The following is a 124,878-nucleotide window of genomic DNA, read 5'->3' on the forward strand; positions in this document are numbered from 1 at the left end:
GCCCTAAAATTTTAGGAAGGATAGCAAAGTTTAGGAGACGGTGTAGAGGAGATTTTACAAGAACAGAAACAGGGAGGAAGGTCTTCATTTACAGTATGTATGCAGTGGGTCGAATGGTCTCTCTCTGCCTGTCTCCTTCTTCGCAAAGGAATTGGAAGAGTTGGGATTGTCCTTTTGGCAACAAGAGACCAAGTGGAAACTTCTTTCGGAAAGCTGGCGCAGTTTCGATTTGCTGAATGGCCTTGTTCTGTGCTGTAGGATGCAATCGTTTCGCTGCCTTGGCAAGCATAGAACAGGTATTTAGGTGGGTTTCAGGTGGGTAAACTGTGAGCTAATCAGCAGTGTGTGTTTGAGACCATGTGGGTACAGAGAGGGTGAGGGAGAGGTGGAAAACAGGAATACCTAATGTTTCTTGGCTGATTCCAACCTTAATCAAGCCTCTCATGCAGTGACTTGGAGACAATAAAGGACTGCAGACGCCGGAAGCCTGAGTTTATAGGTATCAGGCTGGAAAAGCACAACAGGTCAGACAGCATCAGGTTTGAGAAGCTTTGGACAGGAGATCGGGGAGGAGCAGTAACATGTTAACAAATTTTTGCATTACAGGTAAAAACACTAAGAAGGTCGGAAATTATGCGGAGGTAAGAATATCCATATTTAAGGGGAAAATGGTTCTGATTTTAACAGAATGTGATTCCAGAGGGGAGCAAGAGCATGTCAGAGCACTGTTAGGGGGATTGAAGGAAGTTGTTTGTGTTGAAGCTTGAGGAGGATGAGAGGGGGATGTTTCAGAGTAACATTGACAGACATTTGGATAAGACAGTCAGGTTAGTCAACACCCCGGCAATCCAACAGTTACCAAAGAATTGACATAGCCCCCGAGAAATGCTGACAATTCAAGATTGTTTCTAAAAATAGAAAAGCAAGATGTAAAAATAAATGCACAATTCTGCTTATGGCCCTGAAACTGCAAGACACCATAACTGCTACTGAGTTTATTGTGAAGAGAATAAAATTCTGACATCTTTGGCATCCACCTCCACTCTCCCCTGAGAAAAAGATTTCCATCACTTAACATTGGCAGCTCTGCCTTCAGCTGCCTTGGCCCCAAGGCCTGGTTTTCCTTCTCCATCCACTGTATTTATTAAGACACTCCTTAAAGATAACCCTTTTGATGAAATTAACAATCAGTGGTGCGAATATTTCATTTGGATCAATGGCAAACATTGTCTGATAATAGGCGCTGTCAAGCATCTTAATAAATCCAAAAAGTAAAATGAATAGACAGACTTGCATTTCTCCAGCATCTTTCACAACCTCAGGACATCTAATAGTGCTTTACACCTAATGAAGTACTTTTGAAGTTTAGCCGCTGTAATAATGTAGGAAACACATTTGCCAATTGCCCCAGTCAGCAAGATCTCACAAACTAAACACTGGTAAAATTTTAAAAATCGGCCCTTTTGTTCTTCTAAATGGTGACCTTTAGGACCACCTGAGAGGAGAGATAGGGCATAACTCGAGCAAAATATGTCACCTCCGACAGTGCAGCACTCCCTGAGCCCTGACTCTCCAAGAATACAGTAGTCCCACAGCACTGACCCTCCGACAGTGTGACGTCAGCACTGACCTTCCAAAAGTGCAGCACTCCCTCAACACTGCCCCTCTGACAGTGCGGTGCTCCCTCAGCACTGACTCTCCAAAAGTGCGGCGCTCCCTCAGCACTGACCCTCCGACAGTGTGGTGCACCCTCGGCACTGGCCATTTGACAGTGCAGCACTCCCTCAGCACTGACCCTCCAACAGTGCCCCACTCCCTCAGCACTGACCCTCCAACAGTGCCCCACTCCCTCAGCACTGACCCTCCGACAGTGCCCGCTCCCTCAGCACTGACCCTCCGACAGTGCCCGCTCCCTCAGCACTGACCCTTCAACAGTGCCCGCTCCCTCAGCACTGACCCTCCGACAGTGCCCGCTCCCTCAGCACTGACCCTCCGACAGAGTGGTGCACCCTCGGCACTGGCCATTTGACAGTGCCCACTCCCTCATCACTGACTCTCTGACAGTGCGGCGCCCCCTCAGCACTGACCCTCCAACAGTGCCCACTCCCTCATCACTGACCCTCCGACAGTGCGATGCTCCCTCAGTGCTGACCCTCCAGTAGTGCAGAACTCCTTCATTGCTGACCCTCCGACAGTGCGGTGCTCCCTGAGCACTGACCCTCCAGCAATGCAGCACTCCCTCTGGACTGATCATGCAACGATGTGGTACGTCTTCACTACTGACCCTCCCACAATGGTATTTTCCCTCAACAATGACCCTCTCACAGTGTGACAATCCCTTCTGTACTGAGCCTCTGATCGTGTGGCACTGTCTGTACTGACCTGCTGTAGGCAATGCAGCATTTTGTCAGTACTGCTCACAGCTGTCATCCTCATGCTTAGGTCTCTGAAGGTGGACAGTGAAAGCACAACCTTCTGACTCAGAGATGAGGTGGCTACCTACTCAGCCATAGCTCTTGTGGAGGGAACTCCAAAACATGTAACTTCAAAGCAAATGCCACAACAATTCCTCTCGTGTGCAATTCCCTAAAGACAACAGTGACAGATTTCATTCACCCATGTTGCATCGAACAGTTTCAATTCACAGACAACTTTAATCAGTATCTTAAAAAAAGTCATTGCACACAAATCAAATCATGGCAGTGTTGGGATTGACAATTAAAACAAAACATATAGCTATTTCATTATTAATTTAGTTGTAGGCTTCATACAAAAGCTTTCCTGCCAGGCTTTGTTGCTTGATTTCCTTTCTGGCTGCTTTAAGCTTAAGAAAACAAAAGAGTATTTACAGTATTACTGCCTCCAAGCAAACAGGTACGGTAATGTTCTCCTAGTCTTTTGGCCATGGGATACAATCCTGGGAAGCAGAAAATTTTGGGAGTGAGACAGCATAGGGTATCAAGATATTTTTGACCTTAACTGTTCATTCCTTTTCTCCAATTCCTCAGATGCAGCCGGAGCTGCTGCCTTTTCTGTTTTTAGTCCTTTGCCAGCAGCCATTCGGATTTGCTCCAAAAGGAGCTATGGTTCCATTCCCATGGTACAGTCGAGACACTGGACTGTTTACTTCAGCAACAATTCCACCTTTTCACCACAATGATAACCATCTGGGCACTCTGAAGGGTGATCAGGTTGTAGTGCTTGAACCCAAGCTCACAATCAGAACGTTGCCGAAAATCTCAAATCACTCTCCAGAGTTCAGTTCCAGCATTGTTTCTGGTTCCTCATCACCCTGTACGGATAGCAACTCCTTTTGTTCACTGCACAATTCACCTTTGGAATCCGGTATTCCCAGAAGATGTTTAGTTTTCACATTTTACACAGATGCTGTTTGTTTTTACGCAGGGGTGGACCACACTGTTTATTTTGAGCTTTAAGCCAAAAATAACCAAAACATTAACATCACACCATGCATTAACTCGCCACATTCCATTTCATAGCAGGGTACCAATTAATGGTCTTTCTTCATAGTTTTCTTTTTATAATTGCATGTAGATTTTTTCTGATTTACTACAGTTTCCCAATCTAAAGTCCTTTGTGTAGAAAAAAATCAAACTGTCTCTTCAGAGTTTTAAGCCCTTGTTTTAGTCCCTTCAGGTTTTGTTTCTGGAAGTCAGAACAACAGAGCACAGCAAGAGACCATTCAGTCCATCTTCCGTGCCTGTGCCAGCTCTGTGAAAGAGCTAAAGGTTAAAGTGTTTTGTTCCCAATCTCCCTCCTGGACTGGATTTCCAACTATTTTTAAGTGTTTGAATTGAGAGTTGAAGAAACAATGGGAGACTGAGGATGGGGGAGGGGGTGTTTACAGGAGATGAAGAAAAACTATTAGTCATCAACATTCAGTCATCGTGTTTAGTCATAGTGAACAAAAATATTCAGCAATAAAGTCAGAGAAGTTTTGGTGCCCTTTTCCCAAGGACTGAGGAACCTGTTTGTTGACCACACACGCGGTCAGTGAGATGTGGCAAAATCCCGTGAAATCCCAAGAGATAGCTAGAAATGGGTTAGGTGGCACTACTTGGTGCATTTTCCTGTGGTCTCCTCACTCACCAGGGTTAGCACCTCAGGACAGGTCTGGACTGCAGCTGGAGGGTTCGATTTCGTGGACAAGAGCAGAGTCGTCCGCACTAACTCCAGAGTCCCCTTGAAGTCCCACAGGAAGCATGGGAACTTGTGCGAAGTGAGTTCCCACAACTCCTCTTTGCGTAGACCATAGATAACAGGGCTGATGCACTGTGCCAGGCTGAAGAAGGCAAAGTTCAGTACCTCAAAGAGGGTCTTAGTACTCCCATCGAGCTTCTTGGCATGTGCCACTTGTTGCAGAATGAAGTTGATGAACGTGGGAATTATGTAGACTGCCAGTTGAACCCCATGCATTAAAATGGTGCTCCGTGCCCTCTTATTTCGGCGGTTCAGCACACCGATACGCTTGCCTTCTGCCAGAATTTTGTAGTAGCTGAAGAGTATGAGGACTGTACAGATACAGATCAGAAGGATTTTAGAAGTGTGTTTTGTGCTGTAGCTGGAATGGAAGTTGGAGATTAAGCAGGTCCTGAACCCCTGACTGGGATCTTTCTTCGTATGCTGGGAGACCAGGATGAGAGGGATGACTGCTGAGACCACCCAGGTCAGGCTGCTGAGAATCCAGATTTTGCATGGGGTGCAGAAGGAGCTGTACTTGAGCGGATGACAGATGGCAAAGTACCGGTCGACCGCCATCACGGTCAGGGTCAGGAGGATGGTGGAGCCGCTCATCATCAGGAACATCAGGAGGATCAGGCAACACGATGCTGACATGGCCACCTCTAGGTAAATGAGGAGGTAGAAAGTGCTGCTCAGACCAAAGTAGATCAGACCTGATACCAAAAGGTGGAACAGCAGGACAAACCTGGCTTGAGATCGCAGACGGTCCTCACTCAGAATAGTATAATCAATTACAAGATTGAAGAAAGCCAGCAGAACAAAGGAGGTTACAGAAGCAAAGACCCTGATTTTGATCAGGTGCTCCTCGTTGATAGTGCTGTTCCCTGATTCATTCATTCTCAGACGCTTAAACACACTCCAGTGTCCGACATAACAGCGTTGTGTTTCAGATCAGAGTTCTCTCTAAACTAAACAAGCCTGTCCTTCCCCTGCTGGCTGATTGGCACTCTTGCACTCTCTCTTACAGTCACATAGACACACACACACACAAGCAATGTTTCCGCTCTGCACCAACCACAATGGAACAACTTTAAGCTAGAAGTTAACTCTTTCAATGACTCATCAGCACTTTGTGTGGTATAGTTCCCAATGCTGCACAATTGCTTTCAATAATAGCAAGTGAACTGGTGCAATAATTTAGGCACAGGCCTTCCACCTCTGAGTTCTGGATTCAAATTTTGGCTGTAGAAGTGGTTCTCAACGTCCATGAGGGTCCTCTGGGTGGTTCGTCTGGGGCTGGTACAAAATGCATGTCATGAATACACAATGCAACACCATGAGACTGTACAAGAAAACAGACTGGAACACAGCTCACACAAGAAGGGCTGTCAATGGTACGACACCAGGCCTCACGAACAAGGGAGTTTACAAGCAAGATTTAAGTTTTGTTACCATATTGATTTTCAACACTTCAGAAGCTGAATTTGGAGTCCAAGGTGAAGCTAAAGGACTCCAGCATTCTATTGGTGTGTCATCCAAAGCAGCAATATCCCTCCCACTAATTCTCATGGGTTGTTTTGCATTGATAAGCCAACATTGTGGTGGGTGGGAAGGATGCAGTGTAAGTAGTCTGTAGGGGTATTTGCCCATCCTAAGCAGATGTAAAATTGTGTCAAAACACAGTCTCTGGTTAGAGAGGAAAGCTCCTGTCTTATTATGCCCTTTATGGATCCAACACAAATCTGATTATCATCAGTTTGACAATACTTTCCATATGTAGAGCACCATTTACATTGTAAAACAGTCCAAAGTACTACACAAGACTAGATTTGACATTCAGCCACCATGAGGAGATATTAAGACAGGTAAAAACTGGGTTATCGAGGTAGTTTTAAAAGGCATTACAGTATGGCAGTGCCCACTTGGTAAACTAAGTATGATTCAATTTTTGCTGCTTAAATATGGTGTCCAAGACCTAGAGATGTACAGAAGGCTTTACTCTCTATCTTACTTCATGGTTGTACCTGTCCTGGGGGTGTTTGATGGGGACACATTAGAGAGAGCTTTACTCTGTATCTAACCATGGGCTGTGCTTACCTGAGAGTGTTTGATGGGAACAATGAAGAAAGGGTTTTACTGAGCTCTGAAATCAGTTGTCAGTTGCTTTCATCAGAGGGACAGTACTGAGGAAGCATCTTGCTGAGAGATCGCTGTATTCCCATCTGGAAACTATCTGAGGAGTTAATCCGATGTCAGAAATTATGAATTATTCATTGTCAAATAGAACATGGAATAGTGAGTTACAGAGATGCTTGGCGTCAGTCAAGACCCAAATAATACAAAGGTCTGCTAACACACTGGACTGACAGATACTGTCACAAACATTGCTGTTTGTAGGAGCTTGCTGTGCTACAACACACCAGTGACTACACTTCAAGGCCAACATTAATTATAGAATCATGGAATTTTACAGTACAGGAGGCCATTTGGCCTATCTTGTCTGTGCTCACTCTTGGAAGAATTACCCAGTGAGCCCTATCTCTGCAGCCCTCTAAATTCATCACTTTCGAATATCCAACTCCCTTTTGAAATCTTGAATAGAATCTGCATCCACCACTCTCCCAGACGGTGCATCCAAATCCTAAAAACATTATGTTTATAGAAGTGACTCCTCAATTCACTCCTAGCTCTCTTGCTGACAATCTTGAAATTATGACTCTTAGTGACTGATATACCAACTTGCGGAAACAGAATGTCCTTCTTTACCCTGTCAAAATTGTTCATAATTTTCATTGGAGAAAAGGAGGAGGAGAGGGGACCTAATTGAGGTATACAAGATAATGAGAGGCATAGATAGAGTCGATAGCCAGAGACTATTTCCCAGGGCAGAAATGGCTAGCACGAGGGGTCATAGTTTTAAGCTGGTTGGTGGAAAGTATAGAGGGGATGTCAGAGGCAGGTTCTTTACGCAGAGAGTTGTGAGAGCATGGAATGCGTTGCCGGCAGCAGTTGTGGAAGCAAGGTCATTGGGGTCATTTAAGAGACTGCTGGACATGCATATGGTCACAGAAATTTGAGGGTGCATCCATGAGGATCAATGGTCGGCACAACATTGTGGGCTGAAGGGCCTGTTCTGTGCTGTACTGTTCTATGTTCTATGTTCTATTAACACTTTAATAAAGTCATTTCTTAAGCCTCTCTCCTCTAAGAAGGGTGAGCCCAATTTCTCCAATCTTTTCTTGCATCTAAAATCCATTATTCGCGGCATGATTTAGTAAACCTGTTTTTGCACTTCCTCCAGGGCTTTAACATCCTTTCTTAAATAATGTGCCGAGAAGTAAACAATACTCCAAATGTGATCTGACCAATGATTTGTAGAGGTGTAGAGCCATTTCCTTGCTTTTATACTGTATGCCTCTGTTTATAAACCTAAGGATCCTACAAGCCTTTTTAACAACTGTTTCAACTTGCCAGGCCACCTTGAGAATTATGCACTTGAACCCTGAGATTCCTCTGCTCCTGTACTTCCCTCAAATTTGTACCATTGTGCCTGTATTGTCTTTCTGTGTTTCTTCTACCAAACTGCATTACCTCACAGTTCTCTGCATTGAAATTCATCTGCTAGGTTTCAGCCCATTTGGCCAACTTGTCAAAATCCCACTGAAGGTATTCAGCGTCATCCTCACAATTCACTGTTTCTTTCTAGCATAGTACCGTCTACAAATTTAGAGACTTTTCCCTCAGCACCCATCTCCAAATCATTTATATAAATCAGAAAAAGCAAGTATCCCAACACCAATCCCTGAAGAACACCACTTTCAATACATCTCCGGTCTGAGAAATACCCATCCTGTTTCCTATCTTTTAACAAACTTCTAATCCATACTGCCAAGGATGCATCAGTCCCAAACATTTGCAATTAGCTAACCAACCTGCCATGTAGCACAGTATGAAATTGCTTATTGAAAATCCAAATATATAACATCTATACCCTCATCCACTGCCTGTTGCACCATGTCAAAGAACTCAATCTTTGTCTTATCTCAGATTATGACCTCTAACACTTCTCCTAAAAAGTATCTACAACTTTTGTAAAAACATGGAGCAATGTTTCTGCATAATTTAGAATTGACAGGCTGGTGTTTTTAAACAATGAAATGATGCTTTCCTATTTACAAACATACCCAAGTGAGGTTTGTGTAAAGTAGTTGGCGTGGGGCACTGGAGATATCAGTGAAGGCCGTCTAGACTCAATGTTTCCTCTGAGTTATTTTTGCTCATAGTCAAAAGCAGTTTCCTGTGATTGTTTGCATGAGCTTCTTTACTTATCTTTGAGGCAGCAAAGGAAGGGATCTCACACCTCCCAACCAGTATTTAATGAAATTTCATGCATTGCCAGGATATTAAGCTGCTGCTTTATAATGACAGCATTATACTGTTAACTGTCCTCCTTAGCTGAAATGCTGAAACTTGGTATACTGTATGGTGCAGCAGAGCTGTCTGGCAGTCCTTCCAAATGGCCAGCATCTATATGAGGGACACTGACAATATTTGCATGTTGGCAGACTTTTCACGTGGTATTACAGGCCAGCACCATGTCTGCATCTGCAGGGTTTTGAGAGGCACTAGCTGGAGTAGAGAGTCAAAGGCTGATCCTTTACGCTGTTGACCACTAGGGGATTGAAGAGGCAAAACTCATACTGCTCCTCGAATAACATCAGACAGGATCAAGCAGCACCCCCATTATCTGCATGGCAACAGAGAATGGACTTCCCATTGACTTAGTGGGTCAAATGACTGTGGGCTCATCTTCCATTTCATGATCGAGGTAACTGCAGGAGAACTGGACTTGATTTTGTTCTTTCACAGTATAAGAGCATTGCAGCAAGACCAGTATTTGCTGCCCATCGCAATATGTCCTTGAGCTAAGTTGCGAAACCATTCAAGAAAACAATTGAGAGCCAACTACATTGGCTGTGGGTTTGGAGTCAAATGTAATGATAGCTGATTTCCATCCCCGAAGAACGTTCTGGAGCAGATGGCTTTACAATAGTCAATAATAGTTTCATAGTTACTGTACTGATATTAGTTTTTAATTTCAGACTTTGTAACTTAATTCAATTTGAATCCCCAGACCATCAGATTGAGCCTTTTAATTACAAGCCCAGTAATATGGGCATTGTGCCACAGTCTTCCCAAACTATTGGAAAGTAAGTGCTGAGGGGTTGCCATACCATTGAAAGGTGAATACTAAGGGAGCACTGCACTGTTAACAGAGGGAGTACTGAGCAAGTGCCACATTATTGGAAGGTCCACACAAAAGATGTGTTTCACCATTGCAAGATCAACACCAGAGGATCATTAAGCTGTCAGAAAGGCAGTACTGAGGTAGTACCTACTGTTACAGGGTCAGGACTGAGGTAGCGTCGCACTTTCAGAGTGGCAGTACTGAGGGAATGCTGTCTTTTAGATAAGACATTAAACCAAAGAAACCATCTGCTCTCTCAAGGGGTACAACATATCCCACTGCAAGTATTTTGATGAAGAACAGGGAAATTTGCTTGGGCATCCTGGGCCAGTGTTTATCCTTGAACCAACATGACTGAATCAAATGATCTGATAGCTATTACATTGCTGTTTGTGGGAGCTTGCTGTGCTACAGCACACCAGTGACTACACTTCAAAAAGGGTTGCATCACTGGCTTTTTTTTTGTGACAAACTGGCTGTGACACTGGAGATACAAGTATTTCAATTTTTTTTAAACTGGTGCATTACAAGAGTAGCAACTGATGCAAAATGCAGCATCTCAACATGTTGAATCAGAACAAGATTGTTCTGTGGGCAGACAGCATAAAAGAATGGGTAATCTGAATCAAACAAGTTCTTACTTACAGTGAATTTATGAAAGGCCTGGATCTTCCTTCCCAGCTACCTGTGTTATGCAGATTGCATTTGCAGATTGGGCTTTTGTTAAAAGTGCAACTTGACACAATATCAAAGCTTTGTAGAGACATTTGATGAGAAAGGTACATTTCCCCTTTGAAACCCCACTCCAATTTCTCTAACTACACTGAGGGCTGTTATGCAAATAGCACAGAGACCTCACCACATCTCAGAGATGTCCGAAAGTGCTTCACAAGCAGTGGATTAACTGTGAAGAGTCAATGTTCTTATATGACGTGTTGCAGTTGAGTTCAGAGAAATGAAATGATTCCTCTCTTTGTCCCACTCCTCTACTGGTACGTGATGTTGCCAAATACATATCGATCTGTACAGAGCTCACTATTAGAAACAAATCTGCCAAGCTCTCTGAGTAACAAACCAATTACTAGTTTATTTGAAACAAAACTTGCTTGAGCAAAGATGTAAAGATTATTAACAAAAAACATGAACAGTGCAAATAAATGCAGCTAGTCTTCTTGAAAACTTGTGTACATGTACCTACAACCTCCAAGTTTGGGATAGAAATAAAACTTGTACAGTGTCTTCCTGAAAGTACTTTGGCCAAATTAAAGTTAAAGAAAACAAATCATAAATTGACCAAATGCTGGTCTGTAGTCAAAATTACATTGCACACAGGCTGTTGGCACTGGAGAGTGTTCCTCTCACAGTTATGGCTAGCTGATTCTGAATTTTCCTTTAGGAACCCTCCATTCGTGTTGCTTTCCAGTGGGTTTACAATTCACAAACTTTGATGAGATAGGTTTCAGCGAAAGGCAGGAGATGGGCAAAGTCTACTGCTCCAAGTAAGTTATCTCACTAAGTTCAAACCCAGTAGCTTCATTACACTCACAAACTGGGCTCTGGAGCCCTCTCTGGAAGTGTGGTACACTCAGTGACACCAGGCAAACAGCTTGTGTTCTTTGCAAATGCAAACCATTTTCCCTGCGGCAACCAGGCACCTTTATTTTGCAAAGTGCTCTTTCCAAAAAGTCCAAGATATAGATACATGTCCCAGTCAATGGTATTCTGAATTAAATTTCAAATAACACATCTTCATCACAGGCATCACTATCAGTCTCAATCTTCTGGGTGAGCGTAAAATTTAAATGATTGCTCCCAACTAAGCTACCTACCACCATATTGGAAGCCTCAGAGGCAATATTGGGGTCTAGAAAATGGGCTTCATGCAGCCTTCTCCCACATTAGTGTGCTTTGGAAACAGCTATGTCCCATATTATGGACAAACCCTCACTAAAATTTGTCACCACACTGCATCGAACACCTTCTATCGGAAACAAACAGAAACAGAAATTGCTGGAGAAACTCATCAGGTCTGGCAGCATCTGTGAAGACAAAACTGTTGTCATTTCTCTCATCTGACATTTTCTGTTTAAAGCTGCTACCAGAACTGCTGAGTTTCTCCAGCAATTTCTGTTAATTTTTGCTTCAGACTTCCAGCATCTGTAGTTCTTTGTCTCATCTTCTATCGGACTTTGATGGAATAAAATAGAATATCCTTTACTGTCATGTGTACTCAAGTACAGAAGGACAGGAATATAGAGAAAATTTTTATAACGTCACCTCTTATGGCACAAACTTAGGTATAAATACCTGGGTACAAATCTCAGATACAAGGAGAGGAATAAAACGGAAACGCAGTTGCATTACTTTAGTGATTTATAGAAAAAGTCAGAAATAACACATAGTTAAAAGAAAAGACATGGCAGTCAGATAACCAAATTACACATAAACATTACATTGCAGTAGCTCAGATCAGGGGATTCCACACGTGCTTGGATCACCCTCGCCAGATCCCAGTCCAACAACCACCTCCACTCCGCTTCAAATCTCCAGTCCGCTCCACACGTTCTCCACTGCTCCAAGGTACGTTTTCCAAGAGTCATTCCCCACGCCGGCCTGCACTCTGGGACTCAATTCCCCACACCGGCATCCAATCTGGGACTCAATTCCCCACGCCGGCCTGCACTCTGGGACTCAATTCCCGATGCCGGCATCCAATCTGGGACTCAATTCCCCACACCGGCATCCAATCTGGGACTCAATTCCCCACACCGGCCTCCAATCTGGGACTCAATTCCCCACACTGGCATCCAATCTGGGACTCAATTCCCAACACCGGCATCTACTCTGGGACTCAATTCCCCACACCAGCTTCCAATCTGGGACTGATTCCCCACACCGGCCTCCAATCTGGGACTCAATTCCCCACACTGGCATCTACTGTGGGACTCAATTCCCCACACCGGCCTCCAATCTGGGACTGATTCCCCACACTGGCCTCCACTCTGGGACTGATTCCCCGCACCGGCCTCCGCTCCGGGACTGATTCACTGCATGGGCCTCTGCTCCGGGACTGGTTCCCCGTGCAGGCCTCCGCTGCAGGACTGATTCCCTGCACTGGCCTTCGCTCCGGGACTGGTTTCCCATGCAGTCCTCCATCTGGGACTGCTTCCCGCACTGCCCTCTGCTCTGGGGCTGATTCCCTGAACTGGCCTCCCTCCGGGACTGGTTCCCCATGTAGGCCTCTACTCTGGGACTGATTCCCCGCATTGGCCTCCGTTCTGGGACTCAATTCCCCACACCGGCCTCCGCCCTGGGGCTGATGCCCCGCACTGCCCTCTGCTCCAGGACTGATTCACTGCACGGGCCTCTGCTCCGGGACTGGTTCCCCGTGCAGGCCTCCGCTGCAGGACTGATTCCCTGCACTGGCCTTCGCTCTGGTACTGGTTCCCCATGTAGTCCTCCACTCTGGGACTGCTTCCCGCACTGCCCTCTGCTCTGGGGCTGATTCCGTGAACTGGCCTCCCTCCGGGACTGGTTCCCCGCACTGGGCTCCATTCTGGGACTCAATTCCCCACACCGGCCTCCGCACTGGGGCTGATTCGCCGCACTGGCCTCAGCTCTGGGGCTGATTCGCCGCACTGGCCTCAGCTCTGGGACTGATTCCCCGCACTGGCCTCAGCTCTGGGACTGATTCCCCACACTGGCCTCCGCTCTGGGACTGATTACCCAGACTGGCCTCCGCTCCGGGACTGATGCCCCGCACCGGTCTCCACTTTGGGACTCAATTCCCCGCACCGGCCTCCGCTCCGGGACTGATTCCCCGCACTGCCCTCCACTCCAGGAGTGATTCACTGCACGGGCCTCTGCTCCGGGACTGGTTCCCCGTGCAGGCCTCCGCTGCAGGACTGATTCCCTGCACTGGCCTCTGCTCTGGGACTGATTCCCCGCACTGGCCTCAGCTCTGGGACTGATTACCCACACTGGCCTCCGCTCTGGGACTGATTACCCACACTGGCCTCCGCTCTGGGACTGATTACCCAGACTGGCCTCCACTCCGGGACTGATTCCCCACACCGGTCTCCACTTTGGGTCTCAATTCCCCGCACCGGCCTCCGCTCCGGGACTGATTCCCCGCACCGGCCTCCGCTCCGGGACTGATTCCCCACACCGGCCTCCGCTCCGGGACTGATTCCCCGCACCGGCCTCCGCTCCGGGACTGACTCCCCGCACCGGCCTCCGCTCCGGGACTGACTCCCCGCACCGGCCTCCGCTCCGGGACTGATTCCCCGCACCGGCCTCCGCTCCGGGACTGATTCCCCGCACTGGCCTCCGCTCCGGGACTGATTCACTGCATGGGCCTCTGCTCCGGGACTGATTCCCCGCATTGGCCTCCGTTCTGGGACTCAATTCCCCGCACCGGCCTCCGCTCCGGGACTGATTCCCCGCACCGGTCTCTGCTCCGGGACTGGTTCCCCGCACCAGCCTCCATTCTGGGACTGCTTCCCCGCACTGCTCTCTACTCCAGGACTGATTGCTCGCACTGGCCTCCTTTCTGGGACTGCTTCCCTGCACTGCTCTCTACTCTGGGACTGATTCCCTGCACAGGCCTCCGCTCTGGGACTGATTCTCCGCACTGGCCTCTGTTCTGGGACTCAATTCCCCACACCGGCCTCCGCACTAGGGCTAATTCCCCGCACCGGCCTCCACTCTGGGACTGATTCCCGGCACTGGCCTCCGCTCCGGGACTGATTCCCCGCTCTGACCTCTGCTCCGGGACTGATTCTCCGCACCGGCCTCTGCTCCGGGACTGATTCTCCGCACCGGCCTCTGTTCTGGGACTGATTCCCCGCACCGGCCTCCATTCTGGGACTGCTTCCCCGCACTGCTCTCTACTCTGGGACTGATTCCCTGCACTGGCCTCCCTCCGGCACTTGGTCCCCATGGAGGCCTCCGCTCCAGGACTGATTCCTATCACTGTCCTTCGCTCCGGGACTGATTCCCAGCACCAGACTCCACTCCAGGACTGCTTCCCTGAACCGGCCTCCGCTCCAAGGCTGCTTCCCCGCACTGGCCTCCGCTCCAGGACTGATTCCCCGCACCAGTCTCCACTTTGCGACTCAATTCCCCGCACCGGTCTCCGCTCCGGGACTGATTCACTGCATGGGCCTCTGCTCCGGGACTGGTTCCCCGTGCAGGCCTCCGCTGCAGGACTGATTCCCTGCACTGGCCTTCGCTCCGGGACTGGTTTCCCATGCAGTCCTCCATCTGGGACTGCTTCCCGCACTGCCCTCTGCTCTGGGGCTGATTCCCTGAACTGGCCTCCCTCCGGGACTGGTTCCCCATGTAGGCCTCTACTCCGGGACTGATTCCCCGCATTGGCCTCCGTTCTGGGACTCAATTCCCCACACCGGCCTCCGCCCTGGGGCTGATTCCCCGCACTGCCCTCCGCTCCAGGACTGATTCACTGCACGGGCCTCTGCTCCGGGACTGGTTCCCCGTGCAGGCCTCCGCTGCAGGACTGATTCCCTGCACTGGCCTTCGCTCTGGTACTGGTTCCCCATGTAGTCCTCCACTCTGGGACTGCTTCCCGCACTGCCCTCTGCTCTGGGGCTGATTCCGTGAACTGGCCTCCCTCCGGGACTGGTTCCCCGCACTGGGCTCCATTCTGGGACTCAATTCCCCACACCGGCCTCCGCACTGGGGCTGATTCGCCGCACTGGCCTCAGCTCTGGGGCTGATTCGCCGCACTGGCCTCAGCTCTGGGACTGATTCCCCGCACTGGCCTCAGCTCTGGGACTGATTCCCCACACTGGCCTCCGCTCTGGGACTGATTACCCAGACTGGCCTCCGCTCCGGGACTGATGCCCCGCACCGGCCTCCGCTCCGGGACTGATTCCCCGCACTGGCCTCCGCTCCGGGACTGATTCACTGCATGGGCCTCTGCTCCGGGACTGATTCCCCGCATTGGCCTCCGTTCTGGGACTCAATTCCCCGCACCGGCCTCCGCTCCGGGACTGATTCCCCGCACCGGTCTCTGCTCCGGGACTGGTTCCCCGCACCAGCCTCCATTCTGGGACTGCTTCCCCGCACTGCTCTCTACTCCAGGACTGATTGCTCGCACTGGCCTCCTTTCTGGGACTGCTTCCCTGCACTGCTCTCTACTCTGGGACTGATTCCCTGCACAGGCCTCCGCTCTGGGACTGATTCTCCGCACTGGCCTCTGTTCTGGGACTGATTCCCCACACCGGTCTCCACTCTGGGACTCAATTCCCCACACCGGCCTCCGCACTAGGGCTAATTCCCCGCACCGGCCTCCACTCTGGGACTGATTCCCGGCACTGGCCTCCGCTCCGGGACTGATTCCCCGCTCTGACCTCTGCTCCGGGACTGATTCTCCGCACCGGCCTCTGCTCCGGGACTGATTCTCCGCACCGGCCTCTGTTCTGGGACTGATTCCCCGCACCGGCCTCCATTCTGGGACTGCTTCCCCGCACTGCTCTCTACTCTGGGACTGATTCCCTGCACTGGCCTCCCTCCGGCACTGGGTCCCCATGGAGGCCTCCGCTCCAGGACTGATTCCTATCACTGTCCTTCGCTCCGGGACTGATTCCCAGCACCAGACTCCACTCCAGGACTGCTTCCCTGAACCGGCCTCCGCTCCAAGGCTGCTTCCCCGCACTGGCCTCCGCTCCAGGACTGATTCCCCGCACCAGTCTCCACATTGCGACTCAATTCCCCGCACCGGTCTCCGCTCCGGGACTGATTCACTGCATGGGCCTCTGCTCCGGGACTGGTTCCCCGTGCAGGCCTCCGCTGCAGGACTGATTCCCTGCACTGGCCTTCGCTCCGGGACTGGTTTCCCATGCAGTCCTCCATCTGGGACTGCTTCCCGCACTGCCCTCTGCTCTGGGGCTGATTCCCTGAACTGGCCTCCCTCCGGGACTGGTTCCCCATGTAGGCCTCTACTCCGGGACTGATTCCCCGCATTGGCCTCCGTTCTGGGACTCAATTCCCCACACCGGCCTCCGCCCTGGGGCTGATTCCCCGCACTGCCCTCCGCTCCAGGACTGATTCACTGCACGGGCCTCTGCTCCGGGACTGGTTCCCCGTGCAGGCCTCCGCTGCAGGACTGATTCCCTGCACTGGCCTTCGCTCTGGTACTGGTTCCCCATGTAGTCCTCCACTCTGGGACTGCTTCCCGCACTGCCCTCTGCTCTGGGGCTGATTCCCTGAACTGGCCTCCCTCCGGGACTGGTTCCCCATGTAGGCCTCTACTCTGGGACTGATTCCCCGCATTGGCCTCCGTTCTGGGACTCAATTCCCCACACCGGCCTCCGCCCTGGGGCTGATTCCCCGCACTGCCCTCTGCTCCAGGACTGATTCACTGCACGGGCCTCTGCTCCGGGACTGGTTCCCCGTGCAGGCCTCCGCTGCAGGACTGATTCCCTGCACTGGCCTTCGCTCTGGTACTGGTTCCCCATGTAGTCCTCCACTCTGGGACTGCTTCCCGCACTGCCCTCTGCTCTGGGGCTGATTCCGTGAACTGGCCTCCCTCCGGGACTGGTTCCCCGCACTGGGCTCCATTCTGGGACTCAATTCCCCACACCGGCCTCCTCACTGGGGCTGATTCGCCGCACTGGCCTCAGCTCTGGGGCTGATTCGCCGCACTGGCCTCAGCTCTGGGACTGATTCCCTGCACTGGCCTCAGCTCTGGGACTGATTCCCCACACTGGCCTCCGCTCTGGGACTGATTACCCAGACTGGCCTCCGCTCCGGGACTGATTCCCCGCACCGGTCTCCACTTTGGGACTCAATTCCCCGCACCGGCCTCCGCTCCGGGACTGATTCCCCGCACTGCCCTCCACTCCAGGAGTGATTCACTGCACGGGCCTCTGCTCCGGGACTGGTTCCCCGTGCAGGCCTCCGCTGCAGGACTGATTCCCTGCACTGGCCTCTGCTCTAGGACTGATTCCCCGCACTGGCCTCAGCTCTGGGACTGATTACCCACACTGGCCTCCGCTCTGGGACTGATTACCCACACTGGCCTCCGCTCTGGGACTGATTACCCAGACTGGCCTCCACTCCGGGACTGATTCCCCGCACCGGTCTCCACTTTGGGACTCAATTCCCCGCACCGGCCTCCGCTCCGGGACTGATTCCCCACACCGGCCTCCGCTCCGGGACTGATTCCCCGCACCGGCCTCCGCTCCGGGACTGATTCCCCGCACCGGCCACCGCTCCGGGACTGACTCCCCGCACCGGCCTCCGCTCCGGGACTGACTCCCCGCACCGGCCTCCGCTCCGGGACTGATTCCCCGCACCGGCCTCCGCTCCGGGACTGATTCCCCGCACTGGCCTCCGCTCCGGGACTGATTCACTGCATGGGCCTCTGCTCCGGGACTGATTCCCCGCATTGGCCTCCGTTCTGGGACTCAATTCCCCGCACCGGCCTCCGCTCCGGGACTGATTCCCCGCACCGGTCTCTGCTCCGGGACTGGTTCCCCGCACCAGCCTCCATTCTGGGACTGCTTCCCCGCACTGCTCTCTACTCCAGGACTGATTGCTCGCACTGGCCTCCTTTCTGGGACTGCTTCCCTGCACTGCTCTCTACTCTGGGACTGATTCCCTGCACAGGCCTCCGCTCTGGGACTGATTCTCCGCACTGGCCTCTGTTCTGGGACTGATTCCCCACACCGGTCTCCACTCTGGAACTCAATTCCCCACACCGGCCTCCGCACTAGGGCTAATTCCCCGCACCGGCCTCCACTCTGGGACTGATCCCGGCACTGGCCTCCGCTCCGGGACTGATTCCCCGCTCTGACCTCTGCTCCGGGACTGATTCTCCGCACCGGCCTCTGCTCCGGGACTGATTCTCCGCACCGGCCTCTGTTCTGGGACTGATTCCCCGCACCGGCCTCCATTCTGGGACTGCTTCCCCGCACTGCTCTCTACTCTGGGACTGATTCCCTGCACTGGCCTCCCTCCGGCACTGGGTCCCCATGGAGGCCTCCGCTCCAGGACTGATTCCTATCACTGTCCTTCGCTCCGGGACTGATTCCCAGCACCAGACTCCACTCCAGGACTGCTTCCCTGAACCGGCCTCCGCTCCAAGGCTGCTTCCCCGCACTGGCCTCCGCTCCAGGACTGGTTCCCCGCTCTGGCCTCCACTCCGGGACTGATTCCCCGCACCGGTCTCCACTTTGCGACTCAATTCCCCGCACCGGTCTCCGCTCCGGGACTGATTCACTGCATGGGCCTCTGCTCCGGGACTGGTTCCCCGTGCAGGCCTCCGCTGCAGGACTGATTCCCTGCACTGGCCTTCGCTCCGGGACTGGTTTCCCATGCAGTCCTCCATCTGGGACTGCTTCCCGCACTGCCCTCTGCTCTGGGGCTGATTCCCTGAACTGGCCTCCCTCCGGGACTGGTTCCCCATGTAGGCCTCTACTCCGGGACTGATTCCCCGCATTGGCCTCCGTTCTGGGACTCAATTCCCCACACCAGCCTCCACCCGGGGGCTGATTCCCCGCACTGCCCTCCGCTCCAGGAGTGATTCACTGCACGGGCCTCTGCTCCGAGACTGGTTCCCCGTGCAGGCCTCCGCTGCAGGACTGATTCCCTGCACTGGCCTTCGCTCTGGTACTGGTTCCCCATGTAGTCCTCCACTCTGGGACTGCTTCCCGCACTGCCCTCTGCTCTGGGGCTGATTCCGTGAACTGGCCTCCCTCCGGAACTGGTACCCTGCACCGGGCTCCATTCTGGGACTGAATTCCCCACACCGGCCTCCGCACTGGGGCTGATTCGCCGCACTGGCCTCAGCTCTGGGACTGATTCCCCGCACTGGCCTCAGCTCTGGGACTGATTACCCACACTGGCCTCCGCTCTGGGGCTGATTCCCCACACTGGCCTCCGCTCTGGGACTGATTACCCAGACTGGCCTCCACTCCGGGACTGATGCCCCGCACCGGTCTCCACTTTGGGACTCAATTCCCCGCACCGGCCTCCGCTCCGGGACTGATTCCCCACACCAGCCTCCGCACTAGGGCTAATTCCCCGCACAGGCCTCCACTCTGGGACTGATTCCCGGCACTGGCCTCCGCTCCCGGACTGATTCCCCTCTCTGACCTCTGCTCCGGGACTGATTCTCCGCACCGGCCTCTGCTCCGGGACTGATTCTCCGCACCGGCCTCTGTTCTGGGACTGATTCCCCGCACCGGCCTCCATTCTGGGACTGCTTCCCCGCACTGCTCTCTACTCTGGGACTGATTCCCTGCACTGGCCTCCCTCCGGCACTGGGTCCCCATGGAGGCCTCCGCTCCAGGACTGATTCCTATCACTGTCCTTCGCTCCGGGACTGATTCCCAGCACCAGACTCCACTCCGGGACTGCTTCCCTGAACCGGCCTCTGCTCCAAGGCTGCTTCCCCGCACTGGCCTCCGCTCCAGGACTGGTTCCCTGTGTAGGCCTCCACTCCAGGATTGATTCCCTGCACTGGCCTTCGTTCTGGGATTGGTTCCCCGTGTAGTCCTCCACGATGGGACTGATTCCCCGCACCGGCCTCCGCTGCAGGACTGATTCACTGTACGGGCCTCTGCTCCGGGACTGGTTCCCCGTGCAGGCCTCCGCTGCAGGACTGATTCCCTGCACTGGCCTCTGCTCCGGGACTGATTCCCCACACCAGTCTCCACTTTGGGACTCAATTCCCCGCACCGGCCTCCGCTCCGGGACTGATTCCCCGCACCGGCCTCCGCTCTGGGACTGATTCCCCGCACCGGCCTCCGCTCCGGGACTGATTCCCCACACCGGCCTCCGCTCCGGGACTGATTCACTGCATGGGCCTCTGCTCCGGGACTGGTTCCCCGTGCAGCCCTCCGCTGCAGGACTGATTCCCTGCATTGGCCTTCGCTCTGGGACTGGTTTCCCATGCAGTCCTCCACTCTGGGACTGCTTCCCGCATTGCCCTCTGCGCTGGGGCTGATTCCCTGAACTGGCCTCCCTCCGGGACTGGTTCCCCATGTAGGCCTCTACTCCGGGACTGATTCCCCGCATTGGCCTCCGCTCCGGGACTGATTCCCCGCACCGGCCTCCGCTCCGGGACTGATTCCCCGCACCGGCCTCCGCTCCGGGACTGATTCACTGCATGGGCCTCTGCTCCGGGACTGGTTCCCCGTGCAGCCCTCCGCTGCAGGACTGATTCCCTGCATTGGCCTTCGCTCTGGGACTGATTCCCCGCACCGGCCTCCGCTCCGGGACTGATTCCCCGCACCGGCCTCCGCTCCGGGACTGATTCCCCGCACCGGCCTCCGCTCCGGGACTGATTCCCCGCACCGGCCTCCGCTCCGGGACTGATTCACTGCATGGGCCTCTGCTCCGGGACTGGTTCCCCGTGCAGGCCTCCGCTCCGGGACTGATTCCCCGCACCAGCCTCCACTCCAGGGCTGATTCCACGTGCAGGCCTACACCCCGGGTCTGGTTCCACGTGCAGACCTCCGCTCCCAGGCTGGTTCCACGTGCAGGCCTCTGTTCCTGAACTGATTCCACGTGCAGGCCTCCGCTCTGGGGCGGGTTCCACGTGCAGGCCTCCGCTCTGGGTCTGATTCCCCGCACTGGCCTCCGCTCCGGGACTGGTTCCCCGTGTAGCCCTCTGTTCTGGGACTGATTCACAGTGCAGGCCTCTGCTCCGGGAATGATTCCCCGTGCAGGCCTCTGCACCGGGACTGATACCCCACACCAACCTCCGCTCCAGGACTGATTCCCCACACTGGCATCTGCTCCAGGACTGATTCCCTGCACTGGCCTCCTCTCCAGGACTGATTCCACATGCAGGCCTCCGCTCCAGGACTGCTTCCACATTGAGGCCTCTGTCCAGGACTGATTCCACATGCAGGCCTCTGCTCCGGGGTTGGTTCCACATGCAGGCCTCCGCTCCAGGGCTGGTTCCACGCGCAGGCCTCCGCTCCAGGGCTGGTTCCCCGTGTAGGCCTCTGCTCCGGGACTGGTTCCCCGCGCAGGCCTCCACTCCGGGACTGGTTCCCCGTGTAGGCCTCCGCTCCGAGACTGATTCCACATGCAGGCCCACACTCTGGGACTGGTTCCACGTGCAGTCTTCCACTCTGGGACTGGTTCCCCGTGTAGTCTTTGCTCCGGGACTGATCCCCCACACCGGCCTCTGCTCCGGGACTGATTCCCCGTGCAAGACTCCACTCTGGGACTGCTTCCACGAGCAGGCCTCCGCTCTGGAACTGATTCCCCGTGCAGGCCTCTGCTCCGGACTGATCCCCCACACCGGCCTCTGCTCCGGGACTGATTCCCCGTGCAAGACTCCACTCTGGGACTGGTTCCACGAGCAGGCCTCCGCTCCGGGGCTGCTTCCCCGCACCAGCCTCCACTCCAGGGCTGATTCCACGTGCAGGCCTCCGCTCCAGGACTGCTTCCACATTGAGGCCTCTGTCCAGGACTGATTCCACATGCAGGCCTCTGCTCCGGGGTTGGTTCCACATGCAGGCCTCCGCTCCAGGGCTGGTTCCACGCGCAGGCCTCCGCTCCAGGGCTGGTTCCCCGTGTAGGCCTCTGCTCCGGGACTGGTTCCCCGCGCAGGCCTCCACTCCGGGACTGGTTCCCCGTGTAGGCCTCCGCTCCGAGACTGATTCCACATGCAGGCCCACACTCTGGGACTGGTTCCACGTGCAGTCTTCCACTCTGGGACTGGTTCCCCGTGTAGTCTTTGCTCCGGGACTGATCCCCCACACCGGCCTCTGCTCCGGGACTGATTCCCCGTGCAAGACTCCACTCTGGGACTGCTTCCACGAGCAGGCCTCCGCTCTGGAACTGATTCCCCGTGCAGGCCTCTGCTCCGGACTGATCCCCCACACCGGCCTCTGCTCCGGGACTGATTCCCCGTGCAAGACTCCACTCTGGGACTGGTTCCACGAGCAGGCCTCCGCTCCGGGGCTGCTTCCCCGCACCAGCCTCCACTCCAGGGCTGATTCCACGTGCAGGCCTACACTCTGGGTCTGGTTCCACGTGCAGACCTCCGCTCCCAGGCTGGTTCCACGTGCAGGCCTCTGTTCCTGAACTGATTCCATGTGCAGGCCTCCGCTCCAGGGCTGGTTCCACGTGCAGGCCTCCGCTCTGGGGCGGGTTCCACGTGCAGGCCTCCGCTCTGGGTCTGATTCCACGTGCAGACCTCCGCTCTGGGGCTCGTTCCATGTGTACGCCTCCGCTCCGGAACTGATTCCCTGTGCATGCTTCCGCTCCGGGACTGGTTCCACGTGCAGGCGTCCAATCGAGGTGTGATTCCCCATGCAAGATTCCATTCCGGAACTGATTTGCTGTGCAAGCCTACACTCCAGGACTGATTCCCCATGCAGGCCTCAGCTCCGGGACTGATTCCCCGCACCGGCCTCCGCTCCGGGACTGATTCCCCGCACCGGCCTCCGCTCCGGGACTGATTCCCCCCACCGGCCTCCGCTCCGGGACTGATTCCCCGCACCGGCCGCCATTCCGTGACTGCTTCCCCGCACTGCTCTCTACTCTGGGACTGATTCCCTGCACTGGCCTCCCTCCGGCACTGGGTCCCCATGTAGGCCTCCGCTCCAGGACTGATTCCTATCACTGTCTTCCGCTCCAGGACTGATTCCCCGCACCAGACTCCGCTACGGGACTGCTTCTCTGCACCGGCCTCCGCTCCAAAGCCGCTTCCCCGCACTGGCCTCTGCTCTGGGACTGATTCGCTGCACTGGCCTCTGCTCCAGGACTGGTTCCCTGTGTAGGCCTCCGCTCCAGGATTGATTCCCTGCACTGGCCTTCGCTCTGGGACTGGTTCCCCATGTAGTCCTCCACTCTGGGACAGCTTCCCGCACTGCCCTCTGCTCCGGGACTGATTTCATGCACTGGCCTCTGTTCCGGGATTGGTTCCCCGTGTAGGCCTCCGCTCCGGGACTGCTTTCCTGCACTAACCTCCGCTCCAGGCCAGATTCCCCGCACCAGCCTCCGCTCTGGGACTGCTTCGCTGCACCGGCCTCTGCTACCAGACTGCTTCTCTGCACTGTGACTGGTTCCCCACACTAGCCTCTGTTCTGGGACTGATTCCTCGCACCGGCCTCCGCTCTGGGACTCAATTCCCCACACCGGCCTCCGCACTGGGACTGATTCCCCACACCGGCCTCTGCTCCAGGACTGATTCCCCACACCGGCCTCTGCTCTGGGACTGGTACCACGTGCAGGCTTCCGCTCCGGGGTTGGTTCCACGTGCAGGCCTCCGCTCCGGGGTTGGTTCCACGTGCAGGCCTCTGCTCCGGGGTTGATTCCACGCGCAGGCCTCTGCTCTGGGGTTGGTTCCCCGCACCGGCCCCTGCTCTGGGACTGATCCCCTGCGCTGGCCTCTGCTCTGGGACTGATTCCACGTGCAGGCCTCTGCTCCAGGGTTGGTTCCCCGCGCAGGCCTCCGCTCTGGGACTGATTCCCTGCACTGGCCTCCACTCCGGGACTGCTTCTACGCTCCGGCCTCCTCTCTAGTTTGATTCCCCACTCCGGCCTCCGCTCTGGGACTCCTTCCTCGCTCCGGCCTCCTCTCCAGGACTGCTTCCACATTGAGGCCTCTGTCCAGGACTGATTCCCCATGCAGGCCTCTGCTCCGGGGCTGGTTCCACGTGCATACCTCCGCTCTGGGGCTGATTCCATGTGCAGGCCGCGGCTCCTGGGTTGGTTCCACGTGCAGGCCTCCGCTCCGGGGCTGGTTCCACGTGCAGGCCTCCGCTCCAGGCTGGTTCCCCGCACTGGCCTCCGCTCCGGGACTGATTCCCCGATTAGGCCTCTGTTCTGGGACTGATTCACAGTGCAGGCCTCTGCTCCAGGAATGATTCCCCGTGCAGGCCTCTGCTCCGGGAATGATTCCCCATGCAGGCCTCTGCACCAGGACTGATTCCCCACACCAACCTCCGCTCCAGGACTGATTCCCCACACTGGCATCTGCTCCAGGACTGATTCCCTGCACTGGCCTCCTCTCCAGGACTGATTCCACATGCAGGCCTCCGCTCCAGGACTGCTTCCACATTGAGGCCTCTGTCCAGGACTGATTCCCCATGCAGGCCTCTGCTCCGGGACTGGTTCCCCGTGCAGGCCCACACTCTGGGACTGGTTCCACGTGCAGTCTTCCACTCTGGGACTGGTTCCCCGTGTAGCCTTTGCTCCAGGACTGATCCCCTACACCGGCCTCTGCTCCGGGACTGATTCCCCTTGCAAGACTCCACTCTGGGACTGCTTCCACGAGCAGGCCTCCGCTCTGGAACTGATTCCCCGTGCAGGCCTCTGCTCCGGGACTGATTCCCCATGCTAGATTCCATTCCGGAACTGATTTGCTGTGCAAGCCTACACTCCAGGACTGATTCCCCATGCAGGCCTCAGCTCCAGGACTGATTCCCCACACCGGCATCGGCTCTGGGTCTTCCAACCCTCTGCTGGCCTCCGCTCCGGGACTGCTTTCCTGCACTAGCCTCCACTCCGGGACTGATTCCCCGCACCGGCCTCCGCTCCGGGACTGATTCCCCGCACCGGCCTCCGCTCCGGGGCTGATTCCCCGCACCGGCCTCCGCTCCGGGACTGATTCCCCGCACCGGCCGCCATTCCATGACTGCTTCCCCGCACTGCTCTCTACTCTGGGACTGATTCCCTGCACTGGCCTCCCTCCGGCACTGGGTCCCCATGTAGGCCTCCGCTCCAGGACTGATTCCTATCACTGTCTTCCGCTCCAGGACTGATTCCCCGCACCAGACTCCGCTACGGGACTGCTTCTCTGCACCGGCCTCCGCTCCAAAGCCGCTTCCCCGCACTGGCCTCTGCTCTGGGACTGATTCGCTGCACTGGCCTCTGCTCCAGGACTGGTTCCCTGTGTAGGCCTCCGCTCCAGGATTGATTCCCTGCACTGGCCTTCGCTCTTGGACTGGTTCCCCATGTAGTCCTCCACTCTGGGACAGCTTCCCACACGGCCCTCCGCTGCGGGACTGCTTCGCTGCACCAGACTCCGCTGCGGGACTGCTTTCCCCGCACTAGCCTCCGCTCCTGGACTGATTCCCCGCACCGGTCTCCGTTCTGGGACTGATTCCCCGCACCGGTCTCCGCTCTGGGACTGATTCCCCGCACCGGTCTCCTCTCTGGGACTGATTCCCCACACCGGTCACCGCTCTGGGACTGACTCCCCGCACCGGCCTCCGCTCTGGGAATGATTCCCCGCACCGGTCACCGCTCTGGGACTGATTCCCCGCACCGGCCTCCGCTCTGGGAATGATTCCCCGCACCGGCCTCCGCTCTGGGACTGATTCCCCGCACCGGTCTCCGCTCTGGGACTGATTCCCCACACCGGTCTCCGCTCTGGGACTGATTCCCCACACCGGTCTCCGCTCTGGGGCTGATTCCCCGCACCGGTCTCCTCTCTGGGACTGATTCCCCGCACCGGTCTCCTCTCTGGGACTGATTCCCCGCACCGGCCTCCGCTCTGGGAATGATTCCCCGCACCGGCCTCCGCTCTGGGACTGATTCCCCGCACCGGCCTCCGCTCTGGGACTGATTCCCCGCACCGGCCTCCGCTCTGGGACTGATTCCCCGCACCGGTCTCCGCTCTGGGACTGATTCCCCGCACCGGTCTCCGCTCTGGGACTGATTCCCCGCACCGGCCTCCGCTCCGGGGTTGGTTCCAAGTGCAGGCCTCCGCTCCGGGGCTGGTTCCCCGCGCAGGCCTCCGCTCCGGGGCTGGTTCCCCGCGCAGGCCTCCGCTCCGGGGCTGGTTCCCCGCACCGGCCTCCGCTCCGGGGCTGGTTCCCCGCGCAGGCCTCCGCTCCGGGACTGATTCCCCGCACCGGCCTCTGCTCCGGGGTTGGTTCCAAGTGCAGGCCTCCGCTCCGGGGCTGGTTCCCCGCGCAGGCCTCCGCTCTGGGACTCAATTCCCCGCACCGGCCTCCACTCCGGGACTGATTCCCCGCACCTGCCTCCATTCTGGGATTGCTTCCCCGCACTGCTCTCTACTCTGGGACTGATTCCCTGCACTGGCCTCCCTCCGGCACTGGGTCCCCATGTAGGCCTCCGCTCCAGGACTGATTCCCCGCACCAGACTCCGCTCCGGGACTGATTCCCCGCACCGGTCTCCGCTCTGGGACTGATTCCCCGCACCGGTCTCCGCTCCGGGACTGATTCCCCGCACCGGTCTCCGCTCTGGGACTGATTCCCCGCACCGGTCTCCGCTCTGGGAATGATACCCCGCACCGGTCACCGCTCTGGGACTGATTCCCCGCACCGGCCTCCGCTCTGGGACTGATTCCCCACACCGGCCTCCGCTCTAGGACTGATTCCCCGCACCGGCCTCCGCTCTGGGAATGATTCCCCGCACCGGCCTCCGCTCTGGGACTGATTCCCCGCACCGGTCTCCGCTCTGGGACTGATTCCCCGCACCGGTCTCCGCTCTGGGAATGATTCCCCGCACCGGCCTCCGCTCCGGGGTTGGTTCCAAGCGCAGGCCTCCGCTCCGGGGCTGGTTCCCCGCGCAGGCCTCCGCTCCGGGGCTGGTTCCCCGCGCAGGCCTCCGCTCCGGGGTTGGTTCCACGTGTCGGCCTCTGCTCCGGGGCTGGTTCCACGTGCAGACCTCCACTCCGGGGCTGGTTCCACGTGCAGGCCTCTGTTCCCGAACTGATTCCACATGTAGGCCTCCGCTCCAGGGCTGGTTCCACGTGCAGGCCTCCGCTCTGGGGCTGGTTCCACGTGCAGGCCTCCGCTCTGGGACTGGTTCCACGTGCAGACCTCCGATCTGGGGCTTGTTCCACGTGCACGCCTCCGCACTGGAACTGATTCCCTGTGCATGCTTCCGCTCCGGGGCTGGTTCCCCGCGCAGGCCTCCGCTCCGGGGATGGTTCCCCGCGCAGGCCTCCGCTCCGGGGCTGGTTCCACGCGCAGGCCTCCGCTCCGGGGCTGGTTCCACGCGCAGGCCTCCGCTCCGGGGCTGGTTCCACGCGCAGGCCTCCGCTCCGGGGCTGGTTCCATGTGCAGGCCTCCACTCCGGGACAAGTTCCACGTGTAGGCCTCTGCTCCGGGCCTGATACCCCGCACCAGCCTCCGCTCCAGGACTGATTCCACGTGCAGGCCTCCATTCTGGGACTGGTTCCCCGTGTAGGCCTCCGATCTGGGGCTTGTTCCACGTGCACGCCTCCGCACTGGAACTGATTCCCTGTGCATGCTTCCGCTCCGGGGCTGGTTCCCCGCGCAGGCCTCCGCTCCGGGGATGGTTCCCCGCGCAGGCCTCCGCTCCGGGGCTGGTTCCACGCGCAGGCCTCCGCTCCGGGGCTGGTTCCACGCGCAGGCCTCCGCTCCGGGGCTGGTTCCACGCGCAGGCCTCCGCTCCGGGCCTGGTTCCATGTGCAGGCCTCCACTCCGGGACTAGTTCCACGTGTAGGCCTCTGCTCCGGGCCTGATACCCCGCACCAGCCTCCGCTCCAGGACTGATTCCACGTGCAGGCCTCCATTCTGGGACTGGTTCCCCGTGTAGGCCTCTGCTCCGGGACTGATTCCCTACACCAGCCTCCGCTCCAGCACTGATTCCACGTGCAGGCCTCCATTCTGGAACTGGTTCCCCGTGTAGGCCTCCGCTCCAGGACTGCTTCCACATTGAGGCCTTCACTCCGGGGCTGGTTCCACATGCAGGCCTCCGCTCCGAGACTGATTCCACATGCAGGCCTACACTCTGGGACTGGTTCCACGTGCGGTCTTCCACTCTGGGACTGGTTCCCCGTGTAGGCCTCTGCTCCGGGACTGATTCCCCGTGCAGGCCTCTGCTCCGGGACTGATTCCCCGTGCAGGCCTCTGCTCCGGGACTGATTCCCCGTGCAAGACTCCACTCTGGGACTGGTTCCACGTGCAGGCCTCCGCTCTGGAACTGATTCCCCGTGCAGGCCTCTGCTCCGGGGTTGGTTCCATGAGTTGGCCTCTGCTCCGGGGCTGGTTCCACGTGCAGGCCTCTGTTCCCGAACTGATTCCACATGTAGGCCTCCGCTCTGGGGCTGGTTCCACGTGCAGGCCTCCGCTCTGGGGCTGGTTCCATGTGCAGACCTCCGATCTGGGGCTTGTTCCACGTGCACACCTCCGCTCTGGAACTGATTCCCTGTGCATGCCTCCGCTCCGGGGTTGGTTCCACGTGCAGGCCTACGCTCTGGGACTGGTTCCATGTGCAGGCCTCCAATCGAGGTGTGATTCCCCATGCAAGATTCCATTCCGGGACTGATTTGCCGTGCAAGCCTACACTACAGGACTGATTCCCCATGCAGGCCTCAGCTCCAGGATTGATTCCCCACACCGGCATCGGCTCTGGGTCTTCCATCCCTCTGCTGGCCTCCGCTCCAGGACTGACTCTTTGCAACAACCTCCAATCCTGGATTCACCTCCAGGGCTCACCAGCTCCTCTGTTTCTGTCCGGGTAAGTTCAAATTATTAGTTGGAAAAAAATGCAGAAACAAGAGGGATAGAGAAAAAGAACGGGCAGAGCACAGGAGCTCAGGCTGGAGTGCCTTGCTCTGCTGCCATCTTGTCTGTCCTTGGGAATCAGGATCCATTTCACAGCCTGACTTCTAACAAAGGAAAACATTGCTTCAAACAAATATTTTTCTGGAGAATTAGAATCAGGGGTTGGTGGTGGGCTGAAAGCAATCTGAGCAATTTCACAAGTACTGAATTACTGCAGATACGGGAAATAGAACTTTTACACATTTCAGTGCAAAGATTCAAAATGTTGCTTGTGGTTTCATTTTATTTTTGTCTGATTGCTCTATGTACAATAAATGGGAATCCACCCAGAGAACTTCTCAGCTCCTCAGCATATATTCACAGCGCTCCTTCCTCATTTTTTGAACAGTAAATACAGTCCTCTCAAAACCTGTGACTTCTACCATTTGGGAGGAGGAGGGTAGCAGGATCATGGAAATGCACCACCAGCTTCAATTTGGCCCCTGGGTCAAATGCCATTCTGACCTGAACATCTATCTCTGGCCCTTTATCATCGCTGGGTCAATATACTGGAACTCCCTCACAGTCGGCACTGTTGGAGCACCCACACCACGTAGAAGAATGTGCTTTAAGATGATGCATCAGCACCTTCCCAACCTGTATCTAGGGTTGGGCAGTAAATGTTGGACTACCCAGTGAGGCTCACAACTTGTGAATTTGACCTTCGAGATGCTGAGCCATCACTGTTCTGTGTATGTGCTTGTTAGGGGAAGATGAGATTTGCTTGTAACCCTCACAGAAACTGGCCACTGGTGGAATGGAGGAAGGGTTGCCAGAGAATCACTAGCACATTTGTGGAAATGCAAAAGAAAAGCAAAGAAGACCATGATCAAGTTCATCACCTGACAAGTCACCCTCTCCAATTCAAACTGCACAGGTGTCTGCCACGAAAGGGAAGGAAATGGGTAAAGATGAAAATGAAACTTTGCTTAACAAGGTGAAGTTACATAGCAGCATGACATGTTTAGAGCAGAGCTGAACTTACTGGTAAGTACCTTATGCAAATATGTCTGTTTGCTAAGTACTAAAATTGAAACTACTTTCCATCTCTTTCTGTAAATGTCATTCATTATTACACGTTGAGGACTAAAGACCGTCTGTGAGACACTCTGAAATGAGCGGTACACTTGATTATCGAAGAGGTCAGCCTACTCACTCAGAGGTCTCTGTATGGATTATGTTCTGAATAAGAGTGGAGCATTTGAAAGCATCATCCATAAATCCAAGATTTGCCACCAAAACATTTGAGAATAACCTTTTTTTTAATCCTCTCCTGAAAGGCTTCCTCTCGAATCCAGCCTACATTTGTGTCTTAGATAACAGAGTGTGGAGCTGGATGAACACGCAGGCCAAGCAGCATCTTAGGAGCACAAAAGCTGATGTTTCGGGCCTAGGCCCTTCATCAGAAAAGGGGGAGAGGGTTCTGAAATAAATAGGGAGAGAAGGGGAGACGGATCGAAGATGGATAGAGGAGAAGATAGGTGGAGAGGAGACAGACAAGTCTCGCCCTCTCTCCCGGACTTATGGGGGGAATATTTAATAAAGCAGACAACAACCTGGACTCTCTTAATATGGGCATGGAGTATAGGAGCAAGGGGGTCTTGCTGAATGTGAATAAGACACTAATTACAGTTCAGCTGACGTATTCATTAGTGTTCTGGGTGCTTTACTTTAAGAAGGATGTGGTTGCATTAGAAAGAGTGGAGAAGAGGTCAATGAAAATGCTTTCAGGGCTGAAAATCTTCAGTGACAAAGATAGATTGGAGAAGTAGGAACAAACTACTACAGATGCTGTAATCAGTATAGATCAGAGAAGCTGGACTCCACTCCTTGGTGAGGTGAATGCTTAAAGGAGATTTATTCAAGATTTTCAAAACCATGAGGAGCTGGACACAACAGATAGGCAGAACTAATTCAGTGTATTTAAAGTTCGAGGACAAGACAGAACATATTTAAAGTGGTTTGCAAAAGGAAGAATGAAACATGAGGAAAAAAACTTTTCACTCAGCGAGTGGTTCAAGTCTGGAAGACACTGGGTGGAATTATTGCAGAACCAAGTTCAAGCAAGACATTCAAGAGGGCATTAAATGACTGTCTGTATAGAAACAATATTCAGGGGAACACCCATAGCCTCAATAAATATTTTTTTATTTCAGATTTTGCAAGTCTTCTCTGAAGCTGGATGCATAGGATAGTTGATCTTGAAGAAAGGGGATAGTTTTGGTAACCTCAGTGTTTTTACCAATTTCCTGCATCCCACCGCCCCCCCCCCCCCCCCCCCCCCGACCCTGCCATAGGAGTTAATTTGAAAGTTCCAGGCCAGATGTGTTTGGTTAAAATGCTCAAGAGATTATTTGAAGCTGAGAAATTCCAAGCTCAGTTCCAAGACTCAAGGAAGATTCTGAAGATGGGGAATTGAAGCCACAGTAAAATTAAGCCTCGAGAGGGGAGTTCTCTCTCGTGTGCGCACTCAAGAGAAATGCTGTTAGATCTAATGGGATTATATCTGACCACATTTCAAAAACATACAATTTGTGTTATATGTAAATATTTTGGTTTATTCTATTTTGATTTTCATTTCCTATATGTAATAAACTTGTTTTCTTGTTCAAATTAAATTTGCAACATTGCATAATTGTTTCAATGAAAGGCCACCTCGTTCAAACCTGGATAAAATGATGATCTATCAAGCCAGATTTCATTTTGGGATGTGACTTGTGTAATAGCATCGGCTGGGAATCGTAACACTCTCAATCAGCTTCTTCACTCTTTCATCACCTTTTCTAACTTTAACATTCCTCTACTTTCTTCTACCTCACATGAAGATTATTCTTTCCCTTCAAACTGTCAGGTTGCCTCTCTGCTTCAACCACTCCCTAGGAAAATAAGTTCCATTATCTCATTTATTTTTCTGTGAGTAAAGAAATTCCTCCTAAACTCTTTATTCAGCTGCTAGTAGCAATCATATTTGTGATTTTGCCTGGAAATCCCCCACCAGTGCAAAATTAGATGATGGGTAGGATTTTGAAAATACAGTGGGACAGTTTTAGGGAAATTCCTTCAAAACTATCATACTCCCTATATCACCACAACTCTTTGGAGCTACTAAACAATCTATTACTTTTCATTTCCCAAGCCCTTGCCTTGACCTGGGAAGAAAACTTCTTACGAACTGCCACTTATAGTTGACTGGGGTGAGTGACTTTACCATTGAAACAAAACAGACTGAGGCTGTGACTGAAAACAGCTTTGCAAGTGAAGGTCATCCCACAAATGTTGGAAGTAGATGAGTGAGAATGTCACAGTTATACTGTTTTGGGGTATTTTTAGTATCCAATCTGCTCTGACTTGACTGATAATTAGATTATGTGCTGATTTATAATAGAAGGACCATTATACCATGAGACATACAAAAGGATTCCTCTGCATGGGTTGAACAATTGTGAGTCTAAGACTTACACCAGAAGCTGTGGGACTGAAGAAGGAATGGGACTCACTAGGAGGGGTTCCCTCACTGAGACCCAGTATACACTCATTGGGCCAAATGGCTTCCTTCTGAGCTGTTGTCACTCTACGCTGATGGTAAAAACTCAACCAAAGTTCTTTGCCCTCCCTCAAACCCCACCAGCCGGTCTGGTCTACATATGACTCTAGTTCTAAACTATATGGTTAAGTACCAATGATCTAGCAAGTTCCTCAGCTGGTCTAGCATATAAATGTGTTGTGACGTCCTGAGAAATTAGGGTAGTCAAATCAGATTCCATGAAAACTTTCAAACATAGGTACTTGAAGAGAACATATCATTGCACAGCTGCGGAGAAAACCATGGGGCGCAGTAATAATTGGATAGTTCTTTCAAACAGCATTGTGGGTTTACTGGCCTTCTTCTCCGTGATGTAATATTTTTAATAAATTAACGCTTGTCTATAAAATGCAGGAGTGAGTTTAACACAAGTTTTAAGAAGTGTATATACTTAGTTAACTTCTACATTTCTTACTAACACTGTTTAACTTAGGAGGTTTGAGAAATGGATGGATGGCTTCGTGAATCTCCAAATGATATGAGACTTTGTTGAGCCAGCTCTTTAATTTACATGCTGAATGACTGAAAAAACCACTATCTTGAGTGTTACCAAGCCTGTGGGAGATGAGACAGGAAATATTACAGATATTGAAATCAGATAAAAATTGCTTGTAAAAAATGCACTGTGCTCATATCATGGCTCTGTTTATTATCATGCTGTTTTTGGCCTCACATAGGACACGGAAATTTCAGTACAAACACTGTGGCAATTAAATTTGCCCTTTGTTAAGCAAGTGGCAGGAAGAGTTATTAAGGCTGCTAAAAAATTACGTAAGAACCTTATCCTTATCTGGGAGATTACTGTCAAATATTTCTATTGCCCAACATGGAGGTATTGCAAGGTATTGTCGTACACCTCATATTGCTAATATGAATTCAGGGACTAGGAAACACTGTAAAATTAGGGTGATAGGATGGCACAGTGGTTAGTATTGCTGCTTCACAGCACCAGGGACCTGGGTTTAATTCCACCCTCAGGTGACTGCCTGTATAGAGTTTGCACATTCTCCCTGCGTCTGTGTTGGCTTTCTCCAGAGCTCCAGCTTCCTCCGACAGTCTGAAGATGTACAGGTTAGGTAAGCATGGTTAGAAAGAAACACCACATGCAGGGCTATGGGACCTGGGTCTGGGTAGCATGCCCTTCGGAGGGTCACAAGAACAGCTTCTTTCTGCACTATAGGGATTCTTCACTCCCTGTTAAACCAGGTCAGTGAGATGATAAAATACAAGCCTTTACACACAACATATACAAGATTTAAGCACCAGGGGCTTTCTCATGAGGTTGTTAAGTGTGTGACATGAGAAAGAACCAGATGCAATGTAAGAAAAGTTTGACTTTGAGCGGTCTGCCTGAAAGGGCAGTGGAAACACATTCAGTGGCAACTTTCAAAAGAGAATTGACTCAATTGTTAGAGGGGAGAACAATTACAGAACAAACGTGAAAGAGAACAGGAATGCAACTAATTGGAATAGGTCTCCCAAAGTGGCTCTCTCCACACTGGATTCCATGAATTGTGTCAGTTTATGCTAGGCTCAGCAACAGTTGATTGAAAGTCCCCAAGACCCCAGAACCTGTCTATTTTAAATTGATAATTAGTTCCCACTGTCAAAACTACTGTATCTTAAATGTTTTGAACCACATCTGGTTAATCTCCTTTCAACAATGAGATCTATTTTCAGGTCAACAGCATCTCCAAGATCAGATGCACCCTTGCTCTTTATGTCATGCAAGTACATTTATAATACAAGTCTATCCACCTGAAATATTATCTCACGGTGCTTAATGAGGTAACTATTCAGGCCAAGTATTGTCCTTTTGTGACAGTCTGCATTTTAAAAGTTGACCCAGGCTGCTCTACCTGGTGAACCTATATTTACATAATCCAGGATGTAGGACTGTGCAAGATCTATCTGCTCTGGCTGTGTTTACCTGCGCGGACACCCAGTGTGGACTCAGTGCCTCCATTTTGAAAAGCTTAATGATTACGTTCTGCTGTGGCTTCTCCACCCCTTTACCTCTGCTCTTTGAGGCCTCATACAATCAATGCTCTCTCTAATATTTCTACACCATGCATAGCCTATCTGTTCCACTACATGATTTCTCTAAGACTGTCATGCACCCTGTTTGTCTCTTTTTGTAATTTATTCATTGGTGATATGTGAGAATCACTGGCAAGGCCAGCATTTGTTGGCCATCCCTGATTGTCCTTGAACTGAGTGGCTTACCAAGAAGGGCTCAAAGGGCAGATAAACATCAACCACAATGCTGTGCGTCTACAGTCATATAAAGGCCAAGCTAGGCAAGAACAGCAGATTTCCTTCCCTCAAGGACATTAGTGAAACAAATGAGTTTTTACAACAATCAATGATAGTTTTGTGATTAATATTACTGACATTATCTTTCAATCCAAACATTTTATCAATTGAATTTAAGTTCTGCCGTTACCGTGCATCCCCAGAGCAATGGGAGGCAATGCCTAGAGGTATTACGGTTAGACTGTTAATCCAGAGACTTGGTAATATTCTGGGGACTTAAATTCAAATCCTGCTATGGCAGGTAGAGGAATTTGAATTCAATAAAAATTAGTAATTAAGAATCCATTGCCAATTGTTGGAAAAACTCACTGGTTTACTCATGTCTTTTAGGGAAGGAAAATGCCACCCTTACCTGATCTGGCCTACATGTGACTCTAGAACCACAGCAATGTGGTTGACTCTTAATTGCTAGTAGATTACTACTTCAGTGACATTACCATTATCCCACTAGCCTGGCACATTCTCAACTGGCAGGGAGCACAAATGGAGTTTATATCTGCAACCCTCCAAAGTCGCTGCAGTCATCCAAATCTGGCCTCTAGCTCATCTCAGATTTATAATACTCCATCACAGGAGGCTGTCTCTTCAGCTGTCTTAGCCTTGACCTCTGGAATTAGCTCCCTAAATTTCTCCATGTCTTTCTTTCTTTTAAGCTCACTTTGGCCAAGCTTTTGGTCACCCGTCCTCCAACCACCCTTATGTGGCTCGTGGTCAAATTTTGTCTGACAATGTTCCTGGGAAGCAATGACTTATACAAAAAACAGCCATATAATACAAGTCATTGTAGCAAATAATATCAAAATACTATTGCCATTGAAGGGAATGCTAACAATCAGTAGCTCACTAAGGCTACCTGGTGGTAGCAATTTAACAGTGCAGAATCATATCACAGATAAGTTTGCAACAACAGTGTAATGGGTAAATGTTAACTCATCTCACTACAGAAAGTGCAAATAACTAGCCTAAAACAGGAACAAGAAGGGTAAACAGTGATAGATTTTCTTCCTGATCATTTTAGTAAAAGCCTGCACATTCCAAAGAGGAGCAACGATCATCACAAAATTGAGCATGGTTGTGATTCCACATGATTTATCAGCTCAAGAGACTTCTCTCCATATAAAGAATGAGACTGTACAAGGTTTGAAGCATTCATTCTGATAGCATTCATGGAATTGCATTCCAGAAAACATTAGAAATCAGTAAAATAAATGCATATTTGGCATTACAAGACCACAGCAAAAATACAGACCGTTTGGCCTATCTGCTCTATGCTGTTCCTGCTTCATGAGCCTCATGCCATCCCCAACTGTGTCTTTGCTTTATCCCCTCGTGCATCTCAGCTCCCCATCGAAAGCATATGTACAATTCTCCTATATCGCGCCCTATGGTAGTGAATTCCATATTTTCATCAGTTTCTCCCAAATTTCATGTTGGACTTAAGGAGAAAAGAACTGGGGGCTTAGAGGAAGGGGTGAGAATTTTTTTTAACACCATGAATCTGGCATGTACTGCTTAAAATGGCAGGAAAAGCAGATTCAATAGGAATCCTTTCCCCTTCAACAGGGAATGAGATACTGAAACGTGAAGCTGTGAAAAGAGTAGGTGGAATCTGGTGAGCCTAATTGGAAAGCTTTTCCAAAGGGCGCATATTGGCACAATAAGCCAAACAGCCTCCTTTGGTACAATAAGATTCCATGACAGAGATTTGGAAACAAACAATTTACTTCATTTGGTTCCTTCCGTAACTCCATAAATTGTGGATCGATTTATTTTCATTTTAAACAGGCATTTTCACACAGCAGGGTGTAACTTACTCACATAAATATGATGCACTGCCTTGATTCCTTGCCACGATTTGCTTTCACTTTTGTTCTTCATGGGGACTCACTGAGTTCACAGTGAATCACACTGACATTACCACTGTTGCTCCTCAAGAGATTTGAAATATGTGACCCTGCGGCTCAATGTAGGGAATGTTGATGGTAGGGAATTTGACACTTTTGATTTCAAGATCCAACATCCATTCCCCAATATCGCTCCGGGTTTATCAAGGAGATTACAGCAGAAGTGTGCTGTTTATTGTGATCAAAGAAATTGATACAGCACATGAGATCATTCAGCCTGTCACATCTGTGCTCTCTCTCTCTTCAGGAGCTAATCACCAAATGACCACAGCCCTAGTTTTTTTTTGTAAATAATGATCCAAGTCCCTCATGAAAGTCTCAGCTGAACCCACCTTGACCAACCGCTCAAGCAATGCTTTCCAGATCTTAACCACTTGTTGCGTGAAAAAGTTTTTCTTCATGTCACCGTTGCTTCTTTTACCAATCACTTCAAATGTGCACCTCTGGTTCTCAACCTTTCACCAAGTGGGAACCTATCAATTGTCCATACCCTTAATGATTTTGAACTTTTCAAGTTTCCTCTCAAACGTCTTTTCTCCAATATTTCTGCTTAACTGAAGTAACAAAAGACATTGCCATAATAACAGAGATGTACTGCTGAGGCTGTGGAAGGCTCTCATCAGGCTACATTTTGAAACTGTGAGCGGTTTTGGGTCCTGTACCTAAGAAAGCATGTGCTGGCATTGGAGAGGGTCCAGAGGTTTATGAGAATGATCCTGCGAATGAAGGGCTTGTCAGATGAGCAGTAATTAAGGACTCTAGGTTTGTATTTGATAGAGTTTAGAAAGACCTTACAAATTCAAACTTACAGAACACTGACAGGCCTAGATGGATTGGAGGTGGAGATGTTTCCACTAGTAGAAGAGACTCAGACCAAGGTCACAGCGTCAGAGTGAAGGGATAACCCTTTAGAACTGAGATATGGAGGAATTTCTTAGCCAGAGGGTGGTGAATCTGTGGAACTCATTGCTGCAGAGGGCTGTGAAGGCCAAGACATTGAATGTCTTTAACACAGAGGTAGATTCTTTATTAATTTGGGGCTCAAGGCAGGAAAAATGGGGCTGAGAAATGTATCAGCCATGATAGAATAGCAGAGCAGACTCGAACGACCAAACAGCTTAATTCTGCTCTTATATCATACCTTACAGTATTGTGGATGGGCCAGGAATCTTTCCCTGTTCACTGTTGTTCATATGTAATGCACCAATGAGGCACTATCTATTTCCCATGCCAGCTACTCTTAGAGAAAAGACCTGCTTTCATACAATTCAGGATCTTCAAAAACATTTCATAGCTAATGCAGTGCTTGTGAAGTCACTGTTATAGTGTAGGAAACACTCCAGCCAAATTTCATGCAGCCAAGATACCACAAACAACAGCATGATCGTGGCCAGATACCTACTTCTAGTAATGGTTGAGGGATAAATACTGAGCAGGACACTGAAGACAATAGAACTCCAATGCTCTTCATTGAAACAGTGCCATGGTATCTTTTGCATTTACCAGGTCCACAGTTTAACAACGCATTCAAAAATCAACACCTCTGACGGTACAGCACCCCTCAATACTGACAACTGAGAGTCTCTAGAATGGGAGATAAGTAGAGTGAAGCAGCTGTCCCTGCACCTTTGCACACAGTATAGATCTGGTATTTGTCACATGAATCCTCTGTTTAAAAGTAGAATATCTGTGAAAGGGGGAAGGCAGGAGATGAAATGCTCAGGTGCTTTATTGCATGTTTGGTTGAATTTGTACACAATTTAAATGCTGCACATTGAGTACTAGTTTTGATTTCACTAGAAAAATCTTTATTTGTTTATAATGTCTTCAGTTTGCCTACAGGACATGAGGGAGAAAGGAGGCAACCAGAGAAACAAAATAACAGTCAATACATCCACCCTTATCAATGTTTGATCACTGCATTGCCTTCAGAATCTTGTGTAAACAGCAAATCTGCTTGTGGACAGAATGTGTCGTCGTATTTTGACTGTGCCATGCAGGGTGATTCACACCAGAGGCCTGAATGATGAGGAACATTACAGCTTGTGTTCCCACTGATGTCAATGCTGCAAGGGCCCAACGGAGAGTTCCGGTTGCTGGAAAAGATTGGTCCACACCTGCTGTCTGTGCACCGGTGGGAGATGACTCTGTTTCCCTGAGAGTCTTGGCTGAACAGGAATGACAGCGCATTCTCATCTCTGCATGCAGTTTTAGGCTGTTGGAAAGTCTCAGTACCTTGGGGTACATTCTGACAGCGCAGAAGTGAGGTGGTTCCTGGTGACAGTGGTGGTCTTTTTAAAGATTTTGGATTCAAGTTCAACATGGACCCAAAGGCATTTTCCTTGTTCTCTGGAAATATATCTTTGAAATAATCAGAGTTTAATTTCTTGGGCAAATGTGCCACCTCTTTCCTTTTTGATAACTTCTTTTGTCTGTTCACTGTTTGTTGTGTGGAAGTAAGCATGCCAAGTAACCCTGCTTCAAAACTCTGCGTGCAAAGGATTTCTGACTCAGCAGGAGGTAAGTCAGTGAATTTCCCATCAGCAACAGGCATTCCCTTGCACGATACGTAATTCACAACTGGTGATTTGGTCACCTTCCTGTGTGAGATAACTCGATTTCCTTGCGAGTCTTGAGTGAAATCCAGCTGAGTATGAGGTTCACTCGAAGTGTCAACAGATGCATATGTTACTCCTGCATCATGTGCAGATGGGAGCTCATACTTAACAATATTTATGTTGGCACCATCTTTAAGACAGGAATGCTGTCTTTCCTCCAATATCTGGCGGCTTTGCTCATTTAGAATGAGGGTACTGTTGCCATGTGTAGTTCCACAAAGAGGCAATCTCTCCGAGCTGTAGTGGACAGCGCTTAAGATTGATGGCAACCTCTCCTGCTGGTCCACAGGAGTGGAGCTGCCAAAGTTGTCTCTGTAGATGTCATTGCCAGTGATCAGCTCTGGCTGATCTGTGTATGCTCCCTTTTCAATGGCAGAATTTGGGGGGGAAGCACCCACAGCACCCAGGACTGATGTTTGTAGGGAGTGTGCAAGTTTACCTGTGAAGAATAAATGATAAAGAGAAACTGGGATTTTTATCATTATTATTGACCACTTCAATTGTTACTCCTCACTGGCTAACCAATGTGAATTTACAAAATATAGCTACATTAAATTTACAGCACAGAAACAGGGAATTCACCTCCTCTGCTCTGTGCTGGTATTCCTAATCCACACAAGCCTCATCTCATCCCTAACTTAATTTCATCCTATCAACATATCTTCCCTTCCTTACTCTATGATTTGTTCATCCAGCTTCTCTTCCAATGTATCAACACTATCCATCTCAACCCATCCCTGTGGGAGTGAGTTCCACATTCTCACTAGCCACCAGGAAGGGATTTTCTTCTAAATTCCTAATTGTGCAAAGTACTGGGCTAATGGTAAGATTCTTGGTAGTGTAGATGAGCAGAGAGATCTCGGTGTCCACGTACACAGATCTTTGAAAGTTGCCATCCAGGTTGACAGGGTTAAGAAGGCATACAGTGTTTTAGCTTTTATTAACAGAGGGATCGAGTTCCGGAACCAAGAGGTTATGCTGCAGCTGTACAAAACTCTGGTGCGGCCGCACTTGGAGTATTGCGTACAGTTCTGGTCACCACATTATAAGAAGGATGTGGAAGCTTTGGAAAGGGTGCAGAGGAGATTTACTAGGATGTTGCCTGGTATGGAGGGAAGGTCTTATGAGGAAAGGCTGAGGGACTTGAGGCTGTTTTCATTAGAGGGAAGGCGGCTGAGAGGTGACTTAATTGAGACATATAAAATAATCACAGAGTTAGATAGGGTGGATAGGGAGAGCCTTTTTCCTGGGATGGTGACAGCGAGCACGAGGGGGCATAGCTTTAAATTGAGGGGTGAAAGATATAAGACAGATGTCAGAGGTAGTTTCTTTACTCAGAGAGTAGTAAGGGAATGGAATGCTTTGCCTGCAAGGGTAGTAGATTCGCCAACTTTAAGTACATTTAAGTCATCATTGGTCAAGCATATGGACGTACATGGAATAGTGTAGGTCAGATGGGCTTCAGGTTGGTATGACAGGTCGGCACAATATCGAAGGCCAAAGGGCCTGTACTGTGCTGCAATGTTCTACGTTCTATGCAATAACTCTGGAATCCTGCTGTAGAACAGGACTTGGTACAAGATGGGTCTGACTTCCACTTAATGGTTCTCATTTTCTGAATGCAGCCACAAGTCTACCCTGACTAGGAACACTGCAGATAGCCTCTACCTGATCTCCCACCAGAAAACCAACTAACAGTAACTAACATAGTAGGAACTGCAGATGCTGGAGAATCCGAGATAACAAGGTGTGGAGCTGGATGAACACAGCAGGACAAGCAGCATCAGAGGAGCAGGAAGGCTGACGCTTCAGGCTTAGACTCTTCTTCAGAGCAGATTTGTTTTTTTACTGTGTACACCTAAGCTGACTGCAAAGGAACACCACAGGAAATCAACTAATTTATTTTATTGAAGTAAATAACTGTGGATGTTGGACTTCTGAAACAATACCAGAAATTGCTAGATGAACTCAGCAGATCTGGCAACATTTGTGGGAAGAAAGCAGAGTTAATGTTTCGAATCCAGTGACTCTTCATCAGAACTGATCTGATGTTCTGATGAAGAGTGACTGCACTTGAAATGTTAATTCTGCTTTCTTCCCATAGATGCTATCAGACCTGCTGAGTTTCTCCAGCATAATTTCAGTTTTTCTAATTTATTTTAAAGCTGTCTGCTAATTCAGGCTGGAACTAGGTTCCGAGGGATGCGTTAAAAGCTTGGGGTGCAGCTGCAGATTCCCAGTGGAGAAAGGTCACTTATCTGAGGCATGTGGTTGGTAACTGTATAAAGCCCCATATGTTGTAGGCTTGCCATAAAATATTGTGAACAGAAGCTGTAATTGTAAATGTGTTGCCACATACTGTACAGAAAGAAACTGACCTTTTTGCACTCATATAAAGTCAACTAGGGTATAAATTGCTTTTACCCATTTTATGAATAGTGTATATTTTTAGAAAAACAACGGTTATTTGTTGGTTCAGACAGGCACTTCGTACTTAGCTTCCAAACATCCCACAATTTCCTACATTAGCAAGGTAGAAAGAGAATCTGGTAATTGGGAATGATTCAGATGACTTTGAGAAGTCATATTGACATTGCCAGTTTTCGAGGTGGAGTGGTTAAATATTATTATTTGTGAAGTAAGCATTTCATAAAAGAACAAAGCAATGAGTAACCTCAAAAAAAATCAGACACAAACACCATTGATTCAATATGGATTGTTCTACCTGGAGCAGAAGATTAAGGGTATATTCAATTCACAATTATGAGGAGTTTTGATAGAGTTAATAAGGAGAAACTTTCCCGTGTTGGTAACTAGAGGGATACTGATTGACAAAGAAGAATAAGAGATGTTATTTTACTCAATGAATTGTTGTGATTTAGAACACAGTGCCTGGATGGGCAGTGGAAGCAGATTTTATAGGAACTTTCAGATGGGAATTAGATAAATATTTGAAGAGGAAAAAAATTACTGGGATGTGGATAAAAGAAAATGAGGAACTTGGGACTAATTGGACAGTTCTTTCAAAGAGCCAGAATGGGCACAATAGGCCGAATGTCTTCATTCTGTGCTGTATCATTCTAATGATGAGGATTCATTTCATGACATCTGCAAAGACTCGTTTTGACCTCTAAACACTGACTCTGTTTTCTTTCTATAGTTGCTACCAGCCCTGCTGAGATTCTCTTGAAGCCCTTTCAGTTTCTTGTACCGCTTAATGTCTACTAGATAACTTTCTCATACAGTCTATACCATAGGGTCCATGAGGAACTGCTCAGATTTCACCAACTTAGCACTGCTGAATATGGCTTGAATTTACGTTACTCCCCATGGCTATCTCAAAGACACAGAGCATAATAGGCTTCCATACCTTTAGCCTTTGGTAAGAAAAAGGAAGAGACTGTTGTCTGTTTGACGCACTGCTGAGGAGCCCTCGTCTGAGTGAAATTTAGAGGAACTTCAACAGTGTAATTCCTTCTGGACAGTGGATACAGCAGCTTTGAAATGAAATGGGACTGAAAAGAAATTTAAAAATAAAACAAATTAGGAATAACTTGTCACCAGCACGAACTGAGATCAGAGACAGTAACAGATCATTTATGTACGTCACTGCTTTGGCTTCAGGTAGAGTATTGTGGATGATTCATGTCACTAGACTTCATAAGAAACTGGAGTAGTATGGCCATTCAACTAGATCATGGCTGATCTTCTACCTCAATGCTACATTTCCACATTATCTCTAAATTCCTTAATCTATTAACTTATGCCTCAAATGCACTCAATGACTAGGCTTCCACAGCCCTCCCTGGTAGAGAATTCCAAAGACTGTAGGCACCCTCCCACTGCTAAATGGCTTACCAGGAAAGAGGTAAAGGTTTTAAAAAATATTTTATCAGAGATAAGGGACTCCAGTTAGGAGGAATAGTTGGAAAAGTTTAAACTATTCTCCTTAGAACAAACGTTGCGAGCTGATCTAAATGAGATTATAATGAGATGCTCTGACAGAGACAGAAAAAATTTCCCTAAGGTACATAGAACATTAGAGCACAGTACAGGGCCTTCTGCCTTCGATGTTGTGCCGACCTGTCATACCGAGCTGAAGCCCATCTAACCTACACTATTCTATGTACGGCCATATGCTTGTCCAATGACGACTTAAATGTCCTTAAAGTTGGCGAATCTACTACCGATGCAGGCAAAGCGTTCCATTCCCTTACTACTCTCTGAGTAAAGAAACTACCTCTGACTCCTGTCCTATATCTTTCACCCCTCAATTTAAAGCTAAGCCCCCTCGTGCTCGCCGTCACCATCCTAGGAAAAAGGCTCTCCCTATCCACCCTCTGATTATCTTATATGTCTCAATTAAGGCACCCCTCAGCCGCCTTCTCTCTAACGAAAACAGCCTCAAATCCCTCAGCCTTTCCTCGTAAGACATTCCCTCCATACCAGGCAACATCCTAGTAAATCTCCTCTGCACCCTTTCCAAAGCTTCCACATCCTTCTTATAATATGGTGACCAGAACTGTACGCAATACTCCAAGTGCGGCCGCACCAGAGTTTTGTACAGCTGCAGAATAACCTTATGGTTCCGGAACTCGATCCGTCTATTAATAAAAGCTAAAACACTGTAAGCCTTCTTAACAACCCTGTCAACCTGGATGGCAACTTTCAAGGATCTGTGTACGTGGACACCGAGATCTCTCTGCTCATCTACACTACCAAGAATCTTACCATTAGCCCAGTATTTTGCATTCCAGTTACTCCTACCAAAGTGCATCATCTCACACTTGTCCGCATTAAACTCCATTTGCCACCTCTCAGCCCAGCTCTGCAGTTTATCTATGTCTCTCTGTAACCTACAACATCCTTCATCACTATCCACAACTCCACCGACCTTAGTGTCGTCTGCAAATTTACTAACCCATCCTTCTACGCCCTCATCCAGGTCGTTTATAAAAATGACGAACAGCAGTGGACCCAACACCAACCCTTGTGGTACACCACTAGTAACTGGTCTCCAGGATGAACATTTCCCATCAACCACCACCCTCTGTCTTCTTTCAGCAAGCCAATTTCTGATCCAAAAACAACATTAAAACACATTCAAAATCATGAGCAGAAGATTTTCAGTTTGCAGTCTCTCGGTGTCTGCTTGGGTTTTTGCTAGTTGATCCGGTTTCCTCCCAGATGTGCAGGTTAGGTGGATTGACCGTGGTGGATGCAGGGTTGCAATGGGCGACTGGGTTTGGGTGGGATCTGAGTGATGATGCAGACACGATGGGCTGAATAGCCTCTTTCTCTTAGTGGGATTCTATGAAAAGCTAGTGGGAGGCGAGGAGAAATTGATTCATGAGAAGAGTTGTTGGATCTCGAAGACATTTCCACAAATATTTCTAAAAAGCACATTCTTGTGGGTGAAGAACTTCCCAATATGGACAAAATTCAGGTGGTATGATGCGAAACACATCTGCTGCCTCAAAAAGATAAAACACAACACTGTAGATGCTGGAAATTTTTTAATTAAAAACTGAAATTGCTGGAGCAGCATTAGTTGAACAAGAAACATAGTTAACATTTCGAGTCTAGTCACCCTTCTAGAGAACACTGTTCTGAAGAAAGGGGACTCGACTCGAAACATTAACTCTGTTTCACTCTCTCCACAGATGCTGCCAGACCTGCTGAGGTCCTCCAGCAATTCCTGTTTCTCTTCCATCATAAGAGGCTGCTTAAGCATGGGTAGACAAACAGTGTCCTTCTGCAGTGTCGTTTGCTATGACTGGATGGAGAAATTTCAACCCTAACTTGATCAGGTATTTGAGATAATGGGAACTGCAGATGCTGGAGAATCCAAGGTAATAAAGTGTGGAGCTGGTGTTCTGCAAAGCGGTCCCCAAGCCTCTGCTTGGTTTCCCCAATGCAGAGGAGGCCACAACGGGTATAGTGGATGCAGTATACCACATTGGCAGATTTGCAGGCCTCCTACCCTCCCTCGACCTCTTCAACCCCAACTGCCATCGAGACATTAACCATCTCAACCTCTTCACCCCTCTCACCCACTCCAACCTCTCCCCCGCAGAACGGGCAGCCCTCCGCTCCAACCCCAACCTCACCATCAAACTCGCAAATAAGGGAGGCGCAGTGGTAGTATGGCGCACTGACCTCTACATCGCCGAGGCTAAATGCCATCTCTCCGACACCTCCTCCTACCGCTCCCTTGATCATGACCCCACCCCCGAGCACCAAACCATCATCTCCAATACCATCCATGACCTCATCACCTCAGCAGACCTCCCACCTTATTATTCCCCAACCCCGCACGGCCCGTTTCTATCTCCTTCCCAAAATCTACAAACCTGCCTGCCCTGGCCGACCCATTGTCTCAGCCTGTTCCTGCCCCACCAAACTCATCTCCACCTATCTGAACTCCATTTTCTCCCCCTTTGGTCCAGGAACTCCCCACCTACATCCGTGACACCACCCACGCCCTCCACCTCCTCCAGAACTTCCAATTCTCTGGCCCCCAACACCTCATTTTCACCATGGATGTCCAGTCCCTATACACCTGTATTCCTCATGCAGATGGCCTCAAGGCCCTCGGCTTCTTCCTGTCCGGCAAGCCCGACCAGTCCCCCTTCACCGACACCCTCATCTGCCTAGCCGAACTTGTCCTCACCCTCAACAACTTCTCTTTCACTTCCTCCCACTTCCTACAGAAAAAGGGGATGGCCATGGGCACCTGCATGGGCCCCAGCTATGCCTGCCTCTTTGTAGGTTACGTGGAACAGTCCCTCTTCCGCACCTACACAGGCTTCTAACCCCACCTCTTCCTCCGTTACATTGATGACTGTATTGGCGCCGCCTCTTGCTCCCCAGAGGAGCTCAAACAGTTCATCCACTTCACCAACACCTTCCACCCCAACCTCAAGTTCACCTGGGCCATCTCCAACACACCCCTCACCTTCCTGGACCTCTCTGTCTCCATCTCAGGTAACCAGCTAGAAACTGATGTCCATTTCAAGCCCACCAACTCCCACAGCTACCTGGAATACACCTCCTCCCACCCACCCTCCTGCAAAAATTCCATCCCTTATTCCCAATTCCTCCGCCTCCGCCACTTCTGCTCCCACGATGAGACATTCCACTCCCGCACATCCCAGATGTCCAAGTTCTTCAAGGACCACAACTTTCCCTCGCAGTGGTCGAGAATGCCCTTGACCGCGTCTCCGCATTTCCCGCAACACATCCCTCACACCCCGCCCCTGCCACAACCGCCCCAAGAGGATCCCCCTCATTCTCACACACCACCCCTCCAACCTCCAGATACAACGCAACATCCTCCAACACTTCCGCCATCTACAATCCAACCCCACCACCCAAGACATTTTTCCATCCCCACCCTTGTCTGCCTTCCGGAGAGACCACTCTCTCCACGACACCCTTGTTCGCTCCACACTTCCCTCCAACCCCACCACACCCAGCACCTTCCCCTGCAACCGCAGGAAGTGCTACACTTGCCCCCACACTTCCTCCCTCACCCCCATCCCAGGCCCCAGGATGACTTTCCACATTAAGCAGAGGTTCACCTGCACATCTGCCAATGTGGTATACTGTATACATTGTACCCGGTGTGGCTTCCTCTACATTGGGGAAACCAAGCAGAGGCTTGGGGACCGCTTTGCAGAACACCTCCGCTCGGTTCGCAATAAACAACTGCACCTCCCAGTCACAAACCATTTTAACTCCCTCTCCCATTCTTAGACCAAATGTCCATCATGGGCCTCCTGCAGTGCCAAAATGATGCCACCCGAAGGTTGCAGAAACAGCAACTCATCTTCCGCTTGGGAACCCTGCAGCCCAATGGTATCAATGTGGACTTCACCAGCTTCAAAATCTCCCCTTCCCCCACCGCATCCCAAAACCAGCCCAGTTCGTCCCCTCCCCCCACTGCATCACACAACCAGCTCAGCTCATCCCCTCCCCCCACTGCATCCCAAAACCTGCCCAGCCTGTCTCTGCCTCCCTAACCTGTTCTTCCTCTCACCCATCCCTTCCTCCCACCTCAAGCCGCACCTCCATTTCCTACCTACTAACCTCATCCCACCTCCTTGACCTGTCTGTCTTCCCTGGACTGACCTATCCCCTCCCTACCTCCCCACCTATACTCTCCTCTCCACCTATCTTCTTTTCTCTCCATCTTCGGTCTGCCTCCCCCTCTCTCCCTATTTATTCCAGTTCCCTCTCCCCGTCCCCCTCTCTGATGAAGGGTCTAGGTCCGAAATGTCAGCTTTTGTGCTCCTGAGATGCTGCTTGTCCTGCTGTGTTCATCCAGCTCCACACTTTATTATCGTGATCAGGTATTTCCTGTGTTCTATCTGTAATACCTATTTGAAATACTCAGCTATAATGTACAGAAACTAGAAATAAATAGAATGGAACAAGATCACCAATCCAACTTATACAACTATGAATAATCAGCTCATGCTTTGACTCCAAAACTGGGACAATATTGCTAGGTAGAAAGTAAATACATCCTCAGTCAATTTTACAGAGAATGAGCTGATGAATAATTAAGAGGTCGGTTACACATTACAGGCAGCCCAGTGAGTAGTGGAAACTTGTGATTATACAGTGCCTTTAATATTGTTAAATGCTCCAAGATGCTTTAATGGAGTGATTCTCAGTCATCAATTTGAAATTGCACCACATAGAACAGTACAGCACAGGAACGCCGCACAAAGTTGCACAAAATATGATGCAAACCTAAACCAATTGCTTCTGTCTCTCTTTGGTCCATCTCTCTTCATTCCTTGCATATTCACATGTTTATCTAAAAGTCCCATAAAAGCCCCTGTCGTGTCTGCCTCCACCACCGCCCCTAGCAGCATGATCCAGACACTGACCACTTTGTGTAAAAAACTTGCCCTTTACATCCTCCTTTGAACTTTCTCCCTTCTCACCTTAAATGCATGTCCCCCAGTATTAGACAGTTCAATGCTTGGAAAAATTATCTGACCATCAACCCTCTCTATGCGTCTCATGATTTGGTAAGACTTCCATCAAATCTTCCCTCAGCCTCCAGAGAAAATAACTTGAGTTTTTCTAGCCTCCCCCTTTTGCTCATACTCTCTAAGCTAGTGGGAAGGATTTTCCTGGGAAGGAACCAAGGGATCAATTAAAGTGTGTTTGCTTTAACGCAAGGAGTATCAGGAATAAAAGTGATTAACTTAGAGCATGGATCAGTACCTGGTGCTATGATGTTGTGGCCATAACAGAGACATGGGTTTCTCAGGGGCAGGAATGGTTGCTGGATGTTCCAGGGTTTAGAACATTTAAAAAGAATAGGGAGGGGGGAAGAAGAGGAGGGGGTGTAGCACTACTAATCAGAGAGGGTATCACAGCTACAGAAGCTTCCATTGTCGAGGAAGATCTGCCTACCGAGTCAGTGTGGGTGGAAATTAGGAACAGCAAGGGAGTAGTCACCTTGTTAGGGGTTTACTACAGGCCCCCCAATAGTAGCAGGGAGATTGAAGAAAGCTTAGGTCGGGAGATTTTGGAAAATTGCGGATGTAGTAGGGTTGTTGTAATGGGTGACTTTAACTTTCCCAATATTGATTGGAACCTCCTTCGAGCAGAAGATTTGAATGGAGCTGTTTTTGTAAGGTGTGTTCAGGAGGGTTTCCTAACTCAGTACGTTGACAGGCCGACGAGGTGAGAGGCCATTCTAGACTTGGTGCTCGGAAACGAGCCGGGGCAGGTATTGGATCTTGTGGCGGGACAGCATTTTGGTGATAGTGACCATAACTGCCTCACATTCTACATAGCTATGGAGAAGGAGAGGATTAGGCAAAATGGGAGGATATTTAATTGGGGAAGAGGAAACTATGATGCGATTAGACAGGAGTTAGGAAGCATGGACTGGGAGCAATTGTTCCATGGTAAAGGCACTATAGACATGTGGAGCCTGTTTAAGGAACAGTTGTTGCGAGTGATGAATAAATATGTCCCTCTGAGACAGGCAAGAAGGGGTAAGATAAAGGAACCTTGGATGACGAGAGCGGTGGAGCTTCTCGTCAAAAGAAAGAAGGTAGCTTACATAAGGTGGAGGAAGCTAGGGTCAAGCTCAGCTCTAGAGGATTACAGGCAGGCGAGGAAGGAGCTCAAAAATAGTCTGAGGAGAGCCAGGAGGGGGCACGAGAAAGGCTTGGCAGAACGGATTAGGGAGAACACAAAGGCATTTTACACTTATGTGAGGAATAAGAGAATGGTCAAAGAAAGAGTAGGGCCGATCAGGGATAGCATAGGGAACCTGTGTGTGGAGTCTGAGGAGGTAGGGGAAGCCCTAAATGAGTTTTTTGCTTCTGTCTTTACAAAAGAAACAAATTTTGTAGTGAATGAAACCTTTAAAGAGCAGGTGTGCATGCTGGAATGCTTAGAGATAGAGGAAGATGATGTGCGGAAAATTTTGTCAAACATTAAGATTGACAAGTCGCCAGGCCCGGACCAGATTTGTCCTCAGCTGCTTTGGGAAGCGAGAAATGCAATTGCTTCGCCACTTGCGAAGATCTTTGCATCCTCGCTCTCCACTGAAGTCGTACCTGAGGACTGGAGAGAGGCAAATGTAATTCCTCTCTTCAAGAAAGGAAATAGGGAAATCCCCGGCAATTACAGACCAGTAAGTCTCACGTCTGTCGTCTGCAAGGTGTTAGAAAGGATTCTGAGGGATAGGATTTATGACCATCTGGAAGAGCATGGCTTGATTAAATGCAGTCAACACGGCTTTGTGAGGGGTAGGTCATGCCTCACAAACCTTATCATGTTCTTTGAGGATGTGACTAGAAAAGTTGATGAGGGTCGAGCTGTGGATGTGGTGTATATGGACTTCAGCAAGGCATTTGATAAGGTTCCCCATGGTAGGCTCATTCAGAAGGTCAGGAGGAATGGGATACAGGGGAACTTAGCTGTCTGGATACAGAATTGGCCGGCCAACAGAAGACAGCGAGTGGTAGTAGAAGGAAAATATTCTGCCTGGAAGTCAGTGGTGAGTGGGGCTCTGTCCTTGGGCCTCTACTGTTTGTAACTTTTATTAATGGCTTGGATGAGGGGATTGAAGGATGGGTCAGCAGGTTTGCAGACGACACGAAGGTTGGAGGTGTCGTTGACAGTATAGAGGGCTGTTGTAGGCTGCAGCAGGACATTGACAGGATGCAGAGATGGGCTGAGAGGTGGCAGATGGAGTTCAACCTGGATAAATGCGAGGTGATGCATTTTGGAAGGTCGAACTTGAAAGCGGAGTACAGGATTAAGGATAGGATTCTTGGCAATGTGGAGGAACAGAGGGATCTTGGTGTGCAGATACATAGATCCCTTAAAATGGCCACCCAAGTGGACAGGGTTGTTAAGAAAGCATATGGTGTTTTGGCTTTCATTAGCAGGGGGATTGAGTTTAAGAGTCGTGAGATCTTGTTGCAGCTCTCTAAAACTTTGGTTAGACCGCACTTGGAATACTGCATCCAGTTCTGGTCACCCTATTATTGGAAAGATGTGGATGCTTTGGAGAGGGTTCAGAGGAGGTTTACCAGGATGCTGCCTGGACTGGAGGGCTTATCTTATGAAGAGAGGTTGACTGAGCTCGGACTTTTTTCATTGGAGAAAAGGAGGAGGAGAGGGGACCTAATTGAGGTAAACAAGATAATGAGAGGCATAGATAGAGTTGATAGCCAGAGACTATTTCCCAGGGCAGAAATGGCTAGCACGAGGGGTCATAGTTTTAAGCTGGTTGGAGGAAAGTATAGAGGGGATGTCAGAGGCGGGTTCTTTACGCAGAGAGTTGTGAGAGCATGGAATGCGTTGCCAGCAGCAGTTGTGGAAGCAAGGTCATTGGGGACATTTAAGAGACTGCTGGACATGTATATGGTCACAGAAATTTGAGGGTGCATACATGAGGATCGATGGTCGGCACAACATCGTGGGCTGAAGGGCCTGTTCTGTGCTGTACTGTTCTATGTTCTAAGCCAGGCAGCATCCTGGTAAACCTCTTCTGCACCCTCTCCAAAGCCTCTACATCCTTCTGGAATGTGGCGACCAGAACTGAACACAATACTCTATAAGTGCAGCCTAAGCAAAGTCTTATAAAACTGCAAGATAAGACCCTGACTCTTGTACTCAATGCCTTGATCAATAGAGACAAGCATGCCATACACCTTCTTTACCACCCTATCTACTTGTATGGCCACTTTCAGGGAGCTGTGGGCTTGAGCCCCAAGATCCCTATGTACATCAATGCTGTTCAGGGTCCTGCCATTAACTGCATGACAACCCAAGTTTTTCTATCCTCTCCTTATGCCTCATGCCCTCTAATCCAGGCAGCATCCTGGTAAACCTCTTCTGTACTCTCTCCAAATCCAAATGGAGAGAAAAACATGATTTATGTTCGCAACTTTCAACAAGGTGACATCAACCCCAAAAATGCAAACCTCCACTTTCCTCCTCTTCAGCTCTCGTGTGTCCAACCAAGTGTCACATTCCTCCACTTTTGGCTCTCCAAACTTCTTGGTGCGTTTCATGGATGATCAAGAATGTTCATTGGCAGAGGGCAAGCTGAAACAAAATTCACAAATAAATCAAGATACTATATACTGTGTGATACACAACAATCGTTTAGGCCTTTGTTTCTGGAAAGCTGATCGCCAATTCAACCATTTGATTAATGGGATCCATTGACCCCAACATCACACACAGTCATTAACCCAACAGGCAGGTTGAAGGGATTTTTATTGGAGTCAAGGGTTCATGGGGGTGAAATGGCACATGGGTTGGGAGGGTCAACGGTGGGAAGGTGTGGGAGGAATTGGCCTTTGGGTATTGGAGGGGACGCAGGGCGAAAGCCAAAAACAAAAAGGGGGACTTGCAATTCAACATCTCCTTGGGTCATCCCAATTGTGAAGTGCAAGGTGGTGGCCAATTTGAGCACAGCAAGATCCCACAGTTAGCAATTTCACAGGGGGAGGGGATAGAAAAATCTGAATTTGCGACGATGCTCAAGGGATTGAATATCCAGTCATGTGGAGGTGTGAATGTTCAATTTCCACTCCCCTACTTAGCCTGAGCAGGGAAGAGGGGGACATTTAACGGAAGGTGGAGGGGGGGGGAGGTGGAACGCCATGATGGACATTTTCCTTTGTTGATCAGTTGAGCAAGGCAGTGCAATTATTGAGGGCCATGCGCGTGGGGAAGGTTTCAACAACCACAGGAGGGCGGATTGAAAGGGGAAACCACCCCAAAGAACCCAAGAGGTTAAGGCGAGGAGATAGTATCCATTGACACAACACATCGTTGCCACCTGAAGAAGATTCAAAGAGGACTATTTCCAAAAATGAGGGCAATACTTGAAGAATGTGGACTCCCCTGGACTGTGGGGGAATCGGGGGGGAAGTGGGGCAGGACAGCAGAATTGGATAGGCCGTTCAGTGGTTGGGCTAGTACAGCGCAGAAGGGCCGAAGGGCCATTCCCCGGTAGATTTTGCCGGCTGCTCGAACAAAACAATCCGGTTTCATCCCGGCGAAAGGGGTTTGGACTTTGGGATAATCACCTGAAATTAAAAATATAAACACGTCAAGTATTATTTAGCACGGCGCGATCCCTGAGGAAAAAGCCGTTCCGGAGAGTTCCGCCAAGACGGTGGGAGGAGGTTCGCCCCTGAACCGGGTTTTGGTTTTTTAAAAAATAAAAAAAATACGTTAAGAATCGTCCAACCGGCGGACAACCTCCCGCTCGGTTCTCCCGCCCAGCGCGCGCGCTCCCCCCCCGCGCGCCGCACGGACAGGCAGCGCGCGCGCTCCCACGCACAGCCAAGCAGCGTGCGCGCCACCGACGACGGAGGGCGAGTGTTGAGGGGGCGGGGCGGGGGAGAGATTTTGGGTTGAAGGGAAAATGGAGTGGATTGGGGTGAATGGGGTTGAGAGAGATATGGGAGGGCGGAGTGAGGGGAAATGGGGTGGGGTGGGGTGGAGGGCGGAGTGAGGGGAAATGGGGTGGGGTGGGGTGGAGGGCGGAGTGAGGGGAAATGGGGTGGGGTGGAGGGCGGAGTGAGGGGAAATGGGGTGGGGTGGAGGGCGGAGTTAGGGGAAATGGGGTGGGGTGGAGGGCGGAGTGAGGGGAAATGGGGTGGGGTGGAGGGCAGAGTTAGGGAAATGGGGTGGGGTGGAGGGCGGAGTTAGGGAAATAGGGTGGGGTGGAGGGCGGAGTGAGGGGAAATGGGGTGGGGTGGAGGGCGGAGTGAGGGGAAATGGGGTGGGGTGGAGGGCAGAGTTAGGGAAATGGGGTGGGGTGGAGGGCAGAGTGTGGGAAATGGGGTGGGGTGGAGGGCGGAGTTAGGGGAAATGGGGTGGGGTGGAGGGCGGAGTGAGGGGAAATAGGGTGGGGTGGGGTGGAGGGCGGAGTGAGGGGAAATGGGGTGGGGTGGGGTGGAGGGCGGAGTGAGGGGAAATGGGGTGGGGTGGAGGGCGGAGTTAGGGAAATGGGGTGGGGTGGAGGGCGGAGTGAGGGGAAATGGGGTGGGGTGGAGGGCAGAGTTAGGGAAATGGGGTGGGGTGGAGGGCGGAGTGTGGGAAATGGGGTGGGGTGGAGGGCGGAGTGAGGGGAAATAGGGTGGGGTGGGGTGGGGTGGAGGGCAGAGTGAGGGGAAATGGGGTGGGGTGGGGTGGAGGGCAGAGTGAAGGGAAATGGGGTGGGGTGGGGTGGGGTGGAGGGCAGAGTGAGGGGAAATGGGGTGGGGTGGGGTGGAGGGCAGAGTGAAGGGAAATGGGGTGGGGTGGGGTGGGGTGGGGTGGAGGGCAGAGTGAGGGGAAATGGGGTGGGGTGGAGGGCGGAGTTAGGGGAAATGGGGTGGGGTGGAGGGCGGAGTGAGGGAAATGGGGTGGGGTGGAGGGCGGAGTGAGGGGAAATGGGGTGGGGTGGAGGGCGGAGTGAGGGGAAATGGGGTGGGGTGGAGGGCAGAGTGTGGGAAATGGGGTGGGGTGGAGGGCGGAGTTAGGGGAAATGGGGTGGGGTGGAGGGCGGAGTGAGGGGAAATAGGGTGGGGTGGGGTGGAGGGCGGAGTGAGGGGAAATGGGGTGGGGTGGGGTGGAGGGCGGAGTGAGGGGAAATGGGGTGGGGTGGAGGGCGGAGTTAGGGAAATGGGGTGGGGTGGAGGGCGGAGTGAGGGGAAATGGGGTGGGGTGGAGGGCAGAGTTAGGGAAATGGGGTGGGGTGGAGGGCGGAGTGTGGGAAATGGGGTGGGGTGGAGGGCGGAGTGAGGGGAAATAGGGTGGGGTGGGGTGGGGTGGAGGGCAGAGTGAGGGGAAATGGGGTGGGGTGGGGTGGAGGGCAGAGTGAGGGGAAATGGGGTGGGGTGGGGTGGGGTGGGGTGGAGGGCAGAGTGAGGGGAAATGGGGTGGGGTGGAGGGCGGAGTTAGGGGAAATGGGGTGGGGTGGAGGGCGGAGTGAGGGAAATGGGGTGGGGTGGAGGGCGGAGTAAGGGAAATGGGGTGGGGTGGAGGGCAGAGTGTGGGAAATGGGATGGGGTGGAGGGCAGAGTGTGGGAAATAGGGTGGAGAGGAGAGTGGAGTGTGGGAAATGGGGTGGGGTGGAGGGTGGAGTGTGGGAAATGGGGTGGGGTGGAGGGTGGAGTGTGGGAAATGAGGTGGAGTGGAGGGTGGAGTGTGGGAAATGGGGTGGGGTGGAGGGCGGAGTGACGGAAATGGGGTGGGGTGGAGGGTGGAGTGTGGGAAATGGGGTGGGGTGGAGGGTGGAGTGTGGGAAATGAGGTGGAGTGGAGGGTGGAGTGTGGGAAATGGGGTGGGGTGGAGGGTGGAGTGACGGAAATGGGGTGGGGTGGATGGCAGAGTGTGGGAAATGGGGTGGGGTGGAGGGCGTAGTGTGGGAAATGGGGTGGAGGAAGGGCGGAGTGAGGGAAATGGGGTGGAGGAAGGGCGGAGTGAGGGAAATGGGGTGGAGCAAGGGGGGAGTGTGGGAAATGGGGTGGGGTAGAGGAAGGGCGGAGTGAGGGAAATGGGATGGAGCAAGGGGGGAGTTTGGGTGGATTAGATGGGGTGGAAGGAGTGTGGTGTGCGTAAATAGAGTAGAAGTGTTTAGAGTGGAGTAAATGGTGTGGAAGGAGGGTGAGCTGAGCTGGTAGGTGTCACTCAGAAGGGTGAAGTCGGAATGTGGGTTCTAGCAGAGTTGATTGGACCAAATGAAGAAGGAATATTGCAGTAGAAGGATTGGGGATTAAATATGGGACAGATGAAAATGTGGGAAACCAGTAGGGCCCCACTTCAAGCATTGGGACGTTTGGAGAGACTCCATCAGCCCCAACAATTCAACAACGTATGCTTCTGTTCCCTGGAGTTTAGAAGGTGAGTGGTCAATTTAAAGATTTCAAGGTATTAAAGAGAACTAGTAGATGAGTGAAACTGTTTCCACTGGTTGTCAAGTGTGGGAGTGGGAGCAAGGTCAACAAAGATCAGAGCCTGACCTTTCAGGAGTGTAACTACAGAAATATACGCACAAAAAGGGTGGAAGAAGTTTGGGGATAATGGGAACTGCAGATGCTGGAGAATCCAAGATAACAAAGTGTGGAGCTGGATGAACACAACAGGCCCAGCAGCATCTCAGGAGCACAAAAGCTGACGTTTCAGGCCTAGACCCTTCATCAGAGAGACCTCTGATGAAGGGTCTAGGCCCAAAGCGTCAGCTTTTGTGCTCCTGAGATGCTGCTTGGCCTGCTGTGTTCATCCAGCTTCACACTTTATTATCTTGGAAGAAGTTTGGAATGCTTTTCTTTGATAGTGAGGTAAGACCAACAGCCCTTGATATCAAGGCTGCATTTAACAGAGAGTGTCTTAAATGATCTCTAGCAAAATTGGAGTCAGTGGGAATCAGAAGGAAACTCCATTGTTGTAGTCATATAGGAAAATGGATGTGGTTGTTGGAGGTCCGTCATCTCAGCTCCAGGACATCTCTGCTGGATTTCCTCAGGGTAGTGTACTCGGCGCAACCATTTTCAGATGCTTCGTCAATGACTTTCCCTCCATCATAAGGTCAGAAGTACGGGTGTTTGCCGATAATTACACAATGTTCAGCACCATGTGCGACTCCTCAGATACTGAAGCAGTCCATGTTTAAATGCAACTAGACCTTGACATTGTCCAGGCTTGAGCTGCAAAGTGGCAAGTGACATTCATGCCACACAAATACCAGGCAATGACCATCTCCAATAAGACAATCTAACCTTTGCTTCATGACAGCCAATGGCATTACCACCACTGAATCCCCCACTATCCACATCCTGGGGTAACCATTGACCAAAATTGAACTGGACTCACCACGTAAACACACAGTGGCTACAAGAACAGGTCAGACACTAGGAATACTGCCGCGTGTAACTCCCCTCCTGACTCCCCCACAAAGCCTGTCCTACCATCAACAAGGCACAAGGCAGGAGGGTGAGGGAATACTCCCCACTTGCCCCTGGATGGGGTCAGCCCCAACAACACTCAAGAAGCTCAACACCATCCAGGACAAAGCAGCCCCCTCTTGATTGGCACCACATCCACAAACATCCCACTCCCTCCGCACCGTCGCTCAGTCGCAGCAGTGTGTACCATCTACAAGATGCACTGCAGAAATTCACCAAAGGTCCTCAGGCAGCACCTTCCAAACCCACAATCACTTCCATCTAGAAGGACGAGGGCAGCAGGTACATGGGAACGTCACCTCCCGCAAGCTCCTCTCCAAGCCTTATTTAGAAATATATCCCCGTTACTACAGTGTCACTGCGTCAAAATCCTGGAATTCCCTCCCTAAGGGACACTGTGGGTCTACCTACTGCGCACATACTGCAGTGGTTCAAGAAGGCATCTCATCCCCACCTTCTCAAGGGAGGCAACTAGGGACGAGGTAATAAACGCTGGACAAGCCAGCAATCCCACTTCCCACAAAGGAAATGAAAAAGAATTAATTTTATACCCGAGTTTGACTGGTTTTTGTTCACAGAATGAGATTGTTTGGCCCACTCTGCTTACACCAATTCTATTCCCTCGCACCAATCCTTACCTTCGCCCCATTTCTATCCACATAATCATCCAATGTCCTTCTTGGATATCTCAAATGAATCTGCCTCCACCACATTTCTAGGGAGTGTGTTCCATCCCCTAACTACTTGCTCCATGAACAAGTTTTTTTTTCTGCCATCATCGTGTGCACTTCATGTTACATCATGTTATCAACGTAACATTGACTGAGGTACGAATGAAACTGTAAGGTAGGTGCAGTTAGGTCACAGATCAGCCAATGTAAGTTGGATGATGGTAGAGGGATTCGAGGAGCTGAATAGCCATCTCCTGCCATATCCTGTGTTTTGGACTCAGAATGATTCTAGGTTGGGGGTGACAGTTCCTGGAATTCCCTCTCTAATAGCATCACCCCACAGCACGTGGACCGCAATGGTTCAAGAAGGCAGCTCATTACCACCTTCTCAAGTGGGGCACCTAGGGACGGGGCAATAAATGCTGGGTCTCGCCAGCAACGCCCACATCCCACAAATGAATAGAAAAAAAATTACCTTGCAACCTCTCCCAACACTGTTACTGCTCCCTAGACAAGGGGAGCTGGAATTCTGAGCGATGTCCTGTCAGTGAGCTGGGCATCTGGTTTGTGTTGCAGAGAGATGCCAACTAAATGGGTTCAAATCCCACATCGGCTGAGGGTTCCCCTGAAGGGTTGTCTTCCTCAACCTGTTCCCCCCTCCTGAGCTGTGGTGACCCTCAGGTTCAGCCACCACTAGTCATCTCTTGTCTGTCACTGAGATGAGAAAGCACTGCCAGCCAGGAGATGGGGAGAGAGAACAGAAGCGTCATCCTCCATCCTGTTGTAGTCAGGAGCATTAACATCAGATGGCAGCAAAGTTCCAGGACAGGAGCAGAGACAGCACTCTCTTTTTTAATCGGTTGTGACCATCTGCTGCGCTGAGCTGTGTTGTGTTGGTGGGAAAACAAGTGTGTTTTCTATTAACTGTTACACCCAAAACAATCTTGGAGCTCTGCCTGTCCAAGGCAGAGGGGCACCTAGCTCCGGGAGTGAACACAATGCTCTCAATGATTAGGGTGGACAGTTTGCTTTAGACGTGGGTGAGGCTATTCAACGGGTCACAAGGAGTGTACATGAAAAGATTCGCTATTGGAAGTGATAATGGGAACTGCAGATGCTGGAGAATCCGAGATAATAAAATGTGAGGCTGGATGAACACAGCAGGCCAAGCAGCATCTCAGGAGCACAAAAGCTGACGTTTCAGGCCTAGACCCTTCATCAGAGCTGATGATGAAGGGTCTAGGCCCGAAACGTCAGCTTTTGTGCTCCTGAGATGCTGCTGGGCCTGCTGTGTTCAGCCAGCCTCACATTTTATTATCTCGCTATGGGAAGTGATCTGTCTGACTGGTTGATTCGGGCCTCACGCCCCAGCACACGCATTCACCACCCTGCCACGGACACTTGCATCCGAAACATTCAGACGATAAACTGCATTTATTTAATGCCTCCATAATCATGCACCCCAAAAGCATCACAGAAGGGATTATCAAATCAAATTGAAGCCGTAGACCTACTTCAGGAGACATCAGGGCCACACGCATAGCAGCTCGATTGATGAGGTCAGTTTATAAGGAGGGTCTTAAGGAAAATAGAGAGACGGAGAGATTGGGGAGGGATCTCAGGTCCTAGGTAGTCTGAAGGCATGGCTGCAAATGGTAGGCCACTTGGAAGTGAATAGATCTCAGAGGGCTGTAGGATCTGGTGGAGGTTAGAGAAAGGAAGGAGGTGAGGCCACAGAGAATTTTCATGGAAAGAAAGACAGTCTAATGCAAGACAACAGTTCACTGTAACTGAGGACCTCTGTTGCCAAGGGAGAGAGGCACTGTCAGAGGATCAGTGCTAAGGAAGCGGGCACTGTCAGAGAGTCAGTGGTGAGGGAGGACCGTATTGGCAGAGGGTCAGCGCCGAGGGAGTGGTGCACTGTCAGAAGGTCAGCACTGAGGGTGGGGACAGTACTGGAGGGTCAGTGCCGAGGGAGAGCAACGTTGTCGGAGGGTCAGCACTGAGGGAGCACCGCACTGTAGGAGGGTCAGCACCAAGAGAGTGCCGCGCTGTCGGGGTGGTGGGGGGGGGGGGGGGGGGTCAGCACTAAGGGAGTGCCGCACTGTTGGAGGGTCAGTGCTGAGGGAGCGCCACGCTATCGGAGGGTCAGTGCCGCGGGAGTGGGCACTGTCGGAGGGTCACTGCTGAGGGAGTGGGCACTGTCGGAGGGTCACTGCTGAGGGAGTGGGCACTGTCGGAGGGTCACTGCTGAGGGAGTGGGCACTGTCGGAGGGTCAGTGCTGAGGGTGGGCACTGTCGGAGGGTCAGTGCTGAGGGAGCGGGCGCTGTCAGAGGGTCAGCGCTGAGGGAGTGCCGCACTGTCGGAGGGTCACTGCTGAGGGAGCGGGCCCTGTCAGAGGGTCAGTGCTGAGGGAGTGCCGCACTGTCGGAGGGTCAGTGCTGAGGGAGCGCTGCGCTGTCAGGGTGTTGGAGAACACTGGTACAATGGGATAAAATATGTCCCTTAAGCAACATTGTGAAAAACAGATGGTCTGGATTGTTCCCAAAGTCCTGTTTGTGGGGGCTGTCTGTGCTCTTAAGTGTCATTCACCCTCCATCATTGTAACAGTGACTTCATTCCAGCTGTTCACTGGCTGTAAAATGATTTGGGGCACCCATGGTGTGAACAGTCAGGACTCAAGCTTTTAGATCGATCTTAGGAGTTGGGGTAACTTTCGACATTTGGATGACATTTTGCCCTTGCAGTGTGACCTCTTGGATGATCTTACAAGCTGTAAACACAGCCGTGTGTTTGCCAACATTTGCTGAGCTGAAAGCGGGACAGGTGTGTTTGTGAGAGTGTTGGAGGATTGCCAGTTTGTTTGAGGAGAGATTGGGTGGGGCTAGACAGGTAAAAGTCATAGCTCTGAAAAACTGAAACGTACCAATTTTAATTGGACAGTTTTTCAATCAGGGAAGCAAGCCTTCTGGAGAAAGCTAAGAAAGTGGAGTCAAGAACAATCAGATCAGCCAAGGTCTCTTTGAAAGGTGGAGCACACCTGATGGGCTGAATGGCCTATTTCTGTCCCTGTATCTTATTAGCACTACAGGCAGTCCCTAATATACAGACATCCAACTTATGAAAGCTTGTACTTATGATTGAGATTCCATATTAATATTAATTTTAAAGATCCATGCTTGTGAATGATTATTTTACATCATACTGTGCTGTGCTCCAACGTGTGTACAAATTGATTTACGAGTGCACTCAAGAACTGGATCTATTCATAACCAGGGCACCGCCTGTATACTACTGTCTCTCCTAAACATGAATCCTGACCGTGAAACCGTTGTTGATTGTTGTAAAAACCCATTTGCTTCACTGAGGTCCTTCAGGGAAGGAATTCCACTGTCTTTACCTGGTCTGGCCTGCGCAGACACGTAACCCAGTGTGAAGAAGGATCCTGACCCGAAACATCAGCTTCCCTGCTCCTCTGATGCTGACTGGCCTGCTGTGTTCCTCTAGCTCCACTCTGTGTTATCTATGATTGGCTCTTAACTGCCCTGTGTAAAGTTCAAGCGTACCATTCAAATTCAGAGGCATTAGAGATGACTAACACATGCGAGTTTAGCCAGTGACACGCTTCAACCCATGAAAGAATAAAATAATCAGTGGCCACAGGATAATTTTACATACCACAGGAGAGGGCAGGCTTTTGAACTGCAAATTAGAGGAGAAAATCCTGTCAGTGCAGATAATGCTTTTCCCCTGATTTGGAAGGAAACATATCCCCAGACACTCACCCTGACTTTCGGTAGAGTTACCACATTTGGAAGGTGGATCATAGCTGACTTAAATACTGTTTGCAGCTTGGGAATAGGCAATGATTATTACAGAGGTCAGGAATGGTTGCTAAATGCCCCTGGTCTCTCACAGGGACAATTTGAATCATAGACTCGGACACAGGGCCTGATGATGAAGGCTGGAATTGCTGTGCCTAGCCTGATAGCTCCTTGCTGTGTTTGAGTTGACCTGAGAGAGGAGTTATCCGAAGGCTGAGGCAGGACCTCAGCTGACCCTGTCCCTAAGAGTAGCATGAGAGTGGGTGAGCAGACTGCAGGATGAAGCAGTTCCTGTACCAGATGGAGTGTTTGACCCTTCCTCGTGGAGGGTACGAGGATTAATCAGGGACCAGCTTTAAACTGAGCGGATTACAGGGATCAGCGATCCTGTCTCTGTAGCAAATGTACTCTCCCATAGCACCCAGCAGAGTGGAGTGAGAAGGTTGTGTCAAGGACGGGAGGAAATGTTCCATCATAATTCCTCAATTAAATTGCTCGGGGGACACAGCTCTTCACCTTCCAGCGGTACCCCAAACATGACAATGAAACCCTCCTTCAATAGGACTACCAAATACAGCCTGCTGTTGCTTAGAACAGATTTAAAAGAATAACTGAGTGTTGTTATTAACATGTGCCAAGCAGAATTAGAAGGCACTGAGATCAAACCGCATTGTAGAGAATTGGGGGTATCATGCAGTGAGAGAGCCATAGCTCCGAGGCAACGCACTGTCAAATGGCCAGTGCTGAGGGGAAGTGCAGTACTGTCGGAGGGTCAGTGCTGAGGGACTGGGCACTGTCGGAGGGTCAGTGCTGAGGGAGTGCCGCACTGTCGGAGGGTCAGTGCTGAGGGAGCGCCGCACTGCCCGAGGGTCAGTGCTGAGGGAGTGGGCACTGTCGGAGGGTCAGTGCTGAGGGAGCGCCGCACTGTTGGAGGGTCAGCGCTGAGGGAGCGCCGCACTGTCGGAGGGTCAGTGCTGAGGGAGCGGGCACTGTCGGAGGGTCAGTGCTGAGGGAGTGGGCACTGTCGGAGGGTCAGTGCTGAGGGAGCGCCGCACTGTTGGAGGGTCAGGACTCAGGGAGCGCCGCACTGTCGGTGGATCAGTGCTGAGGCACACCATGCTGTCGGAGGGTCAGCACTGAGGTAGCACTGCACTGTAGGAGGGTGAGTGATGAGGGGGTGAGCCCTGTGGACAGTGGTGCTGTAGGTGAGGCACGAAGTGAAGCCCTGCCTGCTGTCTCAAGTGGATGTAACGGGTTCTGCAGTGACCATTTCACCGACAGATTTGGGGAGATTCCCCTCAGAGTCCTCGGATTGTTCATTCTCCTGAACCAGCAGTAGAAAAGCAGATGAAGTAGTCAGTATCATCATGTTGCTTGTGGGATCATGCTGTGCCAATGTCAGCTGCTATGTCTCCCGTGTTGCAGCAGGGATCACTATTCAAACGCAGTTAGTAAGCCATTGACTGTAAAGTGCTGTGCAACATGCTGAGGTGGCGAAAGGTGCTAGAGGAATGCACGACTTGCGTTGTTGTTGGGGTTGGGTTATTGAGGTGAAAGCTAATATTCTGGTTGGGAGGCAGCCTGGTGTTTAAACAGAATTTATCCCCCTTGACTCTGCTGCCTCTGCTATCTGTGCTCTTTTATCGCCCTTGCTCATAATTCATTTATATCAAAGGACCAAATTAATGTATTCGTTATGGGATTGCAGTGGCTGATTGACAGCTGCCTGTCTTTCTGGCTTCTAACATCGTTGTCGCAGCTTTCAGAAGCTTACTGCAGGACTTAGCATTTGGAGATTCAGAATTTGTATTTCGAGCCACCCAACTTTGCTGTCCTACTTCTTTTTCCCTTGCAATCTCTAAATTGCTGCACACCATTTGAAATCAAAATCTTGGCCTCGAAATGCCTTCTTCAATTTTTTTTTTGGAGCTCTATAAGCATAGCCATTGAATACAAGAAGCTGGAAAGCTGCACTAAACAGTCAGCTAAAATTCCAGTGTTACCCTGCAATTCTAGGTAAATAGAGCAGGCCTTTGATTGAGTTCAGTACCCCCATCCAAAAGGGCACTGGATGGTGTGCAGTGGTATGGGATCAAGGCAAGAGATTGGCACTGGGTCGTGGAGTCAGCGCAGATACAATGGGCCAAATGGTCTCCCTTTGCACTGCAGTAGATCTGTGATTTGAGACTGCTGTGCCAAAGTCATAGAGCTATACAGCACAGAAACAGATACTTCAATCCAACTCGTCTGTGCTGACCAGTTAATTAATCCAGTCCCATTTACCAGCTTTTGGCCCATATTCCTCTAAAAGCTTCCTCTTCATGCCCCCATCCAGATCCCTTTTAAATGCTGTAACTGTACCAGCCCCCACCATCTCCTCTGGCAGCTCATTCCATACACGCACCACCTTCTGTGTGAAAAATTTGCCCCTCAGGTCTCTTTTTAATCTTTCCCCTCTCACCTTAAACTGATACCCCTCTAGTTTTGGAGGCACCCCCCTGGGGAAAAGTTCTTGGCTTTTCACCCTATCCATGCCCCTCATGATTTTATAAACCTCTGTAAGTTCACCCCTCAGCCTATTCTGCGTCTCCCTGTAACTCAAACCCTCTAACTCTGGCAATACTCTTGTAAATCTTTTCTGAACATTTCCAGATTATGGCTGCTCGTCTAACTCTGTGCTATTTTCTTGCACAATTTTTGGTGCCATTAACATGTGGCAATCTGCTTATTTCAGTCTCAAACACACTCAGTGATGGACTCACCACAACCTCTGGGGAAGCGCATTCCTGGGATTTACTGGCCTCAGCGAAGAAATTTCGCCTCTTCTCAGTCCAGACTGATCAGACCCTTATCCTGTGATGGTGTCTGCTGGTACTGCATCCTTTAAAAAGGGTGAGAAAGTGCAGGAGAGGATGCAGAGGAGATTTGGCAGAATGGAACCAGAGTGAGGGTCTTCAATGACATGGGGAGACTGGAGTTAGTCTCCTTATGTAAAACCATGTTGACCACTTTCTTGAGCTTGTACCGCATTTCAAGAAGATCAAGATTTGATTTGATTTATTATTGTCACATGTACCTGGGTACAGTGAGAAGTTTGGTTTTGCATGCAGTATAGGCAGATCACACCATACAAAGTGCATTAGGGTAGTAGAGCAGAGTGAGGAATACAAGGTTATGGCTGCAGAGAAGGTGCACAAAGAACAAGGCCAATATTAGACTTGAAAGGTCCATTTCCAAAGTCTAATACCAGCAGGGAGTAAGCTGTTCTTCAAAGTGTTGGTGTGTTTGTTTAAGCTTCTGCATCTTCTGCCCAATGGAAGAGATTATGACCGGGGCAGGGTGGTGGTCTTTGATGATGTTGGCTGCTTTCCCGAGGCAGTGAGAAGTAGAAATGGAGTCAGTGGAAGGGAGGTTGGCTTGCATGATGGACGGGGCTGCGTTCACAACTCTCTGTAGTTTCTTGCGGTCCTGGACAGAACAGTTGCCGTACCAAGCAGTGATGCACCCAGATAGAATGCTTCCTGTGGTACATCGATGAAAATTGATAAGCGTCTTTACAGACATGCCGAATTTCCTTAGCCTCCTAAGGAATTAGAGGCGTTGTTGTGCCACCTTGACCATCATATGAACATAGGTGGACCAGGACAGATTGTTGGTGATCATCATTCTGAGGAAGTCAACGTTCTCAACCATCTGCACCTCATCGCCACAGATGCAGACAGGGTGTCCCCTTCACTCTGCTTCCTGAAGTCGATGAGCAGCTCTTTAGCTTTGCTGAAATTAGTTATCTTCATACCTTGCCACCAAGCAGTCTGTCTCTTTCCTGTATTCTGTTTCGTCATTGTTTGGTATCAGGTCTACAAGGGTGGTGTGGTCAGCGAACTTGTGGATGGAATGAGGATGCAGTTTGGCCACACAGTCATGAAAGGAGGGGGAGTATAATGAGGGAGTGTGTGCGCAGCCTTGCAGGGTGCCTGTGTTGAGGATTACCATGGAGGAGGAGTTGATGCCTATTCTCACTGTTTGCTGATGACTGACCTGATCTGGTCTCAACTCCACTTTCTGACTCCCCTCCATAATCCTTAACTCCCTCGTCAACCTAAAATCTGTCTAACACAGCTAACATAGTATGGAGCTGCGGGAGCAGAGCAGGCCAGGCAGCATCAGCGGAGCAGGAAGGTTGATATTTTGGGAAGGACCTGGCCTGCAGTGTTCCTGCAGCTCCACACTATGTGTTGCAACTGACTCCAGCATCAGCAGTTCTTACTATCTCTATCTAACTCAGCCTTGATCTATTCAGTGACCCAGCATCCTTCGCTCTGAGCGAGAGAATTCCAAAACTAAACAATCCTCCCAGAGAATAAATGAGATGAGGGCATCGCTGGCTAGGTCAGCATTTATTGCCCATCCCTAATAGCCCAGAGTGCCATTTAGGAGTCAATCACCTTGCTGTGATTCTGGAGTCACACATAGACCAGAATGGGTAAGGACAGCATTTTCCTTCCCTGAAGGATATTGATGAACAGATGAGTTTTCCCAACAATTGATAACAGTTTTGTGGTCATCATTAAACTCCTAATTCCAGATTTGTTTTTTTTTAATTCAATTTCCACCATTTACCATAGTGACATTCGAACCCTGGTCCCCAGAACATTATCTGGGTCTCTGGATTAATAGCCTAGCAATATTGCCACAAGATCATCACCTCCCCCAAATTCTTTCTCGTTTCCTAAATTTCCTCTTAAATGGGAACCAAAAGAACTACAGATGCTGGAAATCAGAGGCTATCAAACCTCCGAGCTCAGCTAACACACCAACATCTACAATTCTCTGATGAACGGTCTAGGCCCAAAACGTCAGCTTTTGTGCTCCTGAGATGCTGCTTGGCCTGCTGTGTTCATCCAGCTCCACACTTTGTTATCTTGGATTCTCCAGCATCTGCAGTTCCCATTATCCTTGACCCCAAGCTACAAATCTTCACTCAAACCCTGAATGTGTTACCTATCTCTAGTTGCCCCTTGAAATGTATGTATTGGCTGCCCATTCCAGAGGGAGTCAACCACAGTGTTGGTCTGGAGTCCCATGAGGGTTAGACCGGGTAAGGGTGGCAGATATCCTTCCCCAAAAGGGACATCAGTGAACCAGATGGGTTTTTACAGCAACCAACATGGTCACAGCCACCAATTTTTTTATTCACTAATGGGATGAGGGCATCACTGCCCAGGCAGCATTTATTGCCCATCCCTAATTGCCCAGATGGCCTTTCAGAGTCAGCCACATTTCTGTGAGTCAGGAGTCACATGTAGGCCAGACCAGGTAAGGATGACAGTTTCCTTCCACAAAGGGCATTAGTGACCCAGATGGGTTTTTCCAACAATGGATTCACGGTCATCATTAGATTCTTAATTCCAGATATTTTTATTGCGTTCAAAGTCCACCATCTGCCGTGAAAGAATTCGAACCTGGGTCCCCAGAACTTTACCTGGGTCTCTGGATTAACAGTCTAGCAATTATACCACTAGGGCATTGCCATTAAGTTAGCCTTTAACTCCAGATTTTGTTTGTTTTAAATTTCACCATCAACCACAGTGAGATTCAAACCCAGGTGGCCCAGATATCAGGGTACTGGACCAGTGACATTGCTGACATGCCACCTCATCCTCAATTCTTTCAAACTCTGATGAAGCCCAGCTGGTTCAACCAATCTGCTATGGACAAGGTCCGTTATCCCAGGAATCAGTTGAGCAAACCTTCTCCGAATTGTCCCCAGCGCAAAAGGGGATCCCTCCTGAAGTGGGGACATCCCAGAGCTGAAGCTGCCGGCGACTGGCCTGGAAGAAGATGGTGCCTCTCCCTGGGTTGTAGCTGGTAAATGAATCTTTGGTGTACTGTGCAAGACAAGGAAGCCATGTTAATTGTCCGAGAGCAGAGGACAAAGAAACGGGCAAAAAAAAGGAGATGCTTTCGCAGACAAAGCGTTGGCACGCAGGTTCTGTAGGATCGAGCAGTTTAATTAAACAGGTCTCCTCTTATAATCTGCGCCTTGGTTTCACTGCTTGTGAATAGAAGGTATTGTTGGAAATATGGCTGTATGACCTCACACGTTTCATTAAATCCCAACTTGTCAGCTCTTGTCCACCCTGGTCACGTGAAAAGGCTTTTTCTTAGGTTTCCAGAATACCTCTTACATAACTGTGCTTGCTTTATTTAATTTTCTTTCACTCGACATTCTGAAAGAAGGAGTTAGGTTCCTCCAGAGTCTTTCACTTGTGATGAAGCCCTCCTTTTGAGTTGTAGTATATACTGCTGTAATGTACAAGTAACTTGTACTTAAGCTCCTCCAGGCCCTAATCATAGCCGAGGTCACTGCTTTCTTGTCAGTGGATAAATATTGGTCGAAAGGCACAAGGCAGAACAACCCCAGCTCTTTGAGGAGCCCCCCTACAACTTCTTGTGTCCGCCTGACAGTGCAGAGAGTGCCACAGTTTGAATTCTCATCTTAAAGAAATCACATTCGACATCATGGCACTCCCTCAGCACTGACCCTCCGACAGTGCAGCGCTCCCTCAGCACTGACCCTCCAACAGTGCGGCACTCCCTCAGCACTGACCCTCCGACAGTGCAGCGCTCCCTCAGCACTGACCCTCCGACAGTGCGGCGCTCCCTCAGCACTGACCCTCCGACAGTGCGGCACTCCCTCAGCACTGACCCTCCGACAGTGCAGCGCTCCCTCAGCGTTGATCCTACATCAGTGCAACGCTCCCTCAGCACTGACCCTCCAACAGCGCCATGCTATAAGCCTGTGCTCAGGACTGAATATTGTGAAATGTGCACACAGAAGTGAGGACAATACTCAGTCAGCCACAACCTAAGTTACTAATATCCATGGCCCTCACCTTATCATATGTTTTGTAGGAGTCTGTAAAAATGGAGAACAGGGACACATTGATGTGAGGACAGGTTTTTCTGATGGTTCACAATGAATGGCAGCATTTGTTCACATTTTCCATTGGGAGTGTTTGCATAGCACTGAGGCACTCAAATAGATTCAGGCTTCCTGTCATCAGTTTAATTCCCTCCCATTGTCTGTTGTGATGAATTATTGAGTGTATGTGATATTGTCCTGCTGGGTGGGGGCCGGGGGTGTCGTAGGTAGTGTGAGGCAGGAAAGCCCACTCGTTTTGTGTGACAGTACACAGACTCCAGATAGGTCCACCTCCAAGACAAGAAGGGAATTTACCCTTAGTTTCCCAATAGTCGCAGACTGGCAGCACCTCACTTTTAAAACTCGTGTCCTTCATTTAGAGTCTTTTCATGGTTTCATCCCTGTCTCTCCAGTGTGCAACCCCCATAATCTCTTCTAATTCCAGTTTCTTGACCATCCCCAGATTCCCATCGGTCTACACCCCAAGCACTGGAGTTCCCTCCTGAAATTTCTCCTCCTCCCACACTCTCTTTGTCAATCTCTCTTTCTCTCTCACTTCCTTTCTCTTTCACTTCCTCTCTCTCCGTCTCTCACTTTTTTCTCCTCCTTCCTTTCTTTGACTTTGCCTCTCTTGCCCTCTTTTCCTCTCTCACTGTATCTCAGTTCCTTTCACTTTCTCTCTCTCTTTCTGTGTCTCTCTTTTTCTACGATCTCTTCTCTTGTTCGGTTTCTTTCTATCACTTTGTCTTTCTCTCTCTCTCACCCTCTCTGTCTCGTCCTCTGTCTGTCTTGGCCTTGCTCTCTCTTTCTCCCCTTCTCTTTCTCCCTTTCTTTAACTTTCTCTATTTCTCTCTCTCCCTATCCTGTTCTCCATCCTTCTTTATTTCTCTCTCTCTTTCTGTCTCTCTCTGGTCTTTGAAGACAGTCCTTAAACCAACCACTCTGATTGCACTTTCAATAGCAAATATCTCCTCCTGTGACTGGGTACCAGCTTTTTATCTGACAACAGTATCAGGTGCAGGTAGATATTGGAGGAATTCGCATGATACTTGTAAAGCTCTTGATTAAATTTCTTGTCACGACTACCCTGCTTGACTCAGTTGAGAGCTGTAGTTTGTGACCAAGGCCCCCGGCCCAGGCCCAGACCAGTTAGTCTCAGCTGTAGTATCACAGTTCGTCTCTGTCTGCAGCCCTCCCCTTCTGCCTGGACCAACTGAATGTTAATGAAAATCAATTCCTCCCCCCATCTCCATCTCCGCATCCATCTTTTTCTACCTCCACCTATATCTTTAACTCCATTTTCCCCCATCCATCTCTCGCCCTCCTTCCTCTCCATCTCTCGCTCTCGTCCCTCTCCATCTCTCACCCGCACCCTCATCCCCCCTCCATCTCACGCCCTCGTCCCCCCTCCATCTCTCACCCTCATCCCCCTTCCACCTATTGCCCTCATCTCCCTCCGCCTTTTGCCTTCATCCCCCCTCCACCTCTCGCCCTCTTCCCCCTCTATCTCTTGCCCTCCTCCACCTCTATCTCTCACCCTCATCCCCTTCCATCTCTCGCCCTCATCATCCCCCATCTCTCGCCCTTGTTCCACCCTCCGTCTCTCGCCATCGTCGCCCTTCTGTCTCTTGCCCTCCACTCCAACAGTGTTGATTTTATTGATTGAGAAAGATCTTCTGGAATATAAGATAATAAAGTGTGAAGCTGGGTGAACACAGCATGCCAAGCAACATCTCAGGAGCACAAAAGCTGATGTTTCGGGCCTAGACCCTTCATCAGAGAGGGGGATGGGGAGAGGGTTCTGGAATAAATAGGGAGAGAGGGGGAGGCGGACCGAAGATGGAGAGAAAAGAAGATAGGTGGAGAGGAGGTAATAGGTGGGGAGGTAGGGAGGGGATAGGTCAGTCCAGGGAAGATGGACAGGTCAAGGAGGTGGGATGAGGTTAGTAGGTAGGAAATGGAGGTGCGGCTTGAGGTGGATGGAAGGGATGGGTGAGAGGAAGAACAGGTTAGGGAGGCAGAGACAGGCTGGGCAGGTTGTGTGATGCAGTGGGGGGAGGGGACGAACTGGGCTGGTTTTGGGATGCGGTGGGGGAAGGGGAGGTTTTTAAATCCTCATTGATACCATTGGGCTGCAGGGCTCCCAGGCGGAAAATGAGTTGCTGTTTCTGCAACCTTCGGGTGGCATCATTGTGGCACTGCAGGAGGCCCATGATGGACATGTCGTCTGAGGAATGGGAGGGGGAGTTAAAATGGTTGGCGACTGGGAGGTGCAGTTGTTTATTGCGAACCGAGCGGAGGTGTTCTGCACAGCGGTCCCCAACCCTCCGCTTGGTTTCCCCAATGTAGAGGAAGCCACACCGGGTACAATGGATACAGTATACCACATTGGCAGATGTGCAGGTAAACATCTGCTTGATATGGAAAGTCATCTTGGGGCCTGGGATGGGGGTGAGGGAGGAGATGTGGGGGCAAGTGTAGCATTTCCTGCGGTTGCAGGGGAAGGTGCCGGGTGTGGTGGGGTTGGAGGGCAGTGTGGAGCGAACAAGGGAGTCACGGAGAGAGTGGTCTCTCCGGAAAGCAGACAAGGGTGGGGATGGAAAAATGTCTTGGGTGGTGGTGTCGGATTGTAGATGGCGGAAGTGTCGGAGGATGATGCGTTGTATCCGGAAGTTGGTGGGGTGGTGTGTGAGAACAAGGGGGATCCTCTTTGGGCGGTTGTGGCAGGGGCGGGGTGTGAGGGATGTGTTGCGGGAAATGCGGGAGATGCTGTCAAGGGCGTTCTCGACCACTGTGGGGGAAAGTTGCGGTTGAAGAACTTGGACATCTGGGATGTGCGGGAGTGGAATGCCTCATCATGGGAGCAGGTGCGGCGGAGGCGAAGGAATTGGGAATAGGGGATGGAATTTTTGCAGGAGGGTGGGTGGGAGGAGGTGTATTCTAGGTAGCTGTGGGAGTCGATGGGCTTGAAATGGACATCAGTTACAAGCTGGTTGCCTGAGATGGAGACTGAGAGGTCCAGGAAGGTGAGGGATGTGCTGGAGATGGCCCAGGTGAACTGAAGGTTGGGGTGGAAGGTGTTGGTGAAGTGGATGAACTGTTTGAGCTCCTCTGGGGAGCAAGAGGCGGCGCTGATACAGTCATCAATGTAACGGAGGAAGAGGTGGGGTTAGGAGCCTGTGTAGGTGTGGAAGAGGGACTGTTCCACGTAACCCACAAAGAGGCAGGCATAGCTTGGGCCCATGCAGGTGCCCATGGCCATCCCCTTTGTCTGTAGGAAGTGGGAGGAATCAAAAGAGAAGTTGTTGAGGGTGAGGACGAGTTCGGCTAGGCGGATGGGGGTGTTGGTGGAGGGGGACTGGTCGGGCCTGCAGGACAGGAAGAAGTGGAGGGCCTTGAGGCCATCTGCATGCGGAATACAGGTGTATAGGAACTGGACGCCCATGGTGAAAATGAGGTGTTGGGGGCCAGGGAATTGGAAGTTCTGGAGGAGGTGGAGGGCGTGGGTGGTGTCATGGACGTAGGTGGGGAGTTCCAGGACCAAAGGGGAGAAAATGGAGTCCATATAGGTGGAGATGAGTTCGGTGGGGCAGGAACAGGCTGAGACAATGGGTCAACCAGGGCAGGCAGGTTTGTGGATTTTGGGAAGGAGATAGAAACGGTCCATGCGGGGTTGGGGAACAATGAGGTTGGAGGCTGTGGGTGGGAGGTCTGCTGAGGTGATGAATGGTGTTGGAGATGATGGTTTGGTACTCGGGGGTGGGGTCATGATCAAGGGGGCAGTAGGAGGAGGTGTTGGAGAGTTGGCGTTTGGCCTCGGCGATGTAGAGGTCAGTGCGCCAAACTACCACTGCGCCTCCCTTGTCTGCGGGTTTGATGGTGAGGTTGGGGTTGGAGCGGAGGGAGCGGACGGCAGCCCGTTCTGCGGGGGAGAGGTTGGAGTGGGTGAGAGGGGTGGAGAGGTTGAGGCAGTTAATGTCTCGACGGCAGTTGGAGATGAAGAGGTTGAGGGAGGGCAGGAGGCCTGGAATACAGTCTGTTTCTGAACAGATCACTGGAGAACCCCTCACCTTGAAAGAACTTGTGATTAGATCTCCACCTTTGGTTTCTTCAGCAGAAAGGGCCATTGTAAAACTCCAATTGTAACAATCAGACTCTCTCCCTCTGTTTCTCTCACACATCATATAATTCCTCCCTCAGCTGCAGCCTTTTTGATCATTCAAGTTTTATCATTTTAACACAGCGTCCGTACTGACCCATTCACAACCGTAGAAAGCTCTCTCCTCAGGTCAGAAGCAGAAAGACACTTACAACAAACATGTACAAGCTGAGAAAATATACCCTATCATGCTTGAAGCAGGCAGTGCTGTGTCCAACTCTGTATCCAACCCCGTGCTGTTCCTGTCCTGGGGAGTGATTGATAGGGAGCCAGTGTAGAGGGACCTTTACTCTGTACCTAACCCTGTGCTGCCCCTTGTCCTGGCAGTATTTGATGGGGGGACAGTGTAGAGGAAGCTTCACTCTGTATCTCACCCCGTGCTGCGGGGATTTGATGGGGTTCCTTCTGTCCATCAGATGGAGAAGCCTCATATTGCAGACAGAAAATGACAGAATGAAAATGGAAGCTGAATGGGTTCAAGCAGTTTGAAATGAAGCAGGGAGTGACAGACACACAAATGCACAGCAGGTTCAGTTCCTATAGTTACTGCTATCAATATTCAGGGATCATGAGTGAGCGAGAGTTGATGTGTTTCTCTCAGTTTACTTTCAGCTTACGTTTTCTCATGGGTCAGATCACAAGGTGCTTAATTTCCGTTTTCATTTCTGCTATATTTGAAAAGCAGCAAATTTAATCAAAGCAGCTCATTTAAACATTTGACTCCTGTGAGACTCTGTGTCCTATCTCAATAATGACACAAGGCTTAAAATTTCTCATTCTCCTCCGGTATGTGATTAAAATCTGTGTGCCTTATCTCTCCTTGATCAGACCGGATTTCCATTAAGATTCTAAAAGCATCTTGTGCAGAAGGTGACTGACTGTGTGGAGTTTGCACGTTCTCCCCATGTCTGTATGGGTTTCCTCCGGGTGCTCCGATTTCCTCCCACAGTCCAAAGATGTGCGGGTTAGGGTGGATTGGTCATGCTAAATTGCCCGTAGTGTTCAGGGATGTGTAGATTAGGTGGGTTATAGGGGGATGGGTTTGGGTGGATGCTCTGAGGGTCAGTGTGGACTTATTGGGCCGAAGGGCCTGTTCCCACACCATAGGGATTCTATGCTAAGTAACTCACCTCCTGACTCCCCAAACCCTTTCCACCATTGACAAGGCAGGAGGGTGAGGGAATACTCCCCACTTACCCTGAACGGGGGCATCTCCAACAACACTCAAGAATCTCAACACCATCCAGGACAAAGCAGCTCCCTTTTGATTGGCACCACATCCACAAACACCCCACTCCCTTCCCCCACCGACGCTCAGTCGCAGCAGTGTGTACCGTCTACAAGATGCACTGCAGAAATTCATGAAAGACCCTCAGGCAGCACCTTCCAAACCCATGGCCACTTCCATCCAGAAGAACAAGGGGAAGCAGAGACATGGGAACACAGCCCCCCTCCGAGCCACCCACAATTCTGACTTGGAGATATATTGCTGTAATATATTCAGTGTCGCTGGGTCAAAATCCTGGAATTCCCTCCCTAAGGGGAATTGTGGGTCTACCCACAGCGCATGGACTGCAGGAATTCAGGAAATCGCCTAACCACCGCCTTCTCAGGGGGAAATTAGGGACGGGCAATAAATGTTGGCTCAGCCAGCAAATGCCCACATCCCATGGGTGAATTTTAAAATAGTTTGCACTTCCGGAGGAGGCCAGAACTCGAGGCCATCTAAATGAGAGAATCCCTAATAAATCCAGTGGGGAATTAAGGAGAAGCCTCTTACCCCCCCTCCCCCAAGAGTTGCTCCGATAGGGAGTGGTCGAGGGGTACACTGGTGATTCATGGCAGTGGACAAGCTGGACATACATGCAACACAAGGAGAGGCTGATAATGTGAGGTAGAGAGGAGATGGGTGGGGCAGAATACAGGGCAGATGGGCCAAATGGCCTGGATCAGTGCTGTTTTACCAAAATGTCAGGATGCCATCGGCAGTGGATAATCCAGGGTCAGGTTTTGACGTGCCTGCACCAAGCTTGCCACACCACTGGAACACTGCTATTCCGAAATACATTTCTGAAGTTGATCCCACCATTTCTGAATCCTCAGAAAAGCTTGGAAGCCTTTCCCTTGGAATGGAAAATGTTTGGAATTGTAGGGGTTTTGCTCGATCAACTGAGGAGAAACTGTTCCCAGTGGCAGGAGGCTGAGGAACTAGAGGGACACAGATTGAGGTGGAGAGGAGGAAATTGATAGGGGACACGGTGGCTCAGTGGTTAACTACTGCTTCAAAGTACCAGGAACCTGGTTCGATTCCACCCTTGGATAAATGTCTGTATGGAGATTGCATGTTCTCTACGTGTCTGCATGGGTTTCCTCCGGGTGCTCTAGTTCCCTCCTACAGTCCAAAGATGTGCAGGTTAAGGTGGATTGGCCGTGGGAAATTGTCCCATAGTGACCAAGGATGTGTAGATTAGGTGCATTAGCCATGGCTGAGGGAGCGTCTTGCTGTCGGAGGGTCAGTGCTGAGGGAGTGGGCACTGTCGGAGGGTCAGTGCTGAGGGAGCGGATAAGGTCAGTGCTGAGGGAGTGCCGCACTGTCGGAGGGTCAGTGCTGAGGGAGCGGGCACTGTCGGAGGGTCAGCGCTGAGGGAGCGCCGCACTGTCGGAGGGTCAGTGCTGAGGGAGTGGGCACTGTCGGAGGGTCAGTGCTGAGGGAGCGGATAAGGTCAGTGCTGAGGGAGTGCCGCACTGTCGGAGGGTCAGTGCTGAGGGAGCGCCGTACTGTCGGAGAGTCAGTGCTGAGGGAGCGGGCACTGTCGGAGGGTCAGTGCTGAGGGAGCGGATAAGGTCGGTGCTGAGGGAGTGCCGCACTGTCGGAGGGTCAGTGCTGAGGGAGCGCCGTACTGTCGGAGAGTCAGTGCTGAGGGAGCGGGCACTGTCGGAGGGTCAGCGCTGAGGGAGCGCCACACTGTCGGAGGGTCTGTGCTGAGGGAGCGCCGCACTGTCGGAGCATCAGTGCTGAGGGAGCGGGCACTGTTGGAGGGTCAGTGCTGAGGGAGCGGATAAGGTCGGTGCTGAGGGAGTGCCGCACTGTCGGAGGGTCAGTGCTGAGGGAGCGGGCACTGTCAGAGGACCAGTGCTGAGGGAGCGCCGCACTGTCGGAGAGTCAGTGCTGAGGGAGTGGGCACTGTCAGAGGGTCTGTGCTGAGGGAGCGCCGCACTGTCGGAGGGTCAGTGCTGAGGGAGCGGATAAGGTCAGTGCTGAGGGAGTGCCGCACTGTCGGAGGGTCAGTGCTGAGGGAGCGCCGCACTGTCGTAGGGTCAGTGCTGAGGGAGCGCCGCACTGTCGGAGGGTCAGTGCTGAGGGAGCGCCGCAATGTTGGTGTTTATGTTGGATTTATGCAATCCTGTACTGCTATTGTGGAAGAGATGGGATGTAGTCCAAGCATTAGCACAGGGACAGTAAGTTCGATGTTTGGCTGGAAGGTGATCTATGGAGGAAGAGAAAGGCACTATCAAAATATAACACTTTATAAAACGATCACGTTCCCTGAGCTGAACTACAGCTGAATCAGATGGCAAGTCTATTTTTATTTCCTAAGTATCTTACCCTAAATACTGAGTGACAGTGTCTCTAATCCTCCCTGTAATCAAATCCACTTCGCTGTGACAGCCTGTCATCTCCATGTTTCTCAACCCACTTCCCATATCATTCTAGAATCCAGTGGTTGTTTATTTTTTTCAGTTACTTGCTGGGTTATTCTTGCTACATTCCCCGAAGGCAGTGCATGTGATGTCAACATTTCTGTGGGTCCATTGGGTTGTCTGTACCCAGGAGGTTCACAAGAACAATTCTGGAATGGAGTGCTAATTACAGTCAAGGCAAGACAATGAGAGGGGACTTTGGTATAACTAGACCCCCAGCCCACACATTGACTGCCTCTATGTTAGTTACTGTTCCAGTGCTCAGCCTCAGCTAACCTCATGCCAGCGTCTTCCCACTCTGCAAACAGGCACCACGGCTGGTAAACCATGGAGTGCATTGCCTCTGAGATTTGAACGCAAGGAGACAAGGAGGGGGCGAGGGTGGTGGACGGATTTGGAAGCGTGGATGTGAATTTCAAAATTGAGGTGTTTTTGCATGGACTGAAGTGACTAAACACACCAGCTACTCTTCAATACTGTAAGCGTGCACATACCACACACTCACTCCCCTAGACACACGCACTCACACAGAATCACTCTCTCACTCCCCTAGACACACACACACACTCTCTCTCTCGCTCTGACTCATTCACACACACATACACGTGCACTCTCTCTCAATCCCCTAGACACACATACACTCTCTCTCTCACTCCCCTAGACACACACACACTCTCACACTCCCCCTTAGACACAGACACAACACAGACAAACTCCCCTAGACATGCACGCAGACTGACACTCCCCTAGACACACACGCAGACTGACACTCCCCTAGACCCACACAAAACCCCCTAGACAGAGACTCATACATATACCTATAAATACACGTACTCACACAGGCAATCACACACCTCGACACATAGAAAGATAGAATATAGAACAGCAGTAGGCTGTTCAGCCCTTTGAGCCTGTTCTGCCATTGAATATGATTGCGGCCGATCATCATCCCGGTCCCCTGTTCCTGCTTTCTGCCCTATTGTGTTTGATTCCTTTAGCCCTAAGAGCTACTTATCAATTGTCGAAAACACTCAAAGTTTGGGCCTCAAATGTTTTCTGTTGCTGAGAATTCCACAGGCTGCCCACTCTCTGGGTGAAGATGTTTTTCCTCATCTCAGTTCTAAATCCTTAGACTGTGACTCACTTGGGCACATCTTTTCTGCATTTACCCTGCTTAGTCCTGTTCAAATTTAATGCTTTTCTATGAGATTAGCCCCCCCCACCGCCTTCCTTCTAAGCTGCAGGAAACACAGACCTAACTGACCCAGCCTCTCTTCATTCATTAGTCCTACCATCCCAGGAATCAGAGTAGTCAACCCTTCGCTACACCCCCTCTGTGGCCAGAACACACTTCCTCAGATAAGGAGACCAAAACTGGCACAGTTCCAATCTCTCCATCCCTCAGTTAGACCACACCTGGAGCACTCTGCACTGTTCTGATCTCCATATTCCTCGGTTAGACCACATTTGGAGCACTGTACACAGTTCCTGTATCTGTATCCCCTGGTCAGACCCACACTCAAGCATCGTGCACAGTTCCAGTCTCCATATCCCTCAGTTAAACCCATTCCTGGAACACCATGCATAGTTCCTGTCTCCATATCCCTTAGTTGGACCTACTCTTGGAACACTATGCATTGTTTCTGTCTCCGTATCTCTCAGTTAGACTCACTCTTGGAACACAGCACACAGTTCCCATCTTTGTATCGCTCAGATGCACAGTTCTGGTCTCTATATCCCTCGGCTAAACTCACACTCTGGAGCACTGTGCACAGTTCCTGTTTTCATCTGATAAAAGGTTTGTCAGTACACTGGTGCTGTCATAAACATTGTCAGGTGTGCACAAGCTCATTGTTACACATGAGCTAATGGTTTAGCAGTTGCAGGATCTAGGCTGGATCAAGATTGAACTCATTATAGTTGAATGAACGGCTGTAATTACATCAGCAACAGTGACGCTGTTCTGAGCTGGAATACAGTCTGAAGTATTTCCTTGCAGCAGTATCAGGTCAGGTTAGGAAGACTCTGTCCCAACTCCCTCCCAGGCCGTACCTACTCTGCCTCCCCCTATACAAAACCTGGGAACACCTTTGGTGACAAAATCTTTCAATCAACCTAGGAGGATGTGTGAATGAGACACCTCAGCTCGGTCTAAACCAGGCCTGATGGTCTGGGGCTGTGAAGCTACAGCCACACCACACTCTGTAAATTTTAGTGTAATCATTGTGTCTCACTGATTCGAGGTAAGACTTTGTGTGTTCTGCTCATTCTACCACTCTTCCCCCACAGTCCTCTCCCTAACGTGCCCAACAATGATGAATATAACCTCCTGCTTTAGACTGAGCCCCCACATTGTGATTGATCACATGCTGTTCTGTTGGGGATTTTATCTTCAGATATTCACACTCAGAGCACTATAGACAGTTCCAGTCTCTCTATCCCTCACATAGACCACACTCAGAGCACTGTGCAGTTCCAGTCTCTCTATCCCTCAGTTAGACCCACACTCAGAGCAATATAGACAGTTCCTGTCTCTGTACCCCTCAGTTAGACCCACACTCAGAGCACTATAGACAGCTCCAGTCTCTATATCCCTCAGTTAGACTCACACTGAGCACACTATAGACAGCTCCTGTCTCTGTACCCCTCAGTTAGACCCACACTCAGAGCACTATAGACAGTTCCTGTTTCTGTACCCCTCGGTTAGACCCACACTCAGAGCACTGTGCACAGTTCCAGTCTCTCTATCCCTCAGTTAGACCCACACTCAGAGCACTATAGACAGTTCCTGTCTCTGTACTCCTCGGTTAGACCCACACTCAGAGCACTGTGCACAGCTCCTGTCTCTGTACCCCTCAGTTAGACCCACACTCAGAGCACTATAGACAGTTCCTGTCTCTGTACCCCTCGGTTAGACCCACACTAATAGCACTATAAACAGTTCCAGTCTCTCTATCCCTCGGTTAGACCCACACTCAGAGCACTATAGACAGTTCCTGTCTCTGTACTCCTCGGTTAGACCCACACTCAGAGCACTGTGCACAGCTCCTGTCTCTGTACCCCTCGGTTAGACCCACACTCAGAGCACTATAGACAGCTCCAGTCTGTATATCCCTCAGTTAGACCCACACTCAGAGCACTATAGACAGTTCCTGTCTCTGTATCCCTCGGTTAGACCACACTCGGAGCACTATAGACAGTTCCTGTCTCTGTACCCCTCAGTTAGACCCACACTCAGAGCACTATAGACAGTTCCTGTCTCTCTATCCCTCGGTTAGACCCACACTCAGGGCACTGTGCACAGTTCCAGTCTCTCTATCCCTCGGTTAGACCCACACTCAGAGCACTATAGACAGTTCCTGTCTCTGTACCCCTCGGTTAGACCCACACTCAGAGCACTATAGACGGTTCTTGTCTCTGTACCCCTCGGTTAGACCCACACTCAGGGCACTGTGCACAGTTCCAGTCTCTGTACTCCTCAGTTAGACCCACACTCAGAGCACTATAGACAGCTCCTGTCTCTGTACCCCTCAGTTAGACCACACTCAGGGCACTATAGACAGTTCCAGTCTCTATATCCCTCGGTTAGATCCACACTCAGAGCACTATAGACAGTTCCTGTCTCTCTATCCCTTGGTTAGACCCACACTCAGGGCACTGTGCACAGTTCCAGTCTCTCTATCCCTCAGTTAGACCCACACTCAGAGCACTATAGACAGTTCCTGTCTCTGTACCCCTCGGTTAGACCCACACTCAGAGCACTATAGACAGTTCCTGTCTCTGTACTCCTCAGTTAGACCCACACTCAGAGCACTATAGACAGTTCCTGTCTCTGTACCCCTCGGTTAGACCCACACTCAGAGCACTATAGACAGTTCCTGTCTCTGTACTCCTCGGTTAGACCCGCACTCAGAGCACTATAGACAGTTCCTGTCTCTCTATCCCTCAGTTAGACCCACACTCAGAGCACTATAGACACCTCAGGTAGACCACATTTGGAGCTCTGTAGACAGTCACAGATTTAATCTTACAAAAAGCTTATCGGAGCATTGGAGCTTGTGCAGAAAAACATTTAGAAGTGGTGTACTAGAGCAAGGAGATTATACCTTTCAGAGTGAGGTAGAGCTGACGAAGGTTGATAAAGTATAGAAGGGTTTGATAAGGTAGACGTAGAGAAAATAAACCCATCGGTGATTTGAAATTAGTAATTGTAAGTTCCTGGACTGCTGTTTGAGACACAGTTTTAGTCCTGTCATACTTTGATCACTGGGTTGTCTCCTGTCATTTCAAAAACCCCAGTGTATAGTCCCTTAAACTCGGACATTCAGAGAAACAGAAGTGGAGTTTGTGTAATCTGGCCTCTCTGACTGATGCATGGAGTGCTGGCAAAACAGTGGGATGACTTTGATTTATGACGATGTTCCCTCACAATAGTGGTCTGCCCGTGAATAACATAGATCGCTATTTACATGTGGGTAGTGCAATTTCACCTGTGACGGGTGTAGCACCCAGCAGACACCCTGCTGAGTGAGATCCCTTCCTGCAGTTCAGAGGGGCCACCCTCCACCAGAGATCTGTCAGGGATCACTGGGCCCAAAATCAGCAAGTTTCGAAATTAACCATACAGTGCCTAAATATTTTCTGGGGGAGGTGCATGTGTGTGTCAGTATTTATAGGGGGGCCCCGAGGGAGGGGAAGTCTGTCAGTACTTACAGTGGTGTTCCTGAGGGAGGGGAGAGTATGTCAGTGTTTACAGGGGGGTCCCTGAGGGAGGGGGGTGTGTGTGTCAGTGTTTACAGGGCTGTCCCCGAGGGGGAGGGGGGAGTGTGTCAGTATTTACAGGACTGTCCCCGGGGGGGAGGGAGGAGTGTGTCAGTATTTACAGGGGGTCCCAGGGAGAGAGTGTCTGTATTTCTGGCAGGGTCCCTGAAGGGGAGGAGTGAGTCAGTATTTACCAGGGTGGGGGGGTCCCTGAGGGAAGTGTGTCAGACAGAGTCAGCATGGATTTATGAAACGGGAAATCATGCTTGACAAATGTGATGCAACTCCATGAAGCTGTAATTCGTAGAGTTGACAAGGGGGAGCCTGTTGATGTGATATATCTGCGCTTTCAGAAAGCATTTGACAAAGCCCCGTATAAGAGATTATTGTGTGAGATTAAAATGCACGGGATTGGGGGAAGTGTACTGAAATGCATAGAAAATTGATTGGCAGAGAGGAAATAAAGGGTAGGAATTAATGGGTCCTTTTCAAGTTGACAGGCAGTAACTAGTTGGATGCCACAGAGATCGGTGCTGGGACCCCAGCTATTCACAATATATATTAAAGACTTGGATGAGGGAACAAAATGTAACATTTCCAAGTTTGCAGATGATACCGAGTTGGGTGGGAGGGTGAACTGGTTGAGGATGCAGAGATCCGTCAGCATGATCTGGTCAGGTTGGGTGGATGGGAGAATCAATGGCTGATACAGTATATTTTGGATAAATGTGAGGTCATTCACTTTGGAAGCAAATTACTACCTGAATGGCTATAAATTGGGAGAGGGGGAGTGTGCAGTGGGACCTGGGAGTCCTTGTGCACCAGTCAGTGAAGGTAAGCATGCGGGTGCAGCAGGTGGTAAAGAAGGCAAATGGTATGTTAGCCTTCATTGTGAGAGGTTTCAAGTTAGGGTACAAGGATGTGTTGGTGCAGTTATACAGGGCCGTGGTGAGACCACACCTAGAATATTGTGTGCAGTTTTAGTCTCCTTTTCTGAGGAAGGATGCTCTTGCCTGGGAGGGAGTGCAGCAAAGTTTTACCAGGCTGATGCCGGGGATGGCGGGGCTGACGTGTGAGGGGAGATTGACTCGGTTAGGATTGTTTCCACTGGATTTCAGATAAATGAGGGAGGATATCATATAGACTTATACAATTCTGACAGGACTGGACAGGATAGAGGCAGGGAGGATGTTCCCAAAGGTGGGTGTGCCCAGAACCAGGGGTCACAGTATGAGGATTTGGGGTAGACCATTTAGGACGGAGATGAGGAGGCATTTCTTCACCCAAAGCGTGGTGAGCCTGTGGAATTCATTACCACAGGAAGTAGTAGATGCCAAAACATTGAATGTATTAGAGAGGCAACTAGATATAGCACTAAGCGTGAATGGGGTCAATGGTTATGGGGAGAAACCAGGATTAGGCTATTGAGTTGGATGATCAGCCATGATCGCAAAGAATGGCGGAGCAGACTCGAAGGGCTGAATGGCCTCCACCTGCTCCCATTTTCTATGTTTCTATGTCAGTATTTACAGGGAGGTCCAGGGATAGTGGGTGGGGTGGGGGCTCAGTGTGTCAGTATTTACACAGGGTCTCGGGGGCGAGTGTAACAGTTTTTATGAAGGGCACCTACACAGTTTTGTCCATATATACACATGGTCCTCAGGTGTGCATTTACATAAATATTTCAGTATCTGTAGTTGTATTGAATGAATGAGAGAGTGAGAGGAAGTTGGAATCTTGGCTGAACTGCTGCTGATACTGTAACCTGTTGCTGTAATGGGAACACACCTTCGGCAGTCACTGTGTAAGTATATCTATTTATGCTGTAATAGGAAAGGTGGCAGAATATAGGCACAGACATGCACAACACTCTGTGGTACAGCTGTGGCATGGATCAAAACCAGGTCCATGGTTTCAATCCCCACTCTGCAACCTGAAGTTCCATAATCCAAGAGATAATGGGAACTGCAGATGCTGGAGATTCCAAGATAATAAAATGTGAGGCTGGATGAACACAGCAGGCCAAGCAGCATCTCAGGAGCACAAGCTGATTTTCCCAGTGTCAAAGCTGAGGAAGCGCCGCTCTGTCGGAGGGTCAGCGCTGAGGGAGATGGCACTGTCAAAGGGTCAGTTCTGAGGGAGCACGGCACTGTCGGAGGGTCGGCGCTGAGGGAGTGGGCTCTATTGGAGAGTCAGTGCTGAGGAAGCGGGCACTGTTGGAGGGTCAATTCTGAGGGAGCGCCACACTGTTGGAAGGTCAGTGCTGAGGGAGTGGGCAATGTCGGAGGGTCAGTGCTGAGGGAGTGGGCACTGTCAGAGGGTCAGTGCTGAGGGAGTGGGCACTGTCGGAGGGTCAGTGCTGAGGGAGCGGACACTGTCGTATGGTCAGTGCTGAGGGAGTAGGCACTGTCGGAGGGTCAATTCTGAAGGAGCGCCACACTGTTGGAGGGTCAGTGCTGAGGGAGTGGGCACTGTCGGAGGGTCAGTGCTGAGGGAGCGGGCACTATCGGAGGGTCAGTGCTGACAGAGTGCCACACGGTCGGAGGGTCAGTGCTGAGGGAGATGGCACTGTCGGAGGGCCAATTCTGAGGGAGCATGGCACTGTTGGAAGGTCAGTGCTGAGGGAGTGGGCACTGTCGGACGGTCATTGCTGAGGGAGCGCCACACGGTTGGAGTGTCAGTGCTGAGGGAGCGCCGCACTGTCGGAGGGTCAGCACTGAGGGAGATGGCACTGTCGGAGGGTCAGTGCTGAGAGAGCGGGCACTGTCGGATGGTCAGTGCTGAGGGAGTGCCACACGGTCGGAGGGTCAGTGCTGAGGGAGCGCCGTACTGTCGGAGGGTCAGCACTGAGGGAGATGGCACTGTTGGAGGGTCAGTGCTGAGAGGGCGGGCACTGTCGGAGGGTCAGTGCTGAGGGAGTGGGCACTGTCATAGGGTCAATTCTGAGGGAGCACGGCACTGTTGGAAGGTCAGTGCTGAGGGAGTGCTGCAGTGTCAGAGGGACAGTGCTGAGGGAATGCTGCACTGTAAGGGTGTCATACTGAGGGAATGCTGCACTGTCATGTTACTCAGTAACAATAAATCCCTCAGCAGGCCTGTTGTGTCTTTAGTTTCTTGATAGGGTCCTGGTGCACCATGTGATGAGGTCAGACAGGAGGTTGTCATTCTCTGAGCTTGATCGTTCAGAGTGGGACCTCTTGGGAAAACCTAACAAAGATGATCCCCTTGAGCGTATCACTGATGGGATCCTGGTTTTTCTCCATTCCACTTTCTTAGTTTTTCTTCCCCTTCTGCATCCTTTCTCTCTCCATTTATTCAACCCAACCCTCCTTTCACTGCTTTTCTGTCAATGAATTAAGTTGAATTCAAGGAGTGGGTTCTCATGATGGTGCATTGGCAATGCCACTAGGCTAATGATCCAGAGGCCAATCCTCTGGTGACACAGGATCAAATCCCACTGCATCCACTGATGAAATTTAAATTCTCTAAATAAATCGGGAACGTAGGAACATTCTGTGACTGTAACCAAAAGGGTAGTTATCACTTATAGAGTTATACAGCACAGAAACAGATCCTTCAATCCAACTTGGCTGTGCTGACCAGATATCCTAAATAAATCTAGCCCCATTTGCCAGCATTTGGCTCATATCCCTCTAAATCCTTCCTATCCATGTTCCCATCCAGATCCCTTTTAAATGCTGTAACTGTACCAGCCTCCACCACTTCCTCTGGCAGCTCATTCCATACACACACCACCCTTTGTGTGAAAAAGTTGCCCCTCGGGTCCCTTTTAAATCTTTCCCCTCTCACCTTAAACCTATGCCCCTCTAGTTTTGGACTCCCCCACCCTGAGGACTATTCACCCTATCCATGTCCCTCATGCTTTTATAAACCTCTATAAGGTCACCCCTCAGTCTCCAACGCTCCAGGGAAAATAGCCCCAGTCTATCCAGCCTCTCCCTGTAGCTCAAACCCTCCAACCCCGGCAACATCCTTGTAAATCTTTTCTGAACCCTTTCCAGTTTCACAACATTCTTCCTACAGCAGGGAGACCGGGATTGAATGTTGTTGTAAAATGAAACCCTGTTTGCCTCACTCATGTCGTACAATGAAGGAAATCTCCTAACTTTACCCAGTTCTGAAGAACGTGGTGACTGGATGCAGGATGTTGACCTTGCTGTCTCTCTCTCTCTCTCTCTGCTGCCAAATCTGCCGAGTTTCTCCAGCAATTTCTTGTGTCTGTTTCAGATTTCCATCATCCGAAGTCTTTATTGCATTTTAGTGCTTGCTTGGTCTGTGTCTACATGTCACTCCAGACCCCAGTGATTCGGTTGACTGATAACTACTCCATGACATGGTCCCAGGGAGACACTCAGTCTAAAGGGAAATTAGGGATGGGCAGCCAATGTTAGGCTTGTCTATGATTATCTGACCTCAACAAATAACCTTTAAAAATCGTGATTTCCTTCTGCCTTCCTTCAGTTTATTCTCAGTCTTTTAACGTTGCTAAAGAGGTTGAAAGGTCAGTTCTGTTGAGAATTCTTGATGTGTATCAGCCCCCGACATGTTAGAGAGCAAAGCCTGTTGTGAGCTCGGTGGTCTGTAAGAGGTTGTTTATATGATGCTTCATTGCAGCAAAATCTCTCCTGAGGACTTGCTTTAATTTTAATGTTTGAATGCTTCTTCCTAAGCCATGGATGCATAGATGTCATGTTCCTAATCATTGCCCAGAGTAACAGCTTAAAGGGAAGAACACAGACAGGAGAGGCACGCAACGTTCAAAGACACAAAAATTCATTTTATTTGCCTTTCCAAAACTCAGAGTTCTCGACCGTGTCCAGGTCTAACGCATCCTGACGTGAGTGATGATAAAGCCAGCATTGTCATTGGGAATTCTGCTCTGTGTGAAGCTGGGCAGCTGTCAGAGGCTGGAGGAGTTATGAATGGCACTTTGGTGAATGATTCCAATGTTGTGAGTGGAACTGGACAATATCAGGGAAATGGCCATGTCCACAGAACCTGTCACTGTATAACACTGGGGCACGGTACTGGTGGGGGACGGGTCTGTCTCTGTATAACACCAGGGTATAGTACATGTGGGGACAGGTCTGTCACTGTGTAACACTGGGATACAGTACTGGTGGGGACGGGTCTGTCACTGTATAACACTGGGGTACAGTACCGGTGGGGACGGGTCAGTCACTGTATAACACTGGGGTATAGTACGTGTGGGGTCAGGTCTGTCACTGTATAACACTGGGGTGCAGTGCCGGTGGGGATGGGTCTGTCACTGTATAAAACTGGGGGTACAGTACTGGTGAGGACAGGTTTGTCAGCATATAGCACTGGGGTACAGTACTTATGGGGAAAAGTCTGTCGCTGTATAACACCAGGGTGCAGTACCGGTGGGGACAGGTCTGTCAGAGTTACATAGAATATAGTATCAATGCAGACAGGTTCCTCAATATGGTTGACAGATGTCAGCCTTACACAGCCTACAGTATCAGTGGGTACAGTATTGGTGGATACAGCTCTGTCAGTGCTACTTGGGATGAAATACGGTAGGGACAGGCTACTCAGTTTTACACATTGTATTACAATATTTGTTGGGTCAGGTCTGTCAGTGTTACACAGGGTACAGTATCGATGAGGACAGGTCTGTCAGTGTTACACAGTGTACAGTATCGATGGGGACTGTTCTATTGGTGTTACACGGGGTACAGTATCGATGGGGACAGGTCTATTGGTGTTGAACAGGGTACAGTATCGATGGGGACAGGTCTGTCAGTGTTACACAGGGTACAGTATCGATGAGGACTGGTCTATTGGTGTTACACAGGGTACAGTATCGATGAGGATAGGTCTATTGGCGTTGAACAGGGTACAGTATGGCTCTGCCACTGGATTACCTTAGGCAACCATTTAGAGTTTAGGAAGCAGTAGATCGCACAGGGTTGAAGCACATGGATGCAAGCATCAGTTTTTCTGAGACACCCCCCAGTGACAATGCTGGAATTCACACATGCAAGTTTCTGTTTGGTTCAGAAAGGTACAACAGCTTATCTAAGGGGCAGATAAATGAGAATTGGGTCAACATATACAGAAAATTATCAATGGTTCTGATTGGTTTTTGGAGGCAATGGCCAGGCATGTGGGGCGGGGGGGTGCCAAAGCTCAGTTCACTGAAGAGTACTGAAGGCTTCCTAAAGGAAACGATCTGCTCAGTGAGCCTCAGGAGTAGGAGTTTTGCGACCTTCGCAACGGGGAAGGGGCTGAAATTATGTTGGGGCCGATTTCCAGAATGAGCTGTCTCAGTTCGATCAGACTTGTAATTTCCCAAGAATGCACTTGTCGTTTCTGTGGTGCTGCTGTGTTTAGCACTGCTCCCGCACAGTGCCAGGGACCTGGGTTCGATTCCACCCTCAGGTGATTGTCTGGAGTTTGCATATTCTCCCCGTGTCTGCACGGGCTTCCTCTGGGTGCTCTGGTTTCCTCCCACAGTCCAAAGATGTGCACGTTAGGGTGGATTGGCAGTGCTAAATTGTTCTGTAGTGTGCAGGGATGTGCAGACGAGATCGGTTAGCCATGGGAAGTGCAGGGTTACAGGGAGAGGGTTGGGCTGCTCTTTGGACGTTCAGTGTGGATTTGGTGGGCCGAATTGTCTGCTTCCACACTGTAGGGATTCTATGATTCGATGGGCTGAATGGCCACTTCCTGTACCAGCACAAGAGCAGACAGTGAAATTACCCAAGAACTGTCCCAAAAAGGCAGAGGGACACAGGGTGAGCTGGCCTTCAATACCTGAGCTAGTATTGAGCTGTACTGGAGTTTGGGACATGAGACTGTGAGGATGGGAGATGTAGGCACAGGAAGTGGTTGGGAAAGGTGGGAAGGTGAAATTGGGGAGGATCAGGGAGGCATCTCTTCATCGTGTGTCTCTTCGTGGGAACATCATCTTCATCAGCTCTTCGCCAACCCCCAAACCAAACTCTCTTCATCAATAATCTCTGAATGTCTTCTCCTCACATCCTCGATGCTGGTCGTGAATATCAGATAGGGGGCATGTGTTCTCCATGCAACCACCCCCACACAACCAGAACGCTAACAATGCACCTCCCCCCCCCACCTAAGTCTCTCTGGTGATAGAACATTAGCAAAGAAAGATAAACTATTTCCTCTCAAGAGTGGGGTTAGAGGAGGGCTAAGTCAGGACAAGGGCTGGGGTTGATGTTACGTTAGAGCCAATTAAGTCTTCACATGTAGCCTTGTTGGGAAAAAGGTCATCACAAACTCAGGGACCATGATGGAGAAAAGTTGACATCCAACTGCATGATGGGAGAGTTCCAAGGTCCTGAATGACCTCCTCCTGTTCCTAGATTCCTACAAATGGTGTCCCCAACCATGGGCCTACCTTTAGCTTTTGAAGAAACAACAAGTTAGTTTGGAATTCAGGGCTAAAAGGTCTCTCAAACCTGCGTTCACTGATGTCAGAGAGAATATCTTACAAATCCATGGTGGGAAATGACTCATCATTTTGGGATGCATTCATTTTTAAAGTCTATGGACATACAATCTGAAACCGAACGAATTATATTATATAAAGCATACATACACACATCTATATATAATATATGTACATTTTTACCAAACATTGGTGCTGAAGAAAGACCATTTGATGTAGGAGCAGTGGTGGGACATTAGAGGCACATGCTGGCCTCCCAATATCTACGTTCCTAGCAGAGTCCTTGGTGGTTTGAGATCTTCCCTGATGATCCACATTGTGGGATAATTCAAACAATGGAATCCCATGACCACCACACACACACCCTCCCCACCTCCACCTACACATCCCCATGTATTATTTTCCTAACTAATAGTTTGGAGACTGACAAAATACTTTTCTCTTGACTACCCGCTGGGAAAAATGCCATCTTGTGAAGTAAATTTTTTAAAAATTTATTCATTTATGGGCTGTGGACATCACTGGCTGGGCCCAGCATTTATTACCCCGTCCCTAGTTGCCCCCTTGAGAAGGTGGTAGTGAGCTTCCTTCTTGAACCACTGCAGTCCGTGTGCTGCAAGATGACCCCCCCATGTCCCTTAGAGAGGGAATTCCAGATTTTGACCCAGCCACAGTGAAGGAGCAGTGATATATTCCCAAGTCAGGCTGATGAGTGGCTTGGAGGGGAACTTGAAGGTGGTGGTGTCCCCATATGTCTGCTGTTGTCCTTCTAGGTGGAAGTGATCATGGGTTTGGAAGTTACTATCTGAGGATCTTTGGTGAATTGAGTCATTGGAGTCTTGCGTTTTACAATTCATGATTGTTGGGCAACCTAATTTGTCCGGTTGTGAATGAGGATTGGAATGAATGGAGGTGAATAAATGCAAGAGGTGTATTTAACAACAGCGAAAGTGAGAGACAGACTAGACCCTTGGGCTCACTGTGATCAAGCCAGGGCTTCAGGAAGTGATCAGACACTGGGTTGAAAACCAGCCACAGTTAATAAAACAGAGTCCTCAAATTCAGATTGTACTTCATTCCAAACTTGTTCACTGGGACTGAGTTCATGTGAGGGCCTCAGTCCCGGTTTACCACATGCGCACGCATGCACACATCTTACAGCAAAAATGGAGCAAATCCTCATAGAAAAGATGGTGAGAGGGAAGAACGGAGGTGATAGGTGGGCAGAGGTGGGGTATTGCAATTCCCATGAATGCTGAATCCCATTTATGAAGGACCCAAAGTATTAATGTTGACTCTGAGGTTGCACAGCCAAATTTACAAAGACTGGGGCACCCCAGCAAGGCTGGAGAGGCATGAAGAATGTGAAACTTTGCACATTTTATTTACATGATAAAAACAAGCCTCTGGATTAGGGTGCAAGAGGGGCCAGCACTCTTAAGGGTCAGAAAATTGCAATGGTGTTGATTCAGCTTTCCCATGGATGGGTCGGGGGGGGGGTAGTCTTGAACTCTTTACATGGGACATGATCTTCTTGGTGCTGCGTCAGTTTCCTTCAGTGTCTGTTTAAAGCTGGACTCTCGGAAGTATAGCCTATGAGATGGAGTTCAAATCCCGCTGTGCTGTAGAATGTGCTGTTCTCTTCTGCCTACCTTTTGCTAGGTTTCATCTCCCCAACCCCAAACCCTAACCCCCCCCCCACCCCACTGTACTCCCACCTGCCCAGTAAGTACATGTCCAGTGCAAAAAGGTTTAAGAGGATCCCGATCCACCTGAGCCTATGTTGAGTGTGAAGACCACCCGGCCGGCAAATTTGTCTCGCTCATCGTCGTTCTTCACGTTCGAGCTGTAGACTTTGCACTCAATGTTGAGGTCCATGTTGTTTGTTACGTTCACAAACTTCACGGCTACCAAGGGCTGCGTATAGTTCACCTGCTCGACAAAGAATGCAAGGTGTCAGGAGTTGCAACGAGATGAGGAACTTTTTTGTCCGGGTGGGTAGTGAATCTGTGGAATTTTTCAAAAAAAATTCATTCACAGGATAGTAGGAACTGCAAATGCTGGAGAATCTGAGATAACAAGGTATGGAGCTGGATGAACACAGCAGGACAAGCAGCATCAGAGGAGCAGGAAAGCTGACATTTCAGGTCTAGACCATTTCTGAAGAAGGGTCCAGGCCCGAAACCTAAGCTTTCCTTCTCTTGTGGTGCTGCTTGGCCTGCTCTCTTCATTCACAGGATGATGGCTTTGCTTGCCAGGCCAGCATTTATTGTCCATCCCTAATTGCCCAGAGGGCAGTTAAGAGGCAACCACAATGCTGTGGGTCTGGAGTGACATGTAGGTCAGACCAGGTCAGGATGGCATGCCTCCTTCCCTAAAGAGCATTTGTGAACCAGATGGGATTTCCCCCCAACAATCAACAATGGAGTCATGGTCATCGTTAGACTCCTAATCTCAGATTTTAATTGAATTCAAATTCCACCACTTGCCCTGCTGGGATTTTGAACCTGGGTCCCCAGAACATTACCTGGATCTCTAGATTAACAGTCCAGCAATGATACAACTAGGCCAATTTACAAAGACTGGGGCAACCTGGCAAGTCTGGGGAGGCATGAAAGATGTGAAACTTTGCACTTTTTTTTAAAATATGACAAAAGCAAACTTCTAGATTAGGGAGCAAGAGGGGCCAGCGCTCTTAAGGGTCAGAAAAACGCAATAGCACTACATCAGCATTCCTGTAGATGGGAATCCATCTCCCCAAAATTCTTTACTGCGGTGGGCTTTTGAGGGTGGATCATTAATTATGTTTAAGATCAAGATAGACAGATTTCTAATCAGTAAGGTAATTGAGGGTTCTGGGGAAGAAGTGAGAGTTGAAGATTCCTAGAGCAACCACTGAAATGCAGAGCAGACTAGACAGGCTGAGTAGCCCACTTCTGCTCGTCAGACGTGCCCATCGGATTTTCTGTGTCCCTCTGATTCCAGTCATCATCCACGTCTCATCGCTCCACTGTTGGCGGCTGTATCACCAGCTGCCTGGGCCATGAGGGATCAAAATACCCTCTTCACCAAACCTCTCCACATTCCCCTCTGTGTCTCTCTCAATCCCCCCTTCACTAAACTTCTCCACATGCCCCCCCGTCTCTTTCTCTCAATCCCCCCTTCACTAAACCTCTCCATATCCCACTCCCTCTCTCTCTGTCCTTTAAGAGTCTCCTTAAGATCTGACCTCTTTGACCGAGCCTCTGATCTAACTCAGAGTTAGATTCTGTCTGACAGTCCTACGAAGGATCCTGGCACTAAATTGTTTCCATAGTTCTCCTGTATGTATTTAAGGGGAAATGGGCAAAGGGAGACTAGGGGCTTTATGCATCATTGCAATGCTGTTAGGCACACCCATTGGTTCCCGCACTAAATGCCATCCCTATGTTGGGACAAGTTGAGGGGTCACTTGACGTGGTGTCCATTGGGGCAAGGTAAACCAGCTACACATTTTACCAACACCCCACCCCCCCCCCCGCCACCTACTCCTGTTGTCACCATGAAGTCCCTGCATGTGCTGACTCAGGGGAGTTACAAGCATTCTGAGGAAGGGTCACCGGACCCAAAACGTTAACTCTTGTTTTCTCCTTCACAGATGCTGCCAGACCTGCTGAGCTTTTCCAGCAACTTTGTTTATGTTCCTGAGTTACAAGTCAGTTTACTCACATGTGCCTTCTTTCCATAATATGGGAAGTACATTAGGTCCAAGGTCCCATTGGAAGGGAAATACTGGAGTTCGTGAACTTCGTTGTTGTCTTTGGTCTAAATCAGGAAAAGGTATTTCAATAACTCGTTTCCATTGGCCGAATCCAATTCAGAATTCACACATAGTTGGGTTGCAAGAGCTCAGCAAACAGGCTTCACAAATTTGTGGTGGAGAGAGAGCGAATGAAAGAGAGTGTGAGAGAGAGAAAGAGTGAAAAGGAGTGAGAGAAAATTTGGTACACTTGCCTTTATTGTTCAATGCATTGAGTGTAGGAATTGCGAGGGTCATGTTGTGGCTGTACAGGACATTGGATGGGACACTATTGGAATACTGTGTTCAATTCTGGTCTCCCTGCTATAGGAAGGATGAAACTTCAAAGGGTTCAGAAAAGATTTACAAGGATGGTGCCAGGGTTGGAGGGTTTGAGCTACAGGGAGAGTCTGAATAGGCCCTGGAGTGTCGGAGGCTGAGGGGGACCTTATAGAGGTTTATAAAACCATGAGGGGCATGGATGAGACGAATAGCCAAGGTCTTTTCCCCAGGGTGGGGAGTCCAAAACTAGAGGGGCATAGGTTTAAGGTGGGAGGGGAAACGATTTAAAAGGGACTTAAAGGGGCAATTTTTTTCACACAGAGGATAGTGCTTGTAGGGAATGAGCTGCCAGAGGAAGTGGTGGGGGCTGGTACAATTACAGCATTTAAAAGGCGTCTGGATGGGGACATGGATAGAAAGAGTTTAGAGGGATATGGCAAATGGGACTAGCTTAATTTAGGATATCTGGTCAGTATGGACGGGTTGGGCTGAAGGGTATGTTTCTGAGCTGTACATCTCAGTGACTGTAAGTGTAAGAGGAAGTGAGAGAAAGAGAACGAAAGAGAGACTGTGAGTATGAAGAGGAGTGAGAGAGAAAAAGAGTGAAAGTGAGTGTGAGAGAGAGAATGAAGGAGAGTGGAGGAGAGCAAAAGAAAGTGAAAAACCAGTGAGAGTAAGTGAAAGGGAGAGACTGAATGAGAAAATGAGTGAGAGAGAAAGACGAAGGGACAGAAAGAGAGAGATGGACACAGAGAGAGAGGGTGGCAGGGAGTGAATGAGCAGATGAAGGGAGAGAGCATTATGAATGACTGATTTTACTTTTTGGATTGAATTATTGATGCGGGAAAATCACCCCCGGTTTTTTTGCGAAATAGTGGCCGTGGGATATTTAATATCTGGCTGAGACTGAGGGACCCTCTGTAACACCTCCCTGGAACATTGCTCCACTGTCATCGGCAGTTCAATCAAGTTGTGGAACACTGGTGGTTTTGATGCACTATATTTGACCCAATCATCACCAACTTTCATGTTCAAGAAATAATATCAAATCCTTTTCAATCCCATCACCATCCAAGATCTCAGTGCTCCTCCGATTCCAGCCTCTTGACCATTGCCCCTTTCCCATCATTCCATCGTTGGCAGCTGTGCCTTCAGCTGCCTGGGCCCTGGGCTCTAGAATTCCCCTCCCTAAATCCATCCATCTCTCTCTCTCTCTCTCTCTCTCTCTCTCTCTCTCTCTCTCTCTCTGTGTCTCTCTCCTGTTCAGAGATATTGCTAGCAATTAACCTCTTGGACTGAGATTTTGGTCACCTCTTCTAATACGCCAACCACTCCACCCCTACTTTCTTGTTTCTGCAAAGCATCCTGGGGTAGGCCTTACTAAAGTTAGGGCTCTGTCTAAATACAAGTTATTGTTTTGGAAAGTTCTAAACCATCAAAGCACCCCTGAAAAGATCCGAGGATCTCTGGCTGGTCCATGTTACCCCTTGGATGAAGGTCTGCTGTTTATTCGCAAGGTGCAACAGTGGATTAGGCCAATTCTGTACCTCGTTGACACCAGGGGACAGCTACAGGAGCAACAGCAAGACCCTAGGGAGTTAAAGCGAAGAGGGTTGGCATTGGAAGAGCAGGCAGCATTGGTGGAATTGGCTAGACTCTACGGAATAATCTAGAAGCCAACACCAAGTTCTCCCCACCCCTTGCTCATAGACTTAACGAAAGGGTAGATATTCAGACCCCAATGATCTGCAGGTCAAGGGTCAGCTGCTCAGGGAGGGATATACTGCATAGGGAGGGAGGATTCAGTGATTCATCATCGTAGCAAGACAGCTTTCTATGAGCTAGTGTCTTCCACTAATGTCCAGGCACCTTACCCACTCATTTTTCTCATTTTTTGCCTACGATGATCCAATAGAATGGACGGCAGAGGGGATGAAATGAAAGAGAGAGATGGTTAAAATGCGTTCAGCTTAGAAGCTGCTGCCTGGAGTAACGGCGAATGTGTCAGGTGCCCAGGACTCTACCAACCAGCCACTGACCTTTCCTTCACAGGACACGTACGGGGTCTTCCCTTCTCCAGGTAGGAACCCGATAATCTGAAAAGAACAATAAAAAAAAGTGCGAAATCTTGTGCACTTCCATAGCGCCCTTCTCGGGACGTTCACAGTCGGGGAAGCACTTTTGCAAGTGTGGCCATTGCTGCGGTGCGGGAAGCACAGCAACCAACTTGCTGATAGCACGTGCACTGAGATCGTCAACAGATATCCTATTTTATCGATGGGTGAGGAATTAATGTTGGACCCCAACGCAGCAGGGAGAGCTTAATCTTGCCCTTTCTTGAGTGGTGGTCATGGGATCGCTTGTGAGGACAAAAGGGATAAAACATCTTAGTCCAACACTCAGACAGCACAGTGCTCCCTCAGCGCTGGCCCTCCAACATGTGGATCGAGGGCTGTTGGACTAATTAGATAGCTAGTTCAGAGTGCAGACAGAGATATAATGGGCTGAATGGTCTAATGTCACGCTGATGTATTTTATGACAAAACATAAAGAGATGGAAAAATCTGTATGTAATGTGATTTGCTTTAAGTGGTATGCGCTACTTAATGGCACAGTCAGTGAGCAATGTGTTTTATTCCCTTTATTCATTAATGGAATGCCTGACCAGGCCAGCATTTATTGCCTATTCCCAATTGCCCAGAGGGCAGTTAAGAATCACCCACATTGCTGTGGGCCTGGAGTCACCTGTAGGCCAGACCAGGTAAGGATGGCAGTTTCCTTCCCTAAAGGACATTGGTGAACCAGATGGGTTTTCCCCCCAACAATTGACAATGGATTCACAGTCATTGATAGATTGTTAATTCCAGATATTTTATTGAATTCAAACTCCACCATTGGCTGCGGCAGGATTCGAACCCAGATCCCCAGAATGTTATCTGGCTCTCTGGATTAACAGTCCAGCGATAATACCACTAGGCCGTTGATTCCCCCATGGGGCAAGTGGGGAGAAGAACCTGAATGTTTGTGTGAAGGTGACAGAGTTTATTGAGAGAGTCAAGATTAGCAAAGCATCTTGGCTTCACAAGGAGGTACTGAGCTCATGGTATTCCAAACCTTTGTAAAGTCCAGTCTAGGCTCCATCTAGGGCAGTGCGCCAAGTTCCAGTTGCCTCTGCTTGGGAGGGACTTTGAGGCTGCAAGGTGGGATTCACCCGAACGGTTCTTAGCTCGAGGTAAGTTTAGTGCCAACTTGAGGTTGGAGAAAGTCGACGTTGTTGTGTTGGAGTGAAGGTGGTAAACAGGAGGTTTGACTGAACGGGTATAAAATGGCAATGATTATTAAGAAAGAAAAACTGTCCCCATTCAGTGATCCTGCAAGATTTAGGGGAGACAGATTGAAGGTTTTGGGACAAGAATGACCGTGGTGGTGGTGGAGGGGCAAGAAATGACAGAGAGTTGCAAATAGAGCCCAGTCCATCATGCAAACCAGCCTTCCTTCCAGTGGGCAGCACAGTGGCTAGCACTGCTGTCTCACAGCGCCAAAGACCTGGGTTCATTCCACCCTCAAGCAACTGACTATGTGGAGTTTGTAGGTTCTCCCTGTGTCTGTGTGGGTTTCTGTCGGGTGCTCTGGGTTCCTCCCATAGTCCAAACATGTACAGGCTGGGTGGACTAGCCATAGAAAATGCAGGATCATAGGGATAGATAGGGTGTCTCTCTGGGTCGGTGTGGATTTGATAGGCAGATTGGCCTGCTTCCACACTCGGGATTGTATGACCCTGTCTATGCTTCAGTTTGGCAGACAACACAGTCAAAGACTCCTCCCACCCCGATTATAATCTCTTCCACCATCTTGCATCAGGCAGAAGCCACAAGAGTTTTGAAAACATGTTTGAAAACAGATTCAAGAACAGCTTCTTCCCTGCTGTTACCAGACTTATGAATGGGTCTCCCATATTCGAGTTGATCTTTCTCTGTGCCCTGTCTGTAACACCACGTTCTGCATTCTGTACTATTACCTTGATGTGCTTATGTAAGCTATGATTTGTCTGGTTAGCATGCAAAGCAACACTTTTCTTACGCATGACAATAGGGAGGCAAAGGCCAAGTCGTATTATCGCTGGACTGTTAATCCAGGGACCCAGGTTCGAATCCTGGAACGGCAGATGGTGGAATCTCAATTCAATAAAAATATCTAGAATTAAGAATCTAATGATGACTGTGAATCCATTGTTGATTGTTGGGAAAAACCCATCTGGTTCAATAATATCCTCTGGGAAGGAAACTGTCATCCTTACCTGGTTTGGCTGACATGTGATTCGAGACCCACAGCAATGGTTGACTCTCAACTGCCCTCTGGGCAATTAGGGATGGCCAATAAATGCTGTCTGGCCAATGATGCCCTTATCCCATGAATGAATAAAGAAAACAAATAAATTAAATTTTCTTTACACAGCGAGTGGTAATGACCTGAGGTGGGGTGGGGGGGGGGTGCGGTGGGGGGGTGCGGAGGGAATGGTTGAAAAGTGATCTCCATCGGAAACTGAATTGGGTGGGATAATAAAGTGTGAAGCTGGATGAACACAGCAGGCCTAGCAGCATCTCAGGAGCACAAAAGCTGATGTTTCGGGCCTAGACCCTTCATCAGAGAGGGGGATGGGGTGAGGGTTCTGGAATAAATAGGGAGAGAGGGGGAGGCGGACCAAAGATGGAGAGAAAAGAAGATAGGTGGAGAGGAGAGTATAGGTGGGGAGGTAGGGAGGGGATAGGTCAGTCCAGGGAAGATGGACAGGTCAAGGAGGTGGGATGAGGTTAGTAGGTAGGAAATGGAGGTGCAGCTTGGGGTGGGAGGAAGGGATGGGTGAGAGGAAGAACAGGTTAGGGAGGCAGAGACAGGCTGGGCTGGTTTTGGGATGCAGTGGGTGGAGGGGAAGAGCTGGGCTGGTTTTGGGATGCAGTGGCGGGAGGGGAAGAGCTGGGCTGGTTGTGTGGTGCAGTGGGGCGAGGGGACGAACTGGGCTGGTTTAGGGATGCGGTGGGGAAGGGGAGATTTTGAAGCTGGTGAAGTCCACATTGATACCATTGGGCTGCAGGGTTCCCAAGCGGAATATGAGTTGCTGTTCCTGCAACCTTCAGGTGGCATCATTGTGGCACTGCAGGGCTTGACTCCTGCAATGCCACAATGATACCACCCGAAGGTTGCAGGAACAGCAACTCATATTCCGCTTGGGAACCCTGCAGCCCAATGGTATCAATGTGGACTTCACCAGCTTCAAAATCCCCACTTCCCCCACTGCATCCCAAAACCAGCCCAGCCTGTCTCTGCCTCCCTAACCTGTTCTTCCTCTCACCCATCCCTTCCTCCCACCTCAAGCCGCACCTCCATTTCCTACCCACTAACCTCATCCCACCTCCTTGACCTGTCCGTCTTCCCTGGACTGACCTATCCCCTCCCTACCTCCCCACCTATACTCTTCTCTCCACCTATCTTCTTTTCTCTCCATCTTCGGTCCGCCTCCCCCTCTCTCCCTGTTTATTCTAGAACCCTTTCCCCATCCCCCTCTCTGATGAAGGGTCTGGGCCCGAAACATCAGCTTTTGTGCTCCTGAGATGCTGCTTGGCCTGCTGTGTTCATCCAGCTTCACACTTTATTATCTTGGATTCTCCAGCATCTGCAGTTTTCATTATCTCTGAATTGGGTGGGGTGTTGGTGTTGAAGGAAAATGGAAGGGGCTATGGGATCAAGTTGCTGGGGGGGCGCGTAAGAAATTGGCTGGATGGCTCCACGGAGAGCCAACGTGGGCGAGACTAATCGATTGGCTTCCTGCTGTGCTATAGATGGCTCAATTCCGTCACACGAGGCTGGTGGGAATAGTCTTGGAGAATCTCTACAGTGTGGTAGCAGGCCAATCCACCCCAACCTGCACATCCCTGGACACCATGGAACAATTTAGCATGGCTAATCCACCCTAACCTGCACATCTTTGGACTGTGGAAAGAAACCAGAGCACCCGGAGGGAACCCACGCAGACACGGGGAAAACGTGCAAACTCCACACAGAGGGTAGAATCAATCCCAAATCCCTGGCACTGTGAGGCAGCAGCACTAACCACTGAGCCACCGTCTCACTAACTCACCTTGTTCATCTTGACGAGGATGCAGGGTTTCCCTTCACTGTATCCATACGTCTTGTCCTCTAGCCCCGAGCACTTGCCCAGCATGGTCCGGTTGAATTGGCAGGACCGCTTTGGGGTATTCCGAACGTCCCCGCTGTCCTCTTGCAGGTAATACGTCCCTGGCTTGCACTGGACATTGTTTGTAACCTGGACGCTGTCATTATAGGCTGGAGGAGCACAGAAAGGTTCACCATCAGATGTCTGACCGCTGGAAGACCACCTCTTTCCAAATGTTGGAATGCTGTGTACAAAGATTAGTGAAGGGGGCACTGAGCTATACTTCGGGGTAAATCCTCTTCCTTGTGTTGGGGTTGACCTGATGAAGGAGCAGCATTCTGGAAGCTTGTGATTTCAAATAAGCCAGTTGAATAATAACCCAATGTCCTGTGCCTTCTGACTTTATATTTAAGATAGTGTAATGGGTATTATCACTCGATTATTAGTCCCGAAACTCAGCTAATATTCTGGGGACCCCAGGTTCAAATCCTGCCCTGGTATTGGTGGTGAATTTCTTTTTTAAATCTGGAATCCAGAATCTACTGGCAACCATTAATGATTGTCAGGAAAAGTCCATCTGGTTCACGGATGTCCTTTGGGGAAGGAAACTGCCACCCTCACCTGGTCTGGCCTACAAGTGACACCAGACCCAGAGCCAGTGTGGTTGGCTCTCAACAGCCTTCAGAAATTTCGCAGCAAGCCGCCTAGTTCAAGGGCAGTTAAGGATGAACAAAAGATGGCTAAGCACATCTCATGAGTGAAAAATAAAGTCCTTCTGTCCACATCACCTTTCTGTCCACTCGAGTCAGAAGCTTGCCTCATATTAGAGAGAGGGATTGCTGATGATGAATCTACTGAAGGCAGAAAGTGTAGGCCAAATGGCCTCCATAAACTTCTAGGATCTTGTGATAGGCTTGGCAGTGAAAAGGGCCAGAGAGTGAAGAGGGGTAAAGCCCGTGAGTGTTGCTCGCAAGGTTTACTCACAGTCCAGGTACGCGTCGAGGGCTTGGACATGTGTCTGCCACGTGCTTTCCTCTGTTACGTTGAATGTAACAAGTAGGCTGTCGGTCCTTGGGCGGATCATCAGACCTAGGAGAGGAAACTCCATTGGTGATATGCTTGCCACAAACTGTTCCAGATGGACATCTCTTACCATAATGTGACCATAAGAAACAGGATCCTCCTCCATCGTTTAGAATCACAGATTCCCTGCAGTGCAGAAGCAGGCCAATCAGCCCATTCAAGTCCTTACTGACCTTCTGAAGAAGATCCCATCCAGACCCACCTCCCTATCCCTGTAACCCTGCATTCCGTGTGGCTAATCCACCCTAACCCACACATCCCTGGGCACTATGGGACAATTTAGCACAGCCAATCCACCCTAACCTGCACATCCCTGGGCACTACGGGACAATTTAGCACGGCCAATCCACCCTAATCCACACATCCCTGGACACTATGGGACAATTTAGCACGGCCAATCCACCGTAACCCACACATCCCTGGGCACTATGGGACAATTTAGCACGGCCGACCCACCCTAACCCACACATCCCTGGGCACTACGGGACAATTTAGCACGGCCAACCCACCGTAACCCGCACATCCCTGGGCACTATGGGACAATTTAGCACGGCCAGTCCACCCTAACCCGCACATCCCTGGACACTATGGGACAATTTAGCACGGCCAATCCACCCTAACCCGCACATCCCTGTGCACTACGGGACAATTTAGCACGGCCAATGCACCCTAACCTGCACATCCCTGGGCACTATGGGACAATTTAACACGGCCAATCCACCCTAACCTGCACATCCCTGGGCACTACGGGACAATTTAGCACGGCCAGTCCACCCTAACCTGCACATCCCTGGGCACTATGGGACAATTTAGCACGGCCAATCCACCCTAACCCGCACATCCCTGTGCACTACGGGACAATTTAGCACGGCCAATCCACCCTAACCTGCACATCCCTGGGCACTACGGGACAATTTAGCACGGCCAATCCACCCTAACCCGCACATCCCTGGCACTACGGGACAATTTAGCACGGCCAATCCACCCTAACCCGCACATCTCTGGGCACTATGGGACAATTTAGCACGGCCAACCCACCCTAACCTGCACATCCCTGGGCACTATGGGACAATTTAGCACGGCCAATCCACCCTAACCCGCACATCCCTGTGCACTATGGGACAATTTAGCACGGCCAACCCACCCTAACCCGCACATCCCTGGGCACTACGGGACAATTTAGCACAGCCAACCCACCCTAACCCGCACATCCCTGGGCACTATGGGACAATTTAGCACGGCCAACCCACCCTAACCTGCACATCCCTGGGCACTATGGGACAATTTAGCACGGCCAATCCACCCTAACCCGCACATCCCTGGGCACTACGGGACAATTTAGCACGGCCAATCCACCCTAACCCGCACATCCCTGGGCACTACGGGACAATTTAGCATGGCCAACCCACCCTAACCCGCACATCCCTGGGCACTACGGGACAATTTAGCACGGCCAACCCACCCTAACCCGCACATCCCTGGGCACTATGGGACAATTTAGCATGGCCAACCCACCCTAACCTGCACATCCCTGGGCACTATGGGACAATTTAGCACGGCCAATCCACCCTAACCCGCACATCCCTGGGCACTACGGGACAATTTAGCACGGCCAATCCACCCTAACCCGCATATCCCTGGGCACTACGGGACAATTTAGCATGGCCAACCCACCCTAACTCGCACATCCCTGGGCACTATGGGACAATTTAGCACGGCCAATCCACCCTAACCCGCACATCTTTGGACTGTGGGAGGAAACCAGAGGAAATCCACGCAGACACGGGGAGAATGTGTAAACTCCACACAGTCATATGAGGGGAATCAAACCCAGGTCCCTGGGGCTGTGGGACAGCAGAACTAACCACTGAGCCACCGTACCGTCCCACAACCCAGTAAGATCACAACTGACCCGTCACTTCTCATGTCCACTTCAAGCCCTTTTCCCTCTGACCCTCTATTCCATCCTCCTGATCAAGAGCCTCTCTATCTCAGGTTAAAATATAAGACACGGACACAGGCCAACCAGCCCCACAGCTCTGTACCGGCCTGCATTTACACTCCAAACAAGCTTCCTCTCACCTCATTGACAGAACCTTTTGTTAAATATTGAAGATGAGGCCATCGCTTGGATTGTAAAAGTAATCAAGGAGCGTGAGAATAATGCAGGAAACTGAGTTCGAAGTAGACAAGTCAGCCACAATCTAGTTAAATGTCAGAATAGGCCCCAGGGACTAAATGTGTCAATGTCCTTTGACCCTAACGATCAGCGACATTGTAAGGAAGTGGTAAGTGTCCACGTTGTTTATCCCAACTTCATGGGCAGGTAGAGGCAGTGATCAAAAGGATTAGTGGAATGTCGGCCTTTCCCAGAATGGAGCCGGAATACAAAGGAGTGAAGATGACAATTGTTTGATCTCTGTCGCTGGGGTAACGGGTTCAGTTCCGAGGACAAGATGATCAGAGGATTAGGTAGGGTGGACAGTGAGAGTCTTTTTCCGAGGATGATGACGTCGGCTTGTACGAGGGGGCATAGCTACAAATTGAGGGGTGACAGATTTAAGACAGATGTCAGAGGCAGGTTCTTTACTCAGAGAGTGGTAAGGGCGTGGAACGCCCTGCCTGCCATTGTAGTTAATTCAGCCACATCAGGGGCATTTAAATAGCCCTTGGATAAGCATATGGATAATGATGGGATAGTGTAGGGGAGGGGCTTAGATTAGTTCACAGGTCGGTGCAACATCGAGGGCCGAAGGGCCTGTTCTGCGCTGTATTGCACTATGTTCTAACCCCCTGCCACTGCCCATGAACCTTGGAGGAGGGGGTGGCAGGGTAGAACGAGGATTGGCCAGAACGATCTGGGGGCAGACATGAAGGGCATAAAATATGATCAATATTGTTTCATCTAACAGTCGGGGAGGGGGCTTAGGAATGGGTGGGGAAATCCGAGTCTGATCTTTCGATGGGGGTGAGTGGAATCTGGAATGCTCTCCCATCCCAATCATGTAACTCAGACTTAACATCACGAGCTACTATTATGTAACAACCCTCTACCTGCTGAACAAACCCCACTTGTATGATGGGTGAGGGATATGAGGGTTACAGTCAATAGATTCGCAGAGCCGTCAGAATCTAATTCAAGGGCAGAGCAGGTTCTAATTGCCTCCATGTGATCCCAATCTCATTGAAAATGGCAGAAATGTGTTTGAGCCATTATCCTTTTCTTGATACATTCGTGGGATGTGGGCATCATTTATTGCCCGTCCCTAGCTGCCCCTTGAGAAGGCGGTGGTGAGCTGTTTTCTTGAACCGCTGCAGTCCGCATGCTGTAGGGGAGACCCTGAGGGAGGGAATTCCAGGATTTTGACCCAACGACGCACTGAAGGAATGGTGATATATTCCCAAGTCAGGATGATGAGTGGTTCAGAGGGGAGCGTGCAGGGGGTGGTGTTCCCATGTGTCTGCTGCCCCTTGTCCTTCTGGATGGAAGCGGTCGTGGGCTTGGAAGGTGCTGCCTGAGGATGTTCGGTGAGGCTATGACGTCAACGCACGCACACCTTACCTGGGTTTGTGATCCGATCTTGGTACTTTGGTGTGTATTCATTAACAGTCTGGAGCATCACCCACATGGTCAGGCTGAAGAGGCCAGTTAGGAAAGTGTAAAAGGCCACATAAAACATCAGAATCAGTGCTGCAAGAGATCAAAACATTGCAGGGCATCAGTGTGTTAGCACAGGACACAGTCACAGCTCATACAGCCCCCCATCCCCCACTCAGGTTTAGATGCAATAAGCCCATTCTCCACCCTCCTACCCCCAGTAGGGGTGCAGGGGTTAGACTATGCCCTCGTTGCTAGGTCTCGCCAACATACAGTGTCCTACAATCGGCATGCCCTATGCATTGGGTGAGTGTCCCTTTGCATTGGGGTCATGTTTAGCTCAGTTGGCTGGAAGGCTGGTTTGCCATGCACAGTGATCCAACAATGTGGGTTCAGTTCCTGCACCAACTGAGGTTACCATGAAGGGCTCTCCTTCTCAACCTCTCCAGAGGTGTGGTGACCCTCAGGTTAAACCTCCACCAGTCATCTCTCTCTAACAAGACAGTGGCCGTCTGGGACCAGGGTGACTTTACTAGAGAGTGCTACACGTCAGGATCAGGCAATTAGGCCCAAATGCTCCATGCTCCACACAAGTTTCCTTGCACCTTCCCCACCCATTGACATGATCCCTTGATAACGTGCTCCAGAGTGTGTTCTACCAGGTTTCCCCTAAATGCAGCACATTCTTTGTCACACAAAAGGGAGTGGAAAGCTGGAATTCTTCCTCCACACAAGCACACCCTCCATCCCAAAGATAAAGCTGCCAAAGCTGAGGGCTCAATTAGATCCCTCAGAACTGACGTTGAGAGGATTTTTCATAGGAATTAAAGGTTAGGCACATGAAGGCTAAGGAGGCGGAACAAGCTTGAGGGGATGAATGGCCTCCTGCTATTCCCATGCAACAAACAAGATGGGCTGAATAGCCTCCTGTTTCTGTAAGAAAACATTTTTTGCAACTGTTAAGTACAGTTTTATAAATATCATTAGTTAATATCCTACATTAGAACAAACCAAAGCATATTTACAGTTGCCTATTTATACCTTCATGTTGTTCATTAAACAGACCCTCAAATTCCTTTCCGCAGTCATTCACCATTTAAATGTAATTCAGCTCTTCTATTATTCCTACCAAAATGCATAACTGTGCTTTTTCCCAGATATATTTCACCTGCCAAGTTTTTCCCCAGTCATTGAACCTGTCTATGTCCCTCTGTACAGTCTGGGGTCATCCTCACCATTTGCTTCTTACCTATTTTTATGACATTTGCAAAGTTGACAACAATACACTGGGGAAACCAAGCAGAGGCTCAGACACCACTTTGTGGAGCACCTAAACTCGGTTTGTTACAAATGACAACACTTCCCAGTCGCGAACCACTCCAACTCCCCCTCCCATTCCTCGGATGACACGTCCATCCTGGGGATCCTCCATCCACAATGATGTCACCCAGAAACTGGAGGAGCAGCACCTCATATTCTGCCTGGGAACCCTACAGCCCGATGGTATCAGTGTGAACTTTACAAGCCTCAAAATCTCCCCACCCCCGACCTCATCTCAAGACCACCACCCCTCTCATCCCTGCCTCCTCGACTCGTCCATCTTTTCTCCCACCTATCTACTCCTCCCACCTCACTGACGAACCCCACCCCACTTCCTACCTACATTCACCTCTTCTCTACAAGCCTCATTCCCGCCTCCTTGACCTGGATGTCCTCCCTCCCAACTACCTGCCCCTCCCTCGTCACTGACCAATCCCCATCCCAACTCCCTACCGACACTCACCTGTACTGCCTCCTTGACCTGTCTGTCTTCTCTCCACCTATCTATTCCACTATCCACCTTCTATCATCGCCTTCCCCCTCTCTCTATTTATTTCAGAGCTACCTTCCCCTCCCCCATTTCTGAAAGAGAGTCCAGACCCGAAACATCAGCCTTCCTGCTCCTCTGACGCTGCCTGGTCTGCTGTGTTCATCCAGCTCCATACCGTGTTATCTCAGGTTCCAGCATCAGCAGTTCCTACGATCTCTGATTCACATTCCTCATCCAAGTCATTGGACATAATGTAAATAAGTGTGGTCCCCTGCATTGATCCCTTATTATAGGCTGCTGTCCTAAAAATGCTTCCTTATGAGTTATGAGTTAGCCAATCCTCTATCCATGCAAATATGTTACTGCCAACATTATGGGTTGTTATCTTATTGGGTGGCTTTATTTGTGGTACCTTATTGAGCATGTTTTGGGAATCCAAATATGTTTCATTGATCAAGTTCCCCTTATCTATCCTGCTGGTGACCTCTGCAAAGAATTCTAATAAATTTGTCAAACATGAATTCCCCTTCATGAAACCATGCCTACCATGTATTTCTGAACCACTGCCACTACATCCTTTATAATGGACTCTCACCTTACCCCAGTGACATGTTAAGTCAATTAGTTACTTGGTCTATTGTTACCTGATGTTTGTCTGCCTTTTGACTAAATGGGTTACGTTGGCAAGTATCCAATTCTCTGGAATCTGAGGATTGTTGGAAGTTTTTTTTTAAAATTATAGAGCCCCTACAGTGTGGAAATAGGCCCTTGGGCCCAACAAGTCCACACTGAACCTCACAGCATCCCACTCAGACCCATCCCGCTATAACCCACCCAATCTGCACATCCCTGAACTCTACAGGCAATTTAGCACGGCCAATCCATCCTAGCCCGCACATCTTTGGACTGTGGGAGGAAACCCATGCAGACATGGGAAGAACGTGCAAACTCCACGCAGACAGCCTCCCCGAGGCTGGACTTGAACTTGGGTCCCTGGCACCGTGAGGCAGCGGTGCTAACCACTGAGCCACCATGTGGCCAGTGCATTTCTACTGGTGTATCCAGTGGCATAGGATGGGGAGGAAATGGCCTAGTGGTATTATTGCTAAACTATTAGTCCAGAGACCCAGGTAAGGTATCGGGGCGGGGGGGGGGGGGCGGGTGCTGAGTTTGAATCCTGCTGCGGCAGATGGTGGGATTTGAATTCAATAATAATCTGGATGACCGTTAATCCATTGTCAACTGTCGGAAAACCCATTTAGTTTACTAATGTGCTTCAGGGAAGGTAACTGCCATCCTTACCTGGTCTGGCCTACATGTGACTCCAGGCCCACAGCAATGAGGTTGACTCGCAACTGTCCTCTCAACTTGCTAGACACTCATTTCAAAGGAAGCTGGAGACAGACAGTAAATGTTGGCCAACCAGCAAAGCCCATGTCCCACAAGTGAATAAAAAAATGTAGCCTATCAAGCCCAGGAGACTTGTTGGTTTTTGAGCTCATTAGATTCCCTATCGCTTTTTCCTTAAACAACAGTTACTGTGTTTATTTCCTCCTCCTCTCCCATCCATGGTCTCCTTGATTATTTTGTATTCTTGAAGCATTAATAGCGCCTGCTACTGTAAAGACTTTATTTAAATCCTCTGCCATTTCCTGTTCCCCATTATTATTTCCCAGCCTCATTCTCTAAGGGGCTTGTGTTCATTTGGCCTTTCACTTCCTATTTATATATTTAAAACAGCTCTTACTGTTTGATTTTATGTTACTCACTAGTTTGACCTCAGTTTATTTTCTCTTTTTTATTCCATTTGTCATCTTTGAAAACGTTCCCATTATCTGGTTATTATTAATATTTGCTGCATTGAAATAAAAGTGTGCAAAATATTGTAATGCTTTCCTTAATTCCCTGGGTTGGTCTGTCCCCGTCCTCAAAGGCCTCCTTCTCACTAGGTTGCATCTTCAATGTGAATCATGTAGTCATGAGGTTTGTTTTCAAGGCACTCCTGTAGCAGCCAAAATATGAACGGCTAAAACTGGACCCTCATTAAATTTTGAACGAATAACTCCATTTTAGCTATTGAAGGTGGGTGAGTCACAGGTTTTGACTGGCACACATGGGCCATCCAAATAAAAGCAAAGTACGGCAGATGCTGGGAATCTGAAACAAAACTCAGCAAATCTGGCAGCATCTGTGGAGAGAGACAGAGAGAGAGAGCTAGAGTTAACCCATCAAGTCCGAAAGGACCAGAGGGCACAGTTTCAGGATAAAGGGGTGCTAGTTAAAACTGGGATGAGGAGGAATAGAACTCCTCGCCAAAGAGAGCTATGGGGGTACAGTCCTTGTGTATATTTAAGGCTGAGATGGATTCTTGCTTAGTTGGGGAATCGAGGGTTGTGGGGAAAGGGCAGGAAAGTGGACATGAGGAGTGTTGGAACAAGAACAGAAGTTGCTGGAAAAGCTCAGCAGGTCCGGCAGCATCTGTGAAGGAGAAAACAGAGTTTCCTCAGAACATGAGGAATGTCAGATCAGCCATGAGCCTGTTGAATGGTAGAGCAGGCTCGAGGGCCTGAATGGCCTACTTCTTTCCTATCTCTTAAGACACTTCTTCAGAACCGCTCATCTCAGTTCTGTAGAAGAGTCACTGGACCTCACGACAGTAACTGAGTTTCTCTCTCCAAAGACACTGCTGAGTTTCTCCAGCAATTTCTGGTCTTATTATATATGGGCCACCCAATATGCATGGGTCATCCAATCAGCTATCAGAGAAGGCGGGGCGCTATGAGGATGTTGATGAACAGAGGATGGGGTATATGGAAAGGTTGAAGACAGAAGGCTCAGTGATGGAACATATTACCATTCCAGGTTGGAACTTGGTGGTGAAGGCTGAGGTGAGCAGTGGTTTCCTGGGGCTGATTGGCCACCACAAGTGGCTCCATGGTTTTTTCTTCATATTCCATACAACGGAGCCCAGTATCCCAGCATGGCTTGTGGTAGCACACGAGGCAAAAGTTAGGCACAGTACATTATTAAGACAAAATGGTACCTTTGGCCATCTTCAGCACAACACCACTAGCACTGTGGGAGTAACTCTCTCAGAAAAAAGCTGTGTGTGTCAACATAACAGGCCCCTGTTACACATTACACTCAGTAGTCAGTGAACAGCCATCGGCGCTGGCGTTCCCACAAATTAGCTCGTTCGCTCCGATGTCTGGAAGCCTGAATGTGCGGTTCCAATGCTGGTTCATTGCCCATGCGACTGAGAAAACTGTTATCACCCAAACCTACATTATTCCCAATAGTGATAGCATTGACGCAGCCATGGTTAGTACGTTTCAGACAAGAAAGGAGGGGAAGAGAGAGACAGAGAGAGAGAGAGGGAGCAAGGCAGAGAGATGCAGTCAGAATGGGGTGTGGAGCATCACGCTGATGGAGGGTCAACGCTGAGGGAGTGGGCACTGTCAGACGGTCAGTGCTGAGGGAGCGCCGCACTGTCGGAGGGTCAGTGCTGAGGGAGCGCCGCACTGTCGGAGGGTCAGTGCTGAGGCAGCGCCGCACTGTCGGAGGGTCAGTGCTGAGGGAGCGCCGCACTGTCGGATCGTCAGTGCTGAGGGCGCGCCGCACTGTCGGAGGGTCAGTGCTGAGGGAGCGCCGCACTGTCAGAGGGTCAGTGCTGAGGGAGCGCCGCACTGTCGGAGGGTCAGTGCTGAGGGAGCGCCGCACTGTCGGAGGGTCAGTGCTGAGGGAGCGCCGCACTGTCGGATTGTCAGTGCTGAGGGAGCGCCGCACTGTCAGAGGGTCAGTGCTGAGGGAGCGCCGCACTTTCGGAGGGTCAGTGCTGAGGGAGCGCCGCACTGTCGGAGGGTCAGTGCTGAGGGAGCGCCGCACTGTCGGAGGGTCAGTGCTGAGGGAGCGCCGCACTGTCGGAGGGTCAGTGCTGAGGGAGCGCCGCTCTGTCGGAGGGTCAGTGCTGAGGGAGCGCCGCACTGTCGGAGGGTCAGTGCTGAGGGAGCGCCGCACTGTCGGATTGTCAGTGCTGAGGGAGCGCCGCACTGTCAGAGGGTCAGTGCTGAGGGAGCGCCGCACTTTCGGAGGGTCAGTGCTGAGGGAGCGCCGCACTGTCGGAGGGTCAGTGCTGAGGGAGCGCCGCACTGTCGGAGGGTCAGTGCTGAGGGAGCGCCGCACTGTCGGAGGGTCAGTGCTGAGGGAGCGCCGCTCTGTCGGAGGGTCAGTGCTGAGGGAGCGCCGCACTGTCGGATCGTCAGTGCTGAGGGAGCGCCGCACTGTCGGAGGGTCAGTTCTGAGGGAGCGCCGCTCTGTCGGAGGGTCAGGGCTGAGGGAGCGGGCACTGTCGGTGGGTCAGGGCTGAGGGAGCGGGCACTGTTGGTGGGTCAGTGCTGACGGGGCGCCGCACTGTCGGAGGGTCAGTGCTGAGGGAGTGGGCACTGTCGGTGGGTCAGTGCTGAGGGGGAGCCGCACTGTCGGAGGGTCAGTGCTGAGGGAGTGGGCACTGTCGGTGGGTCAGTGCTGAGGGGGCGCCGCACTGTCGGATCGTCAGTGCTGAGGGAGCGCCGCACTGTCGGAGGGTCAGTGCTGACGGAACGGGTACTGTCGGAGGGTCAGTGCTGAGGGAGCGCCGCACTGTCGGAGGGTCAGTGCTGAGGGAGCGCCGCACTTTCGGAGGGTCAGTGCTGAGGGAGCGCCGCACTGTCGGAGGGTCAGTGCTGAGGGAGCGCCGCACTGTCGGAGGGTCAGTGCTGAGGGAGCGCCGCACTTTCGGAGGGTCAGTGCTGCGGGAGCGCCGCACTGTCGGAGGGTCAGTGCTGAGGGAGCGGGCACTGTCGGTGGGTCAGGGCTGAGGGAGCGGGCACTGTCGGAGGGTCAGTGCTGAGGGAGCGGGCACTGTCGGAGGGTCAGTGCTGAGGGAACGCTGCACTGTTGGAGGGTCAGTGCTGAGGGAGCGGGCACTGTCGGAGGGTCAGTGCTGAGGGAGCGGGCACTGTCGGAGAGTCTGTGCTGAGGGAGCGCCACACTGTCGGAGGGTCAGTGCTGAGGGGGCGCCGCACTGTCGGAGGGTCAGTGCTGAGGGGGCGCCGCACTGTCGGAGGGTCAGTGCTGAGGGAGCGCCGCACTGTCGGAGGGTCAGTGCTGAGGGAGCGGGCACTGTCGGAGGGTCAGTGCTGAGGGGGCGCCGCACTGTCGGAGGGTCAGTGCTGAGGGAGCGCCGCACGGTCGGAGGGTCAGTGCTGAGGGAGCGCCGCTCTGTCGGAGGGTCAGTGCTGAGGGAGTGCCGCACTGTCGGATCGTCAGTGCTGAGGGGGCGCCGCACTGTCGGAGAGTCAGTGCTGAGGGAGCGCCACACTGTCGGATCGTCAGTGCTGAGGGAGCGCCGCACTGTCGGAGGGTCAGTGCTGAGGGAGCGCCGCACTGTCGGAGGGTCAGTGCTGAGGGAGCGCCGCACTGTCGGATCGTCAGTGCTGAGGGAGCGCCGCACTGTCGGAGGGTCAGTGCTGAGGGAGCGCCGCACTTTCGGAGGGTCAGTGCTGAGGGAGCGCCGCACTGTCGGAGGGTCAGTGCTGAGGGAGCGCCGCACTGTCGGAGGGTCAGTGCTGAGGGAGCGCCGCACTGTCGGAGGGTCAGTGCTGAGGGAGCGCCGCACTGTCGGAGGGTCAGTGCTGAGGGAGCGCCGCACTGTCGGAGGGTCAGTGCTGAGGGAGCGCCGCTCTGTCGGAGGGTCAGTGCTGAGGGAGCGCCGCTCTGTCGGAGGGTCAGGGCTGAGGGAGCGGGCACTTTCGGTGGGTCAGGGCTGAGGGAGCGGGCACTGTCGGAGGGTCAGTGCTGAGGGAGCGGGCACTGTCGGAGGGTCAGTGCTGAGGGAACACTGCACTGTTGGAGGGTCAGTGCTGAGGGAGCGGGCACTGTCGGAGGGTCAGTGCTGAGGGAGCGGGCACTGTCGGAGGGTCAGTGCTGAGGGGGCGCCGCACTGTCGGAGGGTCAGTGCTGAGGGGGCGCCGCACTGTCGGAGGGTCAGTGCTGAGGGGGCGCCGCACTGTCGGAGGGTCAGTGCTCAGGGAGCGCCGCACTGTCGGAGGGTCCGTGCTGAGGGAGCGCCGCACTGTCGGATCGTCAGTGCTGAGGGAGCGCCGCACTGTCGGAGGGTCAGTGCTGAGGGAGCGCCGCACTTTCGGAGGGTCAGTGCTGAGGGAGCGCCGCACTGTCGGAGGGTCAGTGCTGAGGGAGCGCCGCACTGTCGGAGGGTCAGTGCTGAGGGAGCGCCGCACTGTCGGAGGGTCAGTGCTGAGGGAGCGCCGCACTGTCGGAGGGTCAGTGCTGAGGGAGCGCCGCACTGTCGGAGGGTCAGTGCTGAGGGAGAGCCGCTCTGTCGGAGGGTCAGTGCTGAGGGAGCGCCGCTCTGTCAGAGGGTCAGGGCTGAGGGAGCGGGCACTGTCGGTGGGTCAGTGCTGAGGGAGCGCCGCACTGTCGGAGGGTCAGTGCTGAGGGAGCGCCGCACTTTCGGAGGGTCAGTGCTGAGGGAGCGCCGCACTGTCGGAGGGTCAGTGCTGAGGGAGCGCCGCACTGTCGGAGGGTCAGTGCTGAGGGAGCGCCGCACTGTCGGAGGGTCAGTGCTGAGGGAGCGCCGCACTGTCGGAGGGTCAGTGCTGAGGGAGCGCCGCACTTTCGGAGGGTCAGTGCTGCGGGAGCGCCGCACTGTCGGAGGGTCAGGGCTGAGGGAGCGGGCACTGTCGGTGGGTCAGGGCTGAGGGAGCGGGCACTGTCGGAGGGTCAGTGCTGAGGGAGCGGGCACTGTCGGAGGGTCAGTGCTGAGGGAACGCTGCACTGTTGGAGGGTCAGTGCTGAGGGAGCGGGCACTGTCGGAGGGTCAGTGCTGAGGGAGCGGGCACTGTCGGAGGGTCTGTGCTGAGGGAGCGCCGCACTGTCGGAGGGTCAGTGCTGAGGGGGCGCCGCACTGTCGGAGGGTCAGTGCTGAGGGGGCGCCGCACTGTCGGAGGGTCAGTGCTGAGGGGGCGCCGCACTGTCGGAGGGTCAGTGCTGAGGGGGCGCCGCACTGTCGGAGGTTCAGTGCTGAGGGGGCGCCGCACTGTCGGAGGGTCAGTGCTGAGGGAGCGCCGCACTGTCGGAGGGTCAGTGCTGAGGGAGCGCCGCACTGTCGGAGGGTCAGTGCTGAGGGAGCGCCGCACTTTCGGAGGGTCAGTGCTGAGGGAGCGCCGCACTGTCGGAGGGTCAGTGCTGAGGGAGCGCCGCACTGTCGGAGGGTCAGTGCTGAGGGAGCGCCGCTCTGTCGGAGGGTCAGTGCTGAGGGAGCGCCGCTCTGTCGGAGGGTCAGGGCTGAGGGAGCGGGCACTGTCGGTAGGTCAGGGCTGAGGGAGCGGGCACTGTCGGAGGGTCAGTGCTGAGGGAGCGGGCACTGTCGGAGGGTCAGTGCTGAGGGAACGCTGCACTGTCGGAGGGTCAGTGCTGAGGGAGCGCCGCTCTGTCGGAGGGTCAGTGCTGAGGGAGCGCCGCTCTGTCGGAGGGTCAGGGCTGAGGGAGCGGGCACTGTCGGTAGGTCAGGGCTGAGGGAGCGGGCACTGTTGGAGGGTCAGTGCTGAGGGAGCGGGCACTGTCGGAGGGTCAGTGCTGAGGGAACGCTGCACTGTTGGAGGGTCAGTGCTGAGGGAGCGGGCACTGTCGGAGGGTCAGTGCTGAGGGAGCGGGCACTGTCGGAGGGTCTGTGCTGAGGGAGCGCCGCACTGTCGGAGGGTCAGTGCTGAGGGGGCGCCGCACTGTCGGAGGGTCAGTGCTGAGGGGGCGCCGCACTGTCGGAGGGTCAGTGCTGAGGGGGCGCCGCACTGTCGGAGGGTCAGTGCTGAGGGAGCGGGCACTGTCGGTAGGTCAGGGCTGAGGGAGCGGGCACTGTTGGAGGGTCAGTGCTGAGGGAGCGGGCACTGTCGGAGGGTCAGTGCTGAGGGAACGCTGCACTGTTGGAGGGTCAGTGCTGAGGGAGCGGGCACTGTCGGAGGGTCAGTGCTGAGGGAGCGGGCACTGTCGGAGGTTCTGTGCTGAAGGAGCGCCGCACTGTCGGAGGGTCAGTGCTGAGGGGGCGCCGCACTGTCGGAGGGTCAGTGCTGAGGGAGCGCCGCACTGTCGGAGGGTCAGTTCTGAGGGAGCGCCGCTCTGTCGCAGGGTCAGGGCTGAGGGAGCGGGCACTGTCGGTGGGTCAGGGCCGACGGGGCGCCGCACTGTCGGAGGGTCAGTGCTGAGGGAGTGGGCACTGTCGGTGGGTCAGTGCTGAGGGGGCGCCGCACTGTCGGAGAGTCAGTGCTGAGGGAGTGCTGCACTCAGCACTGTCAGAGGGTCAGCGCTGAGGGAGTGGGCACTGTCGGTGGGTCAGTGCTGAGGGGGCGCCGCACTGTCGGAGAGTCAGTGCTGAGGGAGTGCTGCACTCAGCACTGTCAGAGGGTCAGCGCTGAGGGAGCGCCGCACTGTCGGAGGGTCAGTGCTGAGGGAGCGCCGCACTGTCGGAGGGTCAGTGCTGAGGGAGCGCCGCACTGTCGGAGGGTCAGTGCTGAGGAAGCGCCGCACTGTCGGAGGGTCAGTGCTGAGGGAGCGCCGCTCTGTCGGAGGGTCAGTGCTGAGGGAGCGCCGCTCTGTCGGAGGGTCAGGGCTGAGGGAGCGGGCACTGTCGGTGGGTCAGGGCTGAGGGAGCGGGCACTGTCGGAGGGTCAGTGCTGAGGGAGCGGGCACTGTCGGAGGGTCAGTGCTGAGGGAACGCTGCACTGTTGGAGGGTCAGTGCTGAGGGAGCGGGCACTGTCGGAGGGTCAGTGCTGAGGGAGCGGGCACTGTCGGAGGGCCTGTGCTGAGGGAGCGCCGCACTGTCGGAGGGTCAGTGCTGAGGGAGCGCCACACTGTCGGAGGGTCAGTGCTGAGGGGGCGCCGCACTGTCGGAGGGTCAGTGCTGAGGGAGCGCCGCACTGTCGGAGGGTCAGTGCTGAGGGAGCGCCGCACTGTCGGAGGGTCCGTGCTGAGGGAGCGCCGCACTGTCGGATCGTCAGTGCTGAGGGAGCGCCGCACTGTCGGAGGGTCAGTGCTGAGGGAGCGCCGCACTTTCGGAGGGTCAGTGCTGAGGGAGCGCCGCACTGTCGGAGGGTCAGTGCTGAGGGAGCGCCGCACTGTCGGACGGTCAGTGCTGAGGGAGCGCCGCACTGTCGGACGGTCAGTGCTGAGGGAGCGCCGCACTGTCGGAGGGTCAGTGCTGAGGGAGCGCCGCACTGTCGGAGGGTCAGTGCTGAGGGAGCGCCGCTCTGTCGGAGGGTCAGTGCTGAGGGAGCGCCGCTCTGTCGGAGGGTCAGTGCTGAGGGAGCGGGCACTGTCGGTGGGTCAGGGCTGAGGGAGCGGGCACTGTCGGAGGGTCAGTGCTGAGGGAGCGGGCACTGTCGGAGGGTCAGTGCTGAGGGAACGCTGCACTGTTGGAGGGTCAGTGCTGAGGGAGCGGGCACTGTCGGAGGGTCAGTGCTGAGGGAGCGGGCACTGTCGGAGGGTCTGTGCTGAGGGAGCGCCGCACTGTCGGAGGGTCAGTGCTGAGGGGGCGCCGCACTGTCGGAGGGTCAGTGCTGAGGGGGCGCCGCACTGTCGGAGGGTCAGTGCTGAGGGAGCGCCGCACTGTCGGAGGGTCAGTGCTGAGGGAGCGCCGCTCTGTCGGAGGGTCAGTTCTGAGGGAGCGCCGCTCTGTCGCAGGGTCAGGGCTGAGGGAGCGGGCACTGTCGGTGGGTCAGGTCTGACGGGGCGCCGCACTGTCGGAGGGTCAGTGCTGAGGGAGCGCCGCACTGTCGGAGGGTCAGTGCTGAGGGAGTGGGCACTGTTGGTGGGTCAGTGCTGAGGGGGCGCCGCACTGTCGGAGGGTCAGTGCTGAGGGAGTGCTGCACTCAGCACTGTCAGAGGGTCAGTGCTGAGGGAGCGCCACACTGTCGGATCGTCAGTGCTGAGGGAGCGCCGCACTGTCGGAGGGTCAGTGCTGACGGAGCGGGTACTGTCGGAGGGTCAGTGCTGAGGGAGCGCCGCACTGTCGGAGGGTCAGTGCTGAGGGAGCGCCACACTGTCGGAGGGTCAGTGCTGACGGAGCGGGTACTGTCGGAGGGTCAGTGCTGAGGGAGCGCCGCACTGTCGGAGGGTCAGTGCTGAGGGAGCGCCACACTGTCGGATCGTCAGTGCTGAGGGAGCGCCGCACTGTCGGAGGGTCAGTGCTGACGGAGCGGGTACTGTCGGAGGGTCAGTGCTGAGGGAGCGCCGCACTGTCGGATCGTCAGTGCTGAGGGAGCGCCGCACTGTCGGAGGGTCAGTGCTGAGGGAGCGCCGCACTGTCGGAAGGTCAGTGCTGACGGAGCGCCGCTCTGTCGGAGGGTCAGTGCTGACGGAGCGGGTACTGTCGAAGGGTCAGCGCTGAGATAATGTGTTGTTGCAGAGGTTGTAATCAGGTCATTAATTTGAATGAAGCATTGGTTTTTACCCACATGGGGTGATCCTGCTTGCCTTCCCGGAGGATGTTTAAACACACAGTGGGAAGGACATGTTCGACTGTTTAGGCTCCAATGATAACCTCTCTCCTGTGATTAATGTAAACCCCTGCTTTAATTAAGTGCCTACTTCAAGCGATTGGCTTCTTTGGTAAAATGTGATGCTGTTACAATTCCCATTCACACCTGCCACAGGTGTCCACCCTATCCTCATGACCGACCCTGTAAGAGGTTGCATTGGTGTTTTTGTGCAAGTTCCAATCTGAAAATCAGCAATAGGAGGAGTAAGCCTTTCTCTCCCTCTAGCCTGTTGCACCATTCAATCCAGACAAGACTGATTGGGAACCTCAACTCCACCTTTCCATAACTCCCTCAGTTTCTGCACTGTTAAAAACCTTCCGATCTCAGGCTTGAACATGCTCAATGGCAAGGCAAACTCAGCCCTCTTGAGTAGAGAATTCCAAAGATCACTTGATGAATATAATGCTACATTAATGCAGAACAGGAGGCAAGGAACTCGTGAAACTGTTAATCCAGGTAACATTCCAGAGGTTCAAATCCCACCATTACAGAATTTAAAGGCCTAACGATAACCATGTCAATTATTGAGGGAGAAAAACCCATCTGGTTCACTAAGTCCTTAAGAGAAGGAAACTGCCATCCTTACCTAGTCTGGCCTATATGTGACTCCAGACCCACAGTTATGTGGTTGACTCCTAAATGCCCTCTGGACAATTAGGGATGGGCAATAAATGCTGGCCTGGCTATTGACACCCTCATCCGGTCAATGAATGAAAAAAGGAAGCTATTCAGCCCAGTTTGTCTGTGCTGGCCCTTTGAAAGATCTATCCAATTTGTCTCATGCTCTACTGTCCTGCAACTGGATTTCTCTTCAAGAATGGAATTTACTTTTTAAAAGAGGTGTGGGATGATGCATTTTTTGGAGGATGAAGGGAATACACATTGAATGTGAGGACCCTCAGATGTACAGGGGATCAGTGGGATCTTGCTGTGTATGTCCATAAATCCCTGAAGGGAGCAGCCCAGGGGGTAAGGTGGCTCAGGAAGGCATAGAGGAAACTCTCTTTATGAATCAATACAGGGAGGTGATGGTGGAGCTGTGTATAACGTTAGTTACAGCACAGCTGGAATACTGTGTGCGGTTCAGGTCCCCACACCATGGGAAGGATGTGATGGTACGGGGTGGGGGGGGCAGACAGAGGAGATTCACAGGACGTTCCCTGGGCTGGAGCGAATCCGCGATGAAGAGAGGCTGGGATTGTTTTCCCTGGAGCAGGGAAGGGCTGAGGGGGTGGAATGGGGCATAATCTGAGTGATGCGTACAAAGATCCCAGGGGCAAAAACAAGAATGAATAGGCAGAAACCTTGCCCCTTTGTAGAGTAACCAGGTGATGGTAGTGTTTTAAGTTAAGGAGAAGGAGGTTTAGAGGGGATTAAAGGAATTTGTTTTTCACCTAGACAGTGGTAGGGGTCTGGAACTCATTGCTTGAAATGGGCAGAGGAGGCAGGAACCCTCACAGCATTTGAAAAGTATTTAAGTGAGCACTTGAAATGCCATTGCGTACAAAACTAGAGACCAAGTGCTGGAAAATGGGATTAGCATCGAGATGCTTAATAACCAGCTCAGACACAATGGATGGAAAGTTTTCTTCTGTGCTGTTAAAACTTCTTTAAGATGCCACCTGAGCAGACTACAATAATTCCAACTGTCAAGAAAATTCTCTTCATCTCAGTGGTTAGCACGGCTTCCTCACGGGTGCCAGGGACGTGGGCTCAATTCCCCCCTCAGGTAACTGTCTGTGTAGAGTTTGCACATTCTCCCCGTGTCTGCGTGGGTTTCCTCCGGGTGCTCCGGTTTCCTCCCATAATCTAAAGATGTGCAGGCTAGGTGGATTGGCCATGTTATATTGTCCTGTAGTGCCCAGGGATGTGCAGATTAGGTGGGTATAGGGGGATGTGTCCTGGTGGGTTACTCAGAGGGTCCGTGTGAACTTTTTGGGCCAAAGGACCTGTTTACACACTGTGTGGATTCTATGATTCCACCCCTGGGGTCCTCTTGCCAATCTGCGTTCCACTTGGTTACTGCTACTGGGAGGTTTCTCCTCGATTACCCTACCAAACCCCGTTGTGTTTTTAAAATGCCTCGATTAAACCTCCCTCTTAACCGAAAACAATCCCGGGCTTCCTGGCCTCACCACATTCACTGAAGTTCTTCAGGTATTATTGAATTGGAGAGGGTGCAGGGAAAGATTTGCAAGAATGTTACCAAGACTGAAGGGTTTGAGTTATAAGAGGCTGGATCAACTGGGATTTCTTTCCCTGGAGCATAAGAGGTTGAAACCTTATAGAGGTTTATAAAATCATGAAGAGCATGGATGGGGTGGATAGGCAGGGTCTTTTCCCCAGGGTGGGGGGGGGGAATCCAAAACTAGAGGGGCATAGGTTAAAGGTGAGAGGGGAAAGATTTAAAAGAGACCTCAGGGGGCAACATTTTCACACAGAGGATGGTGCGTGTATGGAACGAGCTGCCAGAGGAATTGGTGGGGGCTGGTACAGTTACAGCATTTAAAAGACATCTGGATGGGTATAGGAATAGGAAGGGTTTAAGAGGGATTTGGGCCAAATGTTGGCAAATGGGATTAGATTAATTTAGGATAACTGGGTTAGCATGGATGTGTTGGACTGAAGGGTCAGTTTCCATGCTGTACAGCTCTATGACTCTGTGACAGTAAAATGCTACAATCACCTGCAAGGTTTTGAGAAACAGCACAGGGTAGATCATGGGGGAAGGGTGTGAGAAATGGAGTGAAATACTGAGTGCTTACAGAATCGCCCAGGTCATAACGTTACAGCTGCCAAGTCATGCATTAGCTTCAATAAAAGTTATAATGAAGTGCTTTGTATCCCAGTACAGCTCCGAACCCAGATTAACATGCAGGTAATATCGCTGACTGGCCGGGCTACAACACCGTGATGCTAACAGCATGGGTTCAAGTCCCACACCGGCTGAAGATTCTCTTTCTCAACTTCTCTCTTTGCCTCAGGCATGGTGACCCTCAGGCTGAGACACCATCTGTCGTCTCTCTCAGCGGTCATACAGCACAGAAACAGACCCTTCGGTCCAACCAGACGGTGCTGACCACAATCCCAAATTAAACTAGCCCCACCTGCCTGCTCCTGGTCCATATCCGCCCAAACATTTCCTATTCATGCATTTATCCCCCAAACGCTTTTTAAACATTGTAACTGTACCCACACCCGCCACTTTGTCAGTCATTTGGTGCGGTAGGCTCAGGTGACTTTACCTGTATTGTTTGTGGTTGGAATAATGTGCACTTAGAGCCCTGGGCTGGCAATGATTCAACACAGACTGGGTGACATCTAACACTGTGGATCCCATCTGTTTCAAGTCCCTCCTTTCCTGAACGGACGAGAGTCACCCATGCACACCAGATATCCTAAAATAATCCGGCAGCATTTGGCCCATTCATTTACCCATCCAGATGCCTTTTAAATGTTTTAATTGTACCAGCCTCCACCACCTCTAACCATCCACCCACCACCCTCTGCGTGAAAAAGTTGCCCTTCAGGTCCCTTTCAAATCTTTGCCCTCTCACCTTAAACCGATGCCCCTGTAATTTTGCCCCCCCCCCCACCCTGGGGAGAAGATCTTGTCTATTCACCCTATCCATGCCCCTCATGATTTCATAAACTTCTATAAGGTCCCCCTCAGCCCCCAGCGCTCCAGGGAAAATAGCCCCAGACTATCCAGCCCCTCCCTGTAGGTCAAACCCTCCAACCCTGGCACCATCCTTGTAAATCTTTCTGAACCCTTTCAAGTTTAACAACATCTTTCCTGTAGCAGGGAGACCAGAACTGAACACAGTATTCCAAATGTATTCAGAGTCTATTCAGCTCTTCCAGGGTCATTCAGTGAGATCGTGGCTGACCTTCACCCAAACCCATCTCAACCCAGCCCACAGGCATTCAGCAAACCAGTCAGGCTGCACTGCCTGGGGCTGGGGCACATTTATATTTCCTTTCAGCCTCTGTGTGTAGGACACAGAAGGGATAGAGGTCCGTGTGGATTTAAATCCCATCTGTCACATGGAATCTAACAGACACTATCCCCAGCTCCAACGCTGGAACAGATTGCTGTCGTTTTGTACATTCTCCACGTGCTGGGTGCTGAGCCTAAGCAGTGAACCCACCTCTTTACCCTTACTCCCGATGAAGGGAATCCCCACCCCTCTCTAACCCCACAGTCTGAGGACACTCTGGTAGACCGCCCCCCCCCCCCCACCAAACACCAATCAGTGCACACTGACCCATTTGAGGGAGGGGGCAGGTGATTGAGCTCAGGACATTTTGAGTAGCCATCCTTCATTGTTTCTGCAAGGAAGCAGTCCCAGAAACCTGGTTTAGCCCCCTTGAGATTTGAGTAGGGGGCAGGGGGAGAATGTGGAGCCCAAGTATTGAATCTGGGTGTGAGCTTTCTATCCCGTTTTGGCTCAAACCCTGTAATCTCATGTTTATGTGAAGGGTTATTACCCCCAACCCCAGTATTGAAAGGGGTTTATGATATTCCAGTGGTGTCTACCTGTACCCTCTATTTGGAGAGGAGGGTCTTATCAACCGCTGTATATGACATTTAAACTCACCTCCAATGAGGGCATATCTAACCCCTTTAAGGGGCTTATTATATTCCACACAAACCCATGTTTGGAGAGGAGGGGAAGATACCTTATACCTAATGTTTAAGCCCATCCCCTACGAGGGTATATCCAGCCCCCTGTATTTGAAAGCGTTTGAGCTGCGCCCTGAATTCTAGCGGTGTTTACCCCCCGTATTTTGAAGGGATTCTAGCCCAGTATTGGGTGCGGTTTGGGGGTAGGTGGGAATGAAGCTGTCTGGCCCCTTATCCCCCTCCCCACTCGTTCAGGAGCGGGAATAGAGCCTCTATTTTCGTACTTAGCCACTACACACTCACCCAGACTAGAGATTCGCGGGCCAGACCCCAGAAACATTAACCCCGCTGTTTCCCCCACCCAACTTCCCGCACAAACACACACAGTTTCTCTCTCTCTCCAATCACACACCACACAGGTCTGAAACCACCCCGTCTCTTCCACTTCTGCAAAATCCAGTCAAGAGATACACGACTTTAGAAATTGAAAGTTCTCTCGGGATAGATTGCAAGGCTCCCACAGGCCTGGACCCCGGAGAGATGTACAGCTAAGGAGCAATAACACGACAAAACATTTTGCAAGGCACCTCGCCTGCTCATTCACTCACCCCAGCTGGAGCTTGTCCTGCCCAGAAACTCCCGGGTCCTTGGGTTCCATAAGAACTCTCTCCACTCGCGCATGGTCTGTCCACGGGATTTCTTCACCTTCGGGACCATCTTCGCTACAGTCACAAATGTCGAGACAAATACAGTTGGAGTTATTGCGGTATAGGAGCTTGGGCGTTTTGCAAAACCCCAGAAGGACCAGACTGACTGTCAAAGATGAGGCTGAACCGTTTTTTTTCTATAATCCTCCTCCTGCTTACCATTCATACGTGCAAATCCTCTCCCCACCCTCCCCCAGTAATATTCAGCTGTCCGCGTACTTTCACCAGGCTCTGGAATCCCGTTGCTTTCACGCCTCCCCCCAACACATCTTAGAGGGTTTGTGAGCACTTCCCTCTACAGACCCCCCCCCCCCCCCCACCAAAAAGGCTGGAAAGGTTCTCGGGCTATTAGACTTCAAAAGGCTTCACTCTACCCTCATAGAAACAGACAGAAAATAGGGGCAAGGCGTAGGCCATTCGGCCCATCGCCATTCAAGGGTGGCAGCTGATCGTGACTATTCCTGGCTTTCTCCGAAGAACTATATCCAACTCCTTCGTGAAAAATATTTGATATTTTGGCGCTCTCTGTGGCAGACTATTCCACGGGCTCCCACTCTCTGGGTGAAGACATTTCTCCTCATCTCAGTCCCCTACCTGGCCTCCTTTCGGCTGTGACACTGCAACCCCAACCCCACTTGATTCTAAACTCCCCTGCAACATCTTTTAGCCTGTCTAGTCCTGTTAGAATTTTACAGGTTTCCATGAGCAACTAATTCTCACTCTGTGGACTTCAGATGCGTGAGGGACATTCAGATTCTCCCTCAGTCTATTCCGCTGTCCAATTATGGCTAGAGTGGAATTCATTGTGGAATTCATTGCCACGGAGTGCACTGGAGGCCGGGACGTTGGATGCCTTCAAGGCAGAGATCGACAAATTCTTGATCTCAGAAGGAATATAGGGCTACGGGGACAGTGCAGGGAAGTGGAGCTGAAATGCCCATCAGCCATGATTTAAATGGCGGAGTGGACTTGATGGGCCGAATGGCCTTACTTCCACTCCTTATGGTCTTATGGGCTATATCTCAACTCCATCTTCCAGCTTCCCTTCCAGAACAAAGTACCCCTTTCCCAGAAGCAACAAAAAATCAATCCCAATGCCTAAACAGATAAATAGAAAGCCGGACATAACACCAGCGCTTCGTCGGAGGCTCACTGATGATGTTACCTAGAATGGTGACGAAACGTCTGAAAATTAACCTTCCAGCTCAGCGAACAAACTCACATCCAGAACCTCAACCTGAGCTACAAATCTTCTCAAAACTTGCTATCATCAATCTCAATGCTCCCGTCCCCCAGCTTTAATTTTTGACCGGAGTTAAGAATTCCAGATTTCTCCCTTCTATCTGTGTGAGGAAGTGTATCCTGACATTGACCCCACAATCGGTTGTATTTATAAACACGAATCATCTTCACCAAATTTTCACCATGTTGCAGTTTTTTGGGATCTTGGCTGCCATGCTTCCTACCTTCCAAAACTCTCAAAACCTCCAAAATTAAAATGTTCTTCCTCATCGAACACTGACCGTCGCCAATAAGAGAGCATCTAACCAACACACCATTGACATTCAGTCAATGTCTCCCACCTCCATCACTATCAACATCCTGGAGGTTACCATTGACTAGAAACTCAACTGGACTCACAAATGAACATGATGGCTACAAGAGATGGCTCCCCTCTGACTCCCACCCTCTACAAGGCACAAGGCAGGAGGGTGAGGGAATACTCCCCACTTGCTCCTGGCTGGGGGCAGCTCCAACAACACTCAGTAAGCTCGACGCCATCCAGGACAAAGCAGCCCCCGCTCGATTGACATCACATCCACAAACATCCCACTCCCTCCCCGCCACCGACGCTCAGTCGCAGCAGTGTGTACCATCTACAAGATGCTCTGCAGAAATTCACCAAAGACCCTCAGGCAGCACCTTCCAAACCCACGACCCACTTCCATCCAGAAGGACAAGGGGCAGGTACATGGGAAGAGTATCAGTTTTTTTCCGCCAGAGGGTGGTGAGAATCTGGAACCCCCTCCCTCACATTGAAGAAGTATTTAGATGTGCATTTGCAATGCCAATACATACAAGGCTATGGGCCCAGTACTGGAGAATGGGATTAGCACAGTTAGGTGGCAATTCTTGTGCCAGAACAGACACGATGGGTCAAAAGACCTTTCTCTGTGCTGTTGAGCTCAGTGCCCTGCCATTGCAAAGCCCCCTCCTAGCCCCTCACCATCCTGACTCAGAAATATATCCCTGGTCCTTCAGTGTCGCTGGGTCAGAATCCCTGGAATTCCCTCCCTGAGGGACACTGTGGGTCAACGCACAGTACATGGACTTCAGTGGTTGAAGAAGGCAGCTCATGACCTTCTCAAGGGGGGCAGTCAGCTAACAGCTTTCATGTCCCGTGAGTGAAGGAAAACGTTAGGTCTGCTGGAGTTTCCCGAGGCAGAGGTATGAAAGAAATTTGGCACATGATCCTCTGGAGGTCATATGCCACCTTCAGCTTACCTCTTTTAATATAAGTCATTCTTAAAAAGATTCCTGTGTCCTAAATTGAAAAGCTCAGTCAAGCTGCCTGTGGGCACAATATTTTTCAACAACCTGAGAGCAGAGAGAACGATTCAGACAGGAGGGAGACAGACAGAGAAGGAGAGTGAGACAGGCCTCAGTTCATAAAAATGCTACATTGGGTGTTGTCTGAAAGACAGGGAGGAGGATAAGAGACACCATGGTTACCAGAGCTGGCCTATTGTGTGGCGTGGACAGCATTGTGATGCCACCCAGGGCAGAGCAGCTCATTAACACAGCAGCAGAACTCACCCTCCCTGTCAAAGATGGTGGGGATGCTGGGAGTGGATGGTGAAGTTGCTTGGGGAATGTGGTGTGCTAAGGCGGATACTCCCATCACAATGCCCTCACACGGCGAAAGGGGCACGAAAGCTTGTGGAACTCAGGCAACTGGCTTCACCCTATCCCTGAGGCATTGTCCCCATGGACAGGCAGCGTCCAGGCCTTTCTTCACTCGACACTCAATGTTTCCCCTTGTTCACCAACTGAGAGAAACCGCATTTCATCCAAATCCCCTCAGCCCTCCAGTGTTCACTCTCACTGTCCCATTGTCTCTTCCTCGCTGCTCGGAAATCAGCCAACCATCATGGCCCCTACACCCCATCCCTGTATCTATCACCTCCCTCCAGCCCCTAGACCCTCTCCCTGTATCTATCACCTCCCTCCAGCCCCTACATCCCCTCCCTATCTCTGTCACCCCTCCAGCTCCTACACCTCCTCCCTATCCCTGTCACCCCCTCCAGCCCCTACACCCCCTCCCTATCTCTGTCACCCCCTCCAGCCCCTACACCCCCTCCCTATCTCTGTCACCCCCTCCAGCCCCTACACCCCCTCCCTATCTCTGTCACCCCCTCCAGCCCCTACACCACCTCCCTATCTCTGTCTCCTCCTCCAGCCCCTACATCCCTTCCCTATCTCTGTCTCCTCCTCCAGCCCCTACACCCCTTCTCTATCTCTGTCACCCCCTCCAGCCTCTGCAGTCCCCTCTGATTTTCACTTTTTGAGCAGCTGTGCCTTACACTGATGGAACAGCTGCTATTTTGAAGGATCTTGCGAAATGCAAGCTGCCCTTTTATTGCATTATAAACATTCTACATGGCAGACATCAGTTATAGAGAAACACTGCACCATCGGAATGTCAGTGCTGAGGGAGCGGGCACTGTCGGAGGGTCAGTGCTGAGGGAGCGCCGCACTGTCAGAGGGTCAGAACTGAGGGAGCAGACACTGTTGGAGGGTCAAAGCTGAGGGAGCAGGCACTGTCAGAGGGTCAGTGCTGAGGGAGCGCCGCACTGTCGGA

At 51.1% G+C, this 124,878-nt stretch overlaps 3 protein-coding genes and 1 long non-coding RNA gene across 6 annotated transcripts; 1 reads left to right on the forward strand and 3 right to left on the reverse strand.

The window, feature by feature from the left end:
- Positions 1 to 2,634: 2,634 nt before the first annotated feature.
- Positions 2,635 to 5,209, reverse strand: zgc:194312 (uncharacterized protein LOC794943 homolog). Its single transcript, XM_048524206.1, has one exon. It carries the CDS (start codon positions 5,098 to 5,100, stop codon positions 4,075 to 4,077), a length of 1,026 nt encoding a protein of 341 aa, XP_048380163.1. The 5' UTR covers positions 5,101 to 5,209; the 3' UTR covers positions 2,635 to 4,074.
- Positions 5,210 to 38,572: 33,363 nt separating this feature from the next.
- LOC125448646 (uncharacterized) lies at positions 38,573 to 53,200 on the reverse strand. The gene is made up of 4 exons (XM_059642578.1): positions 52,998 to 53,200; positions 51,882 to 52,005; positions 42,779 to 42,923; positions 38,573 to 39,847 (listed from the first exon to the last, which is right to left on the reverse strand). The coding sequence occupies exons 2-4, from the start codon at positions 51,969 to 51,971 to the stop codon at positions 38,694 to 38,696; spliced, it is 1,389 nt and encodes a 462-aa protein (XP_059498561.1). The 5' UTR covers positions 51,972 to 52,005; positions 52,998 to 53,200; the 3' UTR covers positions 38,573 to 38,693.
- Positions 53,201 to 55,493: 2,293 nt separating this feature from the next.
- Positions 55,494 to 99,618, forward strand: LOC125448827 (uncharacterized). The gene is made up of 3 exons (XR_007246780.2): positions 55,494 to 55,803; positions 94,345 to 94,509; positions 98,267 to 99,618. It is a non-coding gene; the product is annotated as an uncharacterized LOC125448827 (long non-coding RNA).
- atp1b2b (ATPase Na+/K+ transporting subunit beta 2b) lies at positions 85,718 to 121,172 on the reverse strand. Of its 3 annotated transcripts, XM_059642590.1 has the most exons (8): positions 120,918 to 121,170; positions 103,247 to 103,375; positions 99,586 to 99,690; positions 98,566 to 98,771; positions 94,469 to 94,525; positions 94,304 to 94,327; positions 92,078 to 92,173; positions 90,064 to 90,301 (listed from the first exon to the last, which is right to left on the reverse strand). In XM_059642590.1, exons 1-8 carry the CDS (start codon positions 121,024 to 121,026, stop codon positions 90,122 to 90,124), a joined length of 906 nt encoding a protein of 301 aa, XP_059498573.1. In that variant the 5' UTR covers positions 121,027 to 121,170; the 3' UTR covers positions 90,064 to 90,121. The 3 variants fall into 3 exon arrangements, with proteins under 3 accessions (XP_059498575.1, XP_059498573.1, XP_059498574.1); XM_059642591.1 differs by lacking the exon at positions 94,304 to 94,327 and having other exon boundaries at positions 120,918 to 121,171; XM_059642592.1 differs by lacking the exons at positions 92,078 to 92,173; positions 94,304 to 94,327 and having other exon boundaries at positions 85,718 to 90,301; positions 120,918 to 121,172.
- Positions 121,173 to 124,878: the final 3,706 nt, after the last annotated feature.

The sequence above is a fragment of the Stegostoma tigrinum genome, chromosome 45 (assembly GCF_030684315.1).
Source record: "Stegostoma tigrinum isolate sSteTig4 chromosome 45, sSteTig4.hap1, whole genome shotgun sequence".
In the NCBI taxonomy this organism is placed as follows: domain Eukaryota; kingdom Metazoa; phylum Chordata; class Chondrichthyes; order Orectolobiformes; family Stegostomatidae; genus Stegostoma; species Stegostoma tigrinum.

Bases quoted from the DNA above. Each gene is read 5' to 3' on its own strand.
- atp1b2b (XM_059642590.1), bottom strand. From the start codon at position 121,026: ATGGTCCCGAAGGTGAAGAAATCCCGTGGACAGACCATGCGCGAGTGG. The intron at 94,526-98,565 runs GTGAGTTAGTGA...TGTTCTTTTCAG, and splicing joins TCCTCGTCAAGATGAACAAG to ATTATCGGGTTCCTACCTGG. The intron at 92,174-94,303 runs GTAAGGTGCCTG...TTCCTGATTTAG, and splicing joins AAAATGAGAAAAATGAGTGG to ACCAAAGACAACAACGAAGT.
- zgc:194312 (XM_048524206.1), bottom strand. From the start codon at position 5,100: ATGAATGAATCAGGGAACAGCACTATCAACGAGGAGCACCTGATCAAA.
- LOC125448646 (XM_059642578.1), bottom strand. From the start codon at position 51,971: ATGAAACGCACCAAGAAGTTTGGAGAGCCAAAAGTGGAGGAATGTGAC. The intron at 42,924-51,881 runs GTTTGCATTTTT...ATTTCTTTTCAG, and splicing joins TGAAGAGGAGGAAAGTGGAG to TCCCATTTCATTTCAAAGCT. The intron at 39,848-42,778 runs GTATGGAAGCCT...TATTCTTCACAG, and splicing joins TTTCTTACCAAAGGCTAAAG to GTAAACTTGCACACTCCCTA.